The 113,700-nt window shown below is 31.8% G+C and overlaps 13 protein-coding genes across 19 annotated transcripts; 6 read left to right on the top strand and 7 right to left on the bottom strand.

Moving 5' to 3' along the window:
• Window positions 1-824: 824 nt before the first annotated feature.
• On the bottom strand, window positions 825-17,015 carry LOC113523097 (importin-5). Its single transcript, XM_052897646.1, has 18 exons — window positions 16,857-17,015; window positions 12,554-12,787; window positions 10,906-11,048; window positions 10,557-10,762; window positions 10,139-10,260; window positions 9,014-9,225; window positions 7,208-7,439; window positions 6,972-7,115; window positions 6,283-6,402; window positions 5,795-5,990; window positions 5,436-5,588; window positions 4,970-5,143; window positions 3,985-4,289; window positions 3,706-3,846; window positions 3,276-3,495; window positions 2,780-3,080; window positions 2,271-2,484; window positions 825-1,663 (listed from the first exon to the last, which is right to left on the bottom strand). The coding sequence occupies exons 1-18, from the start codon at window positions 16,935-16,937 to the stop codon at window positions 1,580-1,582; spliced, it is 3,282 nt and encodes a 1,093-aa protein (XP_052753606.1). The 5' UTR covers window positions 16,938-17,015; the 3' UTR covers window positions 825-1,579.
• Window positions 17,016-18,531: 1,516 nt separating this feature from the next.
• Window positions 18,532-20,192, top strand: LOC113522581 (mitochondrial import inner membrane translocase subunit TIM14). The gene is made up of 3 exons (XM_026908315.3): window positions 18,532-18,725; window positions 18,806-19,045; window positions 19,871-20,192. The coding sequence occupies exons 1-3, from the start codon at window positions 18,723-18,725 to the stop codon at window positions 19,988-19,990; spliced, it is 363 nt and encodes a 120-aa protein (XP_026764116.1). The 5' UTR covers window positions 18,532-18,722; the 3' UTR covers window positions 19,991-20,192.
• A 551-nt stretch (window positions 20,193-20,743) lies between these two features.
• On the bottom strand, window positions 20,744-27,880 carry LOC113522580 (growth hormone-regulated TBC protein 1-A). The gene is made up of 6 exons (XM_026908314.3): window positions 27,709-27,880; window positions 27,452-27,636; window positions 26,826-27,092; window positions 26,300-26,482; window positions 24,809-25,062; window positions 20,744-23,352 (listed from the first exon to the last, which is right to left on the bottom strand). The coding sequence occupies exons 1-6, from the start codon at window positions 27,726-27,728 to the stop codon at window positions 23,248-23,250; spliced, it is 1,014 nt and encodes a 337-aa protein (XP_026764115.1). The 5' UTR covers window positions 27,729-27,880; the 3' UTR covers window positions 20,744-23,247.
• Window positions 27,881-28,090: 210 nt separating this feature from the next.
• LOC113522539 (exocyst complex component 2) lies at window positions 28,091-41,384 on the top strand. The gene is made up of 17 exons (XM_026908257.3): window positions 28,091-28,439; window positions 28,610-28,762; window positions 29,018-29,210; window positions 30,345-30,456; window positions 30,676-30,835; window positions 31,222-31,436; window positions 32,279-32,394; window positions 32,642-32,778; window positions 34,393-34,583; window positions 35,052-35,219; window positions 35,557-35,709; window positions 36,937-37,131; window positions 37,925-38,097; window positions 38,765-38,996; window positions 40,123-40,307; window positions 40,929-40,988; window positions 41,068-41,384. Exons 1-17 carry the CDS (start codon window positions 28,331-28,333, stop codon window positions 41,150-41,152), a joined length of 2,637 nt encoding a protein of 878 aa, XP_026764058.2. The 5' UTR covers window positions 28,091-28,330; the 3' UTR covers window positions 41,153-41,384.
• On the bottom strand, window positions 41,374-54,134 carry LOC113523032 (probable multidrug resistance-associated protein lethal(2)03659). The gene is made up of 29 exons (XM_052897823.1): window positions 54,026-54,134; window positions 53,469-53,563; window positions 53,230-53,386; window positions 52,933-53,004; window positions 52,647-52,848; window positions 52,307-52,444; window positions 52,138-52,222; window positions 51,895-52,051; window positions 51,235-51,448; window positions 51,038-51,164; window positions 50,889-50,963; window positions 50,378-50,487; window positions 50,146-50,302; window positions 49,878-50,074; window positions 49,206-49,288; window positions 48,794-48,917; window positions 48,553-48,711; window positions 48,307-48,470; window positions 47,954-48,133; window positions 47,401-47,548; window positions 47,175-47,325; window positions 46,413-46,640; window positions 45,566-45,729; window positions 44,851-44,985; window positions 44,077-44,232; window positions 43,571-43,691; window positions 42,681-42,919; window positions 41,794-41,934; window positions 41,374-41,433 (listed from the first exon to the last, which is right to left on the bottom strand). The coding sequence occupies exons 1-29, from the start codon at window positions 54,100-54,102 to the stop codon at window positions 41,407-41,409; spliced, it is 4,083 nt and encodes a 1,360-aa protein (XP_052753783.1). The 5' UTR covers window positions 54,103-54,134; the 3' UTR covers window positions 41,374-41,406.
• A 692-nt stretch (window positions 54,135-54,826) lies between these two features.
• LOC113523033 (uncharacterized PE-PGRS family protein PE_PGRS20-like) lies at window positions 54,827-58,279 on the top strand. The gene is made up of 2 exons (XM_026908899.3): window positions 54,827-54,901; window positions 55,394-58,279. The coding sequence occupies exons 1-2, from the start codon at window positions 54,851-54,853 to the stop codon at window positions 56,639-56,641; spliced, it is 1,299 nt and encodes a 432-aa protein (XP_026764700.2). The 5' UTR covers window positions 54,827-54,850; the 3' UTR covers window positions 56,642-58,279.
• A 3,193-nt stretch (window positions 58,280-61,472) lies between these two features.
• LOC113522464 (uncharacterized) lies at window positions 61,473-75,116 on the top strand. Its single transcript, XM_026908149.3, has 11 exons — window positions 61,473-61,737; window positions 61,846-62,056; window positions 62,139-62,262; window positions 62,344-62,897; window positions 63,642-63,985; window positions 65,272-65,385; window positions 66,081-66,726; window positions 67,802-67,829; window positions 70,340-70,467; window positions 70,875-70,920; window positions 70,996-75,116. The coding sequence occupies exons 1-11, from the start codon at window positions 61,666-61,668 to the stop codon at window positions 74,939-74,941; spliced, it is 6,213 nt and encodes a 2,070-aa protein (XP_026763950.2). The 5' UTR covers window positions 61,473-61,665; the 3' UTR covers window positions 74,942-75,116.
• Window positions 75,117-76,442: 1,326 nt separating this feature from the next.
• On the bottom strand, window positions 76,443-78,179 carry LOC113522508 (HIG1 domain family member 1A, mitochondrial). The gene is made up of 3 exons (XM_026908210.3): window positions 78,009-78,179; window positions 77,748-77,863; window positions 76,443-77,541 (listed from the first exon to the last, which is right to left on the bottom strand). Exons 2-3 carry the CDS (start codon window positions 77,839-77,841, stop codon window positions 77,354-77,356), a joined length of 282 nt encoding a protein of 93 aa, XP_026764011.1. The 5' UTR covers window positions 77,842-77,863; window positions 78,009-78,179; the 3' UTR covers window positions 76,443-77,353.
• Window positions 78,180-79,678: 1,499 nt separating this feature from the next.
• On the top strand, window positions 79,679-87,521 carry LOC113522733 (serine/threonine-protein phosphatase 2A activator). Of its 6 annotated transcripts, none has more exons than XM_052897960.1 (2): window positions 79,679-80,111; window positions 85,880-87,521. In XM_052897960.1, exon 2 carries the CDS (start codon window positions 85,880-85,882, stop codon window positions 86,870-86,872), a length of 993 nt encoding a protein of 330 aa, XP_052753920.1. In that variant the 5' UTR covers window positions 79,679-80,111; the 3' UTR covers window positions 86,873-87,521. The 6 variants fall into 6 exon arrangements, with proteins under 6 accessions (XP_052753920.1, XP_052753921.1, XP_052753922.1 ...); XM_052897961.1 differs by lacking the exon at window positions 79,679-80,111 and adding an exon at window positions 83,964-84,026; XM_052897962.1 differs by lacking the exon at window positions 79,679-80,111 and adding an exon at window positions 84,561-84,583.
• Window positions 80,474-85,388, bottom strand: LOC113522734 (beta carbonic anhydrase 1). 2 transcript variants are annotated; one of them, XM_026908529.3, is made up of 5 exons: window positions 85,161-85,388; window positions 83,585-83,669; window positions 83,313-83,500; window positions 82,906-83,094; window positions 80,474-81,868 (listed from the first exon to the last, which is right to left on the bottom strand). In XM_026908529.3, the coding sequence occupies exons 1-5, from the start codon at window positions 85,251-85,253 to the stop codon at window positions 81,659-81,661; spliced, it is 765 nt and encodes a 254-aa protein (XP_026764330.1). In that variant the 5' UTR covers window positions 85,254-85,388; the 3' UTR covers window positions 80,474-81,658. The 2 variants fall into 2 exon arrangements, with proteins under 2 accessions (XP_026764330.1, XP_052753925.1); XM_052897965.1 differs by lacking the exons at window positions 80,474-81,868; window positions 83,313-83,500 and having other exon boundaries at window positions 82,912-83,094.
• Window positions 87,522-88,710: 1,189 nt separating the features above from the next.
• Window positions 88,711-90,830, bottom strand: LOC113522811 (HIG1 domain family member 1A, mitochondrial-like). The gene is made up of 3 exons (XM_026908632.2): window positions 90,705-90,830; window positions 89,853-89,956; window positions 88,711-89,352 (listed from the first exon to the last, which is right to left on the bottom strand). The coding sequence occupies exons 2-3, from the start codon at window positions 89,944-89,946 to the stop codon at window positions 89,159-89,161; spliced, it is 288 nt and encodes a 95-aa protein (XP_026764433.2). The 5' UTR covers window positions 89,947-89,956; window positions 90,705-90,830; the 3' UTR covers window positions 88,711-89,158.
• A 1,354-nt stretch (window positions 90,831-92,184) lies between these two features.
• Window positions 92,185-101,519, bottom strand: LOC113522490 (ras-related GTP-binding protein A). The gene is made up of 7 exons (XM_026908186.3): window positions 101,283-101,519; window positions 101,062-101,161; window positions 100,243-100,460; window positions 99,128-99,294; window positions 98,290-98,383; window positions 97,738-97,890; window positions 92,185-97,262 (listed from the first exon to the last, which is right to left on the bottom strand). The coding sequence occupies exons 1-7, from the start codon at window positions 101,292-101,294 to the stop codon at window positions 97,083-97,085; spliced, it is 924 nt and encodes a 307-aa protein (XP_026763987.1). The 5' UTR covers window positions 101,295-101,519; the 3' UTR covers window positions 92,185-97,082.
• Window positions 101,520-101,936: 417 nt separating this feature from the next.
• LOC113522489 (protein HBS1) lies at window positions 101,937-104,360 on the top strand. The gene has a single exon (XM_026908185.3). The coding sequence runs from the start codon at window positions 102,094-102,096 to the stop codon at window positions 104,137-104,139; it is 2,046 nt and encodes a 681-aa protein (XP_026763986.2). The 5' UTR covers window positions 101,937-102,093; the 3' UTR covers window positions 104,140-104,360.
• Window positions 104,361-113,700: the final 9,340 nt, after the last annotated feature.

The following is a 113,700-nucleotide window of genomic DNA, read 5'->3' as shown; positions in this document are numbered from 1 at the left end:
CATAAAATCGTCTGCAATGACCTTATAGCATGCCCACTAAAAGACCTCCGAGATGCGTGGACAAATAGTTGGCGAGATTCGTCTAAAAATACTGACCGATTTTATTAAACCTTTATTTTTTAGACACAAAAGGCTACCTAAGTCTATCATTTCTATTTTATGTAGACTTCGTGTTGGTCATTGTAGTTCACCAATATTTTTGCACAAATTTAGAATTAGAGATAACTCTATTTGTGAATGTAGTCAAGAAGATGGTGATGTAAACCATACTTTTTTTTGCCTTAGTACAAGCCCATTATACCCACAACTTGTCAAAGAACAAATTCCCAGTCTACTAACTTAAGTGATCTTTTAAATATTTCTTTTACTGAAAACCCCAATATTTTATGGATTATAGTAAATTTTATCAAAAACAATAATATCAAACTATAAACTCTATATTATGTATTTATTTTATATATTCATAGGAAATATATATTTAAGATTTTTGTATTGATATTTATTACTAACTCATATTGTGTTGTCTTTTTTAGGTTTTATACCAAAAAGTTCATAGACCAGTGGTTTAGATATAATTTCTATCTCCAGTAAGAGCCTCTTATACATGACGCTGGCAGAAATGGTCGTAAAAATAACGAGCAATTGCCATTAACGAAAAGAAGTGTGAAATGTCAAGAAAAACATGAAAAAAGTAATTCAATTTGTTCGTAATGGAGAGTTACTAAAGTCATTTCTTTGAACAAAGTTTATTAATCTGTATTGCCAAATTGAGCTAATAATTTTTACCTTGACAGCAATCATGTTGATGAATGGAAAAACTAGAAAATGTTCAATAACTTTTATTTTAGTTAAACATTGTTCAATAACTTTTTAGTTATTATATATATCTCATTGAATAAAATTATTTCTTATAAACATGTGACATCTCGTCCATTGCGAGAACAGCCACTAAGTTCCCATCGAAGCCGAAAGTGGCAAACTTTTACATCAAAATTAATATGGATGGCCGAACTTTAAAACATACAAAACCAAGGTAAATATGTAAATTTTAGTACAATATGAAGATGTGTTATGTTATCTGGCTGCCATGTGATGGATGTGATGACGCGTGATGTTTGTGAACATGATTGACATAACAATATTTATTTAAAAAAATTGGACCATTATCGATTTATTATAAAAATAAAAATATTTTAAAATCTGGCATGGTCTGAAATTGCTGCGGAATAATAAAACTGAAGCATGGGACGATTATTAAAAATATAATAAAAATATATCACAGTAAATTTTTATAAGCCCAACAAGTTTAATAGTGAACGAGATCGAAGAAACACAGTTCTCAGAAAAGAAATGGTCTATAGTTTCAGTTAATTACAATTTTACTGATATCAGTCATATTATGGACCATACAAAATATTAATAAACAACATATATAAATTATTAAACTTCATTATAATATTGTACGAGATAAACATGAGAGAAAAGTAGCAAACTACAGGAGGTCGATGCGAGAGTGGAGTGACGGAGGCCCAGTAAAGTTAGTGTGACTGGCAACGGGGGAGTGCATGTGTGCTCGGTCCTAGGTGGACAGTGCTATCTCCAGCGCCTCTTTGTGTTCGCCGCTTAGCTGCATTAGGCACGAGTTGAATAATTCCGCATTGCTCTGTCAAAAGAAAAAAAATATTGTTTATATTATTATTTAAGACAAGAGCTGAAGGCACTTTTACGATAGAAACATCATTGGCCATCTGTCCACTGCTAAATATAGGCCTCTTCCTAGTAGGGACATTTGCTAGGTATAGTATGGGGGTTGGCAATCGCAATTAGGCTTTTGCGATGTTTAAGGAGGGACGCTACTGCTCAATTCTCGTCCATTAAATTTCCTTAGTTGCCAGTTAACACGCCCATGGCAAAGAAAGGGTTGGCCCATTCTATACCAGGACCACATTGCGATTTTTTTTATTAATATATGATAATAATAATTATGTAGATATTAAATCTTTTTACTATAAAATAATACTGTTTACTTTTGTTCATACAAAAAATTGTAATGATTATGTGAGACTTCCATTTTTTGAGATTTTGACATTTTGATGTGACATTTTCAGCCTAGTGTGTTTATTTTGAGATTTGTATATTTCGAGCGTAAACCGAAAAGCATACAATCTACTAGTAAATAGTTAGCATAGTCCACAAGTTGAGACATTTTATATAGGAGGCAAATTTACCATAAAATTTATTTTCTTAAAATGACATAAAAGCAAAGTTACCTGTATTTGCCTGACGAGTGCGACCATTTGTGCATAAACCGGATTATCAGACGGAACAGCGTCACGTAGGAAGGCTTCCGCGAGCGTTGCAATAACGCGTTGCGGCGCGTCTGGCGTCGCCAGCGTTTCATGTCCATTCGCCACTAGTTCGCACAACAGTCCATACACATGCGGCGCCTCTTCAGTGTCCTCCGTTACGGGAAGCCATGTCAGCCTGCAGGATAAAGATTGTAGTTTAATTGAAAATGCATTACTTTAATTGTATCACAGCACTGTTAATGAAATGGGTTAACGCCATATATTCACATTAGGATATAAACAAATTTGTAACTTTTTTATTTTTATTCACATAGTTTAAATTCATTTTGATACAGTTGGTTTGAAATATTGAATAATTATAATTATGAAAGCAAGTTTGTTTGTTACCTCTTGGCGACTTACTGGTTTAATCATAAAAAAGACCAACTATGAAATGAAATATTAGAGCAGTGAATCCACAATATACTTACCAATGCCTGATTGTCTCGTCCCTGTTGATCTGAGAATGGTTGTATTTAATAATTTTGGTGACAGCCGAGATGGCGTTCTCTGTAGCGTTGAGGTTCTCTACGGAGCGGGCATCTGGCTCGGCTATAAGCGCAGCCAACAGCGGCACGGCACGAGCGCACGCGGCCGCGAACTGCACGCCGCCGAATTGTGCGAGCACACCGCACCCATATGCCGCCGCCTGTCGCACTTCTGCCTCGCGCGACCGCAAACCCTCCAGCATTGGCTCCAGGAATATGCTCTGGTATTTTATGCAGGCAGGACCTGTTATATCATATATTAATACAATATTTATATTCCACTCTTCAAACCAAAACAGTTATGAAACCACAGCTACTTCACGGCACAAATATGAGGAGGATACAAGCAAATAAATTTGTACAAAATATTCCTCTAGTAAATCAGTATATTATAAACCAATAAAAATAAAAAAAATATATATACATTATTATGACTCACCTCCAAATTCAATAACATCATCGAAAATGCATAACGCCCATTGGCGATCTGCATATGGGCGTCCAGGCGCCAGCAACTGAACAAGATGAGGGAGTAAACTGTCGAGGTGTGGGAAGAAGTGTTCACGATAAGCCGACATTAGTGCATGAAGGACATCCGCCACGCGGGACAGACCATACACGTCCTCGTTGTCTTCGTCAGCTAGCTGCTCTTCTACAACCTAATTTAACAATATATATAAATATATATTTAAAACTGCTTTGAACCATTTTATACATTATTGTAATGAATGAAACTGAAATTGTATAGAAATAAAAAAAAGTGCAAGTTTATTATTTCAAATTTAGAAATATTTTAAAATTTGCCAACTTCTGTGCTGTGAACATATTTTCATAATTATTATTGTCATGGAACAGTGTTTGATACTAACCTCATCATAATCCTCGTCGGAACGTTTTTGTCTGCGTTCAGTGGCGCGTTCGAAATGTTCTGTAAGCAGTTTGTTGAGTATACGTAGCACTTCTGCCATAGATTCATCTGACAGACATCCAGTGCCTAGCAGTTCAATGCACTGTAACAAATATTGTAAGTATTGTCTTTGTTATTTCAAAAATAAGGATCATAACTGATTTACAATCATCTTATAAATCTAAGCAAATTTTAATAATGTCCTAAAGTTGACACTACAATAATTCTAAAACGAATTTACCTGGGCAAGGCTATTCAATAATTCAACTTGCACTTCTAGTTCAGGCTCAGAATCAATTGCTTTAAGCAACTCGGGCAGTATATAGGCCCACATGCCCTGAATATATTGTGGCCCACGAATACGCGCACATTCGAGTAAATAGGGTAACGACTCTGCCGCCGCTGTCCGCACGTTGTCGTGGAAGTAGAATTTTAGCATTGGTACCATAAGTTTAACAACATCCTCAGCATACTCAGCGAAAGCTTCTTTCAATTCTCGGGCATAACAAACCAACATGTCACATGCTGATGCTTTGTCCTCCAAACCTACAAGAAAAAGACAAACATTTTGTAACAAAAATAATACATATCAGGTACAATAATCATAGCAGACAGTTTTTAAGACAGAATGTATTTCAGGAACTTTTATGTATTTGGTAATTTTCAACATTAGACATTGTACGTCTTTTATGTTCAATATTTAATAAATAATATATATAATATATTGTATAAATAATATATAATATATTGTATAAATAATATATAATATATTGTATAAATAATATATAATATATTGTATAAATAATATATAATATATTGTATACAATACTATTTGTGTCAGAGATTTTATGAGCTTGTGTACTTGCTATTTTTTAGTTTAAAGACTAAATTTTGGCAGTGTAGATACAGTACTGTAACTCAAGATCATATATGTGTTTCCATGCATAAACAGTGTTAATATAGTATATGTATGTACATTTAAAATTAAAATTATAACAACTACTAATATTTTATACTAATATTATAAAGTTGAAGTTTTGTTGAATATGATAATCTCAGGTACTATTGATTCGAATAGAAAAATAATGTTAGAATTGGATAGTATTTTTATCAAGGAAAGTGATATATCATCACGCTACGACCAATAAGAGTAGAGCATAAATTTAAAAAAATTGCAAAACATTGCAAACGAAGTTGTTCAGGTCAACTAATATATTAATACACACCAGCAGTTTTAATGCCGAAATTCTGTTGTTCGCCGAGAGTGACGAAATGCCAATCGACATCTCCTTCAATAGTCTCGAGGTCCTCATTGTCCAGCAACGCCACCTCGGGCTTCATCGCAGCTGTACGCATCACTGGCTCCATGACCATTGGTAAATATTGAGCGAATTTTTTGCCTGTTCAGTAAAATTTGACAATGAAAATCATCATAATAAATTTGAGGATTTGAAATTTAATCTTACATCTTTCTATACATATACAGAGAAATTAAAAAAAATATACAGGTTCCAATTAGCTACAGTATGTCATATCCATAAAAATAATAAGTATAGCCTGAAGATAAGGTAACTACAATAAGTATTGTAGTTGCCTTGTGTTCAGGCATATAATAACCGTAGTAAAATAATTATTTTACTACAATTATTATTAAAGGTAAAATAATAGCGTCATTATTTTCCATAAACTTACCCATGATTCTACAAATGCGTGACCATGCAGAGATGAGATATGATGTCTGTGGATCATCAGCAGGTAGCTGGTCGCCCTCTGTGTGCGTTTTTAGTAGTAAGTCCATAACTTCAGATGCATCTGGCATAAACTTCTCTTCACCAACAGCAAGGCCTAAAAATTCAAATTGGTTTTTTTTTTTTTTACAAAAACATGCTATAAATTATTTTCATAAATCAATTGATATTTAAGTAATATTAAATAATGTAAAATGTATATACTTCAATCACAATCTGAGAAAACATTTTGTGTTTATTATAAAGTGGTATTTCTAATTTACATTTAAGTGTGTAAAGCATGCATTTAATAAATTTTCTCACCAATAAGACTGACACATTCGATAGTTTTGCCACGTAGCATTTTCAGTTCTTGTGTTGTTGCATTAGCTATAATGTACTTAAGACAAGGCATCAGTCTGTCATAGTACTGAATGAAATCTTTCTCAACTGTATCAGCGACTGATGCTATTGTTGTCACTATTTGTTCTAGCACCAGTTTAGTGCCACGTTCAACCAGCTGAAAAATCATGTAGTAATTAGGAGGTATTGAATTTTACAATTAGATTTAAATTGTGTGAGTTGAACTAATTTTAATTAAGTTTTAACATCTAATATAGCAAGTTATAAACATTTGTATGTGACATGAGATCCCTGACTTTCCATTGAATGGAGAGAAAGGGAGCAATCGTCACATTTATTCTTCCAATGTTATGGAAGTGATGCATTCAAAAATAAGGATTGTATCACTAACGAACATTGGGTATGGAACAATAAAGAGTAATGTAAAAATAATAGGAAGCTTTTCTTACCTCTTTAAATTTAGCAGTTAGAATTTCCTCAAGTTTATTCATTAGGGCATCCAAATACTGTGTCAATATAGGTTTTGGACAGTCTTCACTGAAGTTTACCAAAGCAGCGGCCGCATGTGCCTAAAATGGGAGTACAAATCAGAACTAGGACATACATCATCAATTAAAAAAAAAATGTTTATTAATTAGGTTAGAAAATAAGAAAACAAAATTCTTGTATAGTAAACATTATAACAGATAAAATAGATTTTTTTTTAATTTAATATTTGCAATTGCCATGCAACAATTTATATCACTAGTACCATATTTACTTTGTAATAATTGAAATTAAAGTTTTTTTGGGGAATAAAATCCACTTAATGACAGATCTATATTATAAAATACATTTAATAACCATGTTTTTTGATAATGAAATTGATTCTAAAGGGTCATTTCTCTGAGCCTATCTCTAAAATTTCAATTTGATATCACAGAGGAATCTTTAGTAAAATAATTAATATCAACTAATTTTCGAAGTCAAAATTCTTATAATTTTAGTTCATAAAAATATTCAATTTAGAGAAATGGCGTCTCAGAAATGGCCTCAATATTTGCATAAAAGCACTATTGTCCTGATAACTGCTTTTTAATAAAGTTACATTTCAATACAATTAAATATGTAACCTCATTAATATTTGAATTGAGTGTACCTGCACACGCGGATTTGCGTTGTCATCAAGTACCAATAATAGCCCAGGCACCACTTTGTCATGAAATTTCTTTTCAAATACAGGTGCAAAATCAGTTGACATTTGCCCAATAGCATTGCAAGCTGCATAACGTACACGTGGATGCTAAAATAAAAAAGTATATATTAATTTTATCAACAAAAGCGCACATAATATAATAATAAATATATATAATATATTTATTATTATCAACTTACAGGGTCAGTAAGATAATTGAGTACAGCAGAAACAACTTGGTCCAATAATTGTTCCATCTGCTTGTGGCAACCCTCGCCAGCAGAAGAGACTGCCATAAGCGCTGCGTGCCGTCTCCTCCAGTCTTCAGAACTCAACATAGTAGGTACCTGACCCACAATCAAATTCAGCATTATCTTGCCACTGAGCCCACAACACATGCGATCAAGGGCAGATTCTGCAGCTACATAGTTACTGTAACAAAGATTTAATAAATGATAAAAAATTATAATACTAAATAAGAGATATCTTAATTTTTAATCACTGAACAAACTACCCAAATCTCCATGTAGATATATCATAAGATATTAGAGTTAATTTTCATTACTAAATATTGGTAGTTATATATGTTACCGAGGGACTGACATCCATATGTATAAAACATATAATGTTAATTATCTCGTTAATTAATCTTGTAAGACTCCTTTCAGCTGCATTATATAAAATTCAGCCTACATTATAGGATCTTACGACAAAATTTGTAGTACAGTTACAGAAAGATAATTAAAGATAGTATCCTAAAAAGTCTTCAATTGCGACAAACCTAGTTATTATGATTTAAAAACTAAACTACTAAATTGGTTTTGATAAAATTTCTATGGGAATCAGTCTTTAAATATATCTTTTCAGATAAAAGAATTTTCCAAATCGATTTAAAACTAATGGAGTTATGAGGTAACAAAGTTAAAAAAAAAGAACCGAATTGAGAACCTCCTCTTTGAAATCAGCTGAAATAAAGCTAGGAGGATAGTACTTACAATAGATAATAGATAGCATTAATATGTCACTGTGACAAATGGACAAAATTAAACAATATTTCCCATTTTTGGTTTTATCAGAACTAGTTGTTATTGCTCCAATGCATTTTCTTTGTGTTATCAATTGAAAAATGGAATTAATAAGTAGGACATAATGGAAACAATTCTCGAAATTGATGACTGACGGAATCGAAACATGGTCCTACACGGTCGTTCATGTGCAAAAGTTTCAAGTTACTCAGCAAGTTATGGAGAGGGCTATGCTCAGTTTCTTTGTGTAACCGAATTTAAAATGAGGATATCCGCAGAAGAACCAAAGTTATCAACATAGCTCGTAAAATAAGCTAAAGTGGTATAGGGCTGGACAAATAGCTCCAATAAATAACAACAGATGGAGGAAAAGTTGCTTGAGTAGCGATCCCAAACAGACACAGTGTAGGATGGACTTCTAATAGATGGAGTAACCTCAAATTATTGTTGGGAGTCAGTAAATGCAGGTCCATCTACAGACTACTGTAAGGTTGTCTATGGGGGAGGCCTGTGTTCAGCTGTAAACAGATAACAGCGGATGACATGATGATAATAGATGATGACAATTCTGAAAAGAATTTTAATTGCGATTGATCCCAGGGATCAACGATCGATAATACAAAAGAGTTTGCCCATTTATAATTAACGAGCCATTCTAGTGATAATGTCATATCACGTATAAATATAGTGATAATGACAACAGGCCAATTAAATCCGGAGAGATAGCGAAAGGCTCTTCCATCTTTTTAGATTAGAATATGTTTCAAGATGTGTGGGAGTTTTATACTACAAAGAAAGCCAAACAGGCTGTTAACCTACGCAGATGGAAATTGGCAATCGTCGCTAATAAACCCTATCGATAGCAAACAAAATTAAAAGACATAAAAATATGGAAAAAAATGTAAATAAAATTTTTTGTTCCATATTTTACAATCATTATAATGTTATGAACATAGTTTTGTATATAGATAGATAACTTACTCCTCGTTGTCATCATCGGCGACGTCATCTTGCAGTGCCCAATCGTCTTCGTCCTCTAATTCGCACATCATTTCAAGAACGAGGGGTGTCAGCATACGAATCCCGTCGGGTACCTGCTTGCGAACCATCGCCGGCGCGGTCTCGCATAGCGTCACCATAGCCTCCAATGTCAGTTGTCGCCAATTATCGTCAGCATTAGTATCGCCTACTACCTACGTTATAATAATAATGTAGGATAAATACTGCGCAAAAAGAAAACAACGACAGTGATGAAAACCAGAGGGACTTTGTACAAAAGTCGATTGCTTGGGTACCTCTGTCCCATTCATGTTTCAACCGTGAAGCAGTTGTGTTTGCATGGCTGTGTTTCGATTTGAAGGGTGGGATATGGCGTGAATTTACTGGGTACAGAGGAATAACACCAGAGTCCTGAGTCCCTAATGGAAAAATAATTACAATTGACATCTTCGTTAATAGAGCCGTTGAGATTCTTGCGGGTTCTTAGCGGATAACGATATTCCAAACTCTCCAGTAAATTTATAAAAAACAACAATTAAAAAGAGCTTGCAAACAAGTCTTCTTAAAGAAAGATGTTTTGAATTGTGAAGGACACAAAAATTATAATTATAGCTGTATTTCAAGAGTTAAAAATATCATCTATGTTAGATACTGATAAGTTTAGTGAAAGAATTCTCCATTGCTTTCTAGGATTAGTGGATAGTATCAGATCTAAGAAATTATATACTATTGCTGTAACACTTCTGGTGTCGTATTGTATGGACATACAGATAGGGAGTTATACCAAAAATTAAAACAAATTTGTCTTTAAAATTTCAGTATCATAACGGCGACAAAGTATGCATAGCAATCGACATTTCCGTTTTAAATCATTATTAATTATTTACTGTACAAATAACTATAAATAGATTAGATCAGTGATTTAGTTTGTGCAATTATTTCTGTTTCACTGCCTAAAATAAATGGTAGTGATTCAAGGCTATTATCATGTATGTTCATTGATAAAATTATTCAATAATAGAGGTTCACATCAAAAATTATTCTATATTCATACAAAATAAAATTACCGAATTTCTTAAAGGGAAATAGGTATAAATAAATATTTACCTTAATACAGATTTGGAAGATGGTCTCCAGCTGTGTTCGTAAGAATTTTGGAGCAGACTCTGCAAGTTCGATGAGTACTTTCAATGCAGAATCATCTTCTCCCTGTTCAATTGTTCGGGCTACTACCTATTTAAATTAAATTAAATATTAATAAATGAAATAGTTTTTATCTAAATGTACAGTAGACATTATATATATGTATGTATGTATTGAGAGGTACTATCAAACTCCAACCTATTTAAAAGGTTGGTGTTAGCGAAATTCTCTATTTGCTGTTGCACACTATGGCAATAGCACACATAATTATAACATGTGCATGTAGGAGTTTGTGTGCAAAATAAATATATTAAGAATATCTACATTTGTTTTAAACTATAAATGGCATTTAAAATGACAATGTCAGGATAATTTTATGTACTTGCCTGCATTAAAGGTAGAAGTAAATCACTGAAATGTTTTTGAATAGCAGGTTCTTTTTCATGTAGTAATATAAATGCTCCCACTGCCTTAACAGCCTGAATGCGGAGCGCTTCAGCTTCTGTGGGCTCCAGGGAAGACAGGAGCATTCTCTTTATAAGATCCAAGTTTTCATTTTGTAGATTTCCAAAAACTCCTGGTACTGACCTAAAAAAGAGGAGCAACTATTTGGTTAAGGGATAAAACAATTTAGATATATCATATCATATTATATTAGATATTAGAATAGAGTTGTAATCAATAGAAAAATAATATAAATTTATAAACATGTAAGTTTAATATTTCCTTACGTGAACATCCGAATGCCAGCCTCTTTAATATTGGGATCTTGAGAGTTAGCACAGTTAAACATAAATTGAAGAAATTCTGGCCATTGGTTGACGCCATCATCGTCAATATGATTTCTCGCGAGCTCAGATACTACATCACAAATCTGTAATACAAAAAAAAATTTTAATAAAGAGAAAGAATTGTAGGAGTGTGGATGTAAATTATTATATATTTGGATTATTGGGTTGAGACGTATCCATTTATTAATCAAGACCATTGTTGGATCTTAATTGTTATTAATGTAATGTAACATCAGGATAAAAAGTTACCTTTTGTCAAGACAGAACATATCTAAATGAAAACAAAAAATCAAACCACAAAAGGTATCTACTAAAATTTAATATAATAGGGATTATACTTGCCAATATTGATAAAATTTTGGTCCATTGATGCTACACAATACATGCAATACGTTAAACACAAGATAAGAAAATTATTGTGATCCATGTGGTAATAAGTCCAGTGCCTACTATTAGGTCACAACCGAAAATACCGCTGACTTATTTATTATCCATTACTTGACTCGACAAACTTATTTCGCCCCTACCTGGTCCATTTTCTTAGCGGGATGAAACTAAGCTATAACTCGAGTTGGAGTAAATAATACACATTTATATTTATAAATGTGTAAATGTAAAAATAATATTTTGCTATGCTTTTGCAAAAAGAAAACAGTGACTTTGTGATGAGAATTCATAAAAAAAAAAAACTACAAAAATAAACTTTAGTAAAGATATCATGTAATATAAAAGAAATACAGGGGAATTTAATATTCTACTCATTAGTTAAGTAATTTAAAATCCTCTTTCAATAGCCTATATTTATTCCCTTCCTTAGGTTTTATGGATAATTTGTGTTTAAGAATAGACACGCAATTCTTTTGATATTGATGTAAAATCAGCAATATTAAAATCGTCTATCTAATGTAGAATAATAAAATTCCATAACGGTAACAAGGTCATATTATAATACACTGATCAATATTGTTCTGCACAATACATGTCCAATTTTCAATTTCATCATACCTACGATTCATTTCAAATTACCTCTCATGGTGAAGACAGCATCAATTAGAATTCCTTGTGCCAAAGATCAATTTATAATAACAAATACACATTTTATAATCCTACCTTCAACAAGTTTAAATGTATAACGTTAAAAGAACTAACTGCTTTGCTTTAAGTTGAGAAATAGGACAGTTACGACGACGAATGGGTCTTCTTACCAGTCTAAATAGTATAGTGGTAAGGGCATCAGGGAGAAACCTACAATAGAACAGTTTATACTAATAAAAAAATGAACCCAGTAACCTTGTTTTGTCACCTACTACCCAGGTAGTAGGTGACAAAACAAGGTTCGCTGGGTCAGCTAGTTATTATATACTAGTGATCTGTCCCAGCTTCGTATGGTGGATAGATAGATAAATTAATACCTTAACATAGAATCATTATTGTAATTTTATTTTAGTATTTCTATTTTATATACATATAGCCTATATTACGGATAATGTAGCTTTCTATAGGTGAAGAATTTTTAAAATCGGTTAAGTAGTTTTTGATTTTATTTATTTTACATTTATGCAAGCTGTAAGAACAAAATATGACCAACCTTGCGTCGCAGTTGTTGAGTAACTTCCATTTGTAGGGTGAGGAGCAGCTGTTCTCTAAGCATTGACTGCTGTTCAAACGGTAATTTCGGGAAAAACTCAAAGAAATCTGTGCTAAAAAGTCGCCGCAGGAATACTGCCGCTGTTTGTCTGATGTCCTCACCGAGATCTGCATTTTGGATAGCCCCCACCAAATGGACCACTTTTGTCTCAGTTGGAATATTATTGTATGCTTCCTATAATGATAAAATAATTATTAATTTAATTGAGTGCAAATTACGTATACAAAGAGAAAGTTAGGGGTTTGCATTGACAATAAACTTTTACTAACAAAATCTAATTTACATAAAAAACATAAGTTTAAATTAAATATATAATTAAAACCAATGGTCTGGATTATTACATGGTGCCATTTATTTCTCTAAGCACAGCCTTGTTCTATTTAAATACTAATAAGAAATCATTAGTTGTAGTTATATAGTTCCAAGGCATGTCCTTTAACATTCTAAGAACATTGGGATCCTTGATATCGACATCTCTAGTGACGTACACTTTCATGGCCACCTCGTAGATAAGGTGAAGCTGGCATCCAAAAACGGGTGTGCTTAACAGAGCGAGGCAAAACTTGACGCCGGATCAACGACTTGTTTGATTGTTCTATAAATCCAGCTCCACATAGAATATATCTGTCACTTATAACCGGGAGCACCTACATACCTGCTTGAACCCTTCGACTTAATGCAACGACGAGCTTCGAGAATTGTTGACGATCCCAGGTTTTTAAGCGGTATAGAACCTTCAAGTCTCAGGAGAGATTTTGCCTTAGTCTACGTGTTCTACTGCTTGTACAATGGACTGTTCTCAGAGGAATTGTTCAATATAATGGCCACAGTCACCATTTTACCATTGTACATTTCGATATCGACAGGAAGTTCACTCTCACATCTTAGAGGCTGCATGGTCGCGTACAGTGCGGTTTCGGAAATGATTCTCCCACGAACGTTCAGGTTATGGAATAAGTTCTCTATCCAGTTTTTTCCAAGAGACTACAACATGGGTTTTTTTTTTAAAAAAAAAAAAGAGATGTTTCTTCAATGTCGGAAACGCGGTAATGCCTCTGGAATAACAGGCGTTCATAGGCTGCAGTAACCGTTCATCATCAGATGGACTATAAGCTTGTTTGCCACCTCAGTGATATAAAAAAATAATAATAAACATATTTATGAATACAAATGTTTATATTGTACGGGAATCGAAACTGCGATCATTGAAAAATAAGGCGACGTGTTAAACAGCTACACCAAGGTCGTTACAAAGTACAGCAACATACATGACGCGGGCGAATTTGCAAATGCAGCTAGATAGTAAAGTACCTAATAAAAATGTAACGCAAAGTTCCAAGTTAATTTTCTGAGTTACTTTTCGCGAAGTTTTATTGTATTGAAAATAAGTATTACCATCAGGTAGGCTATATGCTTGTTTGCTACTATAGTAGTGTAGTATAAAGAAAACAACAATAATTAAATTAGCTATTTTATGCTTTAGCCTAGCCATGTGTTTCAGCATTACATGAAAATGAGTGAACAGATTTCAATGAATTTTTATGAGTAGTTTATTTTTATCAGAATCGATCTAACGAATCAAGTTTTCTCCATTCTAAGAGGTCACGTATAGCGGAGAAGGCACGTTTACTAGGTTAAATGTTTCCGAAACGATAAATCTGAGGGCCTACCATAAAATGTTTTACGAAATTTCGGATCCGAACGAAACAAAAATTTGATGCTAAAATTACATGATACGTATCGTTTAAAAATATTAAAAATGCTAAAATATCATTCCTTTGAACTTTTATGGTAGGATTTATGACAAACGAATTGTTAAACTCCATTTACAGGGTCGATTTCGGTACGAACAAAAACACGAAATTGAGACCGAAAATTCGGAATTTCATTTCATGGTAGACCCCCTGGTTCTACAAAAACATCGACTTCGCAATCATAGTACAATCGTTAGTGCAGAAAACTAAATTACAGAATAAATTTTAACACGTTGACTGCCAACTGAAATAACTCGTAGATTTGCGTTCTTTTCTAGGACACCAATTACGATTTATCTCGTCCTGTTTTTTAATTAATTTAAATTCAAGAAATAAAATAATTTTTGTTTTTCTTTTTAATTCTTTTTGATAAATATGCGTAGTGCATAATTAGAGTTTTTAATAATATAATGTGATTAAATCAAATTGTTATTTTAAGCCCGATATAAACTTTGTATGGGATCAATTTGAAAGTATACGAGTACATACAAGCGGGTGCGAGAGGGATATTTAAAAATTAGTAATCGTATTCGTTACGCTGTTGATTCGTAGAAATTAGTTATGATACTTTTGTTCTAATTTTTCATTAGATTGATTAGATTCTTTTGTTTTTGGTTTGGTTGTTACATTACATCATTATTCATTGATTGACTTAGCAATTTATTGATTTTTAGCTCATTTTCTTGGTTTTTTTTTTCATAAAATAGGTATAATATAATATAATGGCAAGCGAATTTAGAACGCGGAATTACGTATTAATAAGTAAAATTTAGCTTCGCAATAAACAGATTTTTAAAGAAAAATGGTTGCTTCAATGGTTATAAAGTTAATATGGTACATAATAACACGAGTGTAACAAATGCAAAACTAATTAGTATGGTTCAGAGTCGGTGACGTAATCGCAGAACAATAATTAGGACCACCTCACCTCCTTTTGCAGGTCGATTAAAAATGCTTGGCATAGAAGAACACCGTCAAATAAATGAAGACACTAACGGTCGGGATCGCACAAATGTATGCGAGTTCCCGAAAAAATACAACGCAAATGCTTTTATTTCGCATTAGAATTGCGTAGGGTTTCCAATCGAACTTTATAAATAGAATATATCCAATTTCATGTAGGCGCACTTTAATCTAAGACAGACTTTATGATTGTTTATTTTTTTATTTTTTTGTATAATGTGCACTTACAAGAAAAACAAAACGTATTTAAGTATTTTTTCTTTTGTGTAGTATCTACAGTAAAAAGTTTGCTTAGTTTGTGACTAGATGGCAGTAAGTATTGTGTCTAAGGATATTTTCTATTTCATGGCCATAGCATGGTTCATTACATGTATAATAATAAGCAGGTACTACACAATCACACCAATTGCTTGGTTCTAGAGCTAGAATACTCTGTGTTGAGATATTAGAAAATAAACACCTGGAAGGCACGTACCAAAAAACCCAAACCAGAGGTAATTTGGAAAGGTTAAAGATTCTCTAAATTAGCTTGACCAAGAATCAAACTTGGGATTTGATCTATGCAAAGAGACATGCTTACCACTGCATCATGGAGGTTAAATTCTAGAAGTTACAAAACAGAGCAAGAGACAATTATTTTTAAACATTAATTTTTAAACATTTAATTATTATTAAACATTGCCAGATTACCTTAAGAATTTTAAGGGATATATTTATATATATTCAGTAAGTACCTGGAGCCAACTAAATTCTAAAGATGACAATAGCAACCTAAAGCAAATGAAGTACCTACCAATTTGTGTATCTAAGGTCAATAATGTAATATATCTATTTATCACTACATTTTAATTTACTTAAAACAAAAATTATTTGTTTAGTAGGTAATAATTTTTTTATAAGCAACAACACGATCAGTCTTTCTCTCTTTTTGTAACAAACATGGTGTTCTGAAACTAAAATTTAGTAGAAAAATAAAGTACCTCTTTATATGCTATAGCATGATGCACAAGCTGATGGACAATATAGTTGAAATGGCTAATCAATGCTAATAAACATGAAAAGTAACGTGCATTTCACATCACAGTAACACCTATGGTGTTTAACAATGGGCGTTACTGTGATAGCATTGAATTTCGCTAAATTATTTAATATAATTTTCAGGTGTTTTCAATGAAATAAAATTATTTTAAACAGAAAACAGTTCATAATTGATAAAAAAAAAAACAATTCCCGGCAAACGCGCGTTCGGCGCAGCCCTTGTAACGGTAATAGAAATATTTTTTTACATACAAATAATTGTAAACAGATTAGAGTACTACAAGTAAAGATACGTAATTTTTACAATAAATTAAAAACTAATTATATATTAAGACATGAACAATAAGTATTTATTGGGAGCTTACAAATTGGATCCACCATGACCACGTTTCAACACGAGGCTAGTGTTAGATGTTACTCATACTAATTACGCCAAAATGTGAAGCCGTAAAAATGTATTCGTTAGAAAACATATTATCAGCACTTACTTCTGCTTGGGATCTGATGTCATTTTCCGGGGATAATATGGTATTTAATAATTGATAAAATTGCGCCTGATCTCCTGCCATGTTGAACTTCTTCGAAAAGATATATTTTTTTTTCTTAAATTTTTATATGGTTGGTCATTTCTGTTCCTCGTGTTGCCAGTATTTAATAGCAAAATAGCATAGATTAGGAATACCAGTGGATAAATACATTTTAATTATTTAGTAATTAGGAAGCAATAATACTTCGTAATATTATTTTTTGACTATTAGCAATCTTCATTTAGATGATTGAACTGTTTGCACAGTTTATGCTATTATGTGAGATGAAATACATGTAGGTAGGTAATACAGGGAGCAGATAATACTGTATATGTCTGTTTACTGTATAAATAATCTAGTAGTATTATTTTATTGTTACCCAATTCCCTTTGGCCGCAACAGAATATATTTGCTTTGCTCTTTTGAGGGCAAAGCAATAAACTGAGTTGTAACCATTTTGTATTGTTATGGCACACGCACAAATAAAAAAAAATTTACTTGGTTTTATGTATTTTTTTAATCATTTATGTTATCTTGCTTTTTATGTATATCTATATATGTTATAATTTGTATGTATAAGTAATGCAAATAAATTTATCTATCTATCTATAATATCACTTTAGGATCGTTGCTATAAAATTTAAATTTGATATCACAGCGAAAGCTTCTGGTATCACAGCGAAAGCTTCATTCAGAAGACCAATATAAACTGAATTTCTATTATATTTTAGTCAAATCATTATATATTATGGCATAGTGCAGTCAACCGTTGAAAATAAATACTTAATTCTATTTTTGTTTACTTATATTCAATTCTGAAATCTTTGGATTATATTCATATACCATATTGTTCCTGTATATTTTGTTTAAAATAGACCATAAAATGGTAATTTCGTGAAACTATCTAATTAAAATATTAAATAAAAAAATAGATTTAGGGAAATGGTGTCTCAGTATCAACCCCGTTTAGATTGATTTCATAAGTCGAATTCTTTATAAAAAAGGAGACAAATGTTGTTTTTCTTTTATTTTGAAGATGTCATAAAATTTTATTTAATATACGATGGTACAGAAATAAATGTTTTATATAATCTAGTAATGTACGATTTGTTATTGACAAATAATTGACATATCAAACATTTCTACATACTAACCTAAGAACAAGGAATTATGTAGAAGGAATGATAAAACAATGTTGCCTTCTTTCTTCTTAGCAAATATAATTAGTAAAAAGAAGATCAAAGATACACATCAGTTGTCATTTTTCTCAATTCATAGCAGGCTAGTGTATAGAAAATTTTTGATATATCAATTATTTGTCTATGATAAATTTTATATTACTAGATTATATATTATTTGACACGGTTTATGTAGAAAGTATGCAAGTAGGTTGTATCTGAATTTTATAGGGTTATACGGTCGTTTAACATTTTTTTATACCCTAGCCTGCTATGAATTGGCAATTTTATCACTCCTATATAATTTTTTGTTCTTAGACACTAACCTTTCGTCCTCTTTTTACTAATTATATTTGTATAAGAAGAAAAGAGGCAACCATTGATTTACAGTTTTTATTTTATGATTCCTTCTATGTTCTTAAGGTTTTTGGTAGGAAGACAAATAAAAAATAAAGACTTTGACGTTTATACCTTTAGAAATGTAATCTGTGGTTCAACTTCAAAATAAATTTTGCAATATCCATTCATTATAATAGAATTTGTTATCTAATTATTACCTAGCAAAACAAGAAAATTATAAAATGAATTGAAAATAATTTGTAATGAATTAATTTTGTATTTGTTCGTAGTAAATTACTGAAAAAAAACTATGGTATTTAAAATAACCTCAAATTTTGTAATACATTGTATTATTTTATCACCTATTATTAAATTACGTTTTCTTGTTAACAGGCCAGTTCCATTATTTTAGCAGGCTTAGGGATGGCTGCAGTTGGATTTGCAGGTCGCTATATCCTTAGACAAATGCCCAATGCTTCTATGAAATTTTCTGAAGCCATGAAGAATTTGCCTAGATTTGATAGTGAAACACTGGCTAATTCTAAATACTACAAAGGTGGATTTGAACCTAAAATGACAAAAAGAGAAGCTGCATTAATATTAGGTGTCAGCCCCACTGCTAGTAAAGCAAAGGTAATTTTATTCTATTATGAGAATTATAAATTGATATAATTTTTATAGCCTTTTTCATAAATTATTGTAGATTTCAAGAGCTCTTTAGTTAAAACAACAAACAACTATATATTATTATTCTATTGAACGTTTAAACAGTGTTACTCATAAACATATTTTTTCAAATTTACACAAATATTGAAAGAATTACATTGTTATCTTGCAAACTTGTTGAGTTTTAAGAATTTTAGATTAAAAAAAACCTCAAAAATGCTATGTTGCTTTTAATAAAAATTTTGATAAATATTTACTCATTATTATTGTAATAGCAACTATAAAAAATATATTCCTATTTTAATTAAAAAACAAAAAATACATTAAAATGTAAATGGACGTGGATAAGGATAAGCAAATGTAATGTTAATTACACACATCTTTGAAATGGAAGTGCAAATCGTATTTATAAAAATACATAAAATATTTTAGATCTTAGAAAATTTATAATTTGCATTTATATGCATAAAATAATACATAGCTTCTTAGCAGTATAAACATGTAGTTTAGAAGTCACATTTTTATATAAATGAAGAAATATAAGATCATAATATTTTTATATAAATAAAATCACATGACAGTTTTTTATCATTTTTAGTTAAATATTAATAAAAAAATTTAATCATTTTTACCTAATGCTCCTGATTTAAAAACTAGATAATTTGTCTTATTTATTCTTATTTATATTTATTTATTCTTGTCAAAGTTGATCTTGAAATTTAAGTTTTAGAAAATTATGCTGTGTTTCTATTATATACAATTTGATAATTACAATATAAAATATGTTTTTAGATAAGGGATGCACATAGACGAGTTATGTTACTGAACCACCCAGATAGAGGAGGGTCTCCTCTTATTGCTGCAAAAATAAACGAAGCTAAAGATGTTCTTGAAAGTGGTAAATCACAATAAAATGTAATACAAAACATTTAAAACATTATGTGAAGTTGCAGTTTGTGGATAGTTTAAATTGTACACTGTAATAGCAAAATCAAAGACTTTTTTATTATTGTTATTACTTTTTATGTTCAAACCTAGACTAGAATAGAAACTTTGTAGTAATAAGATTTTATAAATACATGTAAAATATGTTAAAATAAAAACTGTACTTGAAGTATGGATTTTAATTTAATAGTTTTATATTGTTGTTATTTTTTTGCATCCTCCAGCCAGCTCCTCTATCCTTTATCTCCCTATACGACATTAATCAGATTAAAAAAAAAATCGTAGTATAGTCTACAGTTTTCTGTTATAATAAGTCTTATTTCAATTATACTGACCATTATAAGTTGGAAATTTATCTTATGATCATATAGTACATGTCATATTGAACCAATGTCTTTTTTTTTTATTTGCTTTCATGTTTCATAGAAAAATGGCTGAATATATTGTGGTGAAATTTGCACAGTATACATATTTTCACATATTGAAAATTCCATCACAATGCTAAATATGGAGCAACATGAAGGCTAGGGACGTTTTAGAAAATTATTTTTATTAGTTTTTTCAAAAATTGTAAAGTGTTGTCTCTACTGTGCAATAAATGGCGTAAAAAATAACTATGAATAATGTACAAAATTAAATTTTGAAGTAACCTAAGGTCAAGTATTATATGTAAATGAATTAATATAGAAGAAAATTGTTTAAATGGAATAAATAAAATACTTGTTAACATCTTGATAATCTATTTAATTGCAATGAACATCCAAATTTGTATTATGGCAAAAATCTAACACACTATGGGGATTTAGATAGCAACAACCTAGACCATCAATCACAGCACATTTATACTACGGGATAGAAAATCAATTTAAAATTATTATACAAAAATCTGTATTTAATTTGTCTTTCAGAAATCTTTTGTTTAATTTTTATACATTAATTGATGTGTTTAGTATTTAAATAGATTTTAGTAATATTTTTTAGTAGTATAATCTTTAAAGCTTCTGGCTTTGTAAATGTATAGAGGCTACTTACAAACTGTTACAAAAACTATATAGGCATAATGACAAACAATTTGACACATTTTGTGTTGTAATTGATAAATTATAATATCAATATTCGATATCGAGATAGTATCGATTTTATTACTAATGTGCTATTTTCACAACATTAAATTGAGCATAATCATAAAAAATAATTATCTTCACAGACAGGAGTGCAGTTTTATTGTCAGATGGTTTTGTAAAAAAATACAAGAACAGGCTAGGGACGAAAAATAACAGAAAAAAGATTTGTTCGTTTAGGTAGCTGTAAGTATAGTACTTACATTATAATAAAAAATATCTAATGATTACGTAAAATAACAAACAACGTAACATACTTATAATGTATGCAAAACTTATAGAAATAATATGTTAACCTACTTACAAATATACAAATTAAATTCTAAAAAAAAAAATACACAGCATCCATTGTCATGCAATTGTATCACACTACCACCAAGTTCTTGATTGTAAAACTATGTATAACAATTATTTTACACATTCAATTTCGGTATACCTATGTTACCTAATAGTTCTAGGAAAGAAAATTAAAATCTCCATTTATAAATCATATTCTTTTATGTAATGTACTTATAGGTACTTAATTAATGTTTTATCTTAATATGACAATGAAAATGCACTTTTATTTACTTTGTCTATGCTCTCAATCTATCATAATAATGAAACAATGATATGTAATGTTGCAATGAAAATTATTGAGCATAGATTGTAGCAAAATATTGGTTTCTTAATATTCTTCATCATAATAGATTGTTAACTAGTCCTGTTCTTTGTAGACAATAAATTATTTGTATATTCAAATATAGATATAGAAATTCAGCTAGACAGAATATTAAAAATTTCATGCATCACCTTAAAAAAAATTATGAGGCTGAAAAAAAGAAGAAAGATGGTTGGTTATCTTCTAATAAATATTCTATTATTAGATTAACCAGAGAGAACTTAATTTATTTTCTTAAATGTATATAGTATTATACTGGTTTAGATATGCATGGCTCAATCAAAATCAATCGGGGGGTTCCTTAAAAAATAGTTTATTGAAAAGTAGAGGAAAATAATCATATTAAAAATTGCCATATTTCTCAAATAGTTAAATTAATAATTAATTCTAACTGCTTCTTAAATTACAACCGAATTCATAATTACAGGGACTTTTATGAACATTATTGCATCACGAAATATCATTCATAAAATAATTTTGTACGTAACTTCAGACAGATTAGGTACACTATTAGTCTAGTTCCTAATAAGTCGACACGACAGCGAAAAACGAGTCTTATGCGAGTTTAATAAATACACCGCTTATGATTCATGGTGTATCATCAGCCATGCAATGTTGCGCAACTACATGATTGCCTATTTTATAAAACTAATAGCTGACCGGCAAACGTTAAGTGTCCTACCGAGATCATTTTATCTTATCGGGATAAAAACTATGTTATTTCTCAAGACGGAGCGACTAATAGCTATATTATAATTATAATATATAATTAGTAATCTGGGATGGCAGTTATGGTTAGCAATTTTTAATAAATGATAATGAAATGGCAACCTCGCCCGCGCTAATGGTACACACTGCCGCGGCAGAGAATGAAAAGGTCCGTCAGTTAGTCCATGTGATGAATATACCTGGAATTCAGAATCAGATCTTGTCTGACATGCTTTACGCAAGAACTACTGGACGGATTTTAATAAGATTTTGTATAATATTTAGGATACTTCTTACTACAGTAAAATATCTCATTCACATGAGAGGATATAAAGATTTATTACGCGAACGACGTTAAGAGCAGAGCTATCTGAATCAGAAGTATAAATAGTGTGACTGACCCGTAATGTACAAATAATATAAATCAAAATTGTATATTAAGGCATGACATCGCCTAGGTATTGAACGGATGTTGTACTGCTGTAGTGTCGATCTATCAGAAACTGGCCTCAATTTATTACTTGACCACTAACAGTGGCAAGGGATGTTATAACACATTACTACACGTGTATTAAAAAAGTTGTATTAATAAAGTCACCTTAATATTTCAACAGATGCAAACAGCTTATATATTGATAGTAAAATAACAATTTGGTTGTTTGGTGTTTATATCAATTTTCTTGTTCTTCTAACAAGAATGAGATCAAATCTTCCATGACATTGCTAAAGTTCATTCACCGCGGTTCTTTCTGCTGTTGTTCCCGGCGTTGTTTAGCGAAGCGTGCTCTTAGTTTGACAATTTTTGAGTTGGAGAGAGTTCCAGGTACTTTAAAAATTGACTGAAAAACAAAATCTCCTTATAGAATTCTTATTATGGCATTAAAGGGGCTTTGACTCCGGTATGTTCTATACAAAATAGACTTATTTTAAACAATTACTAAATCTGATATTTTTCAAATAGGAAAGGGTAACTAATATCTAGGTTCTCTTAATGGGTGATAACGAAATGGTAAACCTGCCTGCGTTATCGGTATACGTTGGCAGGGTACCAGGGTTGATAGGTGAGGATGAAAGCAGGTCAGTTAGCTCATCGTAACAAATTCCACTATAAGTAACTACGATGGTTTCTAACGGGAACCACATTAAGGTCGACCTGAAAGGATGTATTGCTTCCTCCCCCCAATATCTAGGTTAGGTGGGAAAAGGGATTGTTACAACCTCTACGCGTGTAGTTGAATTCGTCGTTGTAGACCAAGTAGCATATTTCATTCTCCCCTATCATTCCCGTGTTAGTGCCCCGCTAGTGTATGCCGATCGCATGGATCACTATATTATTAAAAAAAATCCAAGTTAGGCGGAGTGGGAGGGGATTGTAATAAATGAGAGTGGCTTCATTATCTATTCTGTCAGGATGATTTTCACATAGTCTCTGCTGGAAACTAGTGTGGTTTATACTTGCTAACTATGTCATGATGGGGAAAAGGGATTGTTAGCAATGGCGTTTGACAGCCCCATTGCTAGCAATATGCCCTATTAGGTCGACCTCCACGTGATTCCCCCTGGAAACATCCATCGTGAACAATTCTTGTTGAATTCGTTACGATGGGCTAACTTATCGACTTCATCCTCACCTGTCGTCCGTCACTGGTGCCCCGCTGGTGTAAACCGACAGCGCGGGTGGGGTTACCACTCCATTATTACCCATTAAAAAAAACTATGTCATGATGGGTCAGCTGATCAGACTTCAATCTCACCTAAATGTGGAACCACATAAATGTGGGTTATAATTATATTATCATCCATAAAAAATTTTGCTCATCTTTGTATATATATCACCATATTTATTTAATTATTAAAGTTTAATATACCTAAATAGTGTAAATGGAGGATTTAACACTATATGCCGTATCTACCATAATAACTGAATAAACTGACTGCTCCACTTTAAATGTTAGTTAAGTTGCAATTATTTATATTTATTAGAGGAATTCATTAAATTAATAAGGTAGACTAGCTGTGCCTATGATTTAGTCTGCTAGTTGTAGAAATTAATAATAAAAAAATATGCATTTTCTTTTATGATATAATCCTCTATGTGATATTATATCATTGAAGAATAATATTTTACCAATTACAGATATTTAGATATTGTAAATTAATATATCTAATTTGTAAAACAAAAATAATTTCGATTGCCACGTCTATAAAATCATGACTGTAGGTAGCTATTTATTTAATATTAATAACATGGAATTATTGTAAAGAAGTTTTTGTATTTGAACAAAACTAACCTACCTGCATAAACTCATGACAATGTAATGCGCTGGCATTTTTCACAATAGCCTTAAAACATTCTGCCAGTGCTGTGAAGTCATTGCATGCTAATATAGTTGCTCTGTTCGATTTTATAAGTGTCAAACAAACTCTAAACAGAATTTTGGAGCCTTCATAAAAAAGACAGTCCCATATCCGTAGTACAGTCTCAATAGGCAAGACTTCTGCAAACAAGCATACAAACCATTTAGTGGTTATAACAGCCCAAGGGAGACCTGTAAGTAAACATTGACATTGATTAGTATATTTGCTTGCAGCTTTATAAACATGATATACTATATTATTTAATAAAAGTTGTAATTTTAATCAATAACTATAAAATTAATCAAACAAAAAAATTCAAAGAAAATGATGTGTTTTTTAATAAAGTTTATAAAGGATATTTTTTCAATATTATCCCATTGAAATCAAAATAATATAAATCGTCATAGAGATGCTTCGAAAATATGGAAAGACAACTATGGGTGGTAATGCTTGCACGTGGGCATGCAAATTGATAAGAATAATAATTAAGATTGTGTTATACAAAACAAAATGAATTCAATTGTGGCAAATCCAGATTTTTTTATTTACCTAAACTATTGAAAAAATTTTAATACAATTTCTATGGGACCAATTTGTATGTATGCCCTTTCAGATAAAAAGACCTGACAGAGTTATGAAGTAACAATCATAAAAAATGCAAATGAATTTAAAACCTCCTTCTTTTTGAAGTTAGTTGAAAAGTAGATATTCTTCACAATCTCAAATATTATACCAAGTTTAATGATGATTGTGACAGTATAGACTGGCGGGGCACTAGTGAGTGATGAGATAGGTGAAGATGAAAGCAGGTCAGTAAGCCCATTGTGATGAACTCAAAAATTAACCAGAATGGTTTCTAGGAGAATCTTTGTGAAGTTTGGCTTGATAGGATATATTACTAGCAATGGGACTGTTAGGCTCCTTAACTAATAATCTCTATCCCCCCAACGATGATTCAAACAATCATGTGTTAAGATGTCAAAAGGTAACAAACTCGTTTACCCAATTATAATATTAATAAGAATAGTGCGACTAGGCTAAAAGAATAATTGATTGTTCTACACTATTATGATTACCAGAGGGAGACTTTGTACAAAAGTTGTTTGCTTGGACACCTTTGTCCCATTTGTGTTTCTACTGTGAAGCAGTTGTGCTTATGGCAGTGAATTTACAGCGTATAGAGGAATAACACCAGAGTCCTCAGGAATGGCAATGCATGGGAGGTATCATGGGTGAAACAGTATACTCTAATATGCCCATGGTACTGCTCATGTCTATAGGTGATAGTTACCACTTTCCATCAGGTGGGCCGTCAGCTTGTTTGCCATTCTAAGTTGCATAAAAAAAATCTAGATTAAATTTATGCATAATAGCACTGAGGTGTGTTTTAATATGTAGGAGATTGGTTATCAATAAATTGATACTTGCCTAGATTTATCACATGTTGATGCACATCGGGCACTTTAGATTTGACTAGTTCTGATAACACTTCAATGTCTACAATGAGTCCATCCATTGTTTTAGTGTAGTAATCTGGCAGAATCTTTTCTACCAGGACTTTGAGTAACCAAAATGAAGTTTCCTCATTTTTTGTAGCCAAAAGGAGCAGTCCTAAAAATACAAAAAACAGAAGGTAGGTGTAACTACATCAGTTACATGGGATATGTTTATTTCAATTTTTTTTTTAAGTCAATGTGTTAAGGATAACATTAAATAATAGTGCAATAAATATATTTTTCTTTTAAATTCGTTCATTGTTAAAGACACCTTTATATTGAAATTGATCATTACTACCAAGTTATCTATTAATTTCTATATGGTTTTCTATCACATTACATTATTTTAGGATTGTCATAATTGATGAAGATACTGTAGTAAAAAAACATATACAAAGTAAAATATAGTTGAATTAACAATACATATTATTATATACAAAAAAATAATACATACTGACCAGCTATATAATTAAGACCTTGACAATAGCCCACTACCCTATTGCTATGGGCATATGCTATGAGGATGTTAAACAAATGTGCTTGGTGATTGGCCTCCTTTGTGAAATATATATTGTCTGGGAAAGTGCGTGGCAGGTCAGTCTTCACAAGATCAACCAGTTCCTTCTCAAATGGACTATCTAATATTTTTTGATATAAATCAGGGCATTGCTCTTTCATTTTATCTGCCTCTGATATAGCCATCCATACTGATGGGCGATGTTCGCCTAAAACATATTAGATGTAAAGAAAAATGTCATGAAATATTAATTATTTCTCCAGCCATTATTACGCAAAGCAGTAATAAAGTAGTAAAAGTATACATGCAGTATTTAAAATTTATTTCATCTTCATAAGGTTCTAATTTCTTTGCTTACTTGTTTTTAAAATGGTGAGTCTGTTATTTTAAATAATTATCGAATCAACAAAGGTAATAAGTGTAAGTAAACATTGCGTATAGATCTATAAGAACACTAATACTTTTCTTAACAGCGATAGCATAAAATTAAAATTAAAAAAAGGCCTATTCGACTGAACAAACGAAATGGTAAGATGCAGTTAATAATAAATAGTAAACAGTGCTTACTAGGAATACCCTTGCGAACGTATCGTTTGACAGTATCGGTGCGTTTGACCGACTTTCCTTCACCAAGTAGCACAGCCCATTTTTGGGCTCTTGTGGCTAAAACTTTCAAATATACAGACATGAAGTGTTCATAACTATCATAGTCAAAGTCTTCATGCCTCTCAAACCCATATTCGTCCACACCGCTGGAAACAATAATAAATTAAGCACAGCTTAATAAATTAATGTAAGCGATTGAATTTCTCACAAAAACTCACCTAAAATTTGATTGTGCCATTTTGAGTAATAGATTGTACTATCTTTTATATTGAATTCATGTCTGAATTTAAATGAATCACCTAGATAATTTCACTACGCCCCCAAAATAAACTCCTGATACCATAACTTCGTTTCCCTACTAGCAATGACAAATGACAATTAGTTATGACTTTACAGATCAACTGTTACTTACTATCTTTAATCACTATCTTTATATCGCGATGAAAGATATAGAATAGAAATTATGTTATTTTTAAAACTAGTACATAGATTAAGTACATTACTCAATGTGAAACCGTTTACGTAATTATAATAACAGTTTCCTTAGTCTATGCGGAAGAATAATTTATTAAAGAAAAAAGTCAATGTTGACATTGACAGTCAATATCGTAGCTATATATGTTTTATTTTAAATTTTTGTTATTAATTTTTATGCATAAAATATGCTTAAGAATTAAGACTCTTTACTAAATTTTTGTTGTTTTATTGTTATAAAAATTTTCAATATAATATTAATACTTTGAGAACCTAAATATAATATGAAATTTTCAGTTCTCGCCTCCCTATAGTAATTTATTCTTATCCGTGATTTTTATTTAGTTATCTATATTATACTAAATCATGGGTCCACCACCTGTAGTTACTGGTATTTCTCCAAAAGAAGGTCCTCCGGGAACACGAGTAACAATACGTGGAGAATTTTTAGGAACTTCTGCCATCGATTTAATTGGTAAGAATATTTGTTTTAATTTAATTTCAAATAAAATAAGTTTCTTTACTTTTTTATTGTTCAGTCAGCATACATAGAGTAGTAGGAATAAGAATGTCTTTTTTTCCTTTAGTTTTAATATATTCACTGTATAATAATAAAATTAATTCTGAAATTAATTGTTGTTACAGGTTTAAAAATATGTGGGTGTGACTGTTTACTGTCTGCTGAATGGAAGAGTAAAAACAAAATAGTAGCTCGTTCAGGTCCGTGTAAGGGCCGTGGAGACATTATAGTAACTACCAAATCTGGAGGAGAGGGTACATCTACTGTACAGTTCAGAGGTGACGACTTTTGTACCTAGATTGTTGCTTTTATATCATTAACAATATTTGCACATAATCCTATGCATATATTATAAAATTAGTAAAGAGTTTTAGCATTAGTGTGAACAAATATTGTGATAAGAGATTTTTATATATTACAAGTTATGAGAGTTGTGCTCCCACTCCCATAGACTGTTGTCTTTCAAAAAAATTTGAAAAATCAGTGCCTGTTTACATTTACAAATTTTCCATATTTTTATTTTCTTTTTGTAGGATATCATGAATCCATAGGACCAGTTAAAGAGAGTGCAGTATGGGTAGAGGAGGCTGCTCCACCTTCCTTACCATGGGGTCGGCGCCCAATGTCACCTACAACATACACCCCACCTGATCCGTTAGGACTATCTACAGAGGGTGATGATTGTAAATTCCCAGAGGAAGAGTTGCATGAACTATTCCCAGATGGGTAAGATTATTTTTATTAAATTGTAAGTTGTGAGCATTGATATCTGTTCATATAATAATTAAAAGAATTCATACTTTAGCTTACTGAAGTGTGATAATGTCATGTTTATATGTCAGCTTACTAAAAAAATTTAACAATTATCTGATTGATTATTTAAAAAATTCTCTGCTAGTGAACTAAAATGTTGATCATGCAATAATATCCTTATAAACCATCACTGAAAATTTGGATTTATTTGTTAAGAACATGTTTGAAAACTCCAAAGCATAACCAGGAACTATGTGCAAAGTTTTTGTCACAGATTTACATTTTAATATGCTAGAGCATTTTTTGAATAAGCAATCAAAAACATTAAAGATTGTTAAATTGTTTTTGAAAATTGTGTTAAATGTGAAGTTGCCACACTTCAGGAATCTAAAGTGTAAACACTTGAAGCAATATTTTTAAGTAATTAGGTTTACAAAAATACTAATTGTTTTCTACTGTTGACATATATTTATATTGTATAGCTTTGCTTTTATGAATTACCATTATCATAAGTGATAATATTGAAAATATTTTTTCCTTTCTTTCCTAAATTACCTAAATAAAATATTTATAATATACATAAGTAAAACAAGATCAAAATTATTCATATATTTTGTGGTCAATAATATGTTTAAAGGAAAAAATGTTGAGACACTTGATACGACATGACGAACTTATAAACATTATAATAGAGGGTAAGGTAGAAGGAAGGAGGGGAAGAGGGAGACCAAGGCATAGTTACATCAGCCAAATCAAGGAAGGAGTTGGTGTCGTGTCATATTAAGAGGTGAAGAGACTCGCTGAAAATCGTAGTGAGTGGCAAGAGCTCCACAGACAAGAGCGCAGCTCTTAAATAGGATAGATAGATACAATATGATTACATTTTTTAACCCTACAGTTTAGTATATAGCATAGACAACACCTAACACTATTTAAAAAATACAGGGTTTTATTTAGAAATTTTTTCTTTTACTTTGTTCTCCTCTTATGACATTCTAAGGATAAAAAATAGTGGCGGTATATTGTACTTTTACTCCATCAATACCCAAAATATAAATAAAGTATATCCTATATAAAAATATAGTGTCATTTTATTTTTAATTTTAGGTCAGGAAAATTGACTGATGAAAACTTCCAACCTGGGTGGTATTTATTAGAACACCACAGCAATACTTCATATGAAGATTTGAAGGCTGGGATGGTTTTCTTACAAAGAAAGGTGATATTAAAATATATATTCTGCATATTACTATCATCAAGTTATTAATATCAAATTTGTGGAAAATCTAATTTTAAAGTAGAAAAATTTTAGATTTTTAGGGCTTTATATTTATTAAGAAAGAAACATTAATTGCTAGACCTCATTACTAGAAATCTCCTCACTTAATATTACTTACTAGATAATTTGTGTAAAAATATGTATGATTCAATTAATCAGGTTGAAAGTCAGAAGGAAGGCCAGCTTAGCTTTTTAAAAGCAAACACTGGAGCTGTGATGGACCAACTAGATCGTCTTGTTTTGCTTAAAAATATGTTTGAAGAAGATCAAAGAAAAAATGGCAAGGAGCCATTACACAGCTTACAGGCCGCTATTGAAGGTATGTAGGATTAATTTGTAATATTTGTTATTTAGCAATGGACAGATAATGGCTGAGATGATGACGATTTGTTATTCAAATTATCTTTATTCAAATAGACTTGTTTATAAGCACTTTTAAATTGTAATTTTTTTGAACTACTGCCGGGTTTTTGAATTTGTTATCTGTTGAGAAGAGCTCACAAGAAATTTAACAGTTACTTTTTTAAATCTCTGTTAACATATATATGTATTTATTGGATGTAAACAAAAACGAATGCAAAGCCACAGCAGTTTCACCCGGATGAATTAATAATATCCATTTAGCAATTTTAGCTCTATGTCAAATACCAATACCATTTAATCTTTTTGTGACCTTTTTAATTTTTTTTAATATTGTCGTTCTAGAATCGATTACGTTGGCTGATTCTCTTTTTTCTGAAATACTGTCGCGCAAAGAACATGCGGACAAGACACGAGAAGCTCTGTCGCTGCTCATGCGAAATAAATTTCTCTTCCAACTGCCCGCATCTATCGACAACAACATAAAGAAGAAGGAGTATGATTTAGTTGTTAACGATTATACTAGAGTGAAAAACCTTTTTGGAAATACAGATGTTAAGGTAAACTTGTTTTCTTCAGTTAGAATAATAAGTTTTTCTCAAACATGCTTGGAAATGTGAGCATTATTTTGACAAACTTCTTCGAGATAAATCAAAATTGCTGTACTGGAATACGCCAGAAACATGCGGGCAGCGGCCGGCAAATGTTGTATGAAAATCCATATCTGTCGTGTTTTGCGGCCAGATAAATTACTATGTAAATTCATATCTGTCCTGTAATTTAAAAATGGAATGACTTTTTACTTCGAAACATGGCTATCAAGGAGATAACGAATAAAAGGTTTTATTTAAATTTCGACTGGCTTGCAAATAGAAAGCTATTTATTGAAAAAAAAAAAACAAAGGAACATTATGGCGCGTAAAAAAATATTATTGTTCGTCATTCGTCATTGAACTTATAAAGTAAAACTTGTGTTTTTGATTTCCGCGCATTGTTTGAGAAAAGTACTATACAAGTCTTGGCCACAACTAGGCATTGATGGATTCACGTATGTGTGCCTCGGCTACACCTCGGCCCACATTTGCACGTTTGTCCATCAGTGCCTCAGTTGCTGGCCGCTGCAATAATGTACTATTTTATATTCGGTATTTTTAGACAATTCTCTTATTTCGAAATTATGATAAATTAAAATCCTTTTTATTTTAGTTATTTAGTTATTTTATTGAAGTTGATTTATTTATTATTTATTGCACAATACAATTTTGTACAAATGGCGAGCTTAATGCCATATGGCATTCTCTACCAGCTAACCATTGGGTAAAAACAGTTATTTTAGAAAATCAAGTATATTTATTACACTTTAGAAACAGCCGTAATAATGACAACGTTTTTCATTTTACAGCTTTTTCAAAAAATTCTAGCTGAAATAGACAAAAAAATAGAAGACTTGAAAGAAAAGTTACACACAAGAATGAAGACGATGCCTATAAATGTACAAGAACAGATAAAATATATAAAGTATGTATTTAATGTTATATTTTTAAAATATACCCATGTTGTATTTTTTAAACTAATCTGAGAAACAAACAAGGCGATTGATGAAAAGCTGTATAAACCAGAAAAGCCGTGATGGAATTTACAGAATATCTAGGCGTGTATTTGTAAAGATTTTTTACATAAACAATATATTAGGTTACTAACATGAAGCACATTACTACATTGAAGATTTATGAATGATTTATAATTAAAATTGTGATGTTTTTAGGTTGTTGGTGAGTTTGAACTGGGAAGGCGATGCAGCGTGGGTCGCCATTATAAGTCGCAAAGAATATCTAATGAACCTCATGAACAAAGTCAAAGATCACTTCAAACAAAAGGAAGAACAAGAATCTAGTGAGAAAGGTAATATTTTATGTAGGTGTGTGGGGGTTTTCCATGTTGTGGATCCAACAACGGTGACTCATAGGTTTATTTCAAACTATAATATCGATCACAGTTTGTTTTCATTCTACTGTATCTTATCTAGTTAAATATTTGCTTCCAACTTGCTGGAGTTTCGTTGGATAACCACAGAGTGTTTGTGTTGTTCAGAGATTTAGGCTGTAATGTTATTTCTAGTGAAATCTTTTTAATATTATTTCTTTTAATTATGTGTATTATTCCTTTTTTATCTATGTTATTGTACTGATGCTTTCCTGGGTGAGCGTATTGGGAGACTGTGAAGCTTATTCAGTTGATGTTATAAATAAATTATCAACTAGAAGTACTTTAAGATTGAGCGTGATTTGAAACAAACCGAACTATACACATTTTTTTATGCACCTTTCTAATGTGAAGTTCTCTTACTATATTGAAATGGTATGATCAAAATTATTAAATACTTGTTGTGATTAGTTTTTACCATATCGTGATATTTAAAAAGTTTATAAATTTAGGAATAAGCTATCAAATGCATATTTTTTTTTAATTTGACAGGACTTTCGGTGATTAAACTTACAAGTTATTTCGCTTTATTATATTAAATTTAATTAAAGATTATGCTCCGAAAAAAACCTACTTCAATTGGGACAAAATCAGTAATTTTGATCAAAAAACTAAATTGCTGAACCAATTTTGATAAAATTTCTATGGGACCAATCTGTAAGTATATCCTTTCAGAAAAAAAAATCCCAACTTTATTAGAACAACTGAGTTATGAGGTACAACCGAATTGAGAACCTTTTTCAAGTCGATTGAATATACGAGTATAGTCTGGTTAAAGTACTTCATTTAGAATTAAGTACGAGGGTCAAACTGAAAGCCCCTATAAAAATTTATGAAAATCAAAAACTGATTAAATTACCAAGTTTTTACCTTTATTTTATCTTTTCAAAATAGTGTCCATTCACGTCAATACATCGCTGCATTCGATAGAACCACTGAGAAAAGCACTTTGCCCACTCGTCCTTAGGGATCTCTTCGATGGCCTTCTGAAACGTAGCTACAGCTTCCCCGGCGTCCATAAAACGTTTTCTTCGAAGTTTTTCTTTTAGTTTTCGGAATAAATAAAAATCGCAAGGTGCGAGGTCGGGGCTATAAGGCGGCTGACTCAGTAGTTCTACGTCTGAGGTCGTCAAATAATCGATCGTTTGCCTGGCGGCGTGCGACGAAGCATTGTCGTGGTGAAGGAGGATCCTACTGCGAGGAATTGGGATCGGTATTATAATGTGAATCTAGCCTAACACGTGTAGTGTTTTTTTTAATGGGTGATAATGGAATAGTAACCCCGCCTGCGCTGTCGGTATGCGCTGGCGGAGCACCAGTGAGGGATGATAGGTGATGATGCAAGTAGATCAGTTAGCTCGTCGTGACGAATTCCGCTAGAATTAATCACGATGATTTCCAGGGGGAACTGCGTGGAGGTCGACCTGATAGAGTGTATTGCTGTAGTGGGTCAGTTAGACCCCATTACTAACAATGCCATTCCCCCCACACGTGTAGTGGTATGCGTACTTACGTGACGTGGCCGGCGTGCAGGTAAACGGAAATGGCGCGAGTGCGAGGAGGGCGGCGCGGAGGGGTGGGGCGGGGCGCGTGCGGCGTGGTGCGCGGCCGCGTGCGGCGCGCTGGCCGCCGAGCTGCACGCGCTGTGGCCGCTCGCGCGCCGCTACTTCGCGCGCGAACTCGCCGGCCAGCCCGCCGCGCCCGACCGCCACGACCAGCTCAAGGTACGCACTCACACATACACGCACGCAACACATACCGCGCACACGCGCGCCCCGCTACGCGCTCGATTCATTGATTTAAGAGCGTTCATAACTAGGTATGGCAACGTCGCATTTATCTGTCAATTTTCAAAAACCGAATGCATATTTTTTAGTATTCCCTATTAATTATTTAAAAAGTGTTCTGCTAGTAACCTAAAATGTTAATCATACAATAATTTTCTTATTATGCTGTCACAGAAAAATAGGATTTTAATAACAAAAATGTATTTTGAATTTTTGTATCTACTTCATAGAAGTAGTGCAAAATTTCTAATGGTAGATTTAGATGTAATGTATTCTGTGATTAATGCTTTAGTTTGCCCGAATGGAATCATTGTAATTTTGAGAATATTCTTACTAATCTATTTTAAGGTTGCAATGTCTGAGAACGAGTATTTAGTTGTTTATTCTACATAAATTTGCGAACAGGAAATGATAATAGCGGCGGTGGAGCAATTCTCTACGCACATGCGCGCATGTCTGATGTCGGGCGCTGGCAATGTGTCGGCCGACACGCTGCGTCTGCGACTTGTCGCCAATTTGCGTAGTTTGCGGGAGGCCTACGACTCGCTACTGAAACTCGACTTACCCTCACAGGTAAAATGAACGAAAATCATTACAAGTCTGATTTAGAAACAAATTTGTATAATATAATCCGCCTTATAGCTACGACAATTTTAAAATGTTGTCATTTAGTATCACCTACTCTCAAGCTCTTTCATTGATGTCTAAATTAATAGAGTTAAAAAAATCTACACCATCTGCCATTTCGTAGTGGTGGCCATTTTGAAAATTACACTATATTCAGTATTGCATATTGTATTGTCACCAGAATTAAAGTAGTGTATGTAAGAAATAATATAAAGTTATAGCTTTTTTTGGTTAACTTGAATAATAATATCACAATAATATAATGATATTGTTTAAATCGTAGCCACTAAGCGTGGTGGAGAAGGTGATATTCGACTACCGTGTGTACGGGATGACATGTTTCCTGCAACGCGCACACAAACGCGTGAAGGCGCTCGCCGAAAAGGAAACGTGGAAGATCGAGGAGTTCACTGACTACGGGGCCATCACAAAACTCGTGAGTACATTTTTATGATAATTTATTTAGCTATACAATAATAAATCTGTGGAAATATAAATAATTTATTATTGTTATGGAGGTTAAGGTATTTATTTGATGACTCATCATGTAGTAGATCATCATCATGATCATGTTTCTTTGAATAAATAATTCCCCAAGTTTGAGCTAATTAGGAGACAAATATGTTCATTGTTTAGTTTTTCATAATACATTCCATCTTAAATTAAAGGCTAGCTAATTAGTGCTATTTGACTATTATCTAGCACTTATCCTATTAATACTGTAAACACGAAAGTTTGCAAACATGTTTGGATATAATAGTGTTTGCCAATTGCTGAAACAGCTAAATGGAAGTAAACAATTATGGTATTCTAATTTATTTGAAACTAGCGACCCGCCCCGGCTTCGCACGGGTGCACATTAGATTACATTACAACCTCACATTAGAAACCTATAAAATTACTAATGTTTCTCTACTATATTATGCATGTATTATACATATAAATCTTCCTCTTAAATCACTCGATCTATTAAAAAAAAACCGCTTCAAAATCCGTTGCGTAGTTTTAAAGATTTAAGCATACATAGGAACGGACAGACAGCGACAGCGACTTTGTTTTATACTATGTAGTGATTAAATTAATAAATTAAATATAACAATCTTGTGTCGGAATGATCACACATGCTAATCTCCGAAACCGCTCATCAGAATTTAATGGAATTTATTTAAATGAAATATCTTTGTGTGTAGGTAGATATTGATTACTCCAACTTGAGAGATAAGGACTTTTATCCCGATTGAAAAAACGATCCGGTAGGTGGGGATAGAGGACAAAACAATGTTGATCATAGCAGCTAATTACAAAAAATGATAGTGTACTAATGGCCTAACCTTAGATTATATAGATAGAGCATCGAGCTTCAAAAATGGGTCAACTTTTTTAGCTAATTGTCAAATTAACAGACTCGTTTTTTATCAGTGTTCTACATACTGACGCGTAAAATGCATCTTGACATATTATTTAATAAATAAAATGAGTGTTTACGTATTAAAAATATGCAGAAATTATAAGACAAAATAAATATAGAAGTTATAAGGAAAACATTCATAACTATTTATCACGTATTATATGAAAAAGTTAACCCGTTTTGCTCGAAGCATTTCTATGGAGACACTATCTATATAATCTAATTGGCTAATTAACACCCGCGCGCGGTCGGTAGCCGCACCTGCTGGAGACGTACACGCGGGACGCGCTGTCGTCGATCCACAAGTGCGTGTTGGTGAGCGGGCGGCGCGAGGGGGCGCTGCTGGTGGCGGGTGGCGAGCCGGCGGCCGCGCTGCAGCAGCACACGCAGCAGATGCTGCTCGCCTACGTCACCGTGCTCGACCGCCTCGCGCTGCATCACGCCGATCAGGTGCCGTAGGGTTGCCAGCAGCGATTATTTAAATTGAAAGATGACAAATGAAATTAAAATAGCAGTCCCATTGTTAGCAATATCTACTAAACTCGAAGCGTCCTGGCTTCGCGTGTTCTTTTTTTTGAAAATACAGCCTATGTCTCGCCTTTATAATGTAGCATTGAATGCAAGATGAAAGAATTTTTTAAAACAGCTATGTGTGTTTGAATCTATCCATTACAAACAAAAATTAAATTCCTACTCTTTATAATCTTAGCAATGGAACTGTTAGTCTCGATTACTAATAACATTCCCACTGGAGTAGCGAGTTTTCTATGAAATAAAATACGATGATGATTCCGTCTGCACATGTGATGCTGAAGATGCGTGATGAAGTGAGAATTAAGTCAGCTCAGGTGGCTTATCGTAACTATAACGTTATGATAAGTTTACGTAACGCCGCGGAATCTATGCACGGTCTTGTACGATATGTGGACGGTCCGCATTTACTACTCTCGTTGGGAGATATTCATATAGCCGTAAAGTACGAAATAATACTATTATTAAGATTTGATGTCAGTAATATAAGCACTACTACTGTTCACTCACTATTTCCTATGCCACTGCGTTAGGTTGACTAGTAGAGATCTCTTTTAGAGATAAGTTCGCCTTTGCTAACATTGTTATTAACTTGTCGTTACTATATGTTTAAGTACAATATATATATATATATATATATATATATATATATATATATATATATATATATATACACAGCAGGTGACATAATATGTATTATCCGTGTAAGCAGGAGTTCAACAACACGAGCCTGTCTGTGGCGCTGGACCAGCCGCTGGACGAGAGCGGGGGTGGCAGCGATGGCGGCGCGGGCCACGGTTGGCAGCGCCGCCTGCTGGTGGCCGCCGCCAACGCTCAGTACACGCGCCATGTCACGCTGCACAACATCGCTGAAGCGTTCGACTCGTGAGCACCACCTACTTATTTAGTGTCATTCATATTAATATAGATCATACATAAAAATCATGTTTATGTATAAAATTCATGTAAGAATAGTGTATAATATTTATTGTAATACATTCCCTTAAGTGTTGTATTAAACATGTAATCTTGTATACATAATGTTTGGTGAAATTGCGACGTAAATTGAAGTTAGATCAAGTGAACAAATCTTTCTTTATCTACATCATCAAATTTTATTTAGTGTAAACATGCTGAGACCAGTTTTTTCCTTATCATATTACACAGCTTCTTCTAGTCTTAAATAAGTAGCTTTACTTTTTGTAGCAGCCGTTAACTGTCTACTGCTATAGCATTTTCCATAAGGGGGGGTTTTGCCGATAGTTGACATGCTTGGCAGGCGAGTTAGTAACTGCAGTTTGGCTTTTATTGATGCTTTAAGAGAGACGCTGGTTTCCAGCCCACCACCATAAGCTCCCTTAGTTGCTTCTCATGACATCTACGAGAAAGGAAGGTGTGACATATTCTGTGCCATGACTTACACTGCGAGCTACTTACGTATTGTGTGTAAAAAAATGTATTGAAATTGAATCTGCAATCGTAAGAAGGGGCAGTGTGTTAAATGGCTATACATTGAACGTTGTAAAAAAAAATATATCTATATTGTGTTCAGTTTCGAATTGCCGAAGCCTACCCAAGCGCTGCAGGCCTGCAAGGAATCCCTGAGCAGTTTAGAGGGCACCATCGCGGAGACCTACCTGGAGCACAAGGGTGACCCGCTTGTGGGCACCATCGAGCCCAGCATGTACATGGGTCGCCAGCGTACCGATACGGACGCGTTGGCCGATGACGCGAGGCCGTATCTCTACGAGATTATAAACAACCTCATCGCTGTTCACGCAGAGGTAGGTGTTGTTTTAAATCATAACGGTCTATGAGCGATAATAGCAGAAAAAAAATTATGCTTATGACTATAATCTCTAATGTTGTTAGAGGCACTTGACGACTATCGCCGTTGTTATAAATATAAATGCAACATATTTAAATATCGCCAAATATTAAATAAAATATACGGAAAAAGTGGCTGCAACTTGCAAGACGGGACCGCACTACATACACCAGTCATAAATTGTATGTTTATGATTCTGCGGAGTTGAAATTAGTATTCGATGCAAAAAACATTCCGAGCATCACAACGTCAACTATTGGCAAATTGTTGCCATTTGCTTTTGAAAATCCCTCTTTCATCTTCTAGAATAATGCTTAAACCTTTTTAATTAAAACAAACTCAAGAACGGAAAATATGAAAATAAAAACACCCACAATTATAACCAACAACGACTACAGACTGACAGGAATGTTTGTCAGGCCGTGACGAAACGCGTCTCTGATTAGTGTTCGATATCACGTGATTTCTGTGTGAAATTTCACCAATTTATTTTGAGAAAATATTAATTAATCCTATATATTTATGTGTTTTGAATTATTTTCTTGATATTTTAAACATCTATCATTCGCCCCAAAATAAAAATTTATTAAGACTTCATGGTGGCAACTACCCTTTTCATAATCACTAATTATATATTTACCAAAGAAAACCCAGGTGCTAGTAATAGGGAAATTAGAGCCCTTTTTTTTTTATAAAACTTAGAATGGCAAACAAGCTGACGGCCCACCTGATGGAAAGTGGTAACCGTCGCCTATAGACGTGAGCAGTACCATGGACATAACAGAGTATACTGTTTTGCCCATGATACCCCCCATGCGTTGCATTCTTGAGGACTCAGGTGTTATTCCTCTGTACCCAGTAAATTCTCGCCATATCCCACCCTTCAAACTGAAACACAGCCATGCAAACATAACTGCTTCACGGTTGAAACACGAATGAGACAGAGGTACCCAAGCAATCGACTTTTGTACAAAGTCTCCATCTGGTAAAAGTCTCTCCAAGTAGTAAAAGTGTGGTAAAAGTGGTCTCCCTCTGGTTAGCCCATTACTAACAATCCCATTTCCCCCATGATTGCGTGGCAGGTGGACAGCGTGTGCGGCGCGGCGTCGGCGCGGTACGTGCGCGACATCTGCGAGACGGTGTGCGAGGAGGTGGCGCGGCTGGGCGCGTGCGCACCGAGCGCGTCGCGCGCCGCCGCCTTCCTGGCGCGCCTCGAGTGCTCGCTGCTGCGCCTCGCCTGCGCCGCGCACCTCACGCCCAAGGCTGAGTACGGCCCCGGACCACCTCCGCACCCTAATGCCGGTCTCGGTGTCGTAGAAACGGTTCGAGTCAGATCGCGACTGCGACAGAACGCCACCGGACTGTTTCTTACGTTGTAGTATTTTAATAGACCGAAAGCGAACCGATACCGATATTATAATGCGGATCTGGCCTTAGTTATGCGCTTTTCTGTGTATCTTTCGGTATAATGTAGTAATGTGCCTTGTCGGTCTTTTTTAGTATTCTACTATTTTAGTAGTTTTTGAAAAAAATATCGAATCCTCACTATAATTTGAGTGCCCGGACAAGTACTTGAGTTAGATAAAGATATTAGAATAAAGTAATTTTTCAGCTGGCTTCTGTAGCCTACTTTTAAAAAAAGTGAAAACTTTTAGAAAGTGAGTTTGTTTCTTGTTACTTTTTGGCGTCTAAGCTATTACAGCGTAACCAATCATTATGAAATTTTGTATACATGCATAATATGGGATAGAGAAGGACATAGACTTTCTATCCTGGTAAATCAAACTGTCATTATAAAAGATATTTATGTTTTATCATACTTAAACAAAAAATACAACATAACAATATTGTGAAAATAACCTTTATAAAAAAAACTGATTTGTTACAGAAATTATCTAATGGAAGCATTAGCGGGTATACCGCCATTAGAAAGCGAGGATGATAAGAAGTAAGTAGATTAACCTAACAAATGTATTTATGAATGAACATCATCTAAAGTGTTTACAAATATTTGTTTTATTTTTCAGACGAATGGACAGCATTGTAGAAAAATTTAAGAAACGAATGGAACTTCAATTGGCGAGCCTTAACTGCAATATGGAGACTGTATGATAAATATACTATAGTTTAGTTAGTTACCTCATTGTTTTTAAGCTTTAAATAGGTGATATGTTCTTTTTTTAATGTGGCAATTATTATATTATATAGTATTATTTTTCCTCCTAATTTTATATAAATGATACATAGTCTTAAATTATGCATTTAAATATGAAGTAATATACAACATTAATGTTACTATAATATCTGAGTATATTAAATTATTATATTTCATATAAAATATTAATATTTTAGTTTGTTTGTCGTCTTTAGGTCGAATGCCCCTTTTTATAATTCTGAAACAATGAAAACGTGAATGAGTGTAGGAAACTAAAAATATGATGGATTAAAAAAAATACTTGGTATTACATAATTTTGTATATTTGCAATTATATTGCAAATATTGAAATACGAATAACTTTAAAAATTTTCTTTTACGTTGTCTCATATGAGGGTAGCGCCCACTGGTATTAAGACTGACTAGACTATCGAGACTAGTATATCGTTTTATCGTCTGTATTACGAAGCGATAGACAATAATTTTAAATAACACAAACATGGATTTCAAAACTTGAGACATGCAGAGATTCGATCGTGGAATATCCGAACCTCTAAATTAAAGCCATGGTAGTTGAAATTAAATAGTTTTCGATTACTTGTGCGGCAACTTTGTGTAGTAATGGTGCCATAGCGGGCCCGGTCTCGGCCACCATCCTCCGGAAGTATCCCTTCTTGTTCTGAAGCAAAATATGCGGATGATCGAACTCCATCAGCCGGCCAGCGTCTAGCACTAGGATCTAAAAAAATGAATCTTTTTGTTTTAATCTGATATTAACATTAATTTTTACAGATATATTTTAAGTTTGTTACTCGTATGTAAAAATTTATTTTCAATATGTACTCATAAAGTATAAGACTTCTCTTTTTTAAACATCTAAATGCCTTAATAAGAAATTGGAAGTAAGTATTCATCTATCATGTCAATTAAATGATAGAGCACAGACGAGAGTAAAATAGAAAAGTTATTATGTTATATTTATAGTTGACAATATCATGTAATACTTCGCGGTGTCTGCCACTTTTATTTAGAGTATTTAGTTAAAACGTAAAAATTTAAGAATTTGACAAATATGTTGAGGTATGTGATGTGAAAAAATGGATAGAATTAAGAATGAGTATATCAGAGGAAGTATGAAAGTAGCGCCAGTGATAGAAAAGTTAAGGAGTAAACAGTCTGTCCTATATGGACACGTAATGCGCAGGGATGAGAAGCATGTTCTATGAAAGGTATTATAAATGTAGATAGTATGAATATAGATGGCTGTAAGGGCAGAGGAAGACATAAAAAGACAGTGTGAAAGATGATATGGCCAGAATGAGGATGAATGCGGTAATGACTGCGAATAGAAAAAAATGGAAGGAAAACGCTGATCCCAAATAATAAATTGGATATGGATAGGAAGATGATGAAACAAACAAATATGTACTAAATTTACTACCCAAGATATATAAACTGTTGGAAAATAAGATATATTAGAATCACCTTATCTGAATCAATAACGGTGTTTAGCCTATGTGCAATTGTGAGGACGGTGCATTCTCTGAAGTGCTGCCTTATAGCGGTCTGTATGAGCGCGTCGGTCTGCGCGTCCACATTAGCGGTCGCCTCGTCCAGCACTAAGATCCTATCCTTGTGTACTATCGCTCGCGCCAGGCACACCAATTGACGTTCCCCCACGCTGAAGTTGGAGCCACCTTCCGACACTTGTTTGTATAGTACCTCTGTGATTTAAAATTGTTGGGGAAAAAGTTATTAGTAATGAGGAGGTTAGTCCTCTATTTAGATAATTATGTACCCTCTCAGATATCAACCTCTACATTATTCCTCCTGTAAACCATTGTGATTAATTCCTGATTGACCCGTATTCATGTTCACCTATCATTATGGTATACTGGTATATTCATGTTAGCTACCAAAGCTTACCAGACGGAGACTTTGTACAAAAGTCGATTGCTTGGGTACCTCTGTCCCATTCGTGTTCCAACCGTGAAACAGTTGTGTTTGCATGGCTGTGTTTCGGTTTGAAGGGTGGGATATGGCGTGAATTTACTGGGTACAGAGGATGTCTATAGGCGACGGTTGCCACTTTCCATCAGGTGGGCCCTCAGCTTGTTTGCCATTCTAAATTGTATAAAAAAAAAGAAAAAAAAAATAGCTAGCGTGTACTGATAACGCAGGTGGGGTTACTCTTTAATTTTCTTATATCAAAAAATGATAAGAAATTTGAAGAAAAATATGTTATCACTCCTTTTTATTCCAATAATGTCGTAAGTGACGACTACGAGAAAATTCATGTTTTTACATAAGTATTATATAAAAGAAGACACATTTATACAAATTATCTAAAAAGTAAATTGTCATATAAACATTACTTGTCCCTTCATATTCAGATTGGAGTTCCACATTATTTAAAGCTTTTAATAGTACTTCATCTATATATTCGTCAAATGGATCCAAATTCTTCCTTATTGTACCACTGAACAGGACTGGTTCCTACGATATACATAAATTTGGGCCATTATAGAGTGTTATATTACTCAAAACTCAGTTCGTATATAAAGGTTTTTATGAAATGACTTCAATCATCTAAAGAAAACCCTGGAACAGACTCGATATAAATAACAGAATTGTAAATCACTCTTAATTTTTTTACACATGCATCAATGTACTGAAAAAGAAAATTATATTTCTTAATAAGTACTCTTATATAAAAATTTATTAAATTTACTACGCTGCTATATCACATGAGCTCACTCACTGACCACTAGTATAGCGATAAAAAAATCTTAATTTATTTCATTAAGAGTTATTTTCGACTATCCTCATAAAACATTGCAGTGTTTTCATTTAGGTACAATAATAGTTTAAATTTAAGTACTTGAGGAATAATTGAAATCTTTTCCCTGAGGTCATGGAGACCAATCATCGAGATATCCACGCCATCTATAATAATGGAGCCCTCCAAATAGGCTAGTCTGAATAAAGCCTGTATTACGGATGACTTGCCAGCACCAGTTCGGCCTACTATTCCAATCTGTGAAGTGGAAATAAAAAGCACTATTTACGTATTTTCATATATTACGTATTAGCTGATGCCCGCGACTTTATCCGCGTGGTATTTGTTATTCCTGTTTAGTGTGTATCTATGTACTTACTTGTTTATTATGTCTGGAAATACTGGACCAAAATTAACAAATGATGTGTCGTTCTCACTCTTTGCCTTAGGTCAAAATGACTTAAGTAGGTTGTATACTAAGCTTTATAAATTACTATAGTTTTTTTAGCTATTTCACGGGAACTTTTTAATTTTCCGTGATTAAAAGTATCTAAAATATTGACCAGGTATATACAATCCGCCATGCAATTTTTTTTTTAAATCGGTTTAATAGCTTGGTAGATTAATACGTAAAAACAGACAAATACAAAAAAAATTAAAAAATCTGGATGTTTTATTTCATTTCTAACATTCTCCTGACTCAGATTTTAGCGTTTTTTTTTTTCTATGTGCAGACATTCGACCGCTACAGTTTTATTATATGTATAGATTTCATTAATAAAATGAAATACCTAGGTTGTAATTAGAATCTATGCAAATGAGTAACTATAAATTTTATTATCAATTTGTTTGGTAAGAATTTTAACATTAAATTACCTTTTCCTGAGGCTGAATATTTAGTGTTAATTTGTTTAATACATAATTCCCACCTGGCGAGTATTTTAAACTAAGATTATTAAAATGTATGGCCCCCTCCGACGGCCAGTCACTAGGAGGTTTTTTATCTGGAGCCTGTAACGAAATTTATATTTACTTCTCTCAGGTATAAATTGATTACTAAAATGACACAGTTTCAGTCGCTCTTCATTTGAAATTTTATAGTAATAAAGATTGAAATCATTTGGGATTATTATTAACTTTATTAAAATTTATAAATAGAAAATTTTGCGCACAGTAAGGAAGCTGACCGTGACCATGACCGTTTACCATCAGACGGGCTATATGCTTGTTTGCCACCTTTGTGGTTTTTTTAATAGGTGAAAATGGCATGATTACCCCGCCTGCGCTATCGGTATACACTGGCGGGGCACAATGAGAGGTGATAGGTGATGTTGAAAAGGCAGGTCAGTTAGCCCATTGTGACGAATTCAACGATAAATTAGTCAGGGAGAACCGTGTGGAGGTCGACCTGATAGGGTATATTGATAGCAATGGGGACTAACCTCCCCATTACTAACAATCTCCGGATGCTACCTTTGTGGTATAAGAAAAAGCTAGTGGTAGGTATAGTAGAAAGAGATTTGTGTATGTAGGTAACTCGTTTATCAGACGGTAGCTGAAAGGTAAATTAAGATGAATATGATTGTCTTACACTTCTTAAAGCAGATTCTAGAGGTAACTTGGTGTATTCCAGAACTCTTTCAACGCTCGTCATTTGATTTTCCATTTCTGCCGATTGTCGCATGCCCCATTGGAATATACCCGTCAATGATATTGACTGAGTGATTGCTAGACCAATGCGACTACCCTCGATATCTGTCATGTTGAGAAAATTTGGATATAGTTAATGAATATATGAACACGAATGGAGATTATCAATATTTTTAAATATTGTTAAAACATAATTCGTTCAATGTAAAGCACAATAAATATTTTATAATCGTCATCTTCCTACTCTTATTCCAACTATCATTTGGGGTCGGCGTAATATGTTTTCCCCTTCCATTCTTTTTAATAAAGATTTTATAATACAATTTCTAATACTTTGGGGAGTTAAAGCATTAAAAATATTGGTAGGAGTTCGAAGACTTCTACATCGCTGAAATTTTACTCCATGCCTTTTGCCACGCCATTATATTTTATTATATTTATATTCGAATAATTATACATATAAAGTAGAAGAAACATTATCAATAGTTTAAACAGTATAAGGAAGAAGTGACTTAATGGGCAATAAGTAAGTACATAATTAGATTTGGAGAGAGTTGAGATGAGTTCGTAACTTTTGTTTGGAAGTGAATTTATTTGTGGCGGTTTTAATGTAGTAAAAATATATCTGCAAAACTTTTATTATTACCAATTCTATTGCTTAAGGTATTTTAAGAAGAGTTATAGTTTTAATGAATAGGTAGATATAGTAATTATTGTGACATTCTCAAAAATTTAGTTATAGACAAATAATTAAAATAAGAATGTTTAAAATATCACCAGATACAAACCAGTCTTCATCAAATAGCTAAAAGTGACGCATATAATAAACAATAAACAGATGACATCGAGGAAGTATCCGAATGCGCGGCTGCACGATATGAACAGGTACCACGCTGCGCTGTGCAAGTCCTGATGCCGGTCGAACTCCTTGGCCAGCAGCAATTCCGCACCGAAGGAACGGATTGTAGCCAACCCGAGGACTGTGGCGTTTACGTGGCTAAATACTGGGCTGCGAGCTGAAGAAAATATATCGGTAAGTCCATATTAATTAGGTTAATACACTTGATAATTTATCTAGGTCTAGGCATGAGGAGAAGCTTAGAAAAGTTTCTAGAACCTTTCATTTCTGATATAATTTCCGAAGAAATTCTTTGCCAGATATTATATTATTTATTATTTTATTTATTTTGTGTTAGTGAACTTTATCACTAGTTTCGGAGATTATGCCTAGATGCATATTTGTTTTAAACTCACGTGTGACTGAATACTGATGAGATTGTCGGAGACATTTATCGTATTGTTGTAATTATTGTGAACATAGCCTTATTTTGGGCATATTAATTTTAACTGAATGTGGCGGCAAGTGTAAAATATTTAGGAATAACTGTTTATTAACATTGTTTTTCATTACTCATTAGGCTACTAATTGTGTATGTAAAATTAATTACACTTAATGTAATTTTAATGAACAACAAAAATTATGCTTTAAAATCTATTTTAATTTACAGTTAATTCATTTCGCGTATAAAAAGTATTTAATTCATATTTACTGATTCCTTCTAAACGTTTCACTGCACCAGTAGTTCGTATGTAAATTATACGAAAAATGTAAAATATTAGTAAAGCAGTTACAATTGGTATTAACAATGTAATATCGGTCATTAAAATCACCACTATAACGCCCACCAAATTCAAAATAATCTGAAAATAAATAATTTCCATAAAATCCATTGTATTTATTATATCTAATTTGTTTTTATCAATAATCATACAAACTTGAAAGCAGTCAATCATTGCTTGCGGTAACAACTCGTCGATAGCACCCATATCTTTGCTGAATCTGTTCAGAATTCTTCCTGATGGATTTAAGTGAAAGAAACTCATAGGCGAATGCGATATGCATTCAAACATTTTATCATGAAACCTAGAAAATACAATTTTTAATGCAACTAAAAATTTAATTAACCCAGAATAAAAAATATATATTATTGTAAATGAGGTCAACTAATTGTGTTCTACAGAAAATAACCGACTTCAAATGTAGCAAAACCAGTTGCTTTAATTTTAAAACTAAACTACTGAACCGATTTTGATAAAATATCTATAGGACTAATCTCTAAGCATGTCTTTTAAAACAAAAAATAATTTTCCAAATCGATTACTTCAACTACTAGTATAGTATTATATTATCTGTGCTTCAACTGCCTGACGGAGTAATGTTAGTTATATGACGTAACTCTGGCAGGCAGTTGAGGTAACACACATAAAAAAAAAACCTCGTTGAAAACCGTTTTCTTTTTTAAATCGGATGAAGAGAAAAAACGCTTACTTTATAGACGACTTCATACATAGAGAAAAGAAAAGTAACGCTCTAATTAAAGCCACCATAATCGTTGCTGATGTGATTATGCCAAAAATGAGAACAAAGTCACTGCGTCTTAATCCTTGTTCAGACCATAAGATATTATCTAAAGTGGAATCGCCGGTTAATTGATCTTCAACTTTGCTCCTGGAATAAAAGATTAAGATTAATTAAGACTCGAAAAATATATGAAACACGAATAATTGGTATTCTACTTATCATATTACAAGATTCATCATATGTCTACCATCTACTATCTACTAAAGCCTGACAATCTACTAGGATTATTTTACAATTCAGAATTACTATGATTTTATTACCATCGACTTATCCAATAGTCACAAGTGCTTCCACAAACTTGTGCCAGAATAAACATAAAGCACACAAGAGAAACATATGGACAAGAAGCGGCAGTCAAAAAATATTCTCGGTAAACAGAGCTTTGCACTCGACCTGTGGTTTGTAATTCTGCCTCTTGCGTTTGCTCCTATAATATTATGAATATTCTTTAAAACTAATTACATTAATAATTTATACATAGTTACAAGTCAACGCTGAATGCTTACTGAGATGCTGTTATCGAATAATAGGGACCAATGGCGTTTATGTAAACTGAGTGTGCTAGGCTGTAACGTCGATGTGCTTTGAATTGTCGATGAACCATCCTCTTCGCGCACTTCTTGAGCTTTATCCACCATTAATTCTATTATTTTTAAATCTCTTTCCTTAAATAATTTAAACATTTCATCTTTATAACATGGTTTGTTAACAGAATAATATAATATTATAAAATTGTATTTAATTTACATTCAAATCTTCAAAACTACCATCGGCGATAATTTTTCCTTTGTCCATTATAACAATTTGATCTACTGATTTTATAAATTGCAGCTGATGTGTCACTAATATTACCGTTTTGTCAGCTAGGTACCTGAAAGAGGTATATGTGTAATTAATTCATTTAAATAACTTTATTGACCAAATAAAAATATGGTACATAAAGCAGATGTAATGCTAATAGTGTTCTCTACAAGAGATCTTTTGGGATAAACAGTGAATCACGAACGCGGTACTTATTGGAATAGTTAATGTACACGTAAACTAAATATATAAATGTAACATAAAAATTGTAATGACATGAAATTATTATTATTATATACATACATACATACATATATATATATTCATTTTATGCTGTGGGTTTACAAAATTTCATTACCATTTTAAACATCTTTCAAATATATGTTTTGCCACTTGGGTATCTACAGCTGATAAAGGGTCATCTAATAAGTAAATATCAGCCTGAAATAATATAAAAAGTGAACTGAAATTAACTAATCGATGAAAATAAGGTTTAAGTATCTATTATTAACAAGGTCAAAATGTCAAGTTTTGAACTTATAATAAATATAAGTATTTGCAAATCTATACTAGGTACTTTTTACTCGTAACTTTATCCTATTATAATAGTTTATTTATTTATATTATATTTAAATTATATTGTTAAAATATACGCACTTTGAAATTTGGTATACATCAAATTTTAAAGTGCTTAGTTAAACCGTTGAGGCGTTAAGAGGTAACAAATAAACAAATTCATTTTCACGTTTATTAGATATAAATATATGTTTTTTGTTTGAACTTAAACCACAAATCATTAAAAAATACTAAGTAATATGTACAATGATAAAAGCATCCCTTTATATAAAATGAAATGTGTTAGCACTACTACTACTTAAAATAACTTGTACAGACCATATTTCAAGCAAATAAAATATTATTATTATTAAATGCTATTCAACCGATTAAAAAAATTCTTCTACCTATTAAAAGTTATAGAGTAACGCAGGCATTTTATTTATTTATATGAACATAGAGTGTGATATCTTACTTCCTTGTATATAGCTCTTGCAAGATTGATCCTGGCACGTTGCCCTCCACTTAATGATACACCACGTTCCCCAACAACAGTTTTATCACCATGTGGAAATAATGAAATGTCTCTTTCCAGGGCACATACTTTACAAACTTCCATATAGCGAGCTCTTTTAAAAGGTTGCCCAAACAAAATGTTCTGACGTACAGAACCTATAAGTATAATATCGATTAAACTGCTTATATAACATCAAGGCCAATAATTTTATCATATTGTCACTTACCAACGAAAAGCCAAGGATCTTGGTTAGCGTAACTAATAGATCCAATGGCTTCCACACTTCCATGGGAACATGGTAACTCTTTAAGTATCATGTGGAGTAATGTAGATTTACCTGAACCAACTGCTCCTATTATTGTCGTTGTAGATCCAGATAATATCTGGAAATATATTTTCTTCTGATAATATATCTATTATCTTATATTTGTGCTTTTAATAATATCAATAATCGTTACCTTTAAATTAATATTGTTGACGTCATCTTTTTCGGAGGATTTTACCCAACGGCTATTGGCTTTGTTGAATATGATAATCGCTTCACCTTTTTGTTCTTTATATGGTTTCTCTATAAATTGGTATTAAAGATCCTATTTTTCCATTACTCATTTTTAATGAAAAACATAAAAATGCGTTAACTAGCAACAGTTTTGTTCATGATGGACTACAGTTTTGGCTTTAGAAATTCTAACTTTATCAAATTATGATTTTATACGGCATGGCCAAGCATAGAATGGGCCACTACTTTCTTTACCGTGAGAATCGTAAAGAAACTAAAGGATAAATGATCGATAGATGGGGAGCAGGGTCTCTCTTAAAACATCACCAAGGCCTTATTGCGGTTGTCAGCCTGCCTGCCACGCTTAGCAACTATTGGCAAAACCCTCCAAGGTGGAGTCTTGTGTTCAGCAATGGACAGTTAACGGCTAATGTGATGATGATTTTTATATGTATGTCAAAATTTCAAACCTTTTCTGTCTTTCGTTTTATGTGAAGTGCCCGGTACTTCATGACTGGTATGAAGCGGTGACTTCAGAGGATCAACTATAATGTGAATATTTATTTTTTAAAATGTTTCTTCTCCTGTCATTGTATTCAAATTTGGAATATCAAATTACCTATTGTGACCTTCTTAAAACTTTTAACTGTTCTTACATCGAGTTCTAATGTTCTAGCTGGAAGATAGCATTCTTCGCTCAATAAATAATCGCGAATTCTTTGAACTGCTACATTCATTTCTGCAATCTATTGAACACTTATTATTATCTATTTAAAATTATTTAAAACAATAATTGGAATGTATAATGATCAATACCTGACCAACGGCTTGAGGAAAGTATAATGTCATAGTCTGCTTCATAATATTGTAGAAGCAAGTAAGAAAGAAGACATTTTCAACTGTGATCCTGTTGATATACTTAACATACAACAACACAGTGAGGAAGATACCAAAACGGGACGTGAACATGATGAATGACATTATTACGCCCCGAATGTATGATGTCATCTTGATGTAGTATATTTCACCTCTGAAATTGATTATAATAATATTTGATTAAATATTTAAATACCGCAATCGTGATATGAGAATACTAGAGATCTAAAGTTGTTCTCCCGGGAATTAATAAATACAAATAGAACAGGATTTAAAAAAAAAACGCATTATCTATTAATAGTATAAATGCAAATGTTTGTAACGATGCATGGAAAGATGTTACTAATTCATGCAAAAATGTTTGAACAGATTTAAATGAAATTTAGCATACGAGTAGGTTATATAGTTTATAGAACACTTTATATGAAGTCGCGTGATACAACTAGTAATTAATATATACTGAAATTAAAAAAAATGGTACATTAAATTGTATTAAATTCATTTTTTATTATAAACAAATAATATGTCTTTTGCATGGATTTGTATTAAGACATATATTTCCTATGTCATATTAATAAATCATAGATAATACAAACTCACCTGCGAACATTATCAATAATCTTTCGAAATGGTCGTTCCCATGTGTACATTTTTATAACTTCCATTCCCATTAGGATTTCTTTCATTAGTCTTACTCTTTCGTCAGATTTTAAAGCAGTCCCTTTTCTATAATAAGCTGTTCTAGTTCCCAGATATACTGGAAAGTATAATTTGTATATGTATGTAACGGGTCGAGGAAACTGGTATCTATTACGAAGTAATATTAAAATATTCGTCACACACTTTGAAAGGGTACCATGGCGAAAATAACCATTGCTCCACAAACTGCAGCCATTCCCATGTCTCTGTACAAATATACTGTCATCAGCTGAAAATCATTTTTAATAATTTTTAATTTAAATAAATATGTAGTACCTACAGGAATCTAGATAGGTAAATACATTATACACACCAGAGTTTCACACGGTCCGATCCAAAGGTAGTGAACGAATAGTGGGCCCGTATCAAAGCGGTTAACATCATTCGCCATTAGGTTCACTACTAATCCTGCACTATTCTCAGATATAGCTTGTATGCTTACTTTTAAAGCCTGAAAATTGTACTATATACCTTATAATTGGCATGCCATACAATAACACCAATAGCTTTTTTCACCAACTTCACCTACTTATTCATGCTCTTATTTTATATTTTTTTAGATATATCTCTTTGGAATGTGAGCAGTATGTTAAATTGCTATACCACAAAAGTGAACAAGGCTAAAAAGTCAGAAAATATGCATAAGAACATACTTTTCTATAAATAAGGCTGCACATGCCGACTCTCATTTTCATGCCTATATGCATTACGCCCATCATAAATGGATGCTGTACCATCACGTTCACGGTACTACAGAACACAACGCCAAACGAAAAGAACACAGCCTCTCCCCATGTCACACTGTCTTCCCTCTGATAATAGTTGAATAGACGGGACATATACATTGAAGTACTTCTGGAGTAAGGAAGCAAACATTATAATAACGTATCAGAAATTCGAAAATTGTTAGATTTAGATATATTTTGTGTAAAAACTTACGTGCCATTTTTCAATTCTTGAGCAGGGCTATAGTAACGTAATAATAATCCAAGAAACAGTGGTTGCTGTAATCTATTACAAAACCGTAAACATACTATTAGCAAATGTGATAATTATTATTGCATACTTTCATAATATTGTACAAACGTGCCAGACTCAAGCGAGCTAGTAGTGTATAAATACAATAATTATAGGATTCCGTTTTCTGTATATTTACGAGACAAACAATAAATACATAACAGGTATGAACGTATTTTCTTGTTTTATACCTACTCAGTAATGAACATAATAAAAAACCTGATCAAAAACTCCATCGCTGCAAGTATTAAACCATACAACATTAGCTCAGGGCCGAATACTTTGAAAAGGACCTTCCATAAGCTAGGTTTAGACCCATCTGCCAGTTTTCTATTCTGATCAACTTCTTTATCCCAAGTTCTTTGGAGGGCATCACCTTATGTATATTAATGTAAATTAATTACGTAATCTGGATCAGTATAATAATTTGGAGCCTGATGTATAAAATTGTGGCTCACCTAAAACATCTGAGCGATGTTCTGGTAGAGGTCCATACAGATCACTTTCCTTTATGTCGCGATTGTAGCCAAGTTTAAATGTTTCTAATGTCCATCTAATAAAATTGTATTTAATTGAATAAAACGTTATTTTGTACAGTAATAGTTATTACATTAGTGTTATTTTGTTTAGATCCATCATAAATTATAATATTACTTGTGAAGAGCACCCACCACTGTTAGCGAAGGTCCTACCTACCACCCACAATTCACCGACCCTTTCAATAGTGATTATTCTTCTATCTGTAATACCTAATTATCTATTTGAATATCCTAGAATGTTATAAATATATAGACTCAAAAGAAAAATTCCAATATAGATTTTTTTATGATGTCTACTTAAAATGACAAACAAGCTGAGGCTCCACCATATGGACAATAGTAATCAGCACCTATAGCTGCTGATTTCTATATAGAAATAGAAGTATTATGCTTATAAGCAGCGCCAGGGACTTCTATCCCTTTGTGTCCACATAAGTAGGATCTAATTATTCACAAACTATTGATACATAACGTACCCAAACGTTAAAATAGAAAACCAATTTGCTCTGCAACGTGGATTTACTTGTCTTTTTTGTTTTGGACCCGTATCCATTTTATATTTCAGTATTTTATAGTGTCGGTTTGTTTATGTTATATTCATAAAAACGATTAGGTCATGAAATTACGTTTCTTTCTTTTTAAAATAATTAATCGAGATTGCTATGTATATACAGTCTATAAATACCTAAGTAGGTATTTTATGTATTGACGTAGATTGGTCGCCGGATGCAAAATAAAGTTAATAAAAATAAGTAAATGTCTAAGTAACTTATTTAGTTAATCCTACATAGTAAAATATCATAATGGACAAGAGTAATAAAAGAAGCACTGATATGACCATTCTTGGCACCTGTACCTAATCTCCTATAAACGTGACAAACCCTTCTGAATCACAGTGATATTACAAATAACATTGGTATTACGAAAGGTAACTCTAAGGAGTACAGCAAAGTACAAATGTGTTAACAATTAAATTATATCGTATTTATTTATTATTACAAATTTAATAGCTTCTATTCTATTCCTTAAGTAAAGACATACATAAGTACGTTATATGAGTGCACACTAGAAGAATATTGCCTTCATTTTAGCGGTAGTCGGGTAAACCAATATTATTTAGTTAAATACCACCAACCACCAGTTTGTTCGCTAAATTTTATAAAAAATAAAATATAAAATTTTGATGTAATCCGCAGAATATATTTTGCATTTTGTTATTGACTGTACTAATTTATTGTTGCAACATACAAATTCTATTTAAAGGACACGTGTAAATATATTTCACAATTCATTATTTAATTATGGCATCCTTTACACTTCTCTCTTTGACTTGTATTACTGTTCTATGTGGCGTGAGTTTTTTATTGCTTCTTTTATTTCATTTTATAAGAAATCCTGTGTCAAGTATCGTAACGTAACTAAATTTTATTAGGTAATTGATATAATTTTTGTGTTCGGATATAAATATATTATATATATGGTGGGTAAATAAATAAGCATAGAATAAATAAAGAAATAAAAAATAAATAAATAGTATCTTACATTTATTTTAGCGTTTATTAGAAATATTATTTATATTTATAATTTGGAAAATATATATACTTATCTATAAACTTATAACAACAATCCATCAACAAGAATATTGATTTTTAAATTTTTAAAGAAATTTTTGATTTATTGCAAATTTTGTTAAAGTTAGTGAGGAGTCACCTTAAAATATTTGTAGAGTGGAGTGAAATATGCATATTAAGGATGACATATATTTTCTCATTCCTTCGCCTGAATAAAAAAAAACAATTACTTTTACTGAATGATTTTTTAATTAGATTATCTTTAATCCACAGTTTACTCAAGCACAATATTTCGGCCGCACTTACTGCACTCATCAACTACCACGTCCAGTGGAACCAGCCCCATGTTACAATTCTGGAGACGATCTAAATACGCTTTTATTATTTACCAAACTTTTGGAAAATGACTGTAGTTGTGAGAGCACATCAAGTAAAAATAATCATAACGATATTAATAATACAGTGATCATCGAAAAGTTAATCAATGCGTTAGTGACTGTCGTAGCTCAGCAGAGAGGTAGTGATGTGACTGGAGGGCACGGTGGGGCTGGAGGATACACTGGGTCTGGAGGACACGGTGGGTCTGGAGGACACGGTGTGTCTGGAGGGCACGGTGGTTATGGCGGACATTGTGGTTCTGGAGAGCACAGTTGGCCTGGAGGATATAGCGGACCTGGAGGACATAGCGGATCTGGAGGACATAGAGCACCTGGAGGACATAGCGGACCTGGAGGACATAGTGGACCTGGAGGGCATCACTGGTCTGGTGGGCATAGTGGATCTGGATCTGGAGAATATCCACCTTGGTTTGGAGGGCATAGTGGGAATAGCGAGCACGGTTGGCCGGGAGAAGACGGCAGTTTTGGAGGTCATGGTGGATTCAAATGGCATGGGGGTTCTGGCAGGCATGGTTCGTCTGGAGAGAATGATGGTTCTGGAAGGAATGGTGGATCTGGTAGTACAGGTAGAAAAACTAAGGACGAAGGGCTTATAGATTTAAGTTTATTAGACCACAATGATTTACTTAAACTAATGTTAGCTGGTCAGGATATTTTGCGTTTGGGCGTAGGTCCTGATAACAGTAAAGGTGGCCAATCCGGGGGTGGCCTTGGAGGCATAGTCGGAGGGCTTCTTAATGGGGTTGGAGGGTCTGGTAGTAAAGATAAGTCCGGTAGTGATGGTTCTGGAAGAAATGGTGGATCTGGTAGTACAGGTAGCAAGACTAAGGACGAAGGGCTTATAGATTTAAGTTTATTAGACCACAATGATTTACTCAAACTAATGTTAGCTGGTCAGGATATTTTGCGTTTGGGCGTAGGTCCTGATAACAGTAAAGGTAGTCAATCCGGGGGTGGCCTTGGAGGCACAGTTGGTGGGCTTCTTAATGGGGTTGGAGGGTCTGGTGGTAAAGATAACTCCGGAAGTGATGGTAGTTCAGGTAGTAATTCGGGAGGTGCCCTTGGTGGTACAGTCAGTGGGCTTCTTGATGGAGTCGAGGGCGTAGTAGATTCTTTGCTGTAACTCATAAATAACATAATCGATTGAATTGAATTGAAGCTCTGTGGTTAATAAACAAATACAGCGATTCCTTACTCACCAAAATAAGATATTATATAGTTTTCGAAGATTAGGTTTGAATATAGCGCTGGTGCCCCTAATGTTATCATATTATTTTATCATTTTGTATAAATGTAAAAATTGTTTACATAACTTCGATTATATACATAAACATAATTACTATAATATACAAATAAACAGGTTGCTTGCCTGCCTATTTCTTCGTGTATATTATATTTTAACGAACAACCGACCAGATTCTTTGGTGACTAGCTGACCCAACGAACTTCGTTCTGCCTAACTGCGCGCGGTACTGGACAATACTTGGATATTGCACCATTACTTTATTTTTCTAAAATAAAAGAATTTTTCTAAAATAAACGTAGCCTAAGTTACTCCTTATTACATCAGCTACCTGTCAATAAAAGTCCCGTCAAAATCGGTCTAGCCATTTAAGAGATTAGCCGGAACAAACGGACAGAGAGACAAAAATTGTAAAAAATGTTATTTTGGTATATGTACCGTATATATATTCATATACATGTAGTAAAAAACGGTTATTTCAATATTACAAACAGACACTCCAATTTTATTTATATGTATAGATTTAAATTAAATCATTTAATATACCTGTAGAGTATAAAGTGTCTATTATTTATATGAAATTTAAACCTGGAGTGAACATTATGTAGAGGGTCACAGTGAAAATAAACATGTTTAAGAGCTACAATATATGTATATAATATATACAAATACAAAACAAGACAACAAGTTGAAGAGAAAATAGTTTAAAATTAAACAAATAACGACTTTGATCGTAATGACTCTAGTAGCTGTTTTAAAATAATGTATCTACTAGCTTTAACCCTCGACTTCATCCGCGTTGTTTGATCGTAAAATGTCCCAAATAATATATGCATATGTACCAGATTTCATGACAATTGCTCTCGAGGAAACAGGACATTCAATTGTTTTCAAAAGCACTCAGTGCGATCTTAAAAAATAATAAAGTACATATGTATATCTGTCTATCTATCAATACAAAAGTCCCGTGTCTTTGTTCACGCTAATCTTCGAAATCGTTCAACTGAATTTTTTTATGTATTGGTATTGTTTGCTTTTACTTATTTTTATATTATTTCGCAACCAGTTAAAGTGGCTCCCTATCCGACTTCGACGTGATATGCACATCCTTTCTTTCCTTTATAACATACTCAATAACCCCAATTCTCCATCGTACCTCCGCTCCCGGTTTAAATTATTACCACCACCAGTCCGTCCTAAACGCTCCTGTCAACTGCAATCCAGGATGCTTGAACTTCCTGTGTGTAGGACACACTTTATGGGCAACTCTTTCTCGTATCGAGCTGTCCAGTTATGGAACAAACTCCCTTCCCAAATACAAGAGAGTCCCTCTATTACCTCTTTCAAGAAGAGGTTAAAATCACATTTTCTTTCCCTTGAGTAATATATTTTTTTTTTTTTTTTTTTGTATTTTTCTAATTGAACTCTCAAATCTTAAAATCATTAAACGAAATTTCTAATGTATGTAGTATATTAATTTATTTTAACATATACTATATAAGTAGGTAGGTATTGTATATATTTATAGTATGTATTTATGTAATATTTTATTATATATTTTAATATTTTATTTAACTGTATATTTGTTTATGTATTAATAGTTGTAGCACTTCAGCTGTCCGCTAACGAAATGCTTTCTTACTGTACTGGGTTGACTGGAAGAGATCTCTGTCAGAGATAAGTCCACCCTTGCTCACAACATTTATAAATAGATTATTTTATATGTAACTTACAAATGCAATAAAGAATATATATATATATTTAACCGACTTAAAAAAGAAGGAGGTTTGAACTCTGTTTTTTTTAATTTTTGTTACCTAATAAGTCCGTCACTTGTAAACTGATTTGGATTTTTTTTATTATAGAATACTAGTAATTTTATTATATAATCCCATAGAAATTTTATCATAATCGATTCAGGAGTTTAGTTTTTAAATGAAAATAATTGGTTTCGTCACAATTGAAGTCGGTTTATTTGTGCAATTCAATCTTACATCCCAAACAAATAAAACAAAACTTAGACGCATAAGAATAGAATAAAAAAGAAAACAAAGAAAACAATCGATTACAAATAACTTTGTTTGGTTGCCTGGATACCATTCTATTTTGTAATAATTTAAAGTTAGTCATGTGTATCTAAAATAACTAGCATTGCTAATAAACACATTTATCCATTTATACATTTCTGATCTTCATTAAAAACAAAAAACCAGAGGAAGACTTTGTACAAAAGTCGATTGCTTGGGTACCTCTGTCCCATTCGTGTTTCAACCGTAAAGCAGTTGTGTTTGCATGGCTGTGTTTCGGTTTGAAGGGTGGGATATAGCGTGAATTTACAGGGTACAGAGGAATAATACCTGAGTCCTCAGGAATGGCAACGCATGGGAGGTATCATGGGCGAAACAGTATACTCTGTTATGGCCATGGTACTGCTCATGTCTATAGGCGACTGTTACCACTTTCCATCAGGTGGACCGTCAGCTTGTTTGCCATTCTAAGTTGTATAAAAAATATTTTTGTGGTCAGCTATATCTTTGTTATATTATAAGCAAAGATTTATTATTACAAGGACCTTGGTGGTGTAGCGATTAAACCCTTCGGTTCGTCTTCCGATGTGGGTTCGATTTATGCCCGGTACAAACATTCGCATTTATGAGTTTGTTCTCTATTGGTACTACCGCTAAATTTTGGCGGGGTATGAATTGAGAGTAATTTTTTTAAGGGATGAAAATGCAATGTTAACCCTGCCTGCGCTATCGGTATAAGCTGGTGGGCCACCAGTGAAAGATGATATGTGAAGATGAAGCAGGTCAATTGGCCCATCATATTATTTCTTGAGAGATTTTAATGCATATAGGTTGTGGGTTGTGGTATTTACTTGTTAATAAATCACCGATAATAAATCGTAAAAAATCATTTGTCATAGTAAATCGTCTTGAGTTATAAATTAATTTAGGTTTTTTTATAATGGGTAACAACTTTTTTGATAGATGATAATGGAATGGTAACCTCGCCTGTGCTATCGGTATGCACTGGCGGGGCACCAGTGAGAGATGATAAGTGAAGATGAAGCAGGTCAGTTAGCCCATCGTGACAAACTCACTATTGAATCAATCAAGACGGTTTCCAGGAGGAACCGCGAGGATATCGACCTGATAGGGTATATGCTCGTATTAGGGTTGCTAATCCCCTTTATTAACAATCCCTTTTCTCCCTAATTGGTGATATTGGAATGGTACCTCATCCAGAGTTTTCGGTATATGCTGGCAGAGCATCATCAGTGTGAGATAATCAGTAAGGATAAAAGCAGGTCAGTTAGTCCAAAGTGACGAAATCAACAATTTATTAACCACGATGGTTGATAGAGTACATTACTAGCCATGGAAACCAACCCTGTGGGTGATATTGTAAACTGTATGTTGTATTTAATATGATGAAATATCGCATTAAAAGGGAAACTAACTGTAATGAAGAAAGTATAGAAATAAAAAGGCAGCGAAAAGGAAATTGAGATAAAAAACAAAATATGAGGCCTATAAAATCAAAGGCAATAAACACCATAAAATCGATTTCATTTTCACTCTATACTCAAATATAGAGGGAGTTCTACTAATTAAAATTCAAATTATAACTAATATTCTAATTTTTTTTAATCTGGTTTAAGATATAGGATATTGTTCCATATCCTTGACAAAATATATTTTTTTTGTAGGTTCCTGAACATTTGACAGATTTGAATTTAGCTGTGTTTGATTTTACGCCTCATATGTAAATCTAAGATGTGAGAACACAAATATATAAAAATAAAATAATTAAAAAATGATGGAGTTTGAAACAAATCCTATTAGTAACAATCCCTTTCCCATTGATAGATAGTAGGAGTAAATAAGCGTAGCTATCTATTTTAAGGTAAGGTAAAGGACTGTTTGAGAAAATAATATATTATTAATCTACTGGTTAAGAAGCAATCGCGCTATGTAAAGCTATTTTTTACAATTAACAATCATTCGCGCAGTGTTTTATTTTATTTTATTTTTTTACAATACAGGAGGCAAACGAGCATGCGGCGCACCTGATGGTAAGTGACTACCGCCGCCCATGGTCACTCACAACACCAGCGGTATTGCAGGTGTGCTGCCGGCCTTTTAAAAAAGAATATGGTCTTTTCTTGAAGGTTATGTTGTCGTATCGGTTCGGAAATACTGCTGCTGGAAGTTGATTCCAAAGAGTGGTTGTGCGTGGAAGAAAGAGCCTTGAAAAACGCATAATGGAGGACCGCCACTCATCCAGATGGTTGGGATGAAATTTTTGTTTATGGCGGGTTGTACGATGGTGAAAATCAGCAGTAGGTATCAAGCCGAACAATTCCTCAGAGCACTCCCCATGATAAATTCGGTAGAAGATGCACAGAGATGCAACATTTCTATGCAGTTTCAGTGGGTCGAGTCGGACAGTAAGACGCCGATCGTCAATAATTCGAACTGCCCGACTTTGAATGTAGTCTAATGGAAGGAGTTGGTAATGTGGCTTTATTTCCTGTACTTAGCCTGTTTCCAACTTTAATTTTTAATTTCAATGCTCCGTGTTCATAGAACAAACAGACATAATGAGAAAATAATGAAATTATAAGTATGACTTTGGTTCATAGACTGAGGACAATTCAAGTAAGAATGGTGGGTATGTGTGTCAAATGTCAACTAACTGTCAGACGGTGACAGTCAACAAATACGTTGTCATTTTAAAAGTTTTTTGTTGTTTGTAATATTCAAAATGAATTATGCTTTGTTTTACTACTTAATTTAGTTAAATGATTTGTAAATAATCCTTATATTTAGAACTGATAAGAATAACTATATTGTACAAATTGTAAATACGTAGGTACTCATTTGTTTGAAATAGATGTCATGATGACTACCGACGTTGAAGGTTTGAAAACAAATGAATTTTTACGACGACGAAAGTTAAGACTTCAACAGGTTTGTTGTCTTTAAATAATATTAACTTGTATAATTTTCCAGTCCTTTTACAAAATTTTGTTAAATTCTAATATCATTGTTGGTTTCCATTTATAAATTTTATTTTAGGTTAGGGAACAATCAAAAGATATCGCCAAAAAGATTAGACAACGTACTAAAACCGAAAAATTGCAGAATATAACAGATATAGACAGGAAACGACAAAAAGAATACTTTCAGCGTCAAGACAAATTGGTTAAAAAATTGGAACACTTGTATGCAAAAGGAATTAAGAGTGTTGGGACTAGTCATAAAAATGCTACTGAAGTTACATTATTAGGTAATTATTTAGTTTTAGCACTTTTTAGATTTTATTTTATCACAGAATAGATACTTACTGGATATTTTGTTGTACACTGTAGAATCACCAGAAAAAATAGACTTGTCAAAACAACGAGGACGAGAGGCAGTAGCCGAGTTGAGAAGAAAAAAACAAGAGAAATTGGATGAACAACAGAAATTACTAAGTAGGAAAGTACACGCAAGGTTTGTGCTGTCTCTAAATAAAATTTTAATATAGTAGTAATTATTTATTATTTTTTATATATTTATATGGTTACATTTCAGAGAAATTGCCAATGAGATCAGTAGAGAGAAGTCGAATGCTGTAGTTAATAAGCTTTTAACAAAACCATCCATAAATACTGATGAGACTAATAAAGAAACTAATCCCTCTGTTACTGCTGAGCCTACTATAGGAAATGACACTGTTAAAGCCTCAAAAGAGGATTTAACTCGAATTGACATGGGAACTCAATGGGACTTTGATGTAGTTCCAAATGAGTGGGAACCAAATATACCTACATTGTCTCTTCCTAGGGATGACAGAGATAGCACAAAGGATTCAGTAAATAATAATATGGAAAATAAATCAGATAAAAGCAAGAGACTGGACCTATTTGCTCTTAGTGAGGAAATGCCATTGAGCTTACGTGGTGGTCTTGCAAATATACCAGAGGAAAGAGTATCAGTTAAACCCTCATTGACTCTAGTATCTGAGTATTTAAAAAACAGGGGGCTTAATTTAAGAGACACAGATTCAGGACCTTTGAAAAAACCATCTAGTGACCTAAATAGTATAAAACAAACTATAATACGGACCAGGGCTTCTAATACAGGAGGTAACATATTCAATAATGTATGTCATGTTCTTGATGAGCAAATTATCCCAGTGCCATCTTGGCAGGCTGAGACAAAGTGTGAATTTTGTTCTCATAGTATTTTTCTTGATCAACAAAGATATAATTGCCAGTTTAATGTTACTAATTCCCAAACAAATAAGATTTTTAATTCAGTTAAACCTGCTGCCAGGGAATTGTTTCCCAATCCAGTCTTAAGAGGATCAAGTCCATTTAGGAGAAATAGAGTTTTATATAGAACTTATAAGTGTGCAGGTGACAAGACATTTTATTGTCATCTATTGATTTTTTACTTTATATGTAGCATTGTGTAAAATATATATTTACATAATTTTACACAAATTATATAATATATATAATTTGTGTAAAATTATGTAAATGTATGTATATTTAAATAATGTTAATAAAGCTTATGCTTTTATTTGTAATAGTTCAATTAGTTTTGAATTAAACTGAATTCATATCATATTTTTGTGTTACTGTACTATTGCAATTATTTAGTAGTATTTATTTCAGATATTACCAGTTCTGTATTTATAAATGATAGTTGAAAAGTTTTTAGATTAGTTTGATTATTTGAATAATGGAGTCAGTCTGATTTTTACTTAGAAACAATTATTATGACTCATTATAGAAACCAGTAATGAATATGTTGATCTTAGAATATGTAAATTCATTTGTATGAAATTCAAGTAAAATTTTATTTACATAATAATCCTATTTCAGCAAAAGGTAAAATTACTGAAAAAACAGCAACTACAAGTAGCATACCAAGTACACTAGCAAAAAAGAACTCTGTGACAGTGTATAATCATTCAACTCGAGATATGCGAGACATACCACGTGGTGATGATGAGTTAGTGGTCCCTACCTATCAGACAGGAGAGGATGCTTATTCGCAAGCAGTGAAGGAAACTTCCAATGAAGATGATAAAGTTAAGGAGCATCAAAAGAGACTACAGGATATGAGATCTAAAATTGCTATGACGAAACAAAATGTAGAAAAGGAATATAATGATACAATATCATTTTTGAACTCTTTGCCAAAGGACAAAGCCAGTCAGCCCAATGTACGTATTTTTAATTATAGTTATATTTTCTTCATCTTTGTCTACCTCTGATCCCATTAATTTCAGGGATTGTATTTCCTTAGCTAGGATAATATTCAATATTTCTAAATTACAAAAATGCTCTTAATGCTGTTATAACTTAATCTTAGATAAATTGCACATAAATGTATATGATTAATAAATTTTGTACTTTATATTTTGCTTTCCTTAATTAAGTTAAATAATTATTAAAAAATAAATGAAATTAATTTATTTGTATTTAAGCACTGTGATGGATTTTAATAATATAGCCATGTGGACTTATGTTTGGCAGTTTAATTGCCTTATACATACATATATAGGCATGCAAATAATATTTAAAAAATTAAAATTAATATAAGAAAACATAACATGAAATAATAATATCATCAATACAGGATGTATTGTGGTATTATTATTACATATTATATTATATTTACAGTCCAATACATTTAAATTAATTTGATATAATTATAATCATAAAAATAAAAGTCTTATGAATAAGTAATACTCAAGTAACTTTAATTATATTAGTTATGTTTGGATTTTATAAATGGTTGTATTTAAAATGTTTACATAGCAAAACACTAAATGTCATTTTTAAAAGTTAAATAATCCTTTATTAAATAGAAACTTTGCTTTAATAACCACTCTGTCAATTTACTCTCGAATTGATATCCTTGCAAGTCTGTTATGCTAGTAGTAGAGTAGTTTATTATGTATTTTGTGTGCACATAAATAATTTTTTTTGGTACAATTGTAGTTTGTTCTGGACAACACTATTTTTTTCTTGTTGTTTCCTTTAGTTGTGAGTTTGTAATAAACATGTCTATAGTCTGTTTAACAAATAAATATCTCAAGGATGTACAAACTAGGTGAAGAAAGAATGTTTAATATATTTTTAATACATTTTATGAGCTTTAAAGGCTCTTCCTATTTCTATGCAGTTATCTCAGATTATCAAGTCGTAGCGCAGCACTGATTATACAAAACCATAATATACATTAAGTGGAGTCTTAATTGATGACACTTGCTATAGGGTGCAAACATGAATTTTTTTTGCATGCATTGTCTACATGTTCTATCCAATTAAAGTTTTCATCTAGTGTAATATAATTTATTGCCTGATTATTATTTAAGTTCACTTATAAAGCATTTCTTAAATGAATTTAGAAATATTTTAATAAATAGTGCAAATGTTGCCGAACTTTTATATAAACACTCTTAAATTGGAATATAAATAAGTTTATGTTAATATTTCCTTACAGAAAGTCGCTTATATGGATGGACGTAGACAACAAATGTTAAACAAGTGTAAGCAACAGAAGTTACAACATGAGTTTAAGAAAATTGAAAAGGAATGCAGGAAACAAAGTAACATGGTAATAAATACTAGTTACTTCTCTATCTAAACGAATGTTATAAAGACGAAAATTTAGATTTTTTGTATATATTGTATAAACTCAAAAAATACTTACTTGATATATTATAAAAAAATTTTACATATAAAGTAATTTATATAGAAAGCTATATAATCAGCGAATAAATAAAATTGCTTTCCAATTTTAAAATTAGAAAACTTCTATTTATCCACGCGAAGATTGTGTAGGTTTTTTTAAGACTTTTTCCAATTGTAATCAAATTTTAAATTTTGTAATTAATAAGTGTTTAGTTTCTTGATGGTTCTTGCTAATCATAACGTCATAACTAGTACCCTACTGTTGGATGTGGGTTTGGATAAGATGAAGTTATCCTCTTATTGTAAGAAACCTACGTCACCCCTATAATTACTACGCTGGAAAAGCAGATTCTACAAGTAGGTGGTCATCTGCTACTGCTATCATGTAAATTGATTTTAGTGCAACACTGTCTCGTTAACACTGACTTGGCAATTAAGCTACTCGCCACCTGCCACTATAGTATCGATACCATGTAAACATCGTAATCAAATGCTGGCGTGCGTAGTAAGTAGCGTTATGCCATGTTAAAAATTTTGACTAACAGATATATCACAGAAATCAAATATCTTACTTGTGTCTTTCGACCTTTTTAAAATAACCACAAAAAAATATTTCAGGATTCCAGTTCACAACCACCTGAAAGAGAAAAAATCACATCAAAATCTCCATCTGGGAGAGGTGATAGTTTTGAAGATAGAGATTTCCAATACTCTTGGATGCCGGTGCCAGAAAGTGACGGAAACCTAGTCATTCACACCATACCTACATCAGTGAAAGAGGGAAAGCCTGGGAATACTGTTAAATTTAGTAAAGTCGACAGCTATCATGAGTATAGGTCACGACATAAACATACCCCCCCTACTAAGGACACTGTTGGACAAGAAAAACAAAAGAAGGTTCTGGAAACTGTCTTTATTGAGAATAACAGTGATTCAACTGACTGCTCATCAATATCTTCTGACACCAGTTCAATTCAGAACTTGCGGCTGAACACAACTGACTCAAAAAATAAAAATGACACTGATCCAACTTTGACAGACACGGAGAGAATTGTTATATATAAGATTTTAAAATCGAAGAAAAAGGAAAGGGCAAAAAAGAAAGAAAAATTAATAACTGACATTGCCAAATCTTTGAGTTCACTTAATAAGAATATGAATCTTAAGGCAACAAAGGAAGATAAAGATGATGACAGTAAAGAAAAAACTACATTAACAAGTAAAGAACCTGAAAAAGAAAATTCATTGGACCACTTGCAAGAAGGTATGTATATTATTTAAAATATTAAAACAAAGGATGTTTAAATTAATCCATCAAAAATTGCAGTTAATTTCTGATAGATTGATTATTACCTGTTGCAGTGAACATTATATTTGACATATGCCACATTTTGGTAAGCATATTAGAATTAAACGCTTAGCTATAATTATATAGCATATATTTATAGCTAAGCATTGGCGATAGATTTGCCAACGGTTAGTTTGGTTTGTTAATGGTGTTTATTTAGAATTTTATTTTATTTACAAAATTTTTAAGTGTTCATTTTTTTTACCGAAGTGTGGCAATGTTACAATTCTCTGTAAACTTTCAAAAACAATTTAACATTTTTAACTTTTCTAACTGATTATTCAAAAGTGCTAGTAAACTAAAACATTAATCATATAATCTATTTCATATAAATCTACTGTTAAAATTTTACTCCTACAATATGCCTTGGAAATTCTTAAATATATTTTTATCAAAATCGAAATTTTTAGTGACAGCTTAATAAGAGTATTATTCCATCATTAACATTCTAGGCTTTTAATAGATCACTTTAAATTATTAATTAGAAACATAAAATGTTAACTGTATTTTAAAATTGACAACTAATTGCGACATTGTCTATTATAAGTAGAGTGTCGTGAACTCGAATAGTTCATGACGCTAACACTAAAATGAGCACATAATATTATGCAATTATTGCACTAACTAATTATGAGTACTTTTATTTTTTTTATTCAGTTTTACTTAGAATAAACTAAATTTGGGTTATAACATATAAGTTTTAATATAGGTCTTGTAGATGATATGAGTATTATATGTCTATTATTTTTAAATTACTGTTTTAATATTGTTCATCACGTTGCACCGTCAATTATATTTTCTGTTATTCCTGTCTATGGTCGCGTGGTAGATGACGCCACATGGTGTTAAGTCCGCCATTTACGCTATCTAGGTGTATTAAAGTTTAATAAATAAATAAGCATTTAAATTCTTGTTGCATAGTTTATCAAAAAACAATATTTGAAAAAAATTATACATAATATAAATTACACTCATTTTAAAATTGTTGCAGGCGTCTACAAAACAACAAGTGAGAAAGGGTGAGTTCTTTATAGATAGATACTCCTTACTGTTTCCTCCATAAGATTACAATAGTAAACTTATTATGAATACAAACAATTATATAAAAATATTACACTAAGGAAACAATGTGCGGCCTTATCGCTGAGAGCGATTTCTTCCAGGCAACCTTTGGATGGAGAAGAGTAAATATAAATAATTTGAGTGAAGGCATGAAACTCTGTTCGTTTTTTAAATACATATATAACATATACATACATAACACTTTATATATCATTACAAGGACAAAATTACTAATACATAGAGTCGTAACAGTCACTAGAAATATAATGACGTACCTTCTACAAGGATATTAAGTATTGGATATTTACACATTATCATCTTAGAATAATATATAGGAAAATCTACAAAAATTGGGATTATACGCTTATAGATTAAATAAAGACTAGCTGAATTTATTTATTACAGTATGTTCCTATAATTATGTCACGTATTTTTCACCACATCTGCCCTTCATACGCCTTCTGTTTTTACCTAATGGTTAGCTGGTAGAGAATGCCGTATGGCATTAAGCTCGCCACTTGTACAAAGTTTTATTGTGCAATAAAGAATAAATAAATAAATGCCGTGGCTTTATCATGTTAATTAGTATGTAAAGTATCCCATACGTTAAAGTGAATATAACTTATCCATGTATAAGATTTCATTGAAATTTTTTCAGTCGTTTTTGTGTAGAAGTGTAACAAACGTCCGTCTAAACATTCTCACAAACCTTCGCAAAAAAAATTATAATAGTAGTAGTATTTATTGATGAAACGGAATTTAAATTAATTATTAAATTTATTATTTATTGAGGGATACACTGGCTTTTTTTATTTCTTTTAAAGTATAACAAAATATTCACGACTATAATCCTAAATGGAATAATCAGAGGCACCGGTCCTCCTTGATAAATTGGGCGCTAAAATCGTCATTGTTAGTTAGGCTAACCTACCTTATACACTGCCATTACCTTAAATATGAATCATGCTTGACTTTGTCATTTATATAAATATTCCTAGAGTCCTACATTTAACCTGCATCCAGACCATTTTCACCTGTATCCTGTCAACCCTTAATCCGCATCCTACCGTCCTCAGGATATCATACAATGTAACCAGTTGTTACACTGCTAATGTAGAGATGTGGCAAACAACAACAGAGAGGAAGCCCTGGTGGTAATCATTCTAGTTTTGTATTTTTGCATTTTAATATAAATAGAGACTGATATCATACATAAAACATATTGTTTTACAAATTGTAATGAATTCTTGATTAGTTTCGCCATCTTAATGTATCAATAGCGGTGATAGTTCATTATAAGATCAATCGGATTAACTTGATGTATTCTTGTTGAGAATACTCAAGTAGATTTCGTATCATCTGGAACTTTTACTCATGAGCATGTGAGAAATGAGCACTTGAAATATACAACAAATTGTTAAAACGTCTATGTATTTCAATGAATGACAATATCAAACCTCGCATGTGCTCTGTTAGTCACTATTTATTTTTCTACAAATTATTGAGGTTTGTTACATGGGTATATACCACGAGCGTAAATTTAACAATAACTCTTATCTAGTCGAACATTTTTAATAAAAATACACGAAGTCAATCCGGTTGTCCTTACAGTAGAAATATGGTAATTTCTTAGTTGGACAACACTTGTCTGCAATTTCAATATCCCATTATCACATATCAGTTTAAACCTCAAACCCTTTCAAATTTGCATTTGGATCGTATATAAATGATTGTTACATACTTCTGTCTTTGGAGAGCTCGTAGAATAATCATCCAGTAAGCTAGAGGCCTTCATGTTTAACAAAGGCGGCATAGAAATTTGGCACCAGAATATTACATTTCACACGAGTAGCAGTGGGAGCCATTATTAAAGATTAATTACATTTAGTTTATTTTTGTGATGTCAATTATATAAAGATAACGCAAGGACAGAAGGTAATACAAGTATTTTTGTGCATAATAATAAGTTTGTGTTGATATTTTTGTTTATAAACTGTCACAGTATTGTACTCCACTTTGTTTTGCTAGAAGAGAATACTTGTAGAGTTAAGCTTGTATATATGTTTACCTCTGTCATATTTTTTTATATATAAGATTAGTGTATACGATAAAATATAAAAAAATAAATATTCAAGGAAGTGCAACAGTCATCAATATTAATATATATTGTATACGTAGATTAAATGCTGATATGCTTGTAGGACACTTTGTATTATAAGCTGATAAAAAAATCTGGTAAAGTAGATTTATAATAAATTTAAAGAGTCAAATACAGTCTGTAGTATGTAATGTTTATGGATTGTCTACGTTTTATTATTAATTTATTTATATTAATTTTATTATTAAAAAATGGTAAAAGTTGGTAATATCACTATTAAGTTTATGAATAGTCCAGAATTTGTATAACTCACAAATGTATGTAAGTGTAAATGTACATATATAATTTTTAAAGACAACAAATTTTCAGGGATAATATGACGTCGTTATATTTTACGGACAACGCTCAAGGAACAACTCTGACAGAAGATGGAGTCAGAAAAGGGCGACCGTGCCGCTGTGGGAAACAACTCACCACAGATGAGCATCGAGATCAAGGTAATTTAACACAACTTAAGATTGCTGTTAATTATGTACAAAGTAAGTAAAATTAAAAAAGTAATTGAAGTAAAATTTTAAATTGCTGCTTTCCATTTCTAAGATGCTAATTACTTTTAATTGATGTCATAATATAAATACATTATTTTTAGATTCACTTTCATAAACTATAGTAAACAGAACTAGAACAAGGCTTTTGATTTATTAAATAAGTTCACTAAAATACTCTTTACTTTTTTCATTCGTTTATTTTTCCTTTTCAAAGAATGTTCTGTTTGAACATGAAAGAATGAATTAATAATTTTTGTATAATTACTATAAAAATAAAATAGTAAATTTGTAAATCTAATAAGCGCCCATTAGTTTAGTTAAAGTACAAGTAATTTATATATATTTTATATCTTCAGAATCTGGTCTCCAAGAAGTTGGCGTTCAACAACAGTTTTCTTCTAAGTAAGTATTCCATATATAACAAATGTATAAATAATATACATGTTCGTACTTCATGAATAATATTATGTTTTACAGATCTTCAAATATTTGTGCAGACTGTAAATGTGGGTCTGTTACGAGTACGAAATGTGTTGATAATCAATCAACAATACAGCCGTCAGCCGCTACATCAAGCTCCTCTTTTAAAACGGCCGCTGTTGATAAAACAACAGCTGCTCTGCCAGATGGTGGATTTATTAAATTAGTTGACGATGATGGTCAAGAAACTGGAAAATTTTATATTGGTGCTACTGGTTTCCTTAAAGATGATGCGTATGAAGTGATCATTCAGCTTAGAAAAAAAGAATCAATGAAAGAAGATAACATAAAATCTGGTGCAAAATTAACTGGTGAGAAAACGTTACTTCCTACACAAGACATTCAACAAAATGATGAAAATCTGAGAACTACTACAAGTGATATAATAGGTGATAAACAAAAAATTGTCAATGATAAATGTTCAGACAATTTAATTGACGTAAATGCAACTACTACGTCAAATGTAAAACTAAAGAAAGTACCAGAGAATGATCCTAAAAATGAAGAAGTAAATAAAAAAGAATCACAAACACAGATTGAAGACAGTAGTGAAGAACATATTATATCTCAAGTGTCTAGTGACCCACATACTGAAAAAAATTACTATTCAAACAAATATTGTGATAAAGGTGTGTATACATCTTTTCAAATGTCTTATACTGCACCCAGTCATGTTTCTAAATTAGATTCTGATCCGAAACCTGCGACTTCAGCCTGTACACAAACTACTTTTAGCTCTCCGAATCCAAGACCAGTGTTTATTCATATGAGTTCGTCTACATCTACAGCATACATGAGTCCTCCAGAAATGGTTTTACCTAAATTTTTCGGACATCATAAAGATAACATGTATGATTCTGAGTCCCCTGATGAGCCCAACATAAGAAAAGAACAGGTTTATAATGATGAAAGTAAGAGTTGTTGTAAACATTGCACTCATTCTAGAAAACATATGCGAATGAAAGATCATTTTCACTGTGCGGCAAAAAGAAAATGTTTTAAAAATAAATTACACACACCACCAAATACTTTCCGCAGCTGTTCTCTCAGTGAAAATAAAGATGATATATCTGACGATAAACACTCACATATTAAAAAACACAATTGTTACAAGTGTAAAACTCAGACCCAATCTAAAACATGTGCTAAGTCTGCTAATCGTAAAAATTTAAAACATATTGCCCCCAATCTGCAATCATCTCAAAATCTTGTGATGCATGTTAGTTCAACAGCATCTTCATACAAAAATATAATATCTAACCATGCTTTAAAAAGAGACAGCAGATCAAATTTGAATCCTATCATTAAAAACTATGTCAATAAACTATTGACTCTTAATAAAGAAGGCATGAAAGCAATTGAAGTAGTAAATCAAGAGTGCAGTGCTGTTACTACGCCTGGAAGCTCTATTATTGATATGCCTCATAATGTAGATGGACGTAAACCGTTGATGGAAAACAAAATATCATTGGAACAAATAAAAAGTAGTCTAATACAACAAATTTTAAATGAACATGGTTCTCAAATTGAATCAAAAAATAAAACTTCGATCAATACAATAAACCATAATATGAAATACAAAAAGAAGGCATGTTCTCGAATTAGTAAGAAAAGATCAGTGCATAAAGTGAAATCATTAAATATATCAAGAAATTTGTTAAGAAATAACAAAAATCAACCAGAAGCTTCTGATAAATTATATATACTAGGTTCACAATCTATACCCAACCGAAAAACACATTTACATAAAGAATCAAAAGATACTAATTCAATTAAAACACACATTGATAGCCAAAGTACACCGTCATCTAAACAACTTAAAAATACAAGTAAAGCAGAACAGAGAAATGTTATTTCAGAAAAAACTGACATCGGTTTCATTAATTTATCTAAAGTAAGAGACAAAGATAATGTACAGAAGGATAATAAGATTAGTCAGAAAGGTGAAAATAATCTATTTATAGATTCTTTTCCTATTCCGTCTCCGAAAACTGTTACGTATCCTGCAAATTCAGAAATTATTGAGACACCATATCAAAGTCAAACACAACCTCCAATGAATATTTCAACTCAAGCAAATCGAGATGTTGATACCGAAACAAATTTTATGAAGTTAGCTGAAAATAAACTTCATAATATTGAAAAAATTGCCGATTTGACAGAAAAATGCACTCAACGTTTGTCAAATTTAGCCAAAGTATTGGAGGAAGTTAGAAAAAATAAATCAACAGCTTATAGTCAAGTATCATCATCAGACTCTGCATCAGATTCAGACCAGAAATTAAATAAAAAGTGTAATATGGACAGTGAACCATTTCATATGCAAACTTATGAGCCAATTGTCGAAATTCAAAATGATTTGGAGAATGATACTCCCACTCGGAATTTGTCAAGTAATGAGGGATCGGTTGCAGTATCTGATTCGACAAAATTTATTCCGTTTCTAATAGATATTCCAAAGCCTGCAGCATCGAAGTATACTATTACACCACCTGTGACAAATTTAGACTTACCAATTATTGAAGAACAAAACATAAAAACCAGGGGTCGTCCGCCACCCGCTTTGACCCGTATTAATTTGAAACACGGGCAAGAATATATTACACCCCATGAACTTTCGACAGTTGTAGAAGTAGACTCACCTATGAGTGTTAAATTCAAGAACTTATCGTCACGTAATAATACGAAGTGTGATGTCGAAATTGTAGAAAGTAATAAAGAAGCATTGAAGAATGATGATGATGACATGCAGGCTAATGAAAAAACTTCTAACCCAGATGTATTACTTCAAACAGATGAAAATGCATTCAAATGTGCACATAAACTATCATTTACTGATACATCCGATGACTATAAAATTAAAATGATGGATCTGAAACAATTCAACGACATAATGTTGAAACCGTTTATCAGTATACACGAATATGCGAAACAATACAATATTGGATCATTGGATGATGCTTCTAATATTGATGATATTCCGAAAGATGAAGGTTTAAATGACGAGTTAAGTTCAATGCACTCAGATGGTAGTCTGCCAGATGTAATTGCAGAATTATTAAAAAGGAAAATTATTTCAGAACCATTTAGGTTTGATTCTGGATCTAATGTAAATTCTTCTACTGTGTCATCAGAATCAACATCAGTTTTTGCATTGTCTAAAATGCGGAAGGAAAAAAAGAAATCGAAAGTAGTAATTCAAGACAAAGAAAACGTAGTGGAGACCTCCGATACATTGAGTTTTTCGTCCAATCCCGATTTGGAAAATGCATTTAAAAAGCTTGGTATGGGTTGGGCGTCATCTACTTTAAAAAAAACAAAAGAACGATTGGCACTCTCTTCTTCATCCAACACGTCTAGTTCGAGCTTATCTCAATTTAAATTGAAAAGTTTTACCCACCAAGACATTCCAGCTTTAGTAACAGATTCAGTTTCATCAATATTGAATGTATCAAAGAAACCATTACAAGGTCAGCTAGCTAAAGAGAAGAATAAAAATGCTGGACAACAAACGTCATTAACGCAATCAATGACTGTAAAAGAATTTTTAGCAAACGAATTGGCTAATAAAATAACATTCACAAATAAATCTATTAGAAATGAAACAGAAGAGTTTGTTTCGTTGTTTGAGACAAAAATGCCAGAAGAGTTAAAACATTCATCACATATGGTTCATGAAGAACATTCAGTAGACAGCGAACATAACGGGAATAGAGCTCGTACGTCAACTCCCGTCCAAATTTTTAAATCAATGACATACCACTCAAGCTCCAGTTCTAACTTGTCTAATGGTTTATTTAGCAATGTTGATGATTTATCGTCTGTGAAGGTAACATCTAACTCGATACGAAACCCTTCCACTTCTGAAAAAGATGATCTGACCATTCCTAATTGTAGTCTTAGGACAAAAAAAGATTTATCTGATGCTAGTAAAAGCGACTAATTAATTATAAATTCATTAAAAATGGGTTTAAAATTATGCATATTTTATATGTTAATTTATTTAGACTTTATATATTCAGGCCTTAAACAAATTATTACGAAAGATAATTGACGATTTATATTGTTAGAGCTTTTATTAGGTTTGTATTATGATAAATAAATCAATGTGCCTTAAATAGTATTATTTATTTATTTCTACAAAATAGCAGCATTTGAATTTAAGGTCAAATATGACTATCGAACCAACTAAATAGTTACAGAGCTTATTCAAAGGTTAGTAGATCTAGTTAGTTAGTAGGTATGAATTTAAATTCTTTGGTGATGGGAAACACTGTTAACAAACCAATCATATCAAGTGACGATAAGCTCGCTCTTTGTCACGTTTTATTCTAATATACTTAACGAAATGCATATCGAGTAAAACGTAAATTAGCTCTAGAACGACAGTAGTTGACAAACGCCTCTAACTAGCCTATTAGTGATGACTAACGTGAACATCCTATTAATACCTATAATAAGTGCGAAATTTTATTACGATAAATGGATGGACGTCTGTTTCTCTTTCACGCAAAAATTACTTAGTGGATTTGAATAAAATTTGGTAGATGAGTAGATCATATTCTAATTTAGCATATAGGATACATGTAAGTACCGATTTATACAGGTGAAGCCGCAGGATATAGCTAGTATTTAATAATTTCAATAATGATACCACTTATTCAGATAATTACATATCTATCTGATTGTGAAAATAAACTGATGTAAGCAGGGGATAGTAGAATAATGAGAACTATAAATATAGTATAACATATTTATATGCGAACACAAAAACATCATATACTCATTAAAAAAAGAATCAGTTTTTTTTTATGCAACATAGAATGGTAAACAATCTGAGGTTCACCTAGTGGAAAGTGATAATCGTCACCTATAAACATGAATAGTACTATAGACAACAGAGTATATTGTTTTACTCATGACACTATGCATTGCTATTCCTGAGGACAAGGTGTAATATATGTAGACGGAAACAGGCATGCAAACAACTGCTTTATAATAGAAACACGAACGCAAACGACTTATGTACAAGTCTCCCTCTGATAAATCTGAATCTAATACTTATACAGGTATTCAAGTACTTTGAACTTGAGAGCTTTTAATTTTTTCTTGTGTCTACTTTTATTAAAGACATTAAATGTTCAATAATTTAATAACTTTCCTTTAATAAAATGCTGAAACAGAAACAACTTATAATAAACACATGAGTAGTATTTGAGTACTGTAAGTACTCAGAACATGTAATTATATACCAGGTATCTAAGTTCAATATATTGAGTACTCATGTGCTCGAGTACTAGGTATTATTATATTATATATTAAATTTTTCACACAACATTTTAGTCATATAGACTTAGTATAACATACTTATATACTTTATAATATGAGATTATGATAACCTGACTTGGCAAATTACACTATGGGTGGGTAAAGTCAAAACTAGATTTAGACAATAGCTCTTTATTTATATTTTCAAACGGAATATGAATATATCACATTTTAAAATATTAAAATTTCTTCTAGTCCTGTTTACAGGTCAAAAAATAAAAATAGGTATTGTTGTTATCTCTCCATTCTCTATTGTAGAATTCAATATGAAAAGTAATGTAAATAATTATGTACACTAAATTACCATTTTTGATAAGGTATATCATAAATGGTATTTTACATTGAATATCATTGAATGTAAAAGAAATAGAAGTACAATTAGCCACAAAAATTAGTGAACACTTCAATTATTTAACAATAAAATTTTAATGCAACTATTTTTATTACAAACATACACATAAACATTTACAACACCATGAGTTACACTGTATATTTGTTTGTAATACTTCATTGTACAAATGACCTTGATACATTTATAATAGGTACTCGGAGTAGAGCTTATTACAGTTTGCCTATACATATTCATACAATATGTGAATTTTGTTTCAGTGATATTATTACTTAGGTCTAATAATGAAATAAATAAAACATGATCACATATGTACACACATGTTATACATGTAGTAGCAGCTAAATCACAGAACATAAATTAGTTCCTAAGCTATACTAACATATAAATTAAGGAAACTTTAATACACTAATGTCTCTATCTGTTACAGTTGTTGCTTAAATTTTACATTAGGTAAATTTAAATTTATTAACTTCTTATAAAATTAATGGTGGGAGATGGTGTAACAACATATCTACAGATGTGGAGGCATTATTGTATGTATCAGGCATTACCAATATTGATTATATATAAGTGTGTGAGAGATTACTATTGAGATTTTGTGTTCACATAGGATTATTTGCACTTTTTTACTGTTTTATAGTTTCCTTAAATAATTGAACTATAGGTACTTTCCCTTTATTCTTTTTTCTCCTTGAATAAGTGTTCTTTTGCTAAGTTGTAAGCTAAACCAACAGTTAGAGCTGTAACAACAGTTCCTTGAGCGGCGACACGTAGTTGCATTAGGAAGACGCTGGTACTCATTTTTCCTTTGTGTTTATATTGGTAAAAACCATAACCACAAACTCCTATTAATCCCAATATTCCTAAAAAACGATAACATTTTGTCATCACCTATAAAATTCCAAATCAAACCTAGTTACATACTGAAAAATATTTGTTTATTTTTAAAATAATTTAAGTGATATAATTGACAGTGGTTTGAAGGTTATGTCATTCACAACCATAGTAACCTTGAACTTGTAATCAAGATGTATTATCATTTAAATAGATCTTTACTATATTGTCATACCTATTATCATAAACGGCGAGTCCTTGGATTTCCTGGCTAATCTATCTGCTTGAGATTCATCACTATAGTCGAAGATTTTTTGTGAGTTTGACATTTTTATCTTGAAAAGTAGATATCTATAAACAAAAATGTATTATAAGGTTAGTGGATATTTTTAGTCAATATCTTAATAATAATTTATATATTTAAAAATGAAAGATATCTATATTTTTAGTAATTTTATTATATTCTTTCATTAAAAAATAAAGAGTAAGCTATTACCGTCACATCAAATTTATAGACCAAAATTTGATTTTGTAATATGAATTACAATGGAAATTACTGTAATTATAATATTATATAATTTTAAATATTCCACGACACTATATGACAATTAATTGCTTTCACAGATTAGAGAGACCAAAGAGTATACAAGTAAGGGGTAAGAGAGTCTATGTTCCTTTTATTATATAGAATCATAGAGCCTCTTACATCATAGAGCGAGTTTAGAAATGAATATAGCTTAACATTAGTACCATAGACTAAGGATAATGATTACAGATTGAAAATATGTAAATAGATCAAGAAAATTACAGACATTATTAGTCCTCGCTTAACGCTAACGTTGTAGCAAATACATAAATCGATCTTTTCACATACATATTGCTAGTTACTTTCCGCGAAAGTCGAAGAGGATCCACAACATTTTAAAACTGCCTATCATTCTTATGAAGGTGTGCTTATACTTGTTTCTATAAAATATAAGAAATTCCTTACTGTAACGCGGGCCCCCTTAGTAGTTCTTCTTACCAATCACCCTCTCCGCGCGCGTCGCCCTCCCGTGCGCTACTGTTAGCGTAGCGGCGCCACCGACGCGACGCAAGGCAGTTATACGCGCGCTTACGCCGGGAATCAAAATGTGACTCTGTTTCGATAGTAAACGTATGTTGTGTGATTTATGGTGTTTCTATTCGATAATCAAACACTATAATACCACTGATATATTTAATTACTTTATTTTTTTTATACCACTGAGGTGGCAAACAAGCATACAGCTCACCTGATGGTAAGCAGTTACCGTAATTTATGAACACCTGCAATACCAAGAGCATTATGTGCGTGTTGCCGACCCTGAATAACATCTTTACCCGTTTTTGAAGAACCTCGTGTTGTAGACTCTTGGAAAAATGCTACTCTAGATTCTATTTATAATTGAATTTTAAGGGGGGAAAGGGATTGTTAGTAATGGTGACTGAGAATCCCATTGCTAGCAATATACCCAACCAGGTCGACCTCCTCGCGGTTCTCCTTGGAAACTATCATGGTTAATTCCTAATGAATTCATCATGATGGCCTAACTGACCTATTTTCATTCTCATATATGAATAAATTTTGAAAATATGATAAAGAATCCTTATAATAAGTATTTTATAGTCAATTGCGCGGGCTTAATATATATCGGTATCGGATTGTAGATTAATATTAATGTTTATTTATTCTTTAGGTTGAAGGATTAAATCATATGTGTCCCTTGTAATAAATTTGCCTTTAGCAAGACTTCATTCTTGCCTATTAAGACTTGTAATTCAAAACAAGTGATCGACCAGGCAGTAGTTCATTATATGTGTACATAATTATATGTATTTATGAATATTATACTACATATACATATATATGTATATTTGTAGGTATATGTAGGAACAAATATATAAGTACTATATTAATATTAATGTTTATATGTATGTAATTTATCGTAATACACTAAAATATAAATAATTTTATTATTTAAACCTCTATCAAGTATCTCTACACATCCTAAAGATAGACTGGTAAAGGATGCCTATAATCTACCATTTATACCATATTTTATTGGGCAATAAAGTTTAAACAAATCTAAATAAATAAAATAATTGTGTCGAGTTGATATCTGACATTTGAGCGGTGACAACCGGTCCCCATATAATACCCTCAATTCTTAGCCTTAACATTATCCATCTCTTTTGTTTAGATATTTACGATAAGGTTGCTATATGGTCATGATAATAAAATGTAACCATGAAATTTTATTATCATGACCATAGCGATGCGATTGATAAAACATTAATACTAGTGCTAGTAGTAAATTAGAATTACATACATTAATGCCACTAAAATTATTTATATATAACTTGCAATTTAATTTTATATACATGTTCCCTGTGCGCATTTATTTTTTTAGAATATTGTTTACTGCGTGAACGACCTTTTGTATATAATTTTTTTTATGAATCAATTTATGATTTTTAAGGATACAAAGAAAGGCAAATAGTATTGCACTGATTTAAACACAAAGTTCAGCGGGGAAGACACCACCATGTTGTTACATAACTAAAATTAACTGAAAAGGTAAAATGTAAATCAGAATTGAATAAATGAATACTCTATATTGAAAAAGTAATATTATTTTAATTAGTACGTTTTTACAAAGTGTATCAACCACATATAAAAGTGGAATTAATCTTACAACTTCATTAAAGTTTCTAAATATAAAAAATACAATAAAAATAGTTTTATATAAGTAATAGACTGTACCCCTTAAAATTACAATTTATACCTTAATAATTTTATATATATAACTTAACTTTTCTAAGTAATTAAGTATATTTTGTTTGTTACCGCAGTATAAAGATATCCAAACATCAGTACAGCATTATATGATGACTAAAGTAGAGTGATTATATAGGATTATATACTCTTTGTATAATCACTAAGGACAATTTTGAGATGCCATTTCTCTAAACTTACCTCTAAAATTTAAATTCCAATTTAATATCACAGCGAAATCTTTATTCTAAGGTCTAATATAAAATAAATTTCTAATAAAGTCAATATTATTATAAATTTAGTTAAAGATGGTCCATAATACAGTAATTTAAATTTTATGAAATTATGAAAAAAATATTTAGTTAAGATATAATGACGTTTCAAAATCGAACTTATTGGGACGAGTCTCTTTTACTATTCTCTAAACTCACCTTTAAAATTAAAATTTTAATTTGTTATCACAGCGAAATCTTAAAGATAAACTAAATTTCTAATAGATTTATATTAGAATTACTTTATATTTAATTATTTTTTATATATATATTAAATATAAAATAATTGTAATGAAATAATATTAAAATAAATTAATAAAAATAAATTTTAGAGCTTGGTTTAGAGAATGATGCCATAGAGTTGGTCTTAGAGTCGTATCGATGAGTGCAGCTATGCTCTTAAGGCCGGTCATCTAATGATCAAAATAGTTGCTATCTAATCTACTTAGCTACCTATTTTAAATGGCATAGATTCCATTCCGTAATTAAAAAGTAGAGTGACAGTAATATGTTCAAAATATGTATTAAACCTACGAGAATAATTTTATATTATCTATTAAACTCAGAACTTGTATACATGCATAAAATATGAATGTAACTTCTTGTAGTATATTTTAAGTTGTCGTTTTATCTATTGGCGGGTAAACCTAATTGTCTTTCAGTATATTAAAGCCAGTGTAGGTTTGTCGGCACGCGGTAGCTACTCAAGAACATTAAATTTCTTACCCATTGGGTGTAGATTTTACGAGTATAAAATATATGGTCGGCCTATTGGCTCTTTAGCTTTATTATTATTATTGACAATTTTATTGGTGAATCTGATATTATATGATATTTATGACAAAAAATGTTTTTAGTGGTATTTTCATAAACGTTCGAGTATTAGTTTAAATTTAAAATTTAATTTATACGCATGTTTATAATTAAATTATAAAAGTAAAAACATATGAATAAATAAAAATAAACAATGGAATACTTATTATAAAATTAACCCTGATTGAATGCTATTTATAAATTATGTACGAGTATATATAATTACCTAAGATAATTACAAACATGTAAGTAGATTATTTATAGCTATGAGTAATATCTTCGCACTTCTGCCAATATGGTTTCATACGTTGATTCATCTATTATTAAAAACCTTTTAGCACGCCTACTGAAGTAATATATATCTCCAGTATAAATGTCAAACCAGAGTGCATGAATATGTAAGTCATGTTTCTCTAGTCTTTTCTTTAACATTCCATAAGATGCAACATTCTGTAATTGTTGGAGAGTGTTTACCTGAAAATGAATACAGAAAACTAATACATTTTATTTTGGTATTTGCTCATGAGGTGTATCAAGGCTCGATATTTATAATAAAATAATTATATTGATTACACAAACTTTCTCACAAAGTTCAGATATGATTTATATCATGTAAAATGTATATAGTAGGCATGTAAAAATATTTTGCGACCCCCTACCCTTTGCAGTTCTTAACCTGGATGTATTTTATTATATTACAAATATAAATATAATATTTATTTATTTATTTAACTCTTTATTGCACCATAAATAAAAATATACAATGACAAGTGAATAATTCAAATGAAATACAGTAACATAAATACAGATTGAAATATACACATAAAGGTACAAAAGGCGGTCTTATCGCTAGGGCAATCTCTTACAGACAACCTTTAGTTAAGGGAGAACAGATAGAAAAGGGCAGGTGGCGCAAGAGTGAATCAACAATTTTCGTGCATAAAATACAAAAACATGTAATGCACAAAAATATCAAATACATATAATTTATTAAACTACTTACTATAACAATATATATACATACATACATACACATACACATACATATATATATATATATACATACATATACACATATAACATACATACAAAATACATAAACATACACATATAAATACATACATAGCACACACAAGGAAATATGACAAATCTAGTCCAAAAATTACAAAGGAGTGGAAAAGAGTAACTACAGTGAAAGAAAATGTGATTTGACTTGTCCTTTAAACGAAGCCAAGGATTGCGCACTCTGTATAGACGGTGGCAGTGAGTTCCATAGGCGCACTGCCTGAACGGAAATATAATATCTAATGAAACACTTAAAACTGATATCGATTATGTTGCGAAACTGTAGTTGTAATTGAGACACGTTACTATTATTTACTGTTATGAAAAAATATACATTTTAGCTATGCAAATATAATATAAAATTTTTATTGTAATTTTGATTCATAACGATTCAAGAAAATCATAATAAATAAAGGTAGAAAAGAAGAGATAGAAACAATACCAACCTGGGATAATTTATCTTCTATACAAAATTTATTATCCGGGTCAATGTATGCTGCAAACTTTCTTTGTGGGGTTTCAGCAGTAAAAAGTACAGGTTTTGTAAAATCATTATTCATTTCTAAAAATTTATCCAAACTGGATTTACTGTGCGTACATAGCCAAGACTTTAATGGCGATATTCGTCTTTGTTCCTGTAAATACCATATTTTGCTTAAAGTTATTAATTAATATATTCATACCTATCTGAAATACAAAATTGAATGAAGATTTTACTAGATTGAAAAAGTGGGGATTTTGAAAAAATGTGATAGATAGAGAGAGTAGGTACTCGTAAATGAGGCGCAAAAATAAAATTGCCATAATTAGTAAATCAAAATAAAATTAATTACGTATCAAATTTGTTACTAACAATAGTAGACTCTTCTTTTGATTTCAGTTTATATAAAAGGTTCATAGCCTTGCAGTCACTGTGTCCACATACAATAATGTGTCTAATATTGTTAATAATACAACCAAGTTCTAAAGCAGCTGGTTCACAGCTAGTCATTTCATCTACAAAATATTGAGAATGTGGTATAACGTTGCCAGCATTTCTTACTGTAAAAAATAAGTATTTTTTTTTTTATTATTTATTATATTTATGAAACAAAATAAAATTCCATGTTATTAACTAATACAAACCAACAAACATATCTCCAACACTTGTTTCTGTGAATCTAGTGGGGATCATTCGACTGTCCATGCAGGTGTAGAAAACAGCTTTTGGCTAATAATATTAGAAAAAGGAATTAATAAGATATCCACCAGTGGTTTTTAGTTATATGGCTTTTGAGTTACGGAATCAAGTTTAATAATAATGAAAAATATTTTAAAAGTAAAATAAATAAAATAACAGACTTTCTTACGGAGATATATATATATATATATATATATATATATATATATATATATATATATATATATATATATATATATATATAGTTCATAAACTCTTAGCTATTTATATTAGAGATACTAGATGGAATGACGACTTCAATGGCATTGCAGGGAGTCAGTGGATGCAGGATCGCCCCTTATGGCAGTTTTTGAGGGAGGCCTATGTTCAACAGTGGACAAATAATGGGTGAGATGATGATGACTAATTTGACATATTTTTTAAATCAAAACCAAACGCGCTATTTTTTCAGTGTTGGCAATTAATTAGCACAGAGCAAGTAACCATATAATGCATTATAACTAATATAAAAAAAAATTCAGGTCAAGTTGATTTTTTTAAATTGAATTGGGAACTATTTCTCTTGATCCTATATAAAAATAAATATATTCATATTGATTATAAATTATTATAAAAAATATTATAAGTATATTATTATTATTATTGGATATAAATATAATATAGATAAGCAATACGAATCATTGTGTTCTATTTATATTTGTTTTTCAAATATCGTAAGAATTTTGTATTATTTTTATTTTTCAACCTAATTTTATATATTAATTTCTCCCATATATTGAGGAGTATATGTACATCATGGTAATCTTATGTACGCAAAATGGGTAAAAAAAGTTGAACTGTTTTTGTTACAGCATTTATATGGAGACACTATAAACGATGGATTCGGAGGCACCATTTATTTAAACATTAAAATTTCAATTTGATATCGCAGTGAAAGCTGTATTGTAAGGACCAATATGAATTAATTTTCTAATAGATTATTTAAATTTTAGTTCATGATGGTTAATAAAATAATAATTGCGTGAAATTATCAAGGTAAATATTGGATGAAGAGATAAGTTTATAGAAATAGCGTCTCAGAATCGGCCCCATTATTTATAGAAATGTGTAAAAGTATATTATACTAAGTCTATGATATAATCTAAGGTTGTATAATATCATAGAATAAGGAAAATACTTGCGTAATGGAGGCTAGTATTTTGTTTTCAATATCTATGGTTTTCATCAATGTTGGCAGAATCTATTTACTTCTTCATTCCAAAGCCATAAAATGTACTAGCGTGTAATCCAAAGCCATTAAATTGAATTATTAAAAAGTTCTTATGTCAATATTGTCAATGTCATATTAAAAATTCGTGTATACCTATTTGCTTTCTGAAGAATTAATTACAATTGTTAAGTATATTAACATAAAATTAATCATTGTAAAGAGCGAACGTTAACCGTGTCAAAGGAATTACATTAGTTATCTTACACATACGAACGATAAAGTTAGTTAAGTTACATTAATTAGGTACTTACTATTGGATTGTTTTTAACTTCTTGAAATTGTTTTACCATGCTTGCACGGTCTAAAACGCGATACCTCATGATACCTCTTAATATTCTCTCCATATTTATGCTATCTAGGCACTTCTAATATCACAAACTAAGACACATTTGTTTAAATTGACGTGCTTGTATTTATGGACTGTTGAAGCTTGGGATTGACAGTTATGACCTTCATTTGCTAAGCTAGCTTATCGCAAATGGTAAAGCGAACATGTTTAGTGTAGCAAAGAGGGATAGTAGGGTCAACGTCTATAATAATACTTTTAGGGCTAATTAATTTTTATATAATATTTTGACAAGTTATCTAATAATTTTATAAATAGATATCCTTGTACTGATAAAATATTTTCATATCTAGTACTCCACTAGTTGATTTATTTTTATTTATATTAGTATGCATTGATTCTTACATTAAATTGTTATAATTAAATGTTTAATTATTTTATTAATTTTTCCATTTCATGTGAATATACTAGGGTTTTGTTTAGCATACTTTTGTTTGCATGTCTTTTTTGTATGGGCTAATTATAACTATTATCCTATGGTTTTGCATTAAAATATAATAGTTGTAAAAAGTTGGGGAATTATTAGAAATATAAAATTGATTCCCAAAACATTTTATTTTTTATTAATAATTTTATGATTTTTACTGTAAAGTGTTACAGATAGATAAACAAATTTAATTTCAGATGAATCCTGAGAGTGTAATAGGTGATGGCAAGAAAATGGATAGTGGAAGTATTCCTTCCATACTTCCAGTTAACCACAGGTTTGTTGAACCCGAGAAAGCTGTCAAAACTGTAACAGATATGGCCGTATGGGAAAAATCTGAAGCTTACATGGAATATACTGGCTTTATTGCCACTCTCAATGAGGCAATAAAAAGCAAACCTTTATCTGTTGATTGTAAAGTATCACAAAATGTAACCAAAATTATAAATTTACTTGATAAAATAGATAAAATTATAGATGAGTTTCCTCCAGTTGAACAGCCTCAAAGATTTGGTAACACTGCTTTTAGAGATTGGCTTTCAAAAATCAAATCAAATACTACATGTTTATTACAAGAAGCATTAGATCAACAATTACATCTGGCAATACCTGAAATAAAAGTATATTTGGAAGAAAGCTTTGGAAATGCTACAAGAATAGATTATGGAACTGGTCATGAAATGTCATTTGTAATGTTTCTATGCTGCCTCTACAAAATAGGTTTTTTAAATATTGAAGACAATGTAGCAACAGTGTTTTTAATATTCAATAAATATATAAACATTTCAAGAAGACTACAGAAAACATATAGAATGGAGCCGGCTGGCAGTCATGGAGTTTGGAGTTTAGATGACTATCAATTTATACCGTTTATTTGGGGAAGCTCACAGTTGATTGATCAACCCAAAGTATATCCACCAGCAAAGTTTTTGGAGGATGATATAATAGACAAATATGCAGATGAGTATATGTTCATTTCCTGTATTAAATATATAAAGGAAGTGAAAAAAGGTCCATTTGCAGAGCATTCTAATCAATTGTGGAGCATAAGTGCAGTGGGCTCGTGGACTAAAATAAATCAGGGTCTTATCAAAATGTACAAAAAGGAAGTCTTGGCAAAATTCCCAGTTATCCAGCATGTTTTATTTGGTTCACTCCTTCCTATACGTAGATTTCCAATAAATCACTAAATGACAGTAGACTGTAATAATTAATATCTCATTTAATATTAATATTGAACTGTCCATTGTGTGTTATACTAAGCACTGTAGATTTGCTGTTTGTTTAATTTTGTTATTACCTAATTTAGGTACGAGCTTAATTTTACAAATATATTTAATAACTATATTAATAAATATAGCTGTATTTGTCATTATCAAAACTAGAAAGCATAAAAAAATGTGATATTAATTAATACTTTGTAATGCTTTTTGTATTTGAGTATAGTGGGGACAATGGACAAAGGACACAAACTTGGAGTGAGCTGCATATTTGTACAAACACATGTTCATTGTAGTATGCAATTTATTGTATTCTATTATGACAGTTAAACATGTATGCTGAGATATATCCACAGTTTGTGCAAGCTTGAATGTATAAGAAGCTTTACAGAATGATGGAGTGATGCATGGGCACCTCTAAGCTAGCATGCCATGCCTGTCATTCTGTGCTGATTATTAGTGGGGTGTTACGTGTTATATCTATCACATTTGTACATTTGGAATCTATTTAAAAGATGCTTTATTGTTATGCTAACAATACAATGATATTTTTTGTTAGTAGTACCAAGTATTTATTTCATGTATTACTAATTTTAATAAAATAATTAAAATTATACTCTCCTTTTGTATTAGATTTGAGATAAGAGATTCATTAAATAATTACGACTTTTACTGTAGATTAAATACATTATTATTGTTTCAGTAGGAGTTACACTTTTTTTATTTGACTGTATGTGTATTGCCTCGGTATATCATTGCCGTTTCTGAACTGTAATGTTTCGATGATCTTTTTTTAATTAATGCATAATCAATTAAAAAAAGAGCTTTCGTGTTAGTCCCATACTAATTTTGTCAAGATTGATTTTATTTTGTGGAACAATACAGATTCTATTTTGAAAGAGTTTGTCTGAAGGAGAATTAAGGCTCCAGAATCTAATTCCGTAAATCCATAGAGGCCATTGCCAGATATTACAGATAGACTGTATTTTCCACGCAGGAAACTTGGTGTATATACACTTATTGAACTTAAAAAAATAAAAGGGCGTATTAAAGTTTCTTCAAGGTCGGCAACATGCACGTGATATTCCTGGTGTTCAGGCGATCATTGGCTACAGTGACGGTTTACTATCAGACGGGCTGTATGTTTGTAATACCTTGTGGTATAATTTAAAGTTATATAATGTATCTTCTCAATTGCACCTGCATATACAAAAAAGATTGATTATCTTTTTCCTGCTGTAAAACGAACTTAATATGCACTGATTATGTAGCAAAAACACGAGTCAAAATGTATATTCACGGTAGAGAAAATCTAAAGAAAATTTATATATTTTAGTAAGTTATTACTGGGCATGGTAGGATATAATTCACTTGTAGTTAAAAATTTGCTTTATTATATTTTAAAAATGTTTAAAGGGTATAAATATAATCAGAGTATTTTGGCATCGATATCCATTCAAGCCCCCTTCTAATTATGCTCGAGCACGTCGAACGGATTTTTTCCATATTACGTTGTGAAAAATAGAGTTAGCAAAATAGGCTCCTCTTCCACTAGCATTGAGACTTCAACGGTGTCATGAACCATTATTCGGGCTTAGATATATTTACTTGTAAACTTGTTACGCAGTATGGTAATAAATTGTTTAGAAAATTTCATTGTTTGAATGTCATTATTGTGATTGGTAAGGGAGCGAATTGGGAAACTGTTAATCTCCCATAGTTGGTAAATATAAATAAATAAGTTTCCTCATTCCATAAGGGGTTTGGCATGGCATTAATTGTAGGCAGGTATTAATTGTAAATACAAATTAAATTGTTGTAAAATTTTACTTAAAATATATTTACACAACAAAACAATTTACAATATAGCATAATTTAAAGATAGATAAAATTTCATACATACGGATCCAGCTAACAAAGAAGAGTATTAATATTTTGTTTACTTACCTAATATTAATATACATTACAGTACATAACATCAAGTATGAGTTTTCGTTCAGGATCATGGACCGAAACGAATAACTGCCAAATAACGAAGAGCAATGCTACTGTTAGTTTGCAAATTAGGTATAAACGCCTAAGAAATAGAAGCAGTATCGGCCTTAGGGGTGGCGATTTTTTTTTAATGGATGATAAGGTAATGGTGCCCCACCTATGCTAACGGTATACGCTGGCGGGAAGTTAGTGCCTATGGCGGGCCAATTACCAAGCCGGCTTTCGTTAGGAGTTAGGTAGCTGGATTCTAAATGTCTAAATTCAATGTTCGTTATGTTTAGATTTGTTAAAATGATTATTGTAGAGAGAGTAAGCCATGCCAACAGTGAGGGCCCCAACAGCGGCACCTTGTGATATGACGCGGAACTGCATGAGGAACACGCTTGTGCTCATAGCGCCCCTGTGTTTGTATTTATACACACCATAGCCAACTGCTGCCGCTAGGGCCGATAATCCTGAAATCATTCAGTAATTATATTTTATACTTTAGGTATATGATCTAGTTCCAACTGTAGAAGGAGGAGGCAAAGGGATTGTTAGTAATGGGACTACAGGCCCTATTGCTAACAATATACCTTATCAGGTCGACTTCCACGCGATTTCCCCCGGAAACCATCGTTATTAATTCTTAATGACGTGCCAACTGTATTCATTCTCACCTATTATTACTTACTGGTGCCCCGACAGCGCAGGCGAGATTACCATTCCAATATAATCCATTAAACTTTAGGAGAAAAAGATAGTCACCAAAGGAAACTAGCGGCTTTATTATTATCAATATATCCTACCTATTTTTTTATAATCGACCTCTATGCTGTCTCATACTGGAAACAATCGTAGGGACCTGGGATTTCTTTTAAGGATTCGTAATATGGATAAGTAAATATACACGATCTACTTATCTATTATAATGTCTCTTAAAAGTTAGAATTCAGTTAACTAAATACATACCTACCAATAATCATGAATGGAGATTCTTTTGATTTGCGAGTTAACTTCTCGCTGTGTGTTTCTTCATGATAATCAAACTTGGGTTTTTCCTCTGTCATTTTTGTAATACTGTAAATATATATTAATTATTTCAAAATGTTAATTGTTTATTATACCATTATCATACTCGTTATAGGTAAGTAGCATTATAAACATAATTAAATTCTTATTCCTTTATATTGTTATAAAATTCATCATCGCTACAGTCCATCTATAACCCGCTGTTGGACATAGGGCTTCCTGTTATTGTGTGTGACAAAGTAAAATTCCGCGCCACCTGCTTCCATCAACTCCATGTAACACGTTATCAGGTCACTCGTAGATTAGGTAGTTTAATCTTTTTTCATATTTTTTTATGCAACTTAGAACAAGCCGACGGCCTACCTAATGGAAAGTGCTAACCGTCTCCTATAGACATGAGCAGTACCGTAGACATAACATAGTATACTGTTTCGCCCATGATACCCCCCATGCCTTGCCATTCCTGAGGACTCAAGTGTTATTACTCTGTACCCTGTAAATTCACTGCCATATCCCACCCTTCAAATCGAAACGCAGCCCTGCAAACAACTGCTTCACGATAGAAACACGAATAGGACAGAGGTACCCAAGCAAATGACTTATACAAAGTCTCCCTCTGGTAACTCTGGTATAATTCGTTATATAAATTCTGTGATAAATATGAACATGTGTAACCTAGATAATAAATTACGTTTCCATTGACATGAATAGCGATAGAATACCTTCTGACTATAATCTAAGCTTTTGAGCTATTTACACAATATATCTAAGTATATCAAAGTTGTTAGGTACCTACCTTATAATTTATACACATAAAATAGGAAGAATTCAATTGTTAATATCCAACTAATCGTAGGTACACCGCACTATACTATAATAAATAAGTGAACGACTCTGAAAAACGTCATAGACCAGTCCATTAAAGATTATATTTATCAATTGACGTTATGAGGAAATCGTAGATATTCCGATATGTATAATATATAGGTTATTCCCATACCTATCTATCTAATAATGGCATCATGGTTTATTTAGCATGGGTATGTTGCTACTACAACTTTTCTTAATTCTTTATATAGGGTATGTAATAAAAACTGGATTATCTAATTTGCATCTTGTTTGCTTTCCTTTTAATGGAATCTAGTAGGGAGTAATGTCTGACAATAAATAAGCTTCATAAACTACATATTTTATAATAAGGATTATACTCTGCGTGTTCTACCGCTTGTATAACGGATTGTGCTCAGAGGAATTATTCAATATGATGCCTGCGGCCTCTTTCTATCATCGTACGGCTCGCCATCGACAGGGTGTTCACCCTCATACCCTACAGCCTAAATGGTCGCGTACAACGCGGTTTCAGAGATGTTTTCTCCCACGAACATTCAGGTTATGGAATGAGCTCCCTGCCGAGATTTTTCCAAGAGACTGCAGCATGGGGTTCTTCAAAAGGGGGGTAAAGAGGTTTCTTCAGGGTCGGCAACGCACGCGTAAAACCTTTAGTATTGCAGGCGTTCATAGACTACGGTAACCACTTACCATCAGGTGGGCCGTATGCTTGTTTGCCACCTGTGGTATAAAAAAGATCTACTTAGTAGACAATACTTACAATTATGTATAATTGAATTCAATTTCATATCTATTATATAACTTATAGATAAGAGATAATAAATAGCGAACGATAATTCAATCAACAGAAATAAAGCAATTTATATTATTTATTTACTAATATTAAATTCCCATTAATATGACAATGAACTTAAATGACACTCTTGATGGTGTAGCGGTTTAATAAACACTGATCGATATGAATTCGATACCACTACAAACCATTAAATAAAATGTAAAATATTACTATAGGCACAGATAATATAATACTATACTAGTATATATGCTATAGGGTTACTATACGGCAGTTTCTTACTTTTTTGCAGACACGGATCAGTCTCACAATTTAAACAATACCACGAACCCCTGATAAACAATATTTTAGTTAGGTCCTAAAATTTAGGAAAATAAAAAAACGCTTTTTTATATAAAAAACAAAAAAATTGGTAGTTTCATTACACTTACTATTAACTTAATGAGAAAGATGCTGCTGTTTGCCACCTGACGGTGATGCGTCTCGTCGAAATTTCTACACAATTTCCTGATAGAGATTTTTTTACAGATAACTGACCTATTGCGGACCCCTGATAAACATGCTACGGACTCCTGACTCGTGGACCCCACTTTAAGAAACCCTGCTATAGAATATAAAAATAAAACTAAGTAAATTACGAAACATAAATTATTTATTTATATGGAGAAATAAAATCTTACACTTAATGTTATCTTTGTGTGGGATATAATTCAAGAGCAATATAAATTTATTGCTAAGAATTGCAACATTACGATCTGCTATCTTTTATACTTTTTTTTATTATCATGACATACTTATACATAATTCTACGTACTTAAGCATTTTTTTTAGTTTGTTTAAATTGTTTTCATATCGCAATCGAATATAATAATTTCTTGTAAATTACCCTCTATTATATACGCAGTTGCATAATTCTTAAATAATAATAGATTTCGAAATAATGGTTCAAGTATGTAAGATAAGATTTAACAACAAATTTGATCATAGAGCGCGACGTTGCAATTCTTATTGCAAAGAGTATTTGTATAGGTATTCATTTCAAAAGAATTAGTAATCTTAGACTTATAATCGGAATATATCTACAACGAACGTATGTGTCGAAGATTCTAGAAATTTAAACAGAGTGTGATAGTTCCAGAGCTCCAAAATTATCAAATTAGGGACATTACCAACTATTTTTTTTTTCGAAAATTATAAATAGACAAGAAAATTACACAAAATATGCTATTTCATAATAATTAATATTTTGTCACATTTTAATGATTAATGTAGCTACTAAGATACATTTCAGTAAAGTGTTTAATGGTTCTATATGGATAAATATACCTACCTAATAATTAGAAACGGATAAAGCGGATAAAGTAGGAAAGTCAAACTCGCTGAGAGAATATTATAACCAGAATCACGTCGACTTAAATAGGTCTCGCACAAGGACATGTCAATTTGGATCAGTTCCAACTATAAGCTATTTGACTTACTTGAAATATGAACAACTACTTTATACACACATCTTTTTAATTACTGGTTGGTATATGTGCTAAGTAAACTAAGCCACTAGTATATATATACAAGACTACGCAAAGTTTTAAGGCTTGTTTATATTTATTGACAATAAAACTAATTTTTTCAAGGCATTTACATTTATGCAAAAGTTTGGTGATATGTAGTTGTAGTTATAAGGAGTAATTAAATGGTAGATAAAAAAATTAAACAAAAAATTGGTACCTATAAATTTAATTTTAGAATTTATCGGTCGTTATTAGTATTTCTTGAAAAATAACTATTTTGGTCGTAAGCCCAACAATCAATATAATGTTGAGAATCTAACAAAAAAATGTACTTATCTAAATATTATTTATATAACTTACCTAGTCTGTTCATAATTTTAAATATTTATATCATTATAGTGGTAAATTGGACACGATTTTAAACTAATTGTCGATGATTACAACCTGTCAACTTTGTGCATGGCATTCCTCAGCTAAGGCGTGGGCCGTCCCTGGTGGCGGCAAGGTAGGACGTCTGTATGATATTAGTTAGATCATATTTACAAAAATAAAGAATCTTCTACAAATAAATTTTAATTATTAGTAAGAAAAAGACAAATATATAGATACCTATAACAGATTTTCGTTTTGTTTGATGAACGCAGCCTAATATATTTATTAAAAAAATGGTAAGATTAAGTACTGCTAATTTTCAAGATTATAGACTAATAAATTTTATTAAATTTGATGTTATATTACTAAAGTTCATATCACTGTTCAATTTCGTTAACAGTATACATGCAACTACCAATATTTGGTTATTAGTTAAAACGTTTATTAATTTATTGGCACGTCAATAATACTGCAGGAGCGCTATGCACAAAGTTGTTAGATTATATTTTATGTTCCAAATACCATCATTAATGATAAGTACATGTTAAAAGCTAGGACTATGCATATATTATACAAAAAGAATCACAGCTGTAAGTAACAAATGTTTTGTTGTTTAACATTTTCTATTTAATCGCAGGGTTCTGTTAGATACTACAGTAGATGTGCAACCATGGTTATTTAATAATTCCTTACGTCCTATAGAGTATCGTTTTCTATAATAGGTTATCTTTTGTATTATCCTACAATGTCTGGCTACTCTGCAAGGTATATGGAAAATTCTATATGTACAACTTTTCGTTTTTCAGTCTTTAATATTGTTATAACAATATGTTGGTTATTGAAATTTGTAATATGGTTACTCTACCTCTACAAGTTGTCATTTCATACCGGTATGTTAACGATGGTGATTGGCACTTGGTTGAAATTGGAATTCATCTTGAGAAAGTAAGGAGAAATATCTGGCTTGGTAATAAAATGTTTTTGTCAGAAGGGGGCTGTATGTCGTTTGATTCACATTTGTTAGCGATCGTTGCCATATGACTACGACAATCTAATGACCCATGTGATAGACAAGTGGGTGATCAGATCGTCACCAAGATGTATAAATAAGATGAAGAGCCGTTAACAGTCGATTGCTGAACACGAGCCTTCCCCATAAGGGGAGTTTCGCCAGTAGCTGTCAAGTTTGGCAGGCGGGTTGACAACTGCAGATAGACTTTTAGAGATGTTTTACGAGAAACACTGTCGTCCATCACTCGCCTTTCCTTATTCGGCTCTTACGACACCCACGGAAAAGGAAAAGCTGGCCAATTATATGCCGGAATTACATGACATTAGAAAAGTATTAGGTAGTTGTGTGTGTGTGTGTATATTTATATATATATATATATATATATATATATATATATATATATATATATATATATATATATATATATATAACAATCTTTTTTAAAACATTTTTATAAAAATAGGTAATGACATGTAATTAAAAGTATTTTGATGCTGATAACAGATTTTTTTAATTATAGTGGGTAATTAGTATAGTTGACAGTTATAAACTTTGATGAAAATTTTTCAGTAGTCGAATTTTGCAGCGTATCACATGAATAAACGCATCCAGCAATGACACAGCGACATTACTGATAATATCAAGGCAAACTGATTGATATCTTTTTAATACGACAAAGTTCAATGTTCAATACTTGACTACACAAATCTTACAATTGCCCCCTTATTTATCACATTTATCTTATCGCGTTCCTTACTCTAACTTGAATTCTTTATCAATCGACAGCGTAGTTATGAACTTTGGAAGCAAAACATGTTAAAGTTCGAATCAATTAGGTAATTAAATTCTCTGCATGTATATATGAATAAAAATATCATTATATGATGTAATGTTTATTTTGGTTTTAATAAGTTTTACTCTTGTAAAAAATCTTCTAAGCTATTCAAGCTGAGTAGGTACATGTGAATTTGGATAGTCGCGTATTAACCAAACTATACGTAGTTACATTGTACTACGGTTCATACATTAATAATAATTTAAAATTGTGTTCCACAACAAAACCGTCAGGTATTTAGTTTTAAAATCTAAACTACCTAATACCTTTCAGATAAAGAGTTTTTCAAATCATTTTTACAACGGAGAGACGGAATTATGAGGTAACAAACATAAAAACAATGCAACCGAATTGAGAACCGCCATCTTTTTAAAGTCGATTGAAAATATAATTTTAGGACAAATGAAAAACTTTTATTTCATAAAGTTATTAATTTTCTTTATGTCAACTTGTAAGTTAGGTAATGATTTTGACTGTTTAAATAGATCCATATGTGTATATAGTTTATTAGGTCACATTGCACTAGCCAAAATAGAGAAATTATGAAAGAGAAGTATTACAAAGATAAATTACAGAAGAAAAAGTCAATTTAGGGTATGGTCCATTCTTAACACCAGGGGTGTTATGGATACATAATTATAGTTACCGGGTTTATTCTAAGTTTATAAAAAACTCTTTGATATTATTTTGTTACATTAGAAAAATAGAATGAAATAATTACACCATTTGCTGCAAGAAAATAGACTATTTAAGGGCAAAATCAAGAACATACTGAGTAGTTTGTGTTGAACTTTATATATTCGTACAAAATTTGCGGGAATAAAAATGTTAGGCAAGCTGATGAATAGGACGCAGGCTGATTGCTGGTACCAACACAAACAATTGGGGGGAAAAGGATTGTTAGCAATGAAGATTGATAGCCCTATTGTTAGCAATATAGGTCGACCCTATTAGGTCGACCTCCACGTGGTTCCCCCTGGAAACCGTCGTGAACAATTCTTATTTAATTCGTCACGATGGGCTAACTGACCTAGTTCATCCTCACCTATCATCCTTCACTGGTGCCCCGCCGGTGTATACCGATAGCGCGGGTGGGGTTACCATTCCATTATCACCCATAAAAAAAAAACAAACAATTATGATTGAGTAAAAAGTGAGTTAGTTGTGAAATATTAAGGTTCTTATTAACTTATTATTCAAAAATCCCTTTTGTAAATTTCAGAATGGACCAATAAATTAAATCCCATCTTTTCAAAGATAGATTTATAATATTTGTTCTACACAATCAATATATAATTCAACTAGATAACTTTCGTATGTCACAAATATTATTATTTAGAAAATTATATTATCAGGTAAATCAAATGTTGCCAGCATCCAAGGCTAACTATTAAAAACAGAGTACCTTTATAACACTATCTCCCTTACAAAAAATCCCATATATGACTAATTTGACATTAATTAACAAAACAATTATTTTACACATTCATTAACAACTAAATATATTTTTTTTATATAAATTAGAGGTTTAATGCATAATTCAAATGTAATCAGTATTCATTTACCCCATTATTCATAATAACTTCAATATCTATTGTGGCTTTTTAACTGTTTTGTCTTTTTCATTTGAGGTAAAATTCTTAATAATATGCAAGTGACAAAACACGAATAGTTAAAATAGGTTTTAGTTTATATGAATAGGGGGTAGTGTTTAAGCTATTCTTGCTTTGCAAACAATCCTCCGGTGCTTAGCACATTATTTTGTAAAAATTTGCTACAGTACATACTATTACCGCGTTTTCCATTCATTGGTAGTGGCTGGGAGCGCACGATGAAACTTTCTCGAGTTTTTCAAAGTGTTTGCGCGCGTTCCTGATGTTGATGAGTGTAGCCTCAGAAGGTATTTTTGGATCGGACATCTCGACCATAACATATGTGTTGCTTGTAAATCCGTCTATGAATGCTGCGAATACACTGTTGCGGACCTATAAACAATGATAAGAGCTAATAAGTGTTCTCTGAATGATTTAATTTTAAAGGGTATAATTTTTTTACAGTCTTAATTGTAGTAAATAGCGATCTGATTCGGCTTCGCATGAGAAATACATATACAATACAATGCATTTAGGTAAAATACATAGGAAGATAGGTAAGATAAATAAAATACAGCCCCTATATGCTTACAATGTAATTTTTTATACGCAAAAATATTTTCAATTCACGATCGGGATTTAATATAATAGATCGGGATTGACACAATTTTAGGTAAATAGTAATAGGTTAAGCTAATGTTTTGCCCGTATCGCCAACTAAGTTTTAACTAATATATAATAGGATTAAAACTATTTCTTAAATCGGTGCAAAAAATACGCATTTATAAAATTTAATTAAAATCGGCTGTGCAGTTTATTACTTGTATATAATATGTATTCTCATTTATATCGAGACTGGTAAACTAACCTCCATGCTCTGGAATTGCGCGGCGAGCTTAGAGCAAGAGAGTTTGAATTGCTTGACGATATTGGAGACTTTCTCGAAGCGGTGCGCGTCTCTGTGCGGCCGCCGTTGGCAGTGCGACACAACTAGGAACGTCGCGCGCTCGAACAATAGTACCTGTGCATATAATTCACTTATAACACGCTACCGAGCACACTTACACTTTAACCAAAACCAGAAAGGAGGAGGTTCTCGATTGTCCAATTCTAGAGAATCGAGGGTAGAAAAACGGGTAGATGTAAGCTGTATGAAAACATCTTTATAAACTTTCAATTCTATTGGTAAATTGTTATATCACCCATTTGGCCATTTTGAAAACTAAGTTTTTATATTATATCATAGACAGGACAAATTTTCATGTAAATAAATAAATAAGCTATGGAAGTTCAGATATAAAGTAAAAGTTATAAGAACTTCTGATATCGGTTCTTATTGTTTACAAAATAAGGGATTTGGAATAAAAATAGATAATTATAATAAATTCTTATTAAAACATAATGTGATATTGTTTCTTACTTCATCTGCATCCACTATCGCCGCAAACTGCTTCAGTGATGACTCAAGAGCCTTAACATTAGGTATTAATTTATAGACTATGCTAGACCATGCCCTGCAAGGAAATATTATCATGTAATAATTTATTTACAAAGAGACAGATAGTGTTAACATAGGAATGCCTATCTATATTTTATTGAAAAAATAAAATGTTATTACTCCGTTAATAACTTTTGTTCTAGTGATTAACGTAAATACTAGAATGAAAAAAAAAAAATTGAAATTGTTAATAAAAAAATATATTATATTTATTATTATTACTACAATACTTCTAATATTCAATTTAATGCTTTTTTGTAAAATCATACATAATTTCAGACACAAAAAAAAAACTAAAATTTCATAATAGTTGAATATTCATTTTAAATAACTTATATATCTCACAATCCTTTCATTGTCATTAGGATTATTATTTACAGAAAAAAATATTTAATGTGTATAATTATAATGTACATTAACCTTTATAAAACTTATAAATTTTTGGTAAATATATAACAAACAGTTCATTAAACAACAGATTACATCTTGACCTCCTAATAGTATGTGAGCAGATACAAAGAGAGTAATACAATTGTCTGGTTTACTACTTACGGTTTATGATTCATAACTAACAGACAATAATGGATTCCTTCCTTGAAATGATTCTAATATTTGATTTGTGAGTAATGAACTAAATTGATATTTATGCAATTATAGGCTATCATTAGGTCACATTGTTAGTAATGTATATAGAATATAAATAAAATCAAAGGTATTTATTAAAATAATAATGAATATGTAAATTGATTATTTCACTTACTTATAAAGAGTTTCATCCCATATGCTTGTTCTAAAACATGTACATTCTAAAGGTTTTGAGAGACCCTTCAAATCTTCCTCCCTCGCTCTGAATATTTCATCACGCTGCTCTTCTGATACGAGATCCATTTTGTGCACTAAACAGAATATTCGGGCTTCAGGAGAATTCTGAAATTAGCAATGTTATAATATGTAAAATACAATGTAAAATAATGAATCGTAATTGTAAAGTATATACAGTGGATTATTACGATCTTGGTTGTAGCAACCATTTGCCTATAGCGACGTTAAATCTAAGTCCCTTGAATTTAAAACATACTTTAGTACAAAATTCATGTGGCTATAGTGAGTTTGGATGTAATGCCGAGTTCGGGTGTAGCGATTGTTTTTAATGACTAATTTGCTATAAATTCCTAGAAATCCCATGCAGATATTGCGACCGAAGTTGGCCGCTAAAGAGACACCAAGATTTCTTTCTTTCACAAACATTTCTAACCTTTTGTTTACATCCACACAGATGGTCAGCAAGTATAGAGACCTTTACCTATTGTTTATAAATATCAGCTAAATAGGTAGGAAAGCGTCTACATTTTGGAGATGAATTTATTTCACTGTTAAAGAAAAGGCGGAAATCATTTCAAAATTGAAAATGGTGAAAACAATGCTGATTTGTGCGAAGAAAATACTATACATGTGTGTGTCTGTATCTCTTTACTTTTGCTTGTAACAACTTTCTGATATAATGACGAAAATAGAGTGGTTCCTTCATTGTTGTTATACTCGAAATCCACTGTATGTTATATAGATAAATATTATTGAGTATATTTAGTTTTAAATAAGGCAATTTATCAAAATCTGGAATTTTTATCTAAATAAAATGGGTCTGAATTCAAACAGTTACACTTTTGGAACACATTATATATATTTGTTTATAAACAAATATATATAATGTGTTCCAAAAGTGTATATATTATATATGAAAAATGCTTGCTACATTCAAGCATTTTTCATATGCAAATATGCTAATATTGGTGCAATAGTGTTAAATAAATAGAGTAATTTATTTTATTGAAACAATTTGCTACTTTAATACTTAAATTAGTGTCAGAATGTTACCTGTAATATAGCTTCCAGGCAAGACTGATAATAATGCATATCTTTCTCCATTTCTCGACTCTCAACATCAAATACATAAATTAACACTTCTACATTTCTAAATATATTGTCTCGTTGTGATGCAAAGTAGTTTTCCATGAATGCTTCCTGGCCGCCACAGTCCCATAGGTTGAGTACCAGGTTTCCAAGGAAGCGGACATGCGAGTGCTCCACATCAACTGTAACCACAGGTCATCAATTTAGTAATATGTGAATTGTTAAAATTTATTTCTAATTTGGATTGATTTGAATGGTAAACCAACTGATGGAAAATGCTATAGACCTGAACAGCACTATGGATATCATATGCAGCAATGCATCCATGGATAATGTATGCTTAGTTCTCATGCATTGCTAATGCTGAAAATTAAGTTGTTATAAATATATAGCATAATTTTAGTACTATCATGTCAATTTTTTAACCGAAATACAGTTATGCAAGTTTTTGGTACTTGGTTTATAAGTACATTTTTTTAATAGTTATGTAGTGCAATAAGGTCTATCCACATCTTAGTTAATCTATTTACTTTTTTACAATGAAACGAAATAGAAACATATGGCAACTTTAATAATGGGGTAAGCCATTACTAAAGAAATTAATTTTTCATGACAAATTGGATAAAACTTACATTTCAATTGATTTTTATAAAGCTGAAAAAACTGACTTGTTAAAAGTGTAATTACTAAGGTTAAAATGTCAGCAATAAATACCTACAAGTATTTGTCATGCCTAATATCTATAGTATATGTAATTTATAATAGTGGTAATACATTACTTACTTGTTGCTCCTAATCGTCTTGTGTCTCTTGCTATATAATTGGCAAATATGATGGATCTCATACTTGTCTTTCCTGAACCACTTTTGCCCATCAAAAGTACCTGTAGATAAGAATTTACACACGGATTTGACTTTATATAAATAGACATATACCTAGAAAATGTTTTATCTTTTTTTAAAATATCATATGCAAGACTTCTCTTTTATCTGTTGGGGACCTACCTTTTTCTTCATGTTAACAGTGTTACGAGCTGGATCAACTTTATAAACCTGTAAACGATAAGCTTAATAATAATGAATCCCAGTTGATAGTATTTATTCTAGAACACGAAATATGTCTGTTGTATTGAATAAATTTGTTTTATGTAATTGAATTCGATGTTTATTATTAATTTAAAAATTGTAGGCGTAAATGAAGATTTCGACAATAAAAATGACACAATGATAGACAAAAGTTGACAAAACAAAATCAAACTGTCAAAGTTGTCAAACGTGAACTATAAACTGTGTAAGTAAAAGGTAGACGTTTACTTACCTACTTGTAAATTTTCTTGATCTATGTAATTTTGTTAAAATAAAATCAAATCTAACCTACTGTTCTTATTGTAATAAAATTGTAAATATCAACATTAAGAAATTTTCGATGGAAACGAGGGTCGGAAAACAAAAAAAAATACCTTTCATATTAACGATTAAACTATGAGTATCGTATATGAGTAGGGCTAATAACAACTTATCCAATATTTTTTTGCATCAGGTAGGAACATTTAAAGTAGGTAACGTACGCATTGCGTTTAATTTAAATGTTTTCATAGATTAAAAACAGTACTTCCTAAACACCTATTCATAGGCACCTTGTTTGTAATATCATCAAATCAAATGTCATTTTGTCATTGTCAAATTTGTCAAAGGCGCAAAAGACGCAAATTTTGGAAAGAAAACGTGTAAAATTTATTTTCATGTTACACCACGAGTTCAAAAATTTTGCAATATGGTCTTATCCTAAATATTGGGATTTTCAGTGAAATTAAAAATGGCACGCCATCGTAATGTAAGGAATAGAAGTTATTCTGACGACTATGACTACGATGATGTTTATGGACATTCTGTTGAAGATGAGAGCTGTTTATCACCAAGTGAGACGGATCAGTGGATATACGACCGGTCACGAAATCAGCAAGCGATTTCTCATTTTTTAGATAGTCACCATAATATCCAGGAAGAGATCGAAGACGAGGTGCCAGATGCGTCACATTCCAGTTTGGAACGACGTGAGTCTGTAGACCTTCGCCGTTTAAATCTTGACGAAGAACAAGAAACAAAGCTTATGTCTTGCCTGGATGAAATGCGTAATATATTAGGTGATACAATATCAGAAAATATATTGATACAAAGTGTGCTTAACCATAATTTTGATTACAATAAAGCTTTAGATGAAGTTTTAAGTAATAGTATGAATAAAGTATCTGAGGTGCCGAAAGTTGAGCAAGTTAAATCTCGCGTTCTAATCAATTCAGTCAAAGCTCCTGTTATATCAATAATAGAGTCAACTCCGAAGGTAGTAGCATCTATTTCTGAGCCTAAGAGTAATGCTGTAATTAAAGGATTTAAAGTGACATTAGCCACTGATGCAGGATCAAGTAGTCATCCACAAACACCCAGAGAGCAGTCACCAGCTACTGATAGAGTGTCAACACCAAAGTTTGATCAGCCTGAAGAAAAGGTATTAACTAAAACAAAAGACAATAAAATTGATCCCAATAAGCAATATTCAGATGAAAGAGGTTCAGACAAGGATCATCTGTATATAGTGGTTATTGGTCATGTTGATGCTGGTAAATCAACTCTAATGGGTCGTTTGCTCTGTGATTTGGGTGAAGTCAGTCAAAGAACTCTACACAAGTATGAGCAGGAGAGTAAAAAAATTGGTAAACAAAGCTTTATGTATGCATGGGTATTAGATGAAACTGGAGAAGAGAGAGTGCGAGGAATTACTATGGATGTTGGTCACGCTCAGTTTGAGACTAAAACTAAGAAAGTCATCATTCTGGATGCCCCTGGACATGCTGACTTCATTCCAAATATGATAACAGGAGCTGGGCAAGCTGATGTTGCTTTATTAGTTGTGGATGCGACAAGGGGAGAATTTGAATCAGGATTCGACCTTGGTGGTCAGACACGGGAACATGCTCTTCTTGTTCGGTCTCTTGGAGTTAGTCAGCTAGCAGTGGCTGTTAACAAATTAGATACAACAACTTGGTCTCAGGAGAGATTTAATGAGATCACAAAGAAATTGAAAGCTTTTTTAAAGCAAGCAGGTTTTAAAGAATCAGATGTCACTTATGTACCTTGTTCAGGCTTGACAGGTGAGAATCTTGTAAACTCACCAACAGAGCCAGAGTTATTGAAATGGTACAGTGGACCTTGCCTTTTAGACATTATTGATAAGTTTAAAGTACCTGAGAGGCCTGTCTCTAAGCCATTGCGTTTCTCAATAAATGATGTTTTTAAAGGCACTGGGTCTGGATTTTGTGTATCAGGACGGATTGAAAATGGTGTACTTAACAAGGGTGATAAAGTTTTGTTGTGTCCAACTAAAGAGTTGGCCGAGGTTCGAAGTATAAGTATAAATGACATGACAAGTAATGTTGCTTTTGCTGGAGACCAAGTGAGTGTTACATTGTCTGGTGTGGACATGCAAAATGTATCTGTTGGGTATATATTGAGTGATCCTGTCCAACAAGTGCCAGTCACTACTAGATTTGAAGCTAGAATTGTTGTTTTTAATGTTAAAGTCCCCATTACTAAAGGTTATCCTGTGTTAATACACCATCAGTCATTAGTAGAGTCTGCAAATATAGTAAAATTGAAAGCACTATTGAATAAAAGTAATGGGGAGACCATGAAAAAGAAGCCTCGTTGTTTAGGAAACAATTCTGTGGCAGTTGTAGATATTGAAGTTAGTAGACCAATCTGTATTGAGCGGTACAAAGATGTCAAAGAGCTGGGACGGGTAATGTTGCGTGTTTCAGGTGTCACAATAGCAGCTGGTCTTGTAACTGATATTTTTAACATATGATTGATCTGAAAAATACTCTTAAAATTGAAAGACTATGTAACTAAGCAGAGTTGTATAAATCATGAAGTTATTTATTTCAGTATATTTGTTCAGTTGCTTAGACATTATAATTCGTGCAAAATGCTTACAATGTTAATGTACAATAATGTATCGTGCTATATAATGAATGCTTATAATTTAATGATTATTATTTATAAAAAATAAAACGTTATATTAGTAGATATTATTTTTTTATTGATCACCTAGTATAATAACCTAGTATAATAATAATCCTTCTAGGGACGATTTTATAAGGAATATTTATTACAAATCTGTAAATGCACAATAATTTTAGAGATTTATTACATAGATTACGATCTGATAAATATATTACAAATTCCATCGCTGTATTATCGAGATTAGTATGAAAATAAAATTTACTACAAAAATAAAAATATCAAACATGTAATTTTCTGAAAACTTAATCAGGGTTTTCGAGTAATTTAATCCTGGCAATAAGAGCCAGCTTTTATTTGCTACATCTAAGCTTATGAATTTGAGCTGTCAGAACTTTAGGCTACGAGGAAAGCCACAATAAGTTTCTAGTACTATGTGGGCATTTTTTATCCCTTCCTTTACTAATTAGTTTTGCTTAATATATATATATTACACCTACATACTTTCCCTTATAGATGCTTTGTTTAATTGACTGGTATCAGCTAGTACAGATCAGTAGCTCATTTTGCATAAGTAGATATTTCAGTATTTAGATATTTTTAACGTAAATTTTATCCACGAACAAATTCGTTTAAAATAATTTGTTCCAAAAACTAGTCTTGTTGCTTATTAATTAAAGAGCGAACATAAAGAACTTTCCTGTAATATCTACTCTATAAAAAGGACTAAGCCGCAAAAAGAAAAGCAAAACATCGCGCTAGAAGCAACTGATTCAATTTAGATAAGTGGTTTGCTGACGACAGCCGCAACGTTATCAACGAAACGTTCAGGCAATCCTCAAACTACATATATAGAGACGGTAACGCACAGGCAATCGACTGGAGCCCGAATGTAGTAGTGCCATAAATAAACGACTAAATACTAACGTGTATACATAAAAATATATTAGTGTTTCCTTATTCTGTGAAATAAATTGTAGAATATGAAATAGCTGTATTCTGGATGAATACGGATTATTGTTATACTAAAGTAGTACAATCATCATATTAGCTATCCACTACTGAACATAAGCCTTCCTTATAAAGAGAGTTTTGCCAGTAGTTGCCACGCTTAGCAGGCGGGTTGGCAACCGCTGTTAGGCATTTAGAGATGTCTTAAGAGGGATGCTGCTGCCAATCTCTCGACCTTTACGTTTCCTTAGTGGCCTCCTCTGACAATAGCATGGAAAAAGAAGTGGTGGCCTATTCCATATCGGGACCACACGACCAAAGGTTTTGTACTTTATAGAGCTATTTTCAAGGGTTTATTCCGACATAAAATCTATTTTAATACATTTAAGTATATTAAGTATAGGTACTTAAAATAGGCTATAACATCTTTAATTCTGATTTCTGTTTTAAGAGGTTTTTTTTTAATGATATGAAAGTCGATATCCTTAGGAACTATTTTGAGATTTAAGGACAGAGTACATTTTATACCTAGTCGTGTAACGCCTTTTGGCAAGTATCAGGCAAATATTAGAAGTACCTAGGTGTTTGCTATATATAGGTTTGTGAGAGCGTAGGTTTTTTTAAATGCTGTTTTTAGATTATTATTTATCTGTCCTACCTTTGTATTACTTACATCTCCATCGCTAAGCACCTTTGATAGTATAAAACTCTTGCCTAAATTAATCTGGGACATGTATGTTTAAGAAATTTCCGTTTACGCCATTCAGTTTAAATATGATTGAGTAACAAGCACAACGTTTCACATTGATTTGACGTGAATATACCTAGTGGGATAATATTTTTTTTTAGGGATGAAAATGGAATGACCTTCACTATTAGCATATGTTATTTAATTACCAGTGAGAATAATAGTAATTCAATTGGCACATAGTGACGAAATCATCTAGAATTGATTATGATGGTTTCTAAAGAGAATATCGTGTGGAGGCGGACCTTATCAGATCCGCCTCCACGCGACTTATATTCTCTTCCTTCCAGTAAGATAATTATTACTAATTACAGTTGAATAGTACACAAATTATAGTCGTTTAGGTATAAAATAGATCTAATGTTGCGCTATATTTAGCAGGAACAGATAAAGTACTTTTCCTACCTACTCCACCCTTATTCCCCAAAACTCGTATGTCTTGAATCTAATCATCTGAAAATTTTAACCCCCGCCGAACACCGTTCCTGAATTAGATATAAGTGAAGTTGGAAATTATAGTAGGTAAGCAATAATTAGTCAATTTCCCTAATGTATGGATACTAAAATCCCTTTAAATATTTATACCTACAAATTACGTCATACCCTTTTGCGGTGTAATCAATTGCTATAAATTTTACAAACATACAAAAAAGGCTTTATATATTAATTAGAGATAACATATTACGTAGAAGTTTATTCAGTTGCTAATAATAAATAACGTATAAATTATGATATGTATATTATTTTTAAATTACTGTTTTAATTTAATATTGTTCATCACGTTGCACCATCTATTACATTTTCTTTTATTTCCTGTCTACAGTTGGCTGGTAGATAATGCCATACGGCGGTAAATCCGTTATTTACACTTTCTAGGCGTATTCATGTTTAATAAATATATAAATAAATAAATATATCTTCCCTTTGTAAGCGAGGATTAAGGTGATACTGATGATGACCTGGTCTAAAAATTTTACTTCATTAGTTTTTTCTTCGCAATTGGAAATAGCATAGGTATAAGCTGATAACCCATCTGATGGAAAGTGAGATTTAATGAATGTATTGTTTTATTCACCCTAAATAGCTTAATAACCCTGTAATGATGAACCTCTAGCACTGAATAACAAGAACTAGCACTGGGGTATTTCGGTTTCGAGTTCAAATATGATCAATAAAATCAACTAGTCTGATGATAAACACCGACAACACACCAAATTAATCCAAGTGGTGGTGGTGGGTTCGTCCCCTGTCACGGTGGATCTTAATATTATATATGTACCTATTTAGCGAAATATGGCAAGTGAGCAGTCAACAAATGTCACTGACTACTCCAATAACACTAATTAAGGATTATAGTAATGAGCATATTTAATTTAAATTTTTTACATTTTATATTAAATAATTTCATTATACTAAGAGATAGTTTTAGTGAATAGTGTTTCAAGGTCGACCCTATATTTGTTAAGATTAAAGGATGTTCGTTACTTAATTAGTAAACGAGAATCCTTCCTTTTAGAAGCTTTGGGTTTGGTAATTTACTTTCTCTAAGACTAAGATTATTATTTGCTCTGTATCCATAAGATTGAATATAATGTTACAAGATAGCGTTACATGGGAGCGGCCTTGTGTAAGGCAGCGGTGATTTTGTCAGTCGGGCATATCTATGATTCATGACTCATAAACTACATGAGTCAAAATCGTGTTATACTACCCTTTTTATGGCATATTGTAGATGATCTTAGTATACATATACAATAATTATATACTGTGTCTTTATTTGCTGGCACTTAGCAACAGATTTGAGCCGATTCTGAGGCGCTATTTCTCTAAACTCTCTTAACTTAGAATTGTAATTTAATTTTGCTAATTGTAGACTATATAAGCTTAAATTATAATAATTTTCGATTAAATATATTAAAAAATTAGTTTATATTGCTCCTTATAATAATAATTTCGCTGTATCAAATAATATTTTAATTTTAGAGATCAGTTTAGACAAATTGCGTCTCGAAACTGACGCTTATGTTTATAAAGAATCATTAAACTTAGGATTTTTTTAATGAAATATAAATGGCTTGGTATCCCCGCTTGTTCTATTGGTATACGCAAACGGTAGACGAGAATGAGCAGGTCAGTCAATCCATCGTGACGAATTTCATAAGAGGGGTACACTATGGTTTCCAGGTGGAACCATGTGGAGGTCCACCTGATAAGGTATATTACTAACAATGGGGCCGATAGTTCTCATTACTAACAATCCCTTCTCCTCTGCTAAATCATGTTTTTTTTATGCAATTTAGAATGACAAGCAAGCTGACTTTTTACCTGATGGAAAGTGCTAACCGTCGTCTATAGACATGAACAGTACTATGTATATAACCGAGTATACTGTTTCTCCCATGATACCCCCCATGCGTTGCCATTCCTGAGTACTAAGGTGTTATGTCTATGTAACCTGTAAATTCACTGCTATATCCCACTCTTCAAACCGAAATACAGCCATGCAAACACAACCGCTTTACGGTTGAAACACGAATGGGACTGAGGTACCCAAGCAAACGACTTTTGTACAAAGTCTTTCCCTAGGAGGGGTTTTGTCAGTAGTTGCCACGCTTGCAGGCGGACTGACATCCGCAGTTAGGCTTTGGAGATGTTTTAAGAGCGACATTGCTGCCCATCCTTCGCCCTTCCTTAGCCATCTCTTACGACACCTACGGGAAAGGAAGTAATAAATGCTCTTACGTCAGCATGGTAGATATTTTTTGTGCTGGGGTCGATACGACGATATCCGTGCCGCAGAAGGTTAGTTAAGTAAATATAAGGCAAGTAACAAAATATTTTTTTTGTAATGTGGCTAATAAAGAATAAATAAATGGAGAAAGACGTTTTTCCTTTTTATGTTTTTAGAGTTATTTAGAAAACAAACCAGATTTCTAAATAGAATTGAGTCTAAATGTTTTGAACTGTGTCTTAATAATTTCTGATAATACAAGGTATGATAACTTGATTAATGTTAGAAAAATTTTTCTATACTCGGTGACTAGGGAATTAGCGGGATTTTATGAAAAAAAAGGAAGAATTAAAATTTCTTTTCCAAAAGAGTTATTATAATTTATACTACTTAGCTGTTAGGTGCCTAATGTATCTTTACAGTTTGTTTTCTTGGAGAGACATTTTCTGGTGTTTGGGCTGTATACATTGTGATCGTTTATCTTACAAAATTGTGTTTTCCGACGTAATAGAAAATTCCTGTGGCGTTTAGTTGTGTTTTACGAAACTAAGAGTCGAAGCAGTTATGGCTTTGAAATTATATTACCTACGTATACGGTGTCGTTACATTGTTCATAAAGAAAAGTATTTTCATAGCTAATTCTTACAATAATATTTATTATATATTATCTATATACATGTATAACGCGAAATTTATTAATTTACGGTTGTTGTTTCCCACAATTGTTTCCATTTCATCCGGAAGTTTTCTTCAGGGTGACTACGGTGCTTTACGTCGTAGAGTCTCGCTTTGCACTGCGAGCTCTCTTATTATGTATTGTTTTTAACATTATAAATATGAAAATAACTTTGTTTATTTGAGTTCAGGTTGAACCAATTTTGATTAAATTTGATACTACATAGAAGACACCTTTAATTTTGTGAAATTACAAATTTTTTATTAACAATGAAAAGTTCTTGGAAGATTTGTTTCACATAAAATCAGACTTCAGTTCTAATAAAAAGAAGTTACCAAAAACGGTTAAAATTTGGCAAAGATATAGCGTAATTAGGTAAGGGTACAAAAAAGTCGTTGAAAAAATTATAAATAGCATAGCATTAGGCAAATACATGTAATGTATTAAATGATACCCTTTATATAAGTGGTGAGGGATTCCATCTTATTTTAAGTTGTTTACCCTTACAATAACTTAATAAATGGCAAGAACTCTTCTCGGCTACGAGTTATTTAGGAGATAAGTGGGAACCATTTCGGCTAATAACAATATAGCTAGGATGTAAAATTTGTGGTATGGTAGTATCATACCTTAATGTAATAAATCAACATATTATTTTTGATTGTACTCATTTATTTATCTTAGAATATAGGTAGTTATTTATCTACGTTCACGTTAAAGCTTTATACACTCATTACTATTTATATCAAGTTAAATAAGTTAGACAAATTCCTTCCTTAATCACTTACTTAAATATACATATATGCGAAATTTTTAATATTGTTTTATACTATAAATCTTTCTTTTGTAATATATACAGAAAAAATATTTTATTGTTTATATGTAATAAAATTAAAAACTGCTTTACCGATTTTAATAATACTTTTACCAATGTCACATAGACGAAAATTCTATTTACCTGTGCGAAACAGCGTATTTTACAAAATACTAGCTGATCCAAAAAATCTTGTTTTGCCCCTTACCGCCATCTACTGAATACATTTAACTATCTTATCTGTCAAGTAAAACAAATAAATAAATAAGCAAACAGTAGGCATTTACAAAATTTTATTAAAATCGGTTGATCGGTTGGTTGGAGATTAACATGAACTAACATAGTCCTGGTATAGAATAGGCCACCCCGTCCTTTCCCGTGGGTGTCGTAAAAGACGACTAAGGGACGGCGAGGGATGGGAGGATTTTTATATATTAAAATAAATATAATGTTCTTAAATGTTTAGCTGTTTCCGCGTTTGTTTATTGGTGTATTCGTATGAATTTTGTAAATTTCAACTCATAAACTGTCTTTTACACTGCAGTAAAATGATTTTTATACTTCACAATGTAGAGATGTGGAAAATGGTTACAGAAAGTGAAAACGAACTGCTTTGCGGAAATCCTTACAAATGATACGTATTATCAGACGGATTGGAACTATTTATTTTGGAGGTCTCCCGGGGGCGAGGTCGACTCAGGAAACGGTGCGGGGCTTTGCTAACAGGAGCGTGCCAGCGTACAAATAGTGGCTTTCATACCAGGAAGGGTTTCATTTGGTATTACACAAATATACGAATATGTACCTTTTCAATGAGAACGGATATCTTTTAATTATACTAGTGGTGAATTTATAGAGTCCAAAGTCAATAGTGGAAGTCTATGAGAATTTTAAATACATTTTAGTAAGTTATTAGAGAAAGTGCCAAGGCTAAAGAGAAGACGATGGATTCATATCTTACTTGCTAGTTTGCTAGCTATAAATACCGTCTACTTATGTAAGTACAAAATTTCATCCAAAATAATTAGTTTAATAATTTAATAGTTGAGCTAAATTGCTATATATAATCTTGTTGGCTAGCTAAGTATCATATTTTCTTACTTGTAAAGAAGACACAAAGAAAAATTAAAAAAAAAGAATGGATTAAAATTAATAATTCTCTTGACAAAATTGAACTTGAGTTATTTTTGGTAATCATTATTAATTTTTCTCCGACGGATCAAAGTTTAGGGCTATATTTGGGTCAAAAAATCTAAGAGGTGCTAAATGAGGCTTTTTTCTCCTTATACTACATCTACATGTAACTTCTAAAGCAACTAATTGCTGCTACAGAATAAAGAAATGTTTTCTGTTTCTGTATTGTTTTTATTTGCTGTTGTCTGGCAAATAATGCCTTCTAGTGTTCAGAACGTTTTTACTATTAGGTAAAGCAGTAGGCAATTATCCCAACCGTAAAATGTATTAGATGAAATTCACCAATTTTCAAGATACCTACGTTGCTTTAAATGCGGGGGCAATGAAAATTCATGATTTGAAACAGCCACATAATGAACGGGGGTCGTGAATAAATCAGCGCCCAACCTACGGGCTTGTTGGTGATAATAAGGTAAAGGTGAAATTAGTTTAGAAGAGTAATGAGCACAGAACAAGAACTAGAACAGAGTATAAATATAGAACCATATTAGAATTCAATCAATATTAAAATATAATCACCAGCGACTTGGTCATAAACATTGAGAGAAAATTAAATACCCGATATATCTGATCGTTGCAGTTTGCGAAGAATACCTTAGAGGGCTGATCCTAACTGAGCAGAGATACACAGCAAGAAAAAAGAAGAATATAAAATTACATGTCTATTTAAATATCAGACTAACTTTTCGGCAACGGAAACTATTGATATTAAATAATTTCAATCCAGATGACAGTGGTAGGTTCGTTCTATGCCACTTTAAATTCGAATATTCGGTGAAATGTAGGCACGTTAAGTGTTACGTTAGCCACAATGGCAACATGCTTTTGACTACTATATTAAGTATACTCTATCAGGTCGACCTCCACGCGGCTCTCCCTGCAAACCATCGTGACTAATTTATCGTGGAATTCGTTACGACCTGTGCTAACTGACCTGTCTTTTCATTCTCAACAATCATCCTTCATCCTTTCATCGCCAGTGTATACCGATAGCGCAGGCGGGGTAACCATTCCATTATCATCCATTAAAAAACTACATTAAGTACCATAGACACAACAACTTTTTTTTTATCAACATACAAAATTATTTGCTAACGCCGTGGAGTAAGAAAAGTTCTAAGATTTCCTACATTTTCAAATTTGAATTAGCTAGGTAGTGGGTAGATTATATCTGTTATGATGTTAGTTCACCAAAAAATTATAAAATTCTATTTCTTTGTTTTATAGTGGTCTAATATTTTTTAGATGGGGGTAGCTCAGGACCGTTCCCTATGGGAGTCTAAGGGGAGGCCTATCTACAGTAGTGGACAGATAATGGCTGAAATGATGATGATAATGAATGTTTTTTGATTCTGTCAACATTAAAGGTTTTTTATGGCATATTTATTTATTTATTCTTTATTGACCACGTTACAAAAAATGTTAGGTACAAAAGGCGGACTTTATGCCATATAGCATTTTTTACCAGTCAACCTTTGGCAAAACAAAAATGTATCTAATTATGCAGTAATAAAATTAAATATAAAATCTTTAAAAAAACTGAAAAAAAATACGTTTTATTTTTAGGTAGGTTATGTATAGGTCTAGGTTCATATATATTCAGTTTTATACAATTTTTGTTCTGTAATAAAGTAGGTTTGAAAATGCTTTGAGACCCACATTTCCACTTCGTTAAGCCATCTAATGAACGGAAAATTTACTTAGAGCAGCACCCTTTTAAACTCGACCGAAATTAATCAGTTACGTCTAAACTTTTGTATCACAAAGTGGCATGATGTTGTAATTTTATAACATTTTTCGGGTTCTTTTTTAATCTCTACTAATGAAAGGGATAGGATAATATAATATATAACATAATATAATTATGATATATAACTGATATGATAAAATTGTAGAAGGATCGGTTATGACCTTAAATACGTCTATGGTGACGGATATGGAATACCGTACTACCTATATATTATATGTTTAAACTAAAAAAAATCTTAAAAAACCAACCAACTAACAGACGTACCTACTGTACGCTTGTTTGCCACTTTCGTGACATAAAAAAACAAATTATAGATTTTATGGATGCGACGATGTAAATGTAAATGGTCTAAATCTCTAATAAATGAGTAATTTAAATATTAAATAATTGTACAATTCTATTTATTATTTAAAATATAAAACTCATATAGGTACCAATAATTGTGATTAAAAAAATTAGAAGCTGGTGTATTTGAACCTCTATATTTTGCGTTTAGGGGGCAAACACGCCAACAGATGAACTATCTATTCACTAGACGTATG

The sequence above is a fragment of the Galleria mellonella genome, unplaced genomic scaffold (genome assembly GCF_026898425.1).
Source record: "Galleria mellonella isolate WM207_F2 unplaced genomic scaffold, CSIRO_AGI_GalMel_v1 utg38, whole genome shotgun sequence".
NCBI classification, from domain to species: Eukaryota; Metazoa; Arthropoda; class Insecta; order Lepidoptera; family Pyralidae; genus Galleria; species Galleria mellonella.
Note: the sequence above shows the minus strand (reverse complement) of the source record. Positions and strands in the feature narration are given on the sequence as shown.

Bases quoted from the DNA above. Each gene is read 5' to 3' on its own strand.
- LOC113522464 (XM_026908149.3), top strand. From the start codon at position 61,666: ATGATGACTACCGACGTTGAAGGTTTGAAAACAAATGAATTTTTACGA. The intron at 62,057-62,138 runs GTAATTATTTAG...TGTACACTGTAG, and splicing joins TACTGAAGTTACATTATTAG to AATCACCAGAAAAAATAGAC. The intron at 67,830-70,339 runs GTGAGTTCTTTA...ACAAATTTTCAG, and splicing joins AAAACAACAAGTGAGAAAGG to GGATAATATGACGTCGTTAT.
- LOC113522734 (XM_026908529.3), bottom strand. From the start codon at position 85,253: ATGGAGAGAATATTAAGAGGTATCATGAGGTATCGCGTTTTAGACCGT. The intron at 83,670-85,160 runs GTAAGTACCTAA...TAATATTATTAG, and splicing joins AAGTTAAAAACAATCCAATA to CCAAAAGCTGTTTTCTACAC. The intron at 83,501-83,584 runs GTTTGTATTAGT...TATTTTTTACAG, and splicing joins TGTTGGAGATATGTTTGTTG to TAAGAAATGCTGGCAACGTT.
- LOC113522508 (XM_026908210.3), bottom strand. From the start codon at position 77,841: ATGTCAAACTCACAAAAAATCTTCGACTATAGTGATGAATCTCAAGCA. The intron at 77,542-77,747 runs GTATGACAATAT...ATCGTTTTTTAG, and splicing joins CTCGCCGTTTATGATAATAG to GAATATTGGGATTAATAGGA.
- LOC113522490 (XM_026908186.3), bottom strand. The intron at 99,295-100,242 runs GTAACATTCTGA...TGCTAATTTCAG, and splicing joins GCCTGGAAGCTATATTACAG to AATTCTCCTGAAGCCCGAAT. The intron at 97,891-98,289 runs GTAAGAAACAAT...TTATATGCACAG, and splicing joins CGATAGTGGATGCAGATGAA to GTACTATTGTTCGAGCGCGC.
- LOC113522539 (XM_026908257.3), top strand. From the start codon at position 28,331: ATGGGTCCACCACCTGTAGTTACTGGTATTTCTCCAAAAGAAGGTCCT. The intron at 30,457-30,675 runs GTGATATTAAAA...TCAATTAATCAG, and splicing joins TGGTTTTCTTACAAAGAAAG to GTTGAAAGTCAGAAGGAAGG. The intron at 40,989-41,067 runs GTAAGTAGATTA...TTTATTTTTCAG, and splicing joins GAAAGCGAGGATGATAAGAA to ACGAATGGACAGCATTGTAG.
- LOC113522489 (XM_026908185.3), top strand. From the start codon at position 102,094: ATGGCACGCCATCGTAATGTAAGGAATAGAAGTTATTCTGACGACTAT.
- LOC113522580 (XM_026908314.3), bottom strand. From the start codon at position 27,728: ATGGCACAATCAAATTTTAG. The intron at 27,093-27,451 runs GTAAGCACTGTT...AATATGTTTTAG, and splicing joins CGTTCGCAAGGGTATTCCTA to GCGAACATCGCCCATCAGTA. The intron at 25,063-26,299 runs GCAAGTATCAAT...GTTTACTTACAG, and splicing joins TCAACATGTGATAAATCTAG to GTCTCCCTTGGGCTGTTATA.
- LOC113523097 (XM_052897646.1), bottom strand. From the start codon at position 16,937: ATGGCAGGAGATCAGGCGCAATTTTATCAATTATTAAATACCATATTA. The intron at 11,049-12,553 runs GTTGGTCATATT...TTTGTATTACAG, and splicing joins CTCAACAACTGCGACGCAAG to ATTTGTGATGTAGTATCTGA. The intron at 3,081-3,275 runs GTGAGTCATAAT...ATGATATAACAG, and splicing joins TGATGTTATTGAATTTGGAG to GTCCTGCCTGCATAAAATAC.
- LOC113522733 (XM_052897960.1), top strand. From the start codon at position 85,880: ATGAATCCTGAGAGTGTAATAGGTGATGGCAAGAAAATGGATAGTGGA.
- LOC113523032 (XM_052897823.1), bottom strand. From the start codon at position 54,102: ATGGATACGGGTCCAAAACAAAAAAGACAAGTAAATCCACGTTGCAGA. The intron at 50,964-51,037 runs GTAATTTGATAT...TTCACATTATAG, and splicing joins TTTTAAGAAGGTCACAATAG to TTGATCCTCTGAAGTCACCG. The intron at 48,918-49,205 runs GTAATGAAATTT...TACCTCTTTCAG, and splicing joins TTTGAAAGATGTTTAAAATG to GTACCTAGCTGACAAAACGG.
- LOC113523033 (XM_026908899.3), top strand. From the start codon at position 54,851: ATGGCATCCTTTACACTTCTCTCTTTGACTTGTATTACTGTTCTATGT. The intron at 54,902-55,393 runs GTGAGTTTTTTA...TTTAATCCACAG, and splicing joins GTATTACTGTTCTATGTGGC to TTTACTCAAGCACAATATTT.
- LOC113522581 (XM_026908315.3), top strand. The intron at 19,046-19,870 runs GTAATTTTATTC...ATATGTTTTTAG, and splicing joins CCACTGCTAGTAAAGCAAAG to ATAAGGGATGCACATAGACG.
- LOC113522811 (XM_026908632.2), bottom strand. From the start codon at position 89,946: ATGACAGAGGAAAAACCCAAGTTTGATTATCATGAAGAAACACACAGC. The intron at 89,353-89,852 runs GTAGGTATGTAT...GAATGATTTCAG, and splicing joins ATCTCCATTCATGATTATTG to GATTATCGGCCCTAGCGGCA.